Source organism: Cavia porcellus, unplaced genomic scaffold (genome assembly GCF_034190915.1).
Source record: "Cavia porcellus strain 051 isolate PalLab524CR breed Dunkin Hartley unplaced genomic scaffold, mCavPor4.1 scaffold_2, whole genome shotgun sequence".
Classification (NCBI taxonomy): domain Eukaryota; kingdom Metazoa; phylum Chordata; class Mammalia; order Rodentia; family Caviidae; genus Cavia; species Cavia porcellus.
Window position 1 is genome coordinate 60737205 of NW_026947485.1, and position 144179 is coordinate 60881383.

Genomic DNA, 144179 nt, shown 5'->3' on the forward strand with positions numbered 1-144179 from the left:
AATGAACTTTTTGCGCAACTGTGGACACTATCAAAGGTGCCTTGAACTCTATGACCTCAACTTTTCGAAAGACTTTTTTTCAATGTTATTTTAGGCATGTAAATAAATGTAGATAGAGGAATTAAACTGTATATTCTGGATAAATAAAATTATTTCGACCACGAAAGCAGAATGTTTCTGAATACTTTTTGCCCCGAGGCAACTGGCTAGTGAAGTTTTACGCAGGTGGTTAAAGAAAGAAAAGCTCTGTAGAGATCGACTAAAAAAAATGTTGGGGGCTATATGGCTCTGTATGTTGGATGCTCAAGGTTTTGTCTACATTGTGTATGTGGCCTGTTTATAGTACTGTTGTGTAATATATATTTAGGTGCTTTTCTGGTCTAACCACAGAACTCATGTAGATGTTAAGTTCAACCCCAAATTGTTTTAGGTAGAAAGTAATACTGGAATCTAAATACATCTCTCCCAAACTACATGTGAGTAAGAAGGTAACAGAAATCCTTCAATAAACTCTGAATTCTAAGCTCAAAGCAATTATCCTGGTGGACTGCCCCCCCCCATCGGCTTCTGTGTATTGCCAGAGCAATTAGACAAATTACACTCCCTTCAAAGGGAGCTTCCAGAGGTTTGAAATGAAAAAGAAAAAAGAAACAGAAATCTCTTATTCCCACCCTATCACATTTTTTAAAACTCTGAAATGTTTGGGGTGTAGCAAATGGTAAAGCCTCAAACTCCTTTTGCGTGTGATTGTAAATGTGTTGGAGCACTTTCAGAAAAAGGAAGACACTACAGGGATTGAAAACAAAGATCTTCATCAGTGGGGGGAGGCACATCTTGATCTTCTGAGAAAGGCACTTCTGGATAAGGGAGAGGTATGGACCTACTGTAGCCTTGTATTGATTTCACTTCGTGTTAGGTAATGCTCTTAGTATCTTTGGCCTTCGTTCTCTTTATCATATTGTAGTCCTCCTCCTCAAAAGGAGCTCCCTGTGCTTTTGACTTTATGTAATAAACAGTGGTAAGGCAGGTTGTAAGACTGGGGGAATTGAATCTTTTTGTTGGTATTTCTTGTTTGGGGCAGACATGAAGAATTTGATGATACCATGGCCTATATCTTATCTTTCCCCTCACACCCTGCTTGTAGATAGCCACCATGTGGCCAGAGCTACAGCCTGTGTCGAGAGCTTTGCCCTCGGGCCTGAATTGTAGGCGTCTTTCTGGCTGCCCTTTAGTCACCTGACTGTATTTCCTTAGGATATCAAGGGAACTGTGTGTTGGAAATTACAATATGCATGTGAAATATTTTACAGCTAGGAAATCGGCAGCAGTAAATGTGACAAGAAACTTCTTAAGGGTGGGGGGGGGGTCAGAACATAAAAATTACATCCTGTGATCTGAGGATTTCTGAGAAAGCTTTTCCAGGGTTAAGACACTAGACCTGAAAATAGGTGGGAGCTGTGTGCCCATAGGGAGATTTACCTGTGTTCTCTCTCATTCTCTCTTTGGTTCTTCTCTCCCCACAGCCTTCCATCTCCTCTATTTCTCCCTTCTCTTCCTTTTTCCTTTCTCTGCAGAAAGGACAAGAAGACTACCAGTTTGGAATGACTTGGGCCTTGAAGAGCATGCTCTGACAGGCCCCAGGGCAGCACACCACTGCAGGCCCAATGTGGACCACTCCTTTTTCACCACTCCCAAGGTCCTGTCAGTTGCATCTTCCAGTTTCCCACTCTCCAAATTCAGCTGCAGTGGTCATTTCTTGGAAGATGCATCCAAAGGCTAGGCACCTGGGCTGGGGTGACAAGGTGAGGGTGGCACCTCATTGTGTTTTCTGCACTGACTGAGACTAGGGTGGAGGGTGTGAGAGTATCAGCTTCCTGCTTTTCTTTCTTTGCTTGCTATGATTTCAGTAGTCTCCATTACACCCAAAGCCAGGGCTTTATTTCTAGTGATTTGGGCTGGGGGAAATCCAGAGTCTGAGGTTTGGAAGTGCCTGGCTTTCTGCATGCACTGAGGGGCATTTCTCCCTACCCTAGGATGCCTGTGTGTTTGGGAAAATTGGTGGGGACAAACTCACTGTGCACCTCCAATATTTCCCACCCACACCCATGGGCTGCCTGAGAGTTTCAAGACTGGGCCTGGAAGACACTCTTTCCCTTTCTGCACATAAAGAGAGCATTTATTTTCCCAGCTGTCCCCATTATCTTCCTAGGCCCATTGCTGGTGGGAAAGTGGGATCCTTCACCCCCTCCAGTTAAGCAGACTGTGCTGAAGGAGGAAGGAGAAGGATTCACGCTTCTCTCCAGAAATAAGAAGGAAGCTTTTTCATGACCACCCTCCACACCTAACTTAGACACCCCTTGTTGTTAAGCACTCCAAAGCCTGGCTGCAGGACAACCAAGCCCAATACCTTGTGAACGCAGACTGTTTCAGGATTGCTTCCCTTGTGATAACCTCACTCTTTCCTCTTGCAGTGTCCTCTTCTCTCACAGGGTTTTTTAAAAAAAAAAAAATTTATCTGATCCTGGAGGTCTGAACAAAAATATTCTGGCAAACCAATCTGTAGTGGGCTTTCCTGGCACCACAGGGATTCTCCACAGGGAATTTAACTCCCTGCAGCCCTGGCCCAAGGATGTAAAAATAACAGACCCTCAGCAAATTCTAAAAATATCAGTCTCTCTCTCTCTCTCTCTCTCTCTCTCTCTCTCTCTCTCTCTCTGTCCCTTCCTTTTTCCCTCCTCCCACCCTGCCTCCTTCTTGTCCTCCATTATTTCTTCCTATGTCTAACAGTTACCTGTACTGCTACTCAGAATATTTCCAGATTGGCTGACCCAACACTTCTGGCTTTCGAACTGGGAATCCCCTCTGCCTATCCCTTCCTATCCCCACTTGTCTAGCTCTCTCATTCTTGTGCTTGGAAGCACTGTCATGCTTTGAAGATGCATTAAGCCCATTCCAAGATTAGTTTTTTGGGGTTTTTTTTTTTCCAGTGGGCTCTTCTCTCACACCCCAAATACTTCCAACCCCCACCTCCCATCTTCCGACCTCCTGACAAAGCCCAGGGGGACTCAGGGCACGCAGAGAAGGCTTTGAGATCCCTCGGTGCCCTGCCAGCCTCATAGGCCCTCCTGTAAGAGATCAGATAAATTGGCCTTTGTTTGAGGCTCGGGTTGGGCTAGGCGGACTTCTGCCCTTTTCTCCCTCTTTTTCCTGGCGGCCACCTCCTTGTGGGACAAGAGGCAGCCTGGGGATCCGAGAGAAGCCGCATTCCTGTGGGTGCCAGGCGGCTCCAGTGCTGAGCCACAGGGCCTGAGACACACACACAGAGGAACCCGCAGACCTCGCTGCCCTTGATCTAGCTCTCTTGCCCGCTTTCCCTCCCTCCCGTAGGGGCACCCACCAGGGAGCCTGTCCACCCACACTCTGATCCACCCAGGGCTCGGCCTCGGGCAGGAGCGTATTGACCCATACAAAGATGCACACGTACACCCTCCCAAGTGACAAGGGACGGGCCAACATCTCCCCGCCCCTGCCAGTCTCTCTCCCGCCTCTTATCCCACAATCCCAGACGCGCCGGCTGGCCTCCTTTGGCTCCTTTGATCCCCAGGACGCCTCACTGCTCGCGGTGTCCGGACTGCGTCGTCCTGGGAGTCACCCCTGCGCGCCGTGGCCAGGCAGTCAGCTCCTGCCTCCAGCCAGCGCGCGCTCTACAGCGCTCAGTCTCCGGAGGTCCCCAGCTCGACGCGCACTGCAAGCCCGCTGCATCCCTGACCTGGCACTCCCACTGTCCCCAGCGCTCCCTTGTATTGGGAAAGACCTTTAGGACCACCCAGCCGCCCCTTCCCGCCCCATCCTCTCAACCCCTGGGATCTTGCGCCTCCCACTGGCCACTGGGATCTGGCCACCCTGGAGCTCTCCAACCCTTAAGGGGGGAGCACCCCAAGGCAGAAGCCCTTAGCACCTCAAGAAAGGGCCCCACACCAGGGGACCCACTCTGACGCACCCCTTCCAAAGGACACTGGATGGGGAGCTCCCTCCTTTCCGAGGCGTAGAAACAGGGGCGCTACCACTTGCTCTCGCCCTGGTCTGGAGGTCTCAGTTTGCTCGAGGACCTTACACAGGGAACTTGGTTCTTTCAAACCCGGCCCAGTCACACCAAATTTTGGACCTCAAAAACAGTCCAAATAGCGGTGGCACATATGGGATTGGTTAAAATTTTTTTTCGCAGCCTTGTCTCTTTCCCCAATCCTGAAGCTTTCTTTTCCTTTTGACAGGCTTTAGATTTCGAAGTGGAGCGGGGCAGAAAATACACATTGTATCTACCGCGGGGGCGGGAGGGGGTGAGGAGATGGGGAAACGTCCCTTTCAATCATCCGGGCTGCTGGCTGTAATGTAATAAGCTGTTTTATGGGTCGGGCTCTAACCGTGAAGCTAGGAACCGAGGGCATTTACATAAGTCTCTCTTGAAAGGAGATGAGAGTCCTGTTTTGCAGCAATTAAATGTTTCTGCTCTTTTGTTCCCTTGAACTTCTTATTTACTTCTGATTTATGGGGACCTGACAGAGTCTGTTTGCCAAAAGCACATGTATTATTGAGTCTGTTCCACATCCTAAACCAAGATTTATATAAAACCGTGAAATACCACACATTACGACCTTTCACCACAGGAAGAAAAAAAATGACTTCATAACATCATTCTACCCACAGGCTGGCACACACACACACACACACACACTCACACAGCCTCCTGGTTTCAGTAACAATTCTCTGTGGAATCTCCACCATACATAATCTTTTTTTTTTTTTTAAAGAAGTGGGTGGGGGTGAAGGGCAGTAAACATTTCCTAGGCTATGATTTATTTTAAAGCTTTTTTTTTTCCCCTTGAAATGTGTGAAGACAGAAACTGCCACTGAGAGCTTATTGTCACCCAAGGACTATTTCTGCCACTTGCCATTTGCAAGGTGGGGAAGAGAGGGGGGGGGAAGAGACTAGATATGGACTCAACTTTCATCTATAAACAGGGGTCACTAAACAGGGGACATTTCATGATTGGCCTTAAATTCACAGAAGCTAGGGAGCCTGCTTGCCACCCTGCAGGGTGGCCCTGGCTGGGCAACTCCGGGACAGGGAGGAGATGAGAAGAGGGAAAATCAACACATACTAGCAAGAGGCTGGAAAAGATGCTCAGAACATTCTCTGTGTTCACGGTGGGAAAATCTGAACTCCTGGGGATACAAGGGCATTAGGTATCTTTGACTAGGAGGTCCCCACCAGGAAACAGATTAGTCTGAGGAAGTCTGCACCAGAACAGGGCTTATTCTCCCAGAAGTAATAGCTGGAATCCCCAGAGAGCTTGGACCCAATCATACTACCTTTCAACCCCTTACTAGCCCCCCCCCACTCTTTCTCTTTGGTCCTCTTATATTTTAAGTACATCAGCCTCCCTCTTTGAGGTGTATGGTAACATGTAGCAAAAGAAGCAGCCGGGCTGACTTACATGGGGGTTTATATGTTGTATGATTTATGACTTTCAATAAATAAAAGTTAATAATGGGATTAAAACCAATAGCCAGCCAAGTCTACTGGAGAAGACAGCTTCCCATCCAGCTATATTTAATTAGCAGCAATCAATACATTGTCCACTAATATCCCCCAAGACTCTCCCTGACTTTTTAACTGTGAAAGAGGGTGGAGAAGATGGAGATGGAGCAGGAACACTTGGGAGCACCCAGGGTGTTCTGCTCTGATGACAAGAGATTACAAATTCACTTAAGAAAATGTTCATAAACAAGTGACAGGCACACCGTAAGGCAGCTGTTATGGAAACAATAATAAAGCTGACAAATATTCTTTGCTTTGGGGAGGAGCACTTTTTAAAGTAGGAAAATGCTTTGCGAGAGAAGAGAAAAACCAGAGATTTTTAAAAAGAAAGAAAGAAAAAAGAAAAATTATTTCAGACTCCAGGCAGCAGCAGCAGACACAGCAGCCCTTGAAAACACATCAGCCCTGCACTATTGAGGATTTGGACACGTAATGCTTCAGACTACTGATTTGCTATTTTCTTAATTCCCGCTCTTCTTTTTCCATATGAATCAAACAATCTTTTGTCCTTCAGGGTTTGATTTGATCGCTACTGTTCACATTTCACTTTTGTATTTTCCTCTTCCTATACCATTACTCATTGAGTGCCCCGTGAAATTACAATCGTACATTTTCAACTCAGCAACCCATTTGCAGTGCAAAAATAGGGTCTAAATAATGGCTGAATTAGCCCTACTGGACAGTTTCAGATGTAACACTCTGTAATAATTATATTGCAGGCTGGATTAGGATGCTATTATCATAATCTGGACGTTTACAATTATCTGTAATTTGCAAAGATGCGCCAGGTCTTGATTACAGCAGTTTTTTTTTTTTTTTTGTATCACGCTAACCATCACTAAACAGTGACAGTAATAACAGCTAATTTTGCTGGCAATATAAGAGGTGCTGGGGTGTGCAAACAATTTCACACCTGGATGTGCTCACTCAACCAAGAATATAGAGAAAGAGCTTCTGTCCTGAGACTCAGAAAAATATTCTCCTCTGCTTCGGTGCAGAATAGATTTCTAGACTCTGATCATTACTCAAGAAGTATTCACTGGGGGTAAGTTTTTGTTTCTTGCTACTTCAAGGCATAGTTCATATTTCTCCCTCATGCTTTCCAACCTCTTTGTGCTATTGTTATAATTTATTGCGGACTACAACTTTGCTTTATAGATTTTTCAATTCTGCCCTTTTATCCCTCTTTAACAGTAAAAGAGTTGCTATTCTGGTGAGTAACAAGGCTCCTGTGAGACTGGGATCCTTAAGAACCTTAAGATTTATCTTTCTTGCTTTCTGTGCTGTTGATGTGGTTGATGCAGTTGGTGACTGGAGACTGTAAAAGGCTGGGTTTTTCTGAAAGGTGTGAAGGAACCTCCAATCTGAAATCTATTTGAGAATGATATTCACAGCTAATCCTAGGTGAATCCACTGAGATCTTTACATGTGGCCATGATTCTAGATTTTTAGGAGTCAAGAGAAGAAACCGGGAGCCCCAGCAGAGCTCCTCCAGAATCACAGCTATGCAGACTTTTGCAAAGGCAGGTGCAGCCCGAATCTGACTTTATAGTCTCTGATCACCCTTCCTCCAGGTAGAAGAGTTTTGGGGTGGATGGCCTCTGAAATCCTTCCAAGCTGTTTTCAGGGCCTCCATCTCAAGGTGTGTGTGTGTGTGTGTGTGTGTGTGTGTGTGTCTGTCTGTCTGTGTATGTGTGCAGGGGAGTGTGAAGGGGGGGGAATGAAGGTCTTGGAGTTTATCACCAGCCCGCAGAGTGCTAAAATTGAGGCCTTGAGGTTGAAGGGGCACGATTGGCTAAAACGCAAAATCTAGCTATAGAGCCAAGGAAGCTGTCTGGTTTAGGAATGCACCAAGGAAGACCCCTGTTGTTCTATCTATAGATGACGCTGTTTCCTGACCACGTAGACATTAGAAGCAGCTAAAAATGTGGAGTCTAGGAACCTGAGAAATCTTTGGTTACCACCCCAGTACAAAAAGAACCTTTCTCCTACGCCAGGCAGAAACCTTTTGACTAAATTGTGTCACAGATAATGAGATGCTTATTGGCACCGAGGAGAATTGTCTCCTTTACCTTTACCCACCCCCCCCCACCTGCAGCTATTTTTCTCTTTTTCAAAATGGGAAATATGGTCAGAATTCGGCTTTGGAAGTCGAACTCTATAACCTCCAGGGAAGTTGGAACATAGGGAGGCGTTGTAGGCAGCATAACTGGGCGACGCCTTTAGCCCACGCCCCTCCTACCAATCCCTCCTTCGGGGAGTCAGTTTACTAGGGGGTCAATACATTCTACAGAGAGAAAATATTAACCCTTGAAGCTCAGAGGAACCAGAGGAAGCCCACTTCCAAGGACAGTTTTAGGGGGACTCCTTGGCAGAATTTAATTAATCTCCTGCTTAGAGATAAAGATCTCGATACAGATACATCATAGTAACACCTCCACTATGTTAACATACCTTTGCTGGTTTTCAGAGTTCCATGCACTCACAGTGGTTTGGCATGTATCTGGTGACTTTTTTTTTTAGCGAAAAATTAGTGTTGGTCTCGATGTATGGTAGCTTTCCCTCTAACGTAATTTGAATAATTCAGCAAAGCACCACTACCAGCTGTACTTCTACAGCCTCTTCCATTCTTTTCAGCATTATAATTTTGGTTAATTTTCAATTTTAGGTCCTACGTCTCTGCAATTTGTGTATGAATAACAGAATAATTTCCCTCTTTTGTTTCGCCTTTCCTGTTCCTGAATCTAAATAAAGATGGCTTTTTAGTATTAAAAGTGGAAGAAAATTACAGGTAATTATCTTTGACGGTAAAAACGCTGTAATCAGCGGGCTACATGAAAAATTACTCTAATTATGGCTGCATTTAAGAGAATGGAAAAAAACCTTCTTGTGGATAAAAACCTTAAATTGTCCCCAATGTCTGCTTCAAATTGGATGGCACTGCAGCTGGAGGCTTTGTTCAGAATTGATCCTGGGGAGCTACGAACCCAAAGTTTCACAGTAGGAAGGGGGAAAAAAGAAAAGAAAACATTTTTCCTAATGTAACAATGCGAATGCTAGAAAATGACAAGACTGATCGGTTTTAAACCATTCTGAAGACTGACTGAGCGTGGAAGTTGCTCAACAAAAAAAGGAACGGGTATATTGGTAAGTAGTCTTTGCTTTGTGTCTAATTATAGTGACTGTCCTTTTGCACGACTGTATGTCGCTGTCATTATATGGAGCACTCTGAGTATCTCTATTGACTTCTGATAAATGGCTCAGTGGTTTCAAGGTTCATAATTTGAAGGATGCCCAGGTCTGTAGCCATTAATTCTCACAGTATGGGGCTTCCTGCTTGTATGACGAAAGGACTTTTCATTTTCATTATTTCTTTGCTTTCTATAAGATCGGAAGGATGTATTTCATCCAGGATCATACATTTTTCCTACCTAGTTAGCTTGCAATGGGTTTTAAACATTAAATAGGCATAATTGCACTTTACTTTTTGCTTGTTCTTTATTCTTTTCTCTCTTTTTTTTTTTTTCATTAGAAATTGCCTCCAAACAAAGAATCATATAGCTGTATCATTCTGGCTAGGAAAAGAGAAAGGGGAGCACTTAGTTTCAGTACTAGGAACTACTGGCTATCTAGAGGCAAACCTGGAGATAGCTTTACTCTAGTGTTTAAAAAAATAGATAAATGTGTAGAAATTATAGTAAAAATTAACATGTAAAAGAAAACTGAGAAAATACCCATGGTTAATGGTGAAATACTTAAGACAAAGGCTACAAGTGCAAAGTGACATCTTTTCAGGCATTTGATGTTTATATATAGGACTTCCCATTTTAGAAAATAGAAATTCTTTTAAGAGTGATAGAAAATATGATGGGAGAGGGGAAAAACGGAGGAGGAGACAGACAGAAACACACAGAGAAATATACAAGACACTCCCAGCATTTTGTGGCTTTTACTCCATATATGAAAGAAGACAAAAACATACAAAGTATATATACAACTAAAATTCAACAATATATACAGAAATGTTTCTTGATACAAACGTCCCTATTAGCTTAGTGAATGCCACCAATTCACCTAGTAAAGGTGTCAGAGCAACAGAATGGTGATTTTGATTGTTTCCTCTGTCTTTCCTGATTGCAGTTCAAGGTTTGGGGGTGGGGTAGGGAAAGAGCCTTTTTCTTGTTGTTGTTTGTATTTTAAATGAATCATCATTTCTGGTCATTGCATTTTGATAAAACATGCAGCATTCCTCTTGTGGAAATTCTAATTTTACAGCCAATTTTTCCTTTTTCTTTAGAGAAGGGTTGTTATGTGAGGGATTTTTCTTTTTCTTTTTTATCAGTCTGAGATTAGTAAATAAAAATGCAGGAATCCAAAATGCTTCTTTTTCATCATGAAATGTCTTAAGCTCATTAAACAAGTAAAAATGCTGCCATGTTTGTGCAGATTCTTCTGGTGGGGAGAAATGTCTGTAAAAAAGTCATTTTGATGGATACTCCCAAATAGAAGAGGAGGCTCAGAGCCTGAATCTCAAGGGGTAAGGGAAAATATCCTTGCAATGAGGGGTTTTCAGAGCGCTGACATAAAAACTAGTCTCTCCTCTCTCTTCTTCTCTCTCTCTCTCTCTCTCTCTCTCTCTCTCTCTCTCTCTCTCTCTTTCTGAAATGCAAGATAAATTACTAAGGTTGCTCAAGGAAGGCAGTTGAGGAAAGGACAGGAAAGTAAAGGGGAAAAGAGAAAGAATGAACGAAACATACGGAAAATTGTGAAGAGGAGGAGAGGGGGGTAAAACAGGAAAGGGGGTGGGGGGAGAGACCGAGACAGAGAGAGATGGAGAGAGACAGGGAGAGAGCTGAGAGATCCCAGCCAGCTTCTGGCCACACATACAAGTTCTCTTGAGCCTGCTCCTTTGGCTCGGTTTGGCAAACACAAGCAGGTCTAGGGTCCTCCTTGTCTTGTTTAGGCGCTCCCCTAGTGTTCCCTCTGATAACTCACATCATCTGGGGTCTCTGCATTGTGTCTTGGTGTGGAGAGGAGTACCAGTGCGAATAGCCAGGCATGTAGCTGTTTGGGGGCATACTGACGCCCTTGGCAGAGGCAGAAACGTCCCACACTGGAGGCAGCGCTGGCGAGCGTGGTGACAGGGCTGCAGAGCCTGGGAGGGGGTCACTCTCATGTGGGTTACTGCCCTGCTTCAGCAGCTTCTTAAACTTAGATCGCTTGTTCTGAAACCATATCTTCACCTGGAAGAAATGCAGCATTCATTAGGCCTGTTAATGCTCTAGTGTCCCTACAGGTTTAAGAAGCAATATGGGGGCAGGGACCTACATACCACAGCACCAAGAAACCAAGTCATACCTTTCTCTTCCTCTTTCTAGGCACCTCCATCCTCCACTCCCAGCCTACTAGATATTATGTCTAGATATCTAAAGTCCTCATGATTCTTAAATTAGATACTATCCTGTTTAAAACATAAACATAGGTGAGGAATAACATAAGCAAGTGAAGGAGAGAAACAAGTTCAAATGTGGCAAAGGACTTTTGAAATGAGCACTTTTCATATTGAAGCCATACAATTGAGTATACTTCTTTTGACAGTATGTTTTTATATTTACCAGTCACAAAAGCTGGCATCTGTATGCATGTACAGTGAGCAAATGACTATGAATAGATTAAAGTCTTTCTATTTATAATCAGATGTGCCTCGAACAGACTTAGGTATTTGGTGCCCATTGTCATAGATGCTGCGTGGAGCATCTTTCTCCATGAATACAACTCCACAGTCCTGCAGGCATTGAGGATTGTACCTCCCCCATTCTCTGCTTTGTACATTGCTTAGTCAAACTGGAGTCAACAATCATCACATGATTGTGAGTGTAGTCACTAAAAGTAAAAAAGGCTCCTGAAAACTAAACATGAATCAGGAATCCTGGATAGAAGCATATGTAGGCCAACATCCCAAATCTACTTTATTTGAAGAAGACAATTCTATGGTACACTTTTCTTTACTTTTTAAATCCCTGGAATCTGCTTTTGCAAGAATAATACCATCACTAAGAAGCTGGTATTACCTCATGTCAAAGTGCCAATATTTTCAGTGGCAATAAGGCAAGAAAACACAAGCTAAACTGAAAAGAAGAGCTTACAAGCATGTACTTTAAGGTACCACTATATCAGTCCTTTAGCAATCATCTCATAAAACCTAAAGGTCCTTTGCTGAAGGAAGATCAGCTACCTCAGATGAGGCCTATTACCCCATGCAACTAAATCAACAAGGACAAAAATTACAGTTGACTCTAGCCTGATTTTATGAGCAGGGTCCTAATATACTCCCTTGAGCCCCTCCCTGTGAACCATCTTTCATATTAGTAGGTTTGAAGAATTTAAGCAAATGTATGTCATTGTGGCTTCACCCGCTAGAATTTGAAGAGTGATTTTTTTTTTTTAAATCTTCAGCTCTGCCTTGCTCTAAGCCCTGTGCTTCAGAGAAGCACCTTATTCTGCATCATTTTATCCCCAGATGATTTAACCACTGAGGTTAGAGCAATCTTTAGGAAATCCTCGGACAAACTATTCACACATTGGTGCTTTACTGTCCTCTTTGGAGCCTATGCCTACTCTAGTACAACCCCTCCATTTTACTTTATAGTTTTTCTTTCTCTGTCAATAAGTTGAAATTTTATTAGTTCCTAAGGCCACAAAAATATCCTTAAGAAAGGTGGGCCTTTTCTGCCTACTAGCCTATATTATTATTTTTCAACATCTTCTTTGTCTTCTACATAATTGTTCTCTTTCCTGTTGTTATGCTCTGGAGTAGGATTTGAATGAATTATGAGTTATGTCGCCAATAGAAACTAGGCTGGGGCAGGGTCACCGAGGGTTGAGCAGATGTATAAATCCAATCCAGTATTCAGTACCAGGTTATTTAGTCCACACTGTGATCCCAAGAAAATGTGCAAGTGGAGCAAAGGCATTTGTCATTAAGCTCCTTCATCCTTGGTTGACTAGGCCAAGAATTCCTGCCGGAACTGCAAGGTGGGCCAGCATTTCAGGAATTTTCGGCTTCTCGGGAATTACCTGTGTTTGTGTCAGTCCTAAGGAAGCTGCCAGTTCAGCTCTCTCGGGAAGGGCCAGATACTGAGTCTGCTGAAAACGATGGTTTAAAGCCTGGAGCTGCAGGCTGGAATAAATGGTCCGAGGCTTCCGAATTTTTTTCCCTTTTCCATTGAACCTGATTTCCCCATTTTCAATCACTGTAGTTTTTTGTTGATCTGTAAACAAAAACAAAACAAAAGACCCACACACACACAGAGGAATGGTCACCCGTGAGGCTGCTGCCATCTGGGCCTCGATCGGATCTATGAAGGGTTTCCTGGAAGTTTCCCTTCACCGTCCAGACCTCTCCGGGTACACCGTGCCCATGTGTTTGCAACGCCTGACTAAGCCTCTCCCTATCTCTGAGCCTAACAATGCCCTCTGTCTAGACTGAGGGCGCACCGGGACACTCGGTCCACTTGGCCGCTATGGTCGCGGCGCCTGTGGCTTTCTGGGGTGCGCGGCGCGGTGCGGCGCAGCGCGGCGCGGCGCGGCGTCAGTCTCTGGCTGAGTGGAGTTGGCTGCGTGGCCTTAGGGTCCCTGAAGCTGTGCTTGAGCCACCTGGGTGTTTACGCTGCCAGTTGACTTGATGTCATCAACTCCAAGCCCAGTGCATCAAGCCTCTTCGGCGTGTTCAAAATGTTTCTGCAGAGACGGACCAAACCCCCAAACCACACACCACAAGGCGCTTAGGCCAGCACCGGAGCAGGCTGCTGCTCTCACGACAACTTAGCCCCCCGGGTGCTGAAGGCCATCAGCCCGAGGCCCTCTGCTCTGTCTCCCCGAACAAAGGAGCAGCCAACACTGTATCACAAACCCCGAAGGAAGGGGCTGGGGCAGAGGGCCGGGGCCCAGGTTGGGGTGAGTAAGCCTCAGAGTCCACAGGAAATGGCAAAAGTGTCACTAGCATAACAGAGCCACAGGCCACGCAGCTTTCCTCCAAGTCACCAAGGCGCACCGCCCGTCCTACGCAAAGTAGGCCAGTACCTGCCCAGCGTAGACTGGGAAGTCAAACACACTCCCCAGTTTTGGCCCTGTAATGTCCCCTACACACTCCTGGCTAACGTGGCTCACATTCCGGAGGGAAGGAGCCAGGCGAGGGGCGCACAGACTCCGCGGTCCACCGGGCGCAGTGAGAACGGGCCGTAGGACGCTGTCTGCGCGGAGTCTGGGGCGCAGCCTGAAAGGCGCGCGACCGGGGAGCGGGGGAGCCGGACGGGCCGCGGGCGCAGAAGCCGGGGGTCCGCGGCGGCGGCAGTGGCGGCGGGAAGGGGCCCGGCCGGGAGAGGCCGGCAGGCAGGCGCCAGGCGAGCGGGCGCGCACGGGGCCCGGCTGGGGGCGCGCCGGGCCGCCTGGGGGAGGGGGCCGGGGCGCGGAGGAAGTGAGCGGGGCGCGCGGGCGGGGTGGGGGGCAGCGGGGAGGCGGGAGAAGCGAGCTGCCCTAGCGGCCTCTCACCTGTGTCGTCCCCGCGCGTCTGGGCGGCCGCGCTGCTGTTGTGGTAGGACTGGAGGTAAGGGCTGTGCTGCGAGTGGCTCATGTAGGGGTAGGCGGCGAGCGAGCGGTGGTTGTAGGAGTTGCCCGCGCCCGCCGCGTAGGGCGAGCCGTGGTGCTGGTGGTGGTGATGGTGGTGGTGGTGGGAGCCGGCGGCTGCCGAGTGCAGGCAGTGCAGCGGGTAGTGCGCGCCCGCCATGGCCGGGGAGCTCTGCTGCGCGGGCGGCGGCGCGGGCTGCTGCGAGTGCGGCGGCGGCGGCGCGGGCTGCTGCTGCGGCGGCTGCTGCTGCTGCCCGAACTCCATGAAAGCGGATTTGGACGAGTCCTGGCCTTCCAAGCCGTCAGCCATCGTAGTCATGGTCATCATCAAAACTTTGGGGGCTGGAGAGAGCCTTCTCCCGGGTTTCCTCCACCCTCCCCCACTTGGCTCGCGCGGCTCTCCCCTCTGCAGCCACCTTAGCTCTTGGGATCCTTGCAAAAAAATAAAAAATAAAAATAAAAAGAGGGGGGTGGAAGTGGTTCTCCCTCTCCCTCGCTCTTCTCTAATATATATTATATATATATTTAATATAAAGAGATATAGTGAGCGGGGCCTTGTTAACCCAAAGGGAGGAAGAAGGGGGAGGGCGAGGAGAGGGGGAGGGGGAATCTGCTCTCCCCCCCTTGCTTTCCCCCCTTGGATTTTTTGGGGGCTGGTGCAGTTTAAGGCAGAGATTTTAAGGTGGATTCTGCGAAAGTTGAGCGTCTGCTTTCAGACTTGATGTAGACGCCACGAGTCGAATGGTTTGTCTCCAAAGGGCAGCGCCTCCCCATTGGCCAGTTGCCCCCTGACGTCACAGGCGCACAGCTTCTACTGGCGTGCGCGCGGCTCGCAGAGTTCTTCGTCTACCTTCCGCAACTCCAATCCCAGCGCGGAGCTGCGAGGCGCGGTTGCGCTGCGCGGCGCCCGGGGCAGCTGGGGAGGGAGGCGCCTCCGCCCCGGCCCGCCGCCGACGCTCTTCTTCGAAGCTCTTGCCCCAAATCCTGGGCCCCCACTTTGCAGTATGGCAGCCTTGGCACCACCTGGCTGGAGGCCGCTCTACCTCACACCCCGCTCACCCTCGCGTACTGCCTGTGCTCGGAAGCAGTGCCCCTTGCATTTAAAGCCAGGCTCCCCTCCCTTGAACTCCCCCCACCACAACTCCACTACCCTCCCGCGGGAGCGCCCTGTCACCGTAGATTTTTCTAGATGTACTTTATTGAAACCACAGAGGAAAGAAGAGCCCCCACACCTGGGCTCCACCCCACGAGAGGGGTGGTAAAGAAAAAGGAAAAAATCAGACCCTGTTCTGGCGAGGTCCCTGCCCGTCCCAGGCCGTAATTCCTATATATTGGAAGGGGTGGAGGGGGATCCCCCCCCCCCAACGTAGCAGCCTGTTTTGAAAGCGAATCGTTGGAGGACTGACAGTAATGCATTTTTTCCTATTGAAAACAGAAGCTACTGTAATGCTTTCAAATATATGCAAATGATACATGCGGTTAGTGGTTTGGCAAATCTTGATTACAATATAAACTACCCAAGTAAAAGTGCCTTCGTCCTAAATTTGTCTCTCGATTACAATTCCAATTGATTTTATTTTATTGTCAACATTGTTAATGATAAAAATAGAGTCGTTTTACAGTTATTTTTACTTTCTGGAAGGAGGCAATTAGAGTTCTAATCAGGAATACACAAAAATCTCCCATGATTAACTGCAGTACTTTGTTCAAATTGCTGCTATAAAATTCAGAACAATTTGCCTGTAATGATTATGGACTGGGTTTATTTTGGGAGGTGGAATAAAAGTGGATATAGCATAAATTATCCTCTAATTATACACCAGTGTCGCCTCAATTATCCTCTTATCAAAATGGTTGTCTAACTGCCGCATTTAGTTTCAATTCTCTCCTTTTTTTCTATAAAAAGAACTTCATACCTTGTTATTATTAATCCATTTATTATTTGCAAGGGGATTTATATCCGCACATCCAGGTGGTAGAACCACTTCTCTTTCAAAGATGGACTGGGGAAAGACATTAAGTTTGGAGCAGCCCAGGGCTGCGGATCTAGCCTTTCTCTCTCTGTTCGCCAGACCCACTCAGGTCCAGGCAGTCGAGCAGAGACAGCGGAGCCCCAGCGCAAGGTTCAGGCCCAGCCACCAGGTAGGAAAGCCGGAGCTGGCGCCGAGCCATTCGAGGGTCCAGGTGTCGGGACTTCGGGGAGCACCGGCAGTCAGCGCTGCCCGAGTGAGCGTCCAGACTGGGTGGGTGAGACCTGCAGGCCTCCGCGGGCGCGGCGGCGGTTCTGGGTGGTGCAGAGACCGAAGCAGCCAGCCTTTATCCAGACGAAGAAAGGTGCAGTCGAACAAGCCCGTGTCGTCGCGTCTGAAAGGTTCGGGAATGTGTCTGTCTCCTTGTTAGGAGAACTGCAGGATACTTCTTTGCATCCTACCTCGCCTGTACCCACTAAGTTACGGGACCCGAGGAGCCTGAGAAATGATAGGTAGGGTGCTGCTTGCCCTGGTTAGCCGCAGCGACGGGCGGCTGCAGACGGAGCTACTCGGACCCCAGTCAAAGGGTGCTCAAAGGTCGCCGGAAGCGGCTTATGGTAATTGATTTTCCCAGCTCTTAGCCCGAGGTCTCCGGGCATCGCCAGGCGAGTTTGCCTTTTTCTTTTCCTTCTTACTCTCCATTTTATATTAAAATGGTTATCCAGAGACCTGAAGCACGCTGACCACGGGTTCTCTACAAAGTTCCCAGGACAGTGACGTTTGTTCTCCCTTCCTTTCCCCAGCTGCCGGGTTTAACTTGAGTCTCAGGAGCCGGTTCAGTAACCCTGAATTCATGTTTAAGTGATGTCCCTTGTTCCCTTCCTTTTAACAAGAGATGCTCTTTAACACGCGAGCAGTAACCCAATCCATGCATTTACAAATCGGCAGTGAATTAAGACAACAACAAAATCTTCAAGGAAAATACAAGGTGGTAAGGAGAATATATGTGTGAGAAAGGAGAGGACACAAGGAAGGTCAAAGAAAGAGGAGGCGCTCCTCCCCACCCCGGTATGCCCTTGGTGTAGGCGAGCTGCGCCCCGAGCCTGTTTGTAATGTCCTTAAAGCCAGCAGGTAGACGTGGCAATTTTATTGCTTTATACCCTAAAGCTTGCTAAAACTGTAAGGGCGTTTTTATCCATGTGCTAGTGTCTCTCTCCCTTTATGCTCGCAGGTGCACAGCTTTTCTCGCTGGCTTCCTGCAACTCTGAAGGCACACGGAGCAGGGTGGACCATGGCGAGACCTGGGAAGGTGCTAGGCACTTGCGAGCACTGGTCCTGGGGTGCAGCAACATTTATTTATAAATGGGGCTTCCAGCTCGGCTTGTTTAATGCCCGAAGCAGTCGGGCAGGCTGGGATTTTCGGTCCAGTTGTAGTTTCTGAGCTCTTATCTCTCCCCTGTTAGATCGAGGATAAAATCCCTTTACTCTGTTCGGAGGGTACAGGTGTGCCGGTGCAAGGAGCTGTGTGTGAACGGTCCTGCTGAGACCTGCTGAGCTACCCAGGTGGGCTCTGAGGAACGGGGAAGAAGTAGTGTAGCGTTTGATTGCATTCTCTGCACTTGCGGGCTAGCATCAAATTGCAATCCTGACCGCCCGACTTTCCCTCCAGACCTCGGAATCGAGAGTCAGAGGATCTGTGTGGCCCACAGGGCGCGTCAAGGTGACGCACTGCGAGGGTCTGCCACGTGTGGCCTGTGCCACCAGACTGGGAGCAAAAGACAGCGCGCCAAGACTGCGGCGGAAGCGGTTCCCACCTGTCCTTTAGCTCCAATTAAAGTCCTCACCTCAGTTCATCTTCCCTCGAGGTGGTTGGAGTCGCCCCTAGTTGGCCCAAGAGCAAGCAGCACCTTCAGCCCTACTGGGAGAGGCAAAATATCGGGTTTTTCAGAGCTTTGCAAAAAAGGCACACACCTCAGGGGCTCCCGGTCCCGGCGCCTGGTTCGCCGCCAGCGGAGTCCTGGCTCCTACTTCTTTGTTTCGCCCGCAGGGGAACCCGGCCAACCCTGGGGGTGGAAGGAGGAGGGCCTCCGCCAAGGGAGCGAAGCCTTTATCATTCAAATAGAAGTAAACCTGGCACCCGAGGAGTCCCAGGCTTATGGGCTCTTTTTTAAGGTCTGTTGTAGATAAGGGTCATGCTCTGCAAAGTTTTAGGAGGCGTAGTTTGAAGCTTAGGTTGAATTTTGCCTTTTAAGGTGTTGAGGTGTTGGAGCTTATATTGGCCGTTATGTTATTTAAAAACATTTGCATGAAGCAGACAAAAGAACTTATGGCTCAGCCTGCCGGAGGCTGCCAGTGGAGGAATGGCCACATTGGATCTGAGAATTTCTGCTGTTCTGGTTCTGAAAGGGTGTTTGTGGGCATTTGTAGGCTGGGAATGCTTAGATGGCTGGAGTGGGTTTGCAGTTTTGGAGGGGACTTTGGAAATACGTTCAGACTGGCTAAGGCCTGGCTAGGTTTGGTTGCTAAGTTGGGCTCAGTTATCACATTAATTCTAAAGAAATTAGACCTGGATAAATAGCCTTTGAATTCAAAGAAATAACTCAGTATTGATTTACATAGCCACGCTAAGAACCCCCTTCTCATTGGAGACACTGGTAGAAAAAATTTCCTGCTAGCCTTTTCTTCATTCAATGCAAAATTTGGGGTGGGTGTGTATCTAGGGTGCCTAATTCTTGCAAATCCAGACACCCACCTTTCCTCCCCCAGCACACACCTGTGAAGGCTCCAGGGCACAAGGAGCTGCCCTATTCCCTTTTGTAGCCTGGGCTCATGATAGTATCTTCAGGGTAGCCAAAAGAATCAACCTAAACAAGAAAACTTTTGAGATTTTGGTGATATTTTATATTTTCTCTAATGACAAAATTGCGATGTCTATGTTAACATTGTACTCTCCTAGTTTCCCCAAATCCAGGTACCATGTGGCCTTTGTTTACACCACACCCAGAAAAGAGTCTCACTGAAGTTTGGGCATGTTTCTCTCATCTCTGCAGTCCTGTGTCCCAAGAATACACAATTAGGAAACTGACACAGCACCAGCTCCCCACAGGGCTTCATTCAGAGTGTCCTGTTTAGAGATGATCCATTAAGCAAACCCCAAGCTAGAGGCGCCTGCTCCACGTGTTTAAAACCTGGAGTCTGATAGAGTTAATGAAAATGAAGTCAAGTAGGTTCTCCAAATGAATACTCTTTGCCTCCTCTTGACTCTTATTTCCAAGTTATGTGAACACCCAAAGCTTTCTTAGGAGACAGGATAAAAGATGATAGAGGTAACAGAACAGCACAGGTTTCTTCTTCCCCGAATTTTGGAATTGTGTATATAGAAACCTCTGTGTGTGTCTGTCTTTCCTTCCTTTCTCCTTCTCCTCTCTCTTTTATTCTGTTCCTCATTGTTTCTCTCAACTCTCTCAGCAATTGTAAGATCCTACTCCCTAATACATAAAGATTCTTTCAGCCCAGAAAAAAAAAAAAAAAAAAAAAGAACTTCACAGTGTTTAAGTACTTAGTTTAAAATAGGATAAGTGGAAATGTAGTCTTTTTGGTTTATAGGCTAAATCAAGACTGAGCACCACCTACCCCCCCACCCCCCAGTATTTGCCATTTGTCTGACTGGAAAATATAGCAGGACAAAGGGAGACAGGAAGGGGTTTAAGAAGTCAGCTTTCATCAGGCCAGTCTTTAGGAAGCAGAAGCCCCTGACCACTGCAGGATGCAGGCAGCCCTGGAGTGGCAGGGAACAAGCATCAGCAGGAAATAGCACACACCATTTTTAGGAATAATAAGAAGTTAATATAGCTATCCAACCATCTTTCTAAATGCTTTGAAGCATCTTCTGTTTAATTCTCTCATGCCTTCATCAGCACTAACAATAATAAAGTCGTAACAAATGCCTCAGCATTGTGGGAGAGCCAAGATTGGACAGTTCTTCAGGAAAACCTGGATTGAAAATCATCCTTTTGCTCTTAGGTGAACTCTTAGATGGTTCTCGTGTTACAACAGAAAAATTAATGAATACACACTTTTTCATGGGAAGGGGATGTATATTCTGTGTCTGTCTACCCTTGAGATGTGAATCTTCTGGTTCTTGTTTTATCTGTACCTGTCTATAGGCACTTCTTAGTGCCTTTATTTGGGAATATCCTAAATAAATGATGTAATCTATTAGTTTTTAAATGAAACTTTTTAAAAAGGGTCAACAGTTTTGAGAACTCTTAAAAGAAGCTAATTTTTTTTAAACCCAACTACTCACTGTTTCTTTTTTTCCAGAAAAAGATCTTTGTTTTTCTTCCCATGAATGTAGCAGCCAGGAATCCTGGGATTGCAATCCTTTTCATTTTTTCCTGTAGATTTCACTTATTTTGTGTAGAAAAATATTCTTTTTTCCTTCTACTTTATCAAGCCAGGTCTATTTCCTCATACAGCACCAAACCTTTCATACCACAAACATCCATTAAGAAGTAAGACTGGGCGAGCTTATATTTAAGCTGATCTTTGGGGGAGCAGAGAGAATAGGGAGCAGCAGAAAGAATATTAGAGAGTGGGCAAAAGAGAATGGATGTGATTGCTTATTTTGGGTGTTTTTAAGTCTCCTTCTGGTCTTGCTTGCCAGACACTGCTGCCCAACAAAGTTAGTTGCACCAGTAAAGCTGGTAAGGCAGCCCTACTGGTGTGTGAATCTATAGTGTGCAGCAAGGGATAGAGAGGTGGGAAGAGAGGCGGGGTACCAGGCCTGCCTAACAGTGCTCCGCACTAATCTCCCTTCCCCATTGCTCAGCCTGCTTCTCCTTCAAACTCTTCTCGTGCATCCATCCCCTCTAACTGCAAGATCAGTCGCAGGGGCCCTCAGGAAACTGTAAACGAGGTCCCTGCTGCTGGACCAACAGGGCCATTTTAAGAATAAGGTTAGGGAAGCTCAAATGTTTGGGCCCAAGAGTTTAGAAAGCAAGAGTAGCGTTTCAGGACTGCAGTCCAGCAGTCCCAAACGGACCAGTAGGCATCCTGGCCTCTCCCTGTGCCTGAGCTGAAGGGCAGGCCAGAGGCAGGAGTCGGGCAGGCTGCGGGCGGCGGCAGCTGCCCAGGGCATCGGGAGTTCCCGCGCCAGCAGCTGGCTCCCACGCCGGCCGCCGACGTCTGCGGGAACCAGGGCCGGATAATGGAATTCAGGAGGCAGAGCTCCTCCGAGAGCCAGCCACTGTCTTGTACGGATTTGTAGAGAAACCCTCATGTAATTAAAACCGTACAGTCAGATTAATTCAATGTGTTGCTCAGCAGCGTTTTTAATAGTAAAAATCCGCTTTAAAATTGAATTAGGGTCGAAGAAAATTTCTGCGAGACTCGCCGGATTTGCCAGCTTTCATTGAAGCCAGCTCGGGTGGATTTAAGCGGTGGCTGCCCCTCCCGCCCCCCAGCGCTGGGCAGAGGTGGAGGTGGGGATGGGGAGGCGCTGTCAATGCGGGGTGCCAGTTTGGGCGCCGGGCCGGGCGTCTGGGCCAGGGTCTCTGAGCGCAGCACCTCCTCGCATTAACTCTTCTGATCCTGGGGGCTGTGCACAGATTTTTGACACCCAGAAACACCGATACCACCACCCTCTCCGCGGAGTTCTTGGCTCGGGAAAGCTGGGGGGGGGGCAGGGAGAGAAGAGAGCCCTGCTGTATCTTGAAGCAATTTCTCGCTGTGTGTCTCTGCGTGTGCTGGAGGTTGGATCCCTTCACGGCCCCTTGAGTGACAGACAGGAGAAAGTTGTGGTTCTCTCACAGCCCCCCACCCGCTTTTCTTCTTGAAAGTCTTCCAAAAATTAAGGGTAATATTTCAAGCTTGCTGTCAAAATGTCTCCCAAGTTCTGATTTGGCTGGCCGCCCCCCTTCCCTCCCCACTCCACCCCACCTGGACTCCTTTGCATTTGTGAGGTTGCAAAATAGAATTTAGCCTTATGGTTTCCCCCTTTAAGGTTAGACACTTTGGAGCTGAAAACGTGCCTGCGGGAGGGTTCCCAAAAGAGGGACTAATGGGAAGGTTCTTCATGGAGAGGAGTCTGGGGTACCTTAAGGGTGGAGGGCAGGACATGGCCCCTACTGGAAACCACTGGCTCGGTTTTCAGGTACCCAGCAGCAGTGCTGGGCTGCTCCTTCCTCAGGATCGAGACATGGCAGGGCTTCCTGGCTGCTGAGTAAACATATACACACACAGGGAACCTGGGACGCAAATTCCCTAACAAGTTAGTCACATCATCAGGCCTGGGAAAACAAAAACCACTGTGGGTCCCTGTTCCTGCAGCAACAGCATGCAGACGCTTTAATTGCCACAAATTGTCACTCTGTCCCCTTTTCATTTTCTCGATCCTTCGTTTATTTTTAGTACACTTCAAATGCCTACACACTTCCCTAGTAAGGAGAGAGAAGACCAATTATTGCCTTTGCCTTCAGGGCCTGCTTTGCCAATCATTGAATGAGGATGGAGTAAACAAGGCGAAAAGCCAGACTGGGTATTGGTCTTGCTTATTTCAGGTGGAGGTTAGGAAAACTCTTTATCACACTGTCCCAGTCTTCATTTCTTGGATACCAGTTACCTGGAAGGAAGAAGATGCACACCCCTCTTCTGTCCCCCGTCACACCCCACACCCTGTGCACTAAGGTTTACTCAAATCCAGTAAATCTAATCAGAATTGGCAGGTTCCTTAGAGAATAGTTAAGAATAGACAATCAACAGAGATCCAGCTCTTAATTCTATACAGAATCTTAAGTGCACAATGTGAGGTGCCTTCTGTGCCCCTAGGCTGGGAAATGGGGTCCTTTTTTCTATGAGGCATAGGTGGGGGAATCCGCCCCCCAGAAGGAGATAGTGAACCTCCAGGGACCCTTTCTAAGTCAGGGCAAGCTTTAGATTGGTTTGGAGCACTTGGGACAGTCTGTTAGGATGGCACATTGCTGTTACTCTAGTAGGAGCTAGGAATCCTTTAAAGAGATTTTGTGATGTGTTGTCTTGAATGCCATGGGGGTTTAGTCTGCATCCCATCATCTCTTCTCTGTCTTCCTTAGCATAAACACCCTCCCCACCATGAGGTGGCTGGCAGGTGTCTGCAGCAGCTGAGGGGGCACATGGCTTCCTGCAGATGGATCCAAAACAAATCAGTATGGGATTAACTTGTCTGTTGAGTTGTATCCAACTTCTAAAGCAATGTAGGCCGAGCCAGCCAAGGTGGGTTTGGTCTGCTTGTTTATCCTAAACCAGTGGTCTTGTCTGTGCTGATGCTGGCACTGGTAGGCTGGCTTAGGATATGTAGGACTGTCAAGCTGGCTAGTGGACAGTTGGAAATGTAGCATGTATGTACTCCTTTATTCTCTCACACAAGCATCTCTCTTTCACTCTTGTATCTCCCTCTCCCTCTTTCTTTTAATAAAAACATTTACAAGGAGCCTAATTTTAGATTGTGGAAATACATTTCATGCTAAGATATGTTTTACAAAACATGTAATCTTTTGAGACCGGAAGATGTTTAATTAAAACCATACTTTGACAAGTTGAGTTTCAAAAGGAAGCCACACCAGCGGAGAAGACTAATTTATATTCAAGATGTAGCCTATAATTCCAGTCTTTTGAAAATGCCGGCCAGCCTGCTGACCTGGGTAACACACTGCTTGCCTGCTGGCTACCTGTCCAAGGGCTAAGGGATTCTCAGAGTTGGACTACAGTCATTATCCTCTCCTCCATGGTCAGACACCTTCTTGTACCTCAGCAGGGTACCTCTCCCAGGAGAGTAGACCCTGTCCAAGGGCAGACCAGGCCCCCCCAAAAAAACTCAGTGGATCTAATAAACAATCCCAAGCCTCTATCTTTCTTCTTGCCTCCTGGCTGACACATGCAAGAACAATATAAAGAAAGAAAGAAAGAATCACCCAAACTGTCCTGACTCCTGATGACCCAGAACATGAGTTGGGAGTGGTTTTCAATCAGAGCAGCTGTCATGGTCCTCAAGAAGGAGACAGTGTTGGTTCCCAGAAATCTCCCCACTACCTACTGCACTGTAGTAGTCATTGTCCTCACCAACCCCCCTTTTAACCTCCTTACCTGTTTCCTTTAACTCAGCCACTTTTTACTTAAGTTAGACAAAGTTAGCCCTATAGCAGAAGGTGTGCTCCAAGCTCAACTTTTTTTTAAACCAACAAGCCCTGCTGATGCTGGATGCTAACTTTCAGCCATGCCCACCTGTATGGGGAGGAACAAGTAGGCACCATGAAGTCAGCACAAGCAGGAAACAGATTTTGCAGAGCTATCTAGGTTGACACTGGGGTTCTGGTCCTGGTAATGAGCCAACACTTCAGTGTCCATCTTCTCTCCTGGTCTACTCACAGAGCTGACAATGAGTCAGTCATCAAAATCAGCCTCACTGGTGACCAGCAACTTGCCTCAGAAGATGAGGATGTAAAATTGCAACTTACACTGATTAAGTTTTCCCCATGACAAACAACAATAATAAAAACTTCTTTATTACTTGCCAGGTGCAGTGGTGCACATCTGTAATCACACCACTCAAGAGACAGGCAAGAGGATCACCATGAGTTTGTGGCCAGCAAGGGCTATATAGTGAGTTCAAGTCAAGCCTACACATCAAAGCAAGACCTTGTCTCAAACAAAAACAGAACTTTCTCTTATCCCAGGCATACAGAAGTCAAGAAATGTGGGTTTTGTTTCAATGGGTGGCAGTAAAACTAATTGATCACTTGATGATTTTTTTTCTTTTTTGGTCTGTTTCCTTTTAAAAACACTATTATTTCCCTATTTTTCTTTAAAACAAAGATATGTCTATTACAAGGAAATGCCTAAAATTCAAAGAGTTAAAAAAAATATTTCAGAATAGAGATGTTCAGTGGTAGAGTACATGTCCTAGGCTTTGGGTCCTTGGGTTTAATCCCCAGTGCCTACATATAGATCGACATAGCTATTGGAAGCTGTATGTTTCAACAATATGCCAGCTTGATACTTACTGATCAAGTGGTACAGATTTTAGATAAACAGGTGAGACTTTGAGGCCCCTCTTTAGTTTCTTACCTTTTGGAGATCTAGGGCAGGGCTTTAGGACACACACTTACATAAGGCCATGATGTTACTGTAGGTCCAAAGACAAACAGGCACTGCTGGAAGGGTTAACGCATCACATTGTGTGAGCTAAGCACTAAAAAATATGTACTTGACCAAGTGCATTTGAAGCCCAATCCTATGTTGGAAATTTGTGAGTTACACCAAGGAGGGAGAGGAACTACAAATAATCACTTGTTTTATTTCTGTAATAAAAACAAGTACTTTTCTTGTCATGAGATATGAGTCCTCTTAGGGGTGTTGGAGGCCTATTTTTGGGTACCAATTCTGGCAAGGCTACATAGTGGGAATGGTGCAAGGTGGTTGGTATTGGTCAGAGTGGTGCTACAGCTGGGCCAAGCCTTGGTGTAGATAGGTAATACTTCTCAGCTGTTCTACCCCTTCTGTAACCCTTGAAAATCAACTTCATTATTTCTAGACTCTGAGCTTGGGGTGAGAGCTAACAGAGGTCCAGACAGAGAGGTGATCATGCTGTTTGTCTACTTTTTGGTTTCTTCTGCCTTTCTGTAATTAGCCCCATTTCACAGATGTGGGAACTAACACATGGACACCTCCCCCCACCTTCTCTTTGGAATCTGGGACAAAGAGACGGATGGAGCACAGGTTTTCCAGCTTCCCATCTCCCTGGCAACCATATGTGACTTGGGATGGAGTAGAGTAGGCAAACTTTGAGGTTTCTTTCCCCAGCTGTGTCTGTAGAGGCACAATTTATGTTTTTGAGACTCATTTGGTCAACAAAGGTGTGATTTTCTTGTAGCAGACAAAGCTTATTCAGCATTGGGCCAACAGACAACAGCACCCTCGGGATTCCTTGACTTCCTGCCAGGGCTCTTTAAACAGCTTTCTATCCCTTGCCTTTTAACTTTTTCTTAAATTCTGAATACTTTAACCCTTGCTTGCAGTAAATGTATTTGTGCTTCTAAAATGTGTCCATTTGCTACAGAAAGCTCATTGTCTACCTGAGTCAGAATCAACACTAAAACACTTTATTTTTGGGTAGAGTTTAGAGGCCTATTGTGGGAGAACCAAGATGTCACTGTGACCCAGAGGTGCGGGGAGAGTGCAATTCTATTGGCAGCAGCGGCCCGGAGCTATACAGGAGTTGGCTCAGACACCAGTCTTTTCCTGGAAATCCAAGGCTCAGACATGCGCATTGCCTCCCTCAGGTACCCGCCTTCATGCCTTCATTTCCTAGTTGGGACCAAGACTTCCAGATGAGCAATGATTAGGTTTCCTCATTAAACAAAGGTTTCCCCATCCTCCTCCTCCACCTCCTCCTCCTCCTTCCATGAATCAGCCTCCTGAGCTCCTCACTAGACCAAACTGCTAACCCATCTTCCCTGCCACTCCCCTTCCTACCTTCCATTGCTATTTACACTTGGGCCACCTCCCCTACTTCTTAGGGTCCCTGAATTTTAGGGCCCTATTGTATACTTCTCCATCATTTTTTCTTTTGACAGCTTTAAAGGCTGTTAAAATTTAGTTTTCCTGTAGTGCCTTCCTTCATCTCTCATCCAACAGGATTCAAAAGAAAAAATCCCTACGGATCCCTGCATAAGAAGCAGGGATTTAACAACCTAGCTTCTTTTTGCTGTCTGCTTCATCCTGGCCTTGTCGATTTCAGTCCAAAGTGTTGGATACCATGGCTCAAGAATTCCAGGGGCATGAGCAAGTCTCCTGCCAAGCCCAGGTCCCCACACTCCTGGGCATGAGTCCAGGCCCCAGCGGCCCCATAAGCTGCTGTGTAGGCCCCTTTGGACGTGTGGGTGCTGTTCTCCCGCTGTGATCCCACTCCCACCCCCAGGGGTAGGTGCGTGACTCAGGAGCGCCTCCGGAGTGTTCTCTAAACGCTCCCTGTGTAGGCGCAGGGACCTCAGGGATCTCAGGGATCTGTCTCCTGCAGCGGGAGGATGGTCTCCGTAGGTGAAAAATGGGACCACTGCGCTCAGAGCTGCCCGCGGGAGGCCCGGGCCGTGCTCAGTCCCGCTACCTGCTTGCTGCACGGAGGCCAGGATCGCGCGATGGCTCACTCTCCCGGCGCACACAGGCGTCTTCCTCTGGCTTTCAATTACTCTCAGCCTACCTGCAGGGCGAACGGATTTGTATTTTTCCACTAGAAACCTCCTGCGCCGGATTCCCCCTTCCCCCTTCCCCAAACCTGAACCAGGAGAAGGGCGAGATAGGGATTTGCTGCTCTTATATGACACGAATAATTGTTGCATCGTGTAACTTCCTACATCTTGGTTTTAATTTTCAGTGAACCAAACAAAGATATTTGCAATTTTAAAATAAGCACTCAGTTTAATAAATGGGAACATTGTGCAGGGCAGGCTGCGCCCCGCCACCCCCCTTCGGAAGACGTTATTAGCTCTGACAGCGTGCCGCTCAGGTTTGCGGAGAGGATTTTGTAAAGGGATGACAGACAGGAAGGCCAGCAATCATGGACTCCTTGGCTGAAGCTCCCCCCCTTTTTTCTTTCTTTTTTTTTCTTTCTTTTTTTTTTTTTTATCAGAATGTTCTGTTCGATGCCATTTATCCTTGATGATAGAAAATTGCGCTGTTGCCAGGACGCTGCCGCCGCCGCTGAAATAGAGGGCAGGAGCCACATTTCCATTTTCCGGCTTGAAAGCTATTCAAATGAATTTGCAGAGAGGGGGAAAATCTAGCGATAAACAAATGAGAATAAAGCGAGTTCCCCCTTTCCATTCTTTCCTTTAAGTAGGTAGCTCTTCATTTTCCGTGTAAAAATTTTTGTTCATCAGTGTTTGGGAATACCTGGGCGATCGTGTGAGCCAACGCACGATTTATTTTGATACTCTTAAAGTGACTAACCACATAAACATTTAAAAAGAAGTGTATGTCTAGACATATAGAGTGTAAGAATTGTATATACATAGATCACATACAAAGCTGCCTTCACGCAGTTTCAAACTACAAAGGAAGCTAAACTCGGCGGCTTTTCAATTGAGGATAATTTGCAAGTAATGCACTTCATAGTAGTTGTGTGGATGAGTATTGTTAGATGCCATAATTTTTAAGGCCCTCATGGCCATGTTATGTATTTCAGAACAATATACAATTTAATTGCTCAATATCTATTTTATACATCCTCTTTTCAAATGAAATAAAAATCACCCTGTTATATGTTTTTATTTCAAATTAGAGCTCCACTTTTATCTTTAAAGTTTTTTTGCAAGTTAGAAAATGCAAATTAACAGAACTGATAGGCTGTATCCCTAAAAGATATGAAACAGAGAGACTGAAGCCTGCATTTCCCTTCTTTACAATGTAGATCTTTGCTGGCTTACAAAGATTCCGTATTGGAACTCAAGGAATCAGAACCAAAGTATAATTTTAAAAATGAAAACTTCAATACAATCTAGAAAACTCACTCTTATTAGAACTTCCATTGTGTTTTCATAATTTTAAAAAAAACCACTTTTACTGAATTCTAACTCTGTTTTCTTACAGTCACACAGGTGGTTAGAAAATTTCCAACAATATAAAGGTAACCACAGCAACTAGTTATACTCGAGATTTCAGTTGATATTTTAAAGATTTTTAAAAAAGACAAACTTCACATTTAAAAACGAACCAAGGACATCTCTAACTAGTGTGCTTTTAGCTACCTGGGTCCCAACGGTGGGCAAAACCCCAGCTGCGCATGAAATCAGAAAGACAGAAAGGCAGAGAGATGCTGATACTGATGCTCCCAACTTTTCCGGCGGGGTTTTCTCTTTTCCGACTGCAGTGATTTCTAGGGACTGATTCCCAAACAATCTTTCAGCTAACACTTTCCCTGTTAAAAGATTAGTGTAATAACGAGAAAACAGCAGTCAGGTAAAGCCAAATAAAGGTTTTGATAGAAACAAGCTAGTTTATAGCGGCCAGACATCTAAGATTCCTTTTATTCTTGGCCCTGCGTGTTGCATTCTGGACAAAAAGCTTCACTTTAACGGGCTGCTTGCTCAGTTCCAGCAGCTCAAGATTCTTGGGCGAATTTCCCCTGCAGGTACGCGCTAGGGGCGGGCAGCAGGAGTCCGGCGCCGCTGGGACTCCGAGGCAGAGGCGTGGGCGATCGGGCGGGGCGGCTCAGGCGCCAGCACCTGCGGCCCCTTGGACTCCTGCGCGCCATGCCTGGAAAAACTGGGCTCCAACCCCAAGCTCCCAGCTGGCTGCTCCCCACTCAGGACTGCATGGGGGTGGTAGGCAAGACGAGGTGCAAACTGCTGGGGTAGTGAGACGTGTGCGCCTGCTGGAAAGACCCCCTTTCCTTGTTCTCTAGTGGCCTGGAGATCTCTCTGGTGTATCCTGCTGTCTCTTCCTTTCGGTCATTTCCTTGGCGTTGGCCAAAGCCTGCACTCTTTTGGAATGTGGCCTCCAGGCAGAGGAGAGAGGAAAAGGAGAGGGAGGAGAGGTTATGGCTTCTCTTGCTAACCTAAAGGAGCACGGAAGAGCAAATGAGGTGAACTTGGCGGGCAGAACTTCTGACCTAGTGAAGAAACAAAGCTTAGACGGTTTAGTGGGCTGTAGGTGTTGGGACTTCTTGTTTTATGGATGTCTTTGCCGGTCAGGAGACTTGAAGAAAAGTTGACTTTGGTTGGAACTCTACAGGGCAAATTGTGGAGTCACATCCCAGGCAGAGAGAACCTCCACTCCCATCCCCAAGATCCTTTCTTCTAGGGAGTTCTGAGTTCATTAAAAAAAAAAAAAGGACAAACAACTCTGAGCTACAAGCACTGTGGCACGCCCTCTTCCAGGTAATGCAGTTAAAATCACAGTTCACTTTAGAGGAGGGACACTTTCTCCCAACTCCAAGAGGTGTGTACACCAAGCATTACAAATGAAAGTGATTTTTCTGCACCTTCTGAGATCCCAGGAATATGGATTTGCCTTTTTCCTCAACAAAAGAACAAGCAATTCTGAAAGGCTGCGGAAACACTCACGCTTTAGGGGTTCCAGTATCCAGGAATGTCACATGCGGTGGAAACACAAAGCTCAACATTTTGATATTTTTAGAGATTTTCTCCCTTTTAAAATCCTTCTTGTAAATGGCTGGTTGTAGCAGCATGAAGGTGCTTTCGTGTGAAAACATGCAGCAGGGTTCCCCTTACCTTTTTGTATGTGCTTGCAGCTGCAAAACATTCCAAATGAGCCAGAAGGTCATTATGGAGACTGTTAATAAGATGACATTCAGTACTGGTCTTGTCAGCTAGCCAAAAGCCTTGCCCCAGAAAATGAGAAAAGAGAAAGTGCTTGCTCACAAATGTAAAGTACTATACTTGAAATTCTGAATTGCCTCCCAAATCCCAAGTAACTTCCTAGTTAGCCAGCCCTTTTGATACCAACCCATTTCCACTTGAGCTCCATTTCTCCTGTGTTCTAAGGCTGCATTTATACTTATTTCTTAAGCCTTTAGAGCTTTATGATGTGCAAAGCAAACAGTAAAGAATCATGTTAATCCTGCTTTGATCTTGAATGGGAGATCATAGGAGAAGCAGATCACCATACACATAGGTGCCGCTGTGCAAATGAGTTCCATTCTTTGTCCTTTGTATCTTCTCCTTTTCCCCTTTCTTCTGCAATATCTCACTTGGCTTCAGGACATACAGTCAGCGGACAAAATAGTAAGTGTCAATATGTACTATGAATAACATGTGATTTAACAATAGGATAATTAAGCTTCTTAGAGCCACGTTTTTTTGTCTTAAATAGATGCTACAGTTAAGACACCATGTCTACATGGTTACTTACATAAATAGGTTGGGCCATGTTCTAAATACAGAGCCAAACACAACCACGAAGGAAACTTAATTACCTGAAAATAAAGATTTATATTTCCTTTGCATTTTTTACCTCAGTCCTTTAAGCATAGGATAATGGTACTTAATCTGTTTAGATAATTTAAGACTTAAAGATTAGAAGGCCTATATTGACAATTGCAAAATTCAAGCCAGTGCTTTAGCTAAGCAAAGCTTAGGAGATGACAGGTGTGATAAAATAACTGCCAAAAAACTAGACTTTATTAAAACTAAAAAGTGTTATATTTTTGTGGCTTTGAAAGAAATGATTGCTATAAATCTCATTCAAGCCAAACATATCCCTAAACAAACAACTACAGGGTTATTTTATTTTATACTACCTGATATTTAGACACACAATGCAGTATTTCACTCTGCTTGCATATATATATATACAGCTAAATGGTACAGTGCTTTTCAATTTAACTTCTATATATATTTATATAGTTAATCAATTGGTATAGTTCATATAGCTGAGCTACACACTCAAGTGATATGTGCATAATCATAAGCAATCATATTATATACTATTATTTCCCTTATTTCCCAATTTTCTGTCATAATGCAACATTATCTTGCAAGAGGCTGCTTATGAAACTGTAGCTGCCATGCAGCTTTCTTCAGAAATTTCAGTTTAAGAACATGTACAGATACGTGAATTTGTTTAAAATGCTATTCTGCTTCAAATCATCCCTATTGGAGTTGGTTTTCATTTAACCTCAGCAGTCTTAGTGACAGCCCAAATCACACTGACATTAGTGTTACCCAAATGCTTTTATAAGTAGGAAAAGTACATTAAACTGCTTTGCATATCACATACATCCTTTCACAGTGATTTTAACCCACTGGTTTGAGATCACAGTTTGAAAGAACTAAAATGGAAAGGGAGGAATAGGGCAAAGAAAGTAGGTAAAAGAAAGAGAACCACATGAATGATGGTTTACAAAAACGTTCTGTGGCCAATGACAATGTCCTGTGAATTACTGAAGATATTGTCAGATTCAGACTTGTGCTCACCTTAGTGGTGTCCCTTTTCCTGATCCATTCCTCTAAACATGGATCTAAAGAGTTGTAGCTTCCAAGCCACCAAAATATTTCTTCATAGCATGTTTGGCATATTTTATTGGCTATGGATACACTAAGCATTGCATTATATATTGCAAGAATGCTCATTTTGGTGATATTTTGCTGGAAAACTACAGTGTTCATATGGACTGTTTCTACATTGTCTTACTTGGAATAACTGAGCTGCAGTTCACTTTATTGTTTTTTATAGTTCATATAATAAGCTGACTTTATACATATTGTGGAATAACAACTACTTTCTCTGGAAAGTAACAAATGTAGGGTACTTGTTGCTCCTTAAAGATGGCAAAACACATTCCACTTTAATTATATTCAGAGTTTCGTTAAAAATTATAACCTTTTAAGTCTGCTGGTTTTTTTCTTTTTACCAGTATCCCAAGAGCTTAACATGTTGCATGTGTGTAAGGAGAAAGAATAGACTCCTTGTCTGTTTAATTAAAGTTTATACAGCTTGCAGAAAGTAGTAATTTTCTAGAAAATTAAATCACTTTAGATCACTATAGTTTCACTCTTTTGCCTTTAACATGGTTCTAAGAAAATCTTGCCCTTTAAAAAACCATCAATTATAAAGCAAAGATTGCTGGAGAGGTATTGTGAATTTAAAGTGGTAAGGTTTAGAAAATTGATTCTGTATCTATGAGAATAGGTATAAATGATGGATTCCTCTGTGTATGCATGGTGTGATCACCCATGTTGGCGTCTGCATGGCATCTAAGAATAACACACAGCAGTTCCCATTCCTCTTTGTTGGAAACAGCATCACTGTTAGCCCCTTCCTTGCTCGGTTGTGATTCACAGGCACAAAGAAGCTTTAGTAAGTCAAACTTCCTTTTCTAAACAAAATGAAGATCAATTTTAATTAGGAAACAGTCAAGGTACTGAATTAACACAGTGAAAAAAAATTGATGAAGAATGGAGATCTTTCTCATAAAAATGTTATGCTTCCTTTTAGGAGATTTATATAAAATTCTTAGTGGTTCCCATTGCCTGCAGAGGAAAGACAAGGAATGAGAGCACAGTGGGAAACCAGATAGTATGATGGTGACCATGGACTCTGGAGTCTGACTGCTGTATAATCTTAAACAAGTTATTGTAATTTTCTGAGCCACAGTTTCCTTTTAATAAATTGGAATAATAGAACCAACTTAATGGTAGAATGAAATGAGAGAAATGCTGGTGAGATGTTTAGTAAGGCACTTTGTGAAAAGTAAATGAATACCAATTAATGCATAACGTTAATATAAATATAAGATTTTAACAAGACCTAGAAGTGTCTGCTTCAGTATATGGTATCTCCTCATTCTAGGAAGCCCTACCTGGTTCATTCCCACTTGTCTAAATTCTCACCTATCCCACTTATCTCAGGTAACACTACCCCTGGGAAATCTCTGATTCTTAAAATTAGGTGCTTGTCTTTATGCCTCCATACTACCCACTTGTTTCTTTTAAAGCACTTTGTAGGTTTTATTATAATTATTGCTCTCCTTAATTGTAAGTTGTTGCAGCACAATCTAATATTTATGTTTCTTAGAGCTCACAATTGAATCTGATAAGTTGTAAATATGTGAACTGAATGAATACCCAGTCTTTCCTTTCGGTTTTGCTTGCATTTATAAATAAGTTGTAGCTGTGTAGATTCTTCTATATTTAGTTTTTTCTTCTTAGTATTCCTTAAGGAGAGTGCTAAAAGGAACCTGAATGTTATTCCCACAAGTGATTTTATGAAGTGTTTTGATTGTAACTCTAGTGAATTGTTGGCATTTTCAGGACAAACTATGTTTAGTGGATTTTCTGTTTTAACTGAAGAACTCATGGACAACTTGAATTACCTGCTGAGTCCTTAGACATTTGTTAGCATTAGTACATTTATATGGCTTATTCTTTGGGTAGTGATTTGAATTATCAGTGAATGGCAATAAGTAGATTTTAACTATATGAAGTCCTGCCCAAGTGGACTACCAAGCCCAATTATGTTATTGGCTCAAAGGTCATAGTTATATGTAAAAGTAGTTAATAAGGATAAGAAAGATCATAAATATTTCAAAAGACCATTTAAGTTCACTTCAGTGACACCTTGGGTTCATACAACTCTTGAAAAGAAATACAGGGAAATTCTCAGTATAGTAGGCTAATTTGAGATAAGACCAGTATTAAACTATGATATGACAGAATTTATAGAACATTATAATCTACTATATAGAAAATATTTACACAAGCCAGAGACCAATACTCTGTGGTTGAGATTAATAACTGGGTCTCCTTAATAGGCAGGCAAGAATTCTTTGTAATTATTTCATTAATCATCAGAAACAGTTGTTACTGGAGTGTTTGAAAGCAGTTTGTTTTCTTAAGAAGATTAATCACCCCCTGCAAAGCTAATTTAATTAGATTGTAAACTCTCTTTCTTCCACCAAAGGAAAAGTTAAGCCATTTCTCTATCTTGGAATTATCAAATGCTTCAAAGCCACAAGGTCCAAATTAACTAGACTTTTAAAATAACAATAAATATATGTTAAGTGATAATACTGATGATTCGTATTCTATTCATATTAACTACAATAATGTCTATAACCTAGGGCTAGGTTTAGTTTTGAAGGACTAGGGAAAATCTTAGGCCCTTCAAAACTAAAATAAAGTGATACAAAATCAAAAGCAAAAGAAAGAAATTCTACTTCATTGTGAGAATAGAATTTCCATTGATTAGAAAGAGATATTAGGGTCCTCAAACTAAAGAATGAAGTAAATTATTTGATTTGACCTATAGAATAGTCCTCACAAATAGCTGAAAAGGGGCTTTGGGATTCTGCCATGTATTTTCTTGCACTCAGCTTAGATTCTCCTAAACCATCATGGAGCCATTCTACCTGGTACTCCAGACAGGCTAACCCCACAGTCACATTTTCCTATGAGGCATTTCAGTTACCTACTCAGACAAAAAAATAAATAAATAAATAAAAAATCAAAGACAAGGATGGATGGAGAAACAGCAATTGTATTTCTTCTTCTTTTTTTTTTTTTTGATAACAGGGATCAAATCTGTGACCTCATGCTTGCCAGGCAAGTGCTTATGCCACTGACCTAAATCCCCAGCCAACAATTGCATTTTTCTTTTTTATTTTATTTTATTTTTTTTTTTTTGTCTTTTCCCTTTTCATCGGTACCAGGGATCGAACTCACGACTACCTGCTTGCAAGGCAGGCGCTTATGCCACTGAGCTAAATCCCCAGCCCCTAACAATTGTATTTTTCATGGAGCATAAAACAATATGGGCTATGCATGAGCTCCTAAGATTAGGAAATAGTAAATAACTAGTAAAAAAAAAGTGAGAAGTGTTGCTACACTAATGAATCTTCCCATTTCTGCCATTTTCTATCTATTTATGCCTTACCTGTTTGCAGGAAGGATTTTAATGATTTTAATAACTAACTTGTAAGACAAAACAAATTATGCTTATTCTCACTTTAAATTCAAGCTACCAAGTTCTTCACAGTAAGCTGGCTAAGAAATTGTCCCAGTGGAAGCATTCATTAGCTGGTTTAATTATTAACATAACATGCATAAAAAACCCTTACTTTCTTTTTTCTATGTAGATAAATTCGTTCAGCGAAAGACAACCCCTTTCCTCTCTCTAAATATCAAAATCAATTTTTGTAACATAAAATGTGGCCTAATAGGTCCACCCATCAAACTTACTGAAAAAGTTTTCAGACAAGGGATTACACCTTCTCTTGGCACCCTATGCCATATGGTTGCTGAAATATACTGTGAAAACTTTTTGTTGTTTCAGAGTGGACTTCTCAAAACTGAATGTGAATTTCTATGTCTGAGTATCTAAAAAGACTGAAAAACTAAAATGAAAAACTCAAACCAGCACATTTTGCTTTCTCTATTTTCAAACTCTATAAAACCACCACATTGTGAATGATCCCAAACTATATGTTGACATGAGATTCTATGCTCAGATCAAATTGAAATATGTAACATTTTTGGTGACTTGTCATTAATTATACAGGTGACACAAACTGAGTACTCAGCTATAGTTTCTTCTATTTGATCCTGTTAACCCAATCTCACCCCCCATCTAGTACACAAAGCCATCTTATCTTGGTCAATCACTGCTATACACTGTAACATTTCACTGATGCCTGCCTTGACTTGGATTTTTTCTTTCTCTAAAATCTTACTTCTTCTGTGTATCATTACTTCAGAGTGAACACTTTGAGGCTACTTTGGGAGATAAGTTTTTGTTTGTTTCTTTTTTTTTCTTTTTGTTACTGGGCATCAGACTCATGACCTAGAGCCTGCCAGACAAGCACTTATGTCACTGAGCTACATCACCAGCCCAGGAAGATAAGTTTTTGATAAGGTAATAATGGGCTAAAAATTCTTGGAGAATACATACAGTATACCAAATTGTAAGTTTCTTGTCACTGACATGTTCACTTGCTGACAATTTATGTCTTTGTTACTTTTCTCTCTTTGCTAAGACTAAAGCCTGATACCCAAAGCTAACGGAGAAAAAGTACTTGGCTTACAGTTCATGGAAGTTTCAGTCCACTTTGGCTGCCTCCAAGGTAGGGTGGCATATGCTAGAGGAGCATCACATGAGAAATAGTTCATCACAGGCAGGCTACTTAGGGTGGGTAGAACTCACATCCTTAATCCTAGTGCCCTTGATTTTAGCATTACACCCTGAATCAATCCCAGTGTCACATACTCTGGATTCAGCCACCTCTGAAAAAGCCACCTGACTTCATGAGGGGTTGGGAAAACATCTAGACACAACCGTAACATCTAAAATACAAGATTTTTATATGGTAAATGTGGTAATTCTATGACCATTGTTTCTTCATCGCCTGCTACCCCCACCAAAACAAGTGCTCAATAAATACTTTCTGAAAATTAATTAAATAAATAAATGTAAGTAACAGGGGAGGGAGATTTTTTGCAGTGCTGGATATGGAATCTAGGGCCTCATAAATGCTAGGTAAGCACTTTACAACTGAGATGTATACCTCCAGTTCTCCTCTGATTCTTTTGATCTCTCCAAATTGAATCATATGAGGAGCTGGCTCACTCTATAGGTCTGAAACTATTTCATAAGATTTCAGACTTCTGAGTCTTGTTTTCAGTGGATATTAAGGTAGTTATAGTCTTTGATTTTTCTTCCTGTTTGCTCATATAGCTGTTGTTCTAGAAGAACATCCTTCTTCCTTGGAGGAGCCTGTAGGATAAAAAGGGATAAAGTAGGGATACCTGCTATCATCTTACAGTTCACTAACGGAAGAGCAATTCTGAAATTGGGTTGGAGTGGGCTTTGAGAAAATAAGACATTAACAGGTCACATCCTGTTATCATCTTTGATGCAGTAGAAGTGGGAGCTCCCTTGATAACTACAAACAGGAGGCTTCTGGGGATCCACCAGTACTGGAAGTGGAAGTAATAACAGTTTGGGCCAACCTCAATCTTTTATAAATAGTCCTCATGCCCCCAAAGTCATCATCATGAGAATTCTTATGGCCTCTGTGGAGGGGGGAAACTGTCTTAACATTTTATTTTATAATTATGTTAAGTTATTAATTATTATTTTAACTGTCTTATAATTAGAAGAATGTTTTTTTTAAGAGGTAGAGGCCATTGGATGTAAAGGTAGTTTTAACTTTGTCTTCCTACACTGCATCTATTGTTTTCTTCAGGAAGTTCCTAATGCTTCATCATGTTTCTCCATAGCATGAGGCATCTCTAGTATCTCTTAGAAAAATAAGATTTGGGAACTTGCAAACTTGGTGGGTAAAACTAACACACCATATGTTAGGGTGCCATCTATTTAGAGCTGTGAGCTAAGTCATGGTAAACATACTTTCCAATACATTCCATCTTTTGCCTTCTCCTGAAAGACAAGGGCCAAGTTTCTTTTTCTTTTTCTTTTCTTTTTTTTTCTTTCTTTCTTTCTTTCTTTCTTTCTTTCTTTCTTTTTTTTTTTTTTTAATCTTTTTTGTTTTTATCGGTACCAGAGATCAAACTCACAACTGCCTGCTTGCAAGGCAGGTACTTATGCCGCTGAGCTAAATTCCCAGCCCCTCAAAGTTTCAATCTTGAGACAAATTTGCTGTAAGCCAGACTAAGCCTACAGTGCATACTCACTCACTCCCACAAATTCTGTTTTCCTAGTGTGTTATTTTTAACACTTATCTGATTTTTTTTTTTTTTTGTGGTGCTAAGGATCCAACTCAGCCAACTCAGGGCCTCAGCATGCTAGACAAGTACCACTGAGCCACATCCCAAACCCAGTTTATTTGGTTTCTTCAGTCTTCTTTTGGCTTTAGGCACGTTGACAGAGACAAAGTATGTGCCTTTTTGCTACTGAATTCTATTCCTCTATCAAATATGGTTAAAACACTTCATTGGACTGTCTCAGAAAAATGCTTTCAAAGGGAAGACTTTCAGTTTTCTATACAATATGGTTAAAAATGTGAATTTGGAGTCAGCTCTACCTGAAACAGAATTCCAGATCTATGTCTCCAGTGTCTGGACTCAGTTACTTTATCTTTCCAAATTTTAATTTTCTAGTATGTAAAGGAGACATTAATTATAGTACCTACTGTTTAGGCTGATTGTTAGGAATGAATGATTTATTATATTGAAAGCATAGCCTATACATGATAAATGCTTAACAAATGACAGTCATTGTTGACTGTCTATATCAAAGTCTATAACAGAAGATCTGCTTTTAAACAGAATCTCAGAATATTTTCCAACAAATACAACTATATAGTTTGGATACTGCTTGTGGGCTATGATAGGAATTGTAGTAGTAAAATCCCTGCACCTAGCTCATCACATTCCTGGCCCCTCCCCTGAATACCCAACTTCCGGTTTAACTGGAAATTGGGAATTAGGTTAGGACACTGTGACATCCTTTAACATGGCCAGGGTTGGAATCGGTGGAAAGAGGTTGAGGCCTCTCCAATTTGGTTGGTGTCAACCAAATTGTCTCTGACCTGCCCAGTGACTCCTCCTGTCCAGAGGTTATTTTGGGGACTGTGTATTCGCAGCACTGCAGAGGTGGTGTCTTGGCCTAGTGCCTGAGACTCTGCTGGTTTCCTAGCCCCACCTGCAAGCTTCCAGTGCTGTTCTGGCTCAACCAGAAGTTCAAGTGTGAAGTGGCCTGCTCCTGTGTGTTGGCCTGGGAGCAAGCATGGGTGGGGTTCAGTGCGAAACAGTTGTACATTACCTGAAGAGGCCCTGGAAAGGGGTGTGTGTGTGTGTGTGTGTGTGTGTGTGTGTGTGTGTGATTATACTTCATACCATTTGTCTTTTTACCTAGTCTGAGCTTTCAATGAGTTCAATTCCATTAAAAGAGTAAGGGCAGTACAGATAAATTATAGAATGAAGAGATCAGGGAAAGAGGCAGAACTTGAGATTCATCAGCTTTCCATATTCTTTTTCCTGCCAGTATCTTTATTCTTTTACTCTGTCTGGAGTGTTCCCCCATGTCTGGCCATTACAGGAAGAAAAGCTGAGATGAAAAGGCTTAGGAACTGTAGACTTTTACTGTCTTTGTTCTTCACCCTTTCTACTTATTCTTTCTCTTCTTCCTTACTCCTTTTTCCCTCTTCGTCTTCTTTATGTTTTTATTTGTTTGTTTTGTACCGGTACTTGAACTTAGGACCTCGCACTTGGCAGGCAGGCACCTTGCAGATAAGCTGTATCTGGCCACCTTCCGCCTGCTTCCTGACCCCCCTATCCATCCCCTGCCTGCCTCTTACGCTAGTTTTTCTTTTTCTTTTTTTTGCTGTTTTTTTAAGAGCATAGAAAATGTGGATTTTAAATTAGTACTCAAAACAGAAAAAAGAACTTTTGAATGAAATAAAATATGCAGGGCTGGTAAAGTACAGATCATGGAGAAGAGAAGGATGAGGAAGGATCAGTCCCTCAATTCCAAGTTTATAGGAAATTGTCTTAAGTTAACACAGAATAGGCAAAGCCTCTCCTCCTTTGGAGAGAAGAACTTGCTGAGAATTTTTCTTTTCTTTCTTTTTTTTTTTTTTTTTTTTTTTGAGACAGGGTCTTGCCATGTAGTCCAAACTGGCCTTGAACTCATGGTGATCCTCCTCCTTCAGCCTCTGGAATGCTGGGAGTACAGCCATGGCCATCATGTCCAGCTGGACTTGCTGAAATTTGATAAAAATGGCAAAGAAAATCTTAGGGAAGTAAAGCCCCAAAACAATTAGTGATGATATTTAAAAAATGCAGTGTTGAGAGTCAGTCCAGTCGTATGTCTGCAGGTGACCCATCCAGATAGATCAAAATGGTTAAAATTGCCTCTTGAGGTTCATGATAATTACTGACATTTTCATGATATTGATTATTTTAAATTTGAAATGTTTTTGTAAATAACTGTGAAGTACTATATATAAGAAATTTATAAGGCTGGTATATATTTATAGGCCTTATTTTTACTTAGCATTAATTTAGTTCACATTTATTTATTTAATTTTTAGCACATTTGGAACATCCACTATCTGTGGGAAAGTCTTAACAAAATAAATAGATTATTATTAGTGTGGTGTGATGATGTAGGCCTATAATTCTGGCACAGTGTGAGGCTGAGGCAGGAAGATTACAAGTTGAAGTCTAACCCAGCAAATTAGTGAAACTCTACCCTGTCTCAAAATAAAAAAAAGGGGGGGGGGAGTGCTGAGGAATATAGCTCGGTAAAAAAAAAAAAAAAAAAACCCTAGATTCAGTCACTAGTATGGACAAAATGTTTCTTATGCATATGGAAGCTGTAAATTAGGAAGACGGCTCCACAAATATGAAAAAGCCAACTAATTTAAATCTGTATTTAAGAAAAGTTTATGTTTTCCTTTAACAGAATATTGTTTAACGATTCATGTAATAAGATTTCTGAACACTACCACAATGGTGAAAAACTGCTTTCCAAAGCTTTCCAGGTGTTTGTATCTCCAGCAGAGGGTCAGTGCCTTATGGCCATGAAGTGGACAGTTGCTGTGTGGCCCCACAGTGTCATGCACATAGATGTGCCAACGTTTCCATGACAAACTAAAGAAGAGTAAACAGTGGTGATAGGGAAATTCATTTTCTTCTTATTTAGTATCCTTATTGCCTTGGTAGTAATCTACCTAAGAAATCTATTTGGATTTTTCTCCTGAGACTAAGCACCAAGAACAATGTAATTAATAAACATTTTTTTGCCTCCATTGGATGAATGGTTTTTATTGTTAGGCTCTTACATTTCCTGGGTGCTTGGGACTCTTCACCAGTGATATTATTTCAGCTGTCACAGCAATACTGGGGGATCCTGACTGTTTTGTACAATGTGTCTTGTACATTCCCTGGGCTCAATACATCATAAACAATAGCTGCAACAGCTGCAAGAGGAATCCAAGGATCAATTTGTTGGAATAAAGCAAAACAGGGATTTGCCATATGGGAGATCTTATTTAAAATGAGTTTATTAGATGTAGGATTCTTTTTCCTGTTGCCTAAGGGCTTTCTAGAGGGAATCTAAAATCTTTTCACAATGCTTTCATATTGCCAGATGTGGAAACAGTGAAATAGAACTTATCCTCTGCATGCATGTGTGTGCATGTACGCATGTGTAAAAGTGGATTATTCTGGCTTATATACCAAAATTCAGTGTATCTCACACTTATTTTCTTATGTAAGAATTTTCTCACACACATCCAAATTTGCAGCAAGACTGTTCCACACCCATATTTAAATACATTTGTGTTTGCCAATACACAAAAACAATAGTAGGAACATAATACTAAAACGTGGCTGTTTAACAAAGGACTTTGTTAGTCTTGTACTTTGGTAGTAGCGTTCAATGGAGTGCCCCATGGAAACTTAAAAATTCGTAATGATTATTGACACCATTAATCAGAATTTACCTTGTGAGCAGCTCAGGGATCTGTTGTATTAAGCTGTCATGTAGTTGCAATCATACCTTTTAACTGCTATCAGAGGTAACTGTCAGCAACACCATATCTTCTCTCCAGTCTATTACAGCTTCAGTTCCCCAGGGTTCCATCCGAGTCCAGGGCGATTTTTATGGTACACTAATGACCTGCTGATTGTCTGCACAAAAGCAAAATCATACATTGTTCAGGCAACACAGTGATTCCACACAAAAGCAAAGGACTGTCTGGTGTCAAAATAATACCATACTCTAACTTTGATAAAGGTTTTTTAACTGACTACAAGGTACTGTTTGGTGCTAAAGTGTGTGACAGATATCATGTTTATTTAAATACATAATAAGTTAGCAGGTAAATTTCAAAAGATTGTGTGTGTGTGTGTGAGAAAAGATGCTGTTTAGATAGCTGTTTCTACTAAGATTTTGGTTCTAATTTTGAAAAGTATCAGAATCAGCCAAATGTTTTTTTTTTTTTTTTTCAGGATATGGATTCATGTTGGTAACTGTTATTATACATTTTGAATAATGTCACCAAGTGTTTTCCTAACAGATGGAACATGTGTGGTGAGCACCATACTGACCTACCTATATGTTGTAGTAAGAGTTTACAAAGGAAAAGATTTAATACAGGACACATAATTTATTGTACTTTTTGTAATATTCACCCAAAGTGTCAAATGCAGAATAATGCAGGAAATCTGGCCACACACTAGAGACTCAAGGAGTCTAGATGAGTGCCTAGTTCCCATGGTAATGTCCTGTAGGAGTCTAGTTAAAGACCTAGAGTCCACGACAATGTCTCTTGCAAGTCTGTATTAAGGATCTGCACTGGGAAATCCCAAAGCTCAGTGGTGCAAGCTACAAAGTCTGCATCAGCAGGATGAAAAATCTGTGCCAGCAGGCTGATGGATCTGCACTGGAGCCAGGAAGTGACACTCAAAGTAAGAACCGGAGCTCCCTTGAAGAGAATCACAGCCATCCTCAGCAACAACGAGGGTCTGAGCGTTTCTGACCATGAGAACAGCTGAGTTCCAATCAGGGAAGCTAGAACAGCAAAGTTCTCTAAGAGAATCACCAGCACACCATCTTTCCCTTCAGTCCTCCTTTTATGCTGTTGGCAGCAATCCTCAGCTAGGCCTTCCACACCCAGAACCACACTGATTCAGTTCAGCTGGGTGTAACAAGTTGACCATTAGTAATCCACCACGCTGTTCATCTACTGATATATTGCTATGGTCCGCCTTAGTCACTAGGTGTGGAGCTGCGGGGGTTAAGTGAAGCTATGTCTGCCATGCATCTCTTCCTTCTGAATCTGAGACACAGGACACAACCTGCACTAGTGGTCAGAAGCTCTATAAAATCCTACCCTGCCCCTTTCACTGCCCCTACACTCTATTGGCTGTGTGATGATCTGGGATGTGTGTGTGTGTATGTGTGTGTGTGTGTGTTTGTGGTGGGGGTTGATTTTCCAATGGAGTCTTGTCACTGGGTCATCTATAAAAGAAGAATTGCTGGGTGAGACCTGCACCCAGATTCCAAGACTTGTCTTATTTTTAAACTTTGCTCACTCATTCATTTAATTTAAGCTTGTTGTTATATAATGATAATGAACTCTCAGTTTTTGAGCCCCTTATAGGAGCCAGTGATTAGTTATCTGGTATTTACCCAACGGTCAACAGATCATCAAGGATTCCTTATCAGTTATAACCTGAAAGAATCTCAAGGAAATGGGTATGATAGCATGTTGGCAAAATGAAGCCCTCCACCATTAGACTGTGAGCTTGTTTAGGAGAAGAACTGAGTCTTATCCCTGGAATTACCCATAGTTCTGATTGTAGGAATCACCTAGAATATGATTTCTATAAAATTTAAAATTTCTATAAAATATAAATTCTATAAAATTTAATGAATTTGTTGAAATATCTTAGAAAAGAATCTTTCATTATAAAAAAATTACAGGTTTTAGGAGTAAGGGCTTTAGTGTCAGTTATGGCTCTAGTCTATATTGGAAGTTTGACTTAGGAACCATGCTAGTCCCACATCATCAAATTTATCCATATATTTCCAAAAAAATGTTTATTACCTATAATATGTAAAGGCGTGTGTTAGAAGCCATGGATTCAAAGGTGAACAAGATTAATAAAACAGAATTTTTTTCCTCAATTAGCTCACAGTAGAATAACCCTGGGGGACCTCAGTTCTGTTAGAGAGGATTCCAATAAAATATTTGAAGTCTTGTGACAGAGGAGGACTACTGTTACCTAGATTGCCTAAGGGAAGGACTAGGAGGTATGGGGGAAGAATGCTTTCACACAGAAGGGACTGCTATTCAGTGGTCTGAAGTGAGAAAAGCATGGTGCATTCCAGGGACTTAAATATATTCGGAGTCACTGAATTGTCACCTGCAATGAGAGAAGCTTAGGATGAGGTTGGGAGGGAGCAGGGCCAGAATCTGATGGGCCTTGTGGGAAGCCTAAGGAGTTTAGACTCCATCTAAGATGAAAGGGGATTTAAGCAGAGCAGCACCTGATGAAGTCTGCATTTCAGAGATGCCTTGAGTCACACATTGGATGAAGGACTGATTACAGAGGGTCTGTTAGGAAGACTTTAACAGAGATCCAGGTGGAAGACACCCGTAGTCTGACAGTGAGGCGTCAAGGAAAATATACAAGTTAAAGTCTAGCATGATGTAGTCCCAGCACTCTGGAGGCTGAAGCAGAAAGATTACTTGAGCCTAGAACGACAAGCCTGGGCAGCATAGTGAGGCTCTTTTTGTATATGTATAAATTTTTCCTTGCATATGATTAAGAACTAAATATGATTTGGCTCACTATCTTGAGATGTGTGTGACTGCTAGCATGTAACCAGTTACAAGCAGGCTATGCATTTATTTCAGTAACATGGAATAGCTTTGTATAGTTGATGTGGAACTTAAATGGAATACAGTTCATGTGGTGCTGGGCTACACACAGCATACTTGGATGTACCAGTACCTTCCTGTTGCCATTAGTGGTACTTCCCCATCCCTTCTTGTCCTTGATGTGTGACTTAATTCTTTTAAATGCTATTTTGTTGCTAGTGGTCCTTTTTTATCCCTGACCACAGGAATGGGAAACCTTTTGTTTTACTTCTCTCCTCTTGCCTCTGCAGTTCTCCCAGAATGCTCTGCGTCATCACACGATTACCTCTGCAAAAGCCAACTCTGTCGAGCACTTTATTCTGGTTTGGGTGATGTTATAACCAATGAAAACCAAGCTTGTGAAAAGTCTTTGCTTCCTTCCCTTTTGGGGCTTTCTGGTAACTGCATTCTCTTCCTCATGCCCTCGGAATGCAGCTTTGGTGTTATCTTTGGCTCTTCTCAGGGCTACTTCTTAAGCACTGCGTAGAAAGAACTTTGTATTTTTTTTAATAAAATAGGACTTATTTTTATCCTGAGAATATTCCAAAATCCTGTCATATTTTCCTCTCTGACATCTCTAAGACTCATCTTTTCCCATTGGTCTCTACTAGCTATAATCCTTTCCCATATTCTGGCCCACTTTATTTCCTATTTTTTGTAAATACCTCCACTGTGGTCTCTGCTCTTGAATTCTGCTTCTGTTAAAGCAATCTCCTTTGGCCTTCGTTACAACGTCTTTTTAAAATGTTGTCCCTGTGTTCTCTCCTCTTCATTAAAACTGGACTGTAGGGGCCTTCACTGTTCATTGCCTGGTTATTTTTTTTCCCTGCAGATTTCCCATGTTTCTTCTTAATTTCTTATTACCCAATCTCCTTCTATACATTCTTTTTATTTCTTTCATTCACTTTTGTTTTTTAGCCAGTTTTAAAGCTATCTTCTCTCTAGCCAAGAACATTTTCTTTCCTTTATAGGTGCCAAACCAGCCTTGAACAAGCTGTACCCTGAAACCTCTTCTCTCGTAGCTCTCGCGTTTACTAGTATCTCCCTCTCTTGTGATGACAATCTTTTTTTTAACCAATGTATGCTCCTTGATCTCAGTAGATCTGTTATTTATTGGGGAAGATCTTTGTCACTAGTTTACTTCAGTAGTTCAGTCTCTTACCCCGTTGTGATGGTCTTGGTTTGGGACCCATGAGGGCACTCATCTCCCATCTGGTCTCACTGCCTGGCTAGCTTTCCTGCCTGTTTTAGCCTCACATCATCTTCAGGGATGTCTTTCTGATCCAATCCCTTTTTCTTCTTAATAAGATAAAGCAACAAAGCATCTGGCTTTTGCTGTCTGTAGAAGAAAGTTTACCTTCCTGGAGTGGACTTCGAGACTCTCCATACCCTCACCGCCTTGTGTTTCAGACTTCGCTTTAACTTGGTCCAAATCCTAGGTCCTCACATCACAGAGCTGAGTGGGGAGCCATTTTACTGTGTATCAATGTCAAGAGTGGACTATTTCAAGCCAAATCTAGTCTGAAGAATTTTTTGTCATCTCTTAAAAGTCAAAAACTTTCATAGAAAACTCTGTTTTGTCTGGTTTCATCTCATCTCAGAAAATATGATGAAATTGCAGCCCTACCCACTTTACAACAGAAGGGGGGAGCTGAAGGGTGGTGGCCCCTTTAGGTGAAGCGGGCTTTCTCCCCACTTTGCCACCATTTTTGCATTATCCTGATATATCTCAACATTCAGGGAAAATGTCATTTGCCTTTTACCATTGTTTTTTTTTTTTTTTTGCTTTGTTTTATTATGTTAAGAGAAAGTATCCCATATCTCTATGTGTAAATAAAAGATGAACAGAATTTTAAAAAAATTTTTATATTTCAAAATCTAAGTGAGGTCCACTTCATACTTCCATTGTCTTGTTGTCTTAGGCATCTGACTGTAGGTCACTGATGGAGTAGCGGTGAACCAAGCATCTGTTAAATTCCAGCTTCATCATTTGCTATCTGTTGCTATCTTTGTCAATTAGGTATAACAGGAGAATGCACCTCTTTTTTTGAAGACTGTATGAGATAAACTCTCTAGAGAATTTAGTGGATCATAACATGGAAAGTATTTGATAAATCTTAGGTTATATTGTTAAATTACTATTATTTTATTTCTCCAAATCTAATAGTGTCAGCTATATAAGAGACATAGTTTAGGGCAAAGGATCTTTTAGCATCTATAAAACCAGAACCTTTTAGCTATTGGCCTAGTGAAGTTATTTAATCTTATGTGCATTCATTTTGTCATTTGTAAGATCTTAGTAATTAGCAACATATTAAATATGTTATCTGTAGCTTTGGTTTTCTTCTGAGGTAGCAATGTACTAAGACAAACATGTATTGTGTGTAAGTAATGTGTGCCAATAAGAGTATCTAATAAATGGTTGCCATTATTGTCATCAGCTGCCTACCTCTTACCCTGAGGATGTCACCTGACAGTTGTATGGAGCCACGTGGTTCACCTGCATGTGATATATGGGGCCCATATTTCTCTATGGGCTTTTCAAAAGTAATTTATAAATCATAAAACTTAAAATCCACCTTCTTAATGTGTACAGTCTGGTGGTTTTTAATATATTTATGAAGTTATGTAATCATTACCACCATCTAATTCTAGAATGTATCATGTCTTCATCATCTCCAAAAGGAACCCCCTATCTTTCAGCAGTCATCCCCCATCCCACCTTCTTCTTAGCTCTTGGCTTTCTATCTGCTTTCTATCTGTATGGATTTGCTTATGACTGATATTTCAAATAAGTGTATAGTATATGCTGGACATGAACTTCTTTTGTAAGTTTTCTTAGAGAATAAAGCTATATTCTTTCTCAGAAAACATATGGGAGTATCAAGTAGCAAGATAACATGTCGAGACTGTTGATAGGAAGAAAACCAAACCTGAGTTCAAGGAGCCAATTTAAGTAGGCTAAGAACAGAGAGTTCAAAGAGGAGGAGCTGGGGGTATCAGTGGTAGAGCACATAACCTAGCCCTGGGTTCAATCCTACCACCCCACATTGGTTGCTTAGGATTCACCTGAAAGTTAGATAAAAATACAGATTCCAGACTTTTTCAGGCTCAGGACAGTTGTAATACTCTCAGTGGGGGTTCTGCCAGAGATGATTCTGCCAAGCAGCAGGTTTTGAAATTATCAGGTTAACCGAGAGCTGCTTATGTAACATTGCTTTGTGCTATTCTGGTCTTAGTGACCCTGCTCTGTGGTCACTGCTATGTGCTGTTTTGCTGTCAGTGACACTGTGCCCTGCAGTGATGACACTATTCTTACATGTAGCAGTCTGCTCATAATAGGTCTTTTACAACTAATGCTTACTTTTTTTTTTTTTTTTAACTTTTGGGCCACTGCAGCTGGAACCCAGGAGCTCATACCTATACTATATCTACTGTGTCCCCCCTTTTTAAAAAGGGGCCTAGGGAGACCCTTTTTAAAATTTTGAGAGAGCATCTCACTAAATTGCCCAGGCTGACCTTGAACTTATGATTCTCCAGCCTCAGTCTCCTGAGTAGCTGGGGCTACAAGCGTGCACCACCACACTTGGCTGGGGCTTGCTTTTGTTTGTTCATGTCAGCTATCCCCGCATTCCATCTTACACAAAATAGGGGCTCAGCATATGTTGGAAGACCAGTTATATAGGGATCTCGAGTAGAGATAGGATATTGTCAGCCATGAAGTCATTAATGATAACAGACATAAAAGGTCTTTCTTGTCATTCTAAACATACTTTGAGATTTCAAAGCTGGCATTGGTCTCCTGGTCTCCATTTTGTGATCTATAGTCAGCAGATCTTTGATATTTGAGCTCAAATTTTCTAGCCCTCTGTACAGCACTGACAGGCAGAGGAACCAGGACAGTTCCTACAGCTACAAGGTCAGAGTTCCTGAGGAAGCCCACCAACATGCAGATCCCTGTGCCTCATGCCAGTACCAATGAGCCAATCTGTTGTCCAGGAAGGGGAAATTAGTACTCAAACACCACCAAGCACTGTGTTAGAGGTTGAAGAAGGGGATCTTTCTAGCTATAGCTTCTTGTGTGATACTTTTGACAAGAGATGCGTGAAACTACTGATACTCTATCTAGATTAATTACCTTGGAATGTGGTTGTATGTACCATTCTGTCTTACTTTGTTAAAGACTCTGGGAACCAATCATTAACTGCTCAAGAATTGGATAAGGCTTGGGCTACCGTGTTTCTTTTTATGGGCTCCTAAACCAAATTTGTCAGCAAATATTACTTACTCATTCAAGTCATATAATCTCTTCTTTGTTAGGTAAGCTCTGTGCAACACTGTGAGGAAAAAATGACTGTTTTTGTATTTTTTAGGTCTTTCCTCTTCCCCTAATATGTCCCACTTAGCCCACACATTCTACATGCTTCATGCACACAGACAGTACTTAATTGCAATTACTGTATAGCTCTTCCTTCTCCTTTGGCATCTACAAATTAATAAAGGGACAGAGAATCCTTCTGTGTCTTTGTGGGTTCCTGTAGTCTATGACACATTAACTGGAAAACCACAGGCTTCATTTAAAAGTCAATGAATCCATCATCAGACTTTGTTTAAACCATGTATTTACTAAGATCCCCACTTGTGTGGTGGCTTAATTTTATAATCTGTGATTTATCATTTTACAGTTGCTGAGATGGAAGGAAAACGCGCTCCTTCGGAAGAGCATGGGCTTTTCCCATATTGCTTCCCTACTGCTGCTGAGCTGCTTGAACACTAGTCCCTGGATGCCATCAGTGAGAAGACTTTGCAGCTGGGCTTTTTCTGGAGAAGAAGCTGCAGTTTCTCTCTCTATTGGCTCTTCATTCAAGTAATGGCTGTCATCAGGATCAGACAAAAAAGAAACCAGCTGGACACCAGCATGGAGGACTAACCAACAGGGGCACTGAAATGTCAACGGGGTTCTAACCTATCCATAGAAATTCAAGGGGTGGAAAAATGTATTTCACAGCCCTTCTCGGGGAGTATTCCATGTGACACTGGAAGGAATGGGTTGATACATTCCTAAGGTTTAGGAAGTAGGGAGTAATCAGAACGTAGAGGAATAGGAGGCTGTTTTACTTCAGCATTCCTGTTCTTCTGACTGAAATACATAAATTAGGCACTCCAGCTACCTCATCTGTGACTAGAAGACAGGTTAGTACTCCAGTGGGCTTCCTGCTCATTTCTTTTTCTCTAGTAAAGAGCAGACAAGGAGAAAACACCAATTCATTAGCCTCCATGTCCTTCCTGTGCACTCTAGAGCTTGATGGTGCACACAACACCATAGCCTGTCTTGCCCTTCTAGGATGTGAGCTCTGAGGGTGTCTTTGTTTACTAGAGGGTGTGGGTCATTGCTAACATTGCACTTCAAGTGAAATGGAATTTGAACTCTTTGTCTATAGATCAGGTGGTCAGATCCTATATTGAATTAATTAGGTCGATGGAAACACTGAGTAGAACTGGAAACTTCAAAACATAGTTGGCCAAGAGGCAATATTGAAGTTATTTGCAGAGAAAGCTATCATGAGACAAGCTTCAAATAATGAAATGTGGAACTTGTGGTCACTTTTTAATAACTCTACGAACATGGGCTTCTCATGCAATCTCTGCAAAGTCCTGGGGTGCCATGTGAAGTGCTTGGAGTTGGGAGGGCCTCTGGGAAGAAAATGTGAAGTGATTTGGGTCCAGAAATAAGCAGAGATGGGACCTAGAACCCATATTGCTTCTGTTCTGCATAGGAAACTGCCCTGTGAAAAGTTCTGGGTTGGAACACTTGATAACCTGGATTTGAGTCATTCTCCTGACACTAACAAGCTTTGTGACTGGGCAAGACACTTCACCTGCCACTTTGATGTCTCTCAAGATACTCTACATCCCTTTTGGCCTTTAAAATGTCAACATCAGGCTCCAAACAGTAGCAGGCCAGTTTCACACTTGCTTATTCTAAGCTGTGAAGTCAGATGAATCTTCTCTGACTTGAATTTTAGTATTTGTTTTTGTTTGTCTTGTAGGATATAATGAGTCTGCTTTTCACCTTTGGAGTGAAGAAAGTGCTAGCTCTGAGACTCACAGAGGCTTTATTTCCTCTCTCATCATTTCATTTCCTTCTTTTCTCCCTGTCCTTTGCTTCCTCCTATTTTTACCAAGCAAACACTATCTGCCATGAATCAGGTATGTGCTAAGTTTGAGGACACAAAGTAAGCCTAACACTTTCTAGCTTTTTCCTTGTAGGGAATCAGCTATGCCCCAGGGAGGTGTGCTGGTGGGACTCCCAGGGGACTTTCTATAGTCAGGTGCCAGTTCTTCTCAGGCAATTTCATACTGCCCTAAGACACACATCAAATCATCATTCAGGCCCAGGGTCACCATGAAAAGAGCTCATTCCAAATATAAAGAAGAAAGAATTTTTCACTTTTTTGGGATATGTCTAAAGAGGAAAAATTCTCAGTACAGTGAGGGCTACTGATTACCCACCCTTTGCATCTCATCCTTGCTCAAGCAGGAAGATCCTAAGTTTAAAAACAAAACCAGAAAAGTAGTGTTTAACAGACATCTTTTATATACACTGTTCTTCCCATCTTCTCTGTGCCTGGTGACATTTATTTATTTATTTATTTATTTACAAAATCTCACTAAGTAGTCCAGACTGTCCTTAAAGTTACTATGTAGGCAAAACTGGCCTCAAACTCACAGCAATCCTCCTGCCTCAGCCACCTGAGTACTAGGATTATAAGTATGTGTCATCATGCTCAGCTGTGGTGACCTTTTTATTTTTATTTATTTTTAATTAAAAAAAATTTTTTTTTTGGTGCTGGAGAACAAACTCATGACCTCGAGTTTGCCAAGCAGACACAGCTGAATCCCAAGCTGTGGTGACCTTTTTAAAAAAGGAAAGAAAAATCACTTTTTAAAAAAGGAAAGGAAAAACATTTTTCCTTTTCAGATGAAAAGTTATTGCCATGGCCTCCAACTTCATTAAGCAACTTCTTATTTTTGCTTCTTCCATTATTGGCAAGTCTAACAAATACATATACCTGACTGCAGAAAATATATCTTAGAATATAATTCAATGTAATTTCAAATTTAGCATGGCAGACATAATCTAGTTTGAGAATTTGATGCTGAGAAATAATTTCAGGTTTTTTTCAATTTATGGCTTAAATTGTAGAATTAGTTACTTTTGACTCTCAGTGTTACTTTACAGTAGAGTTCAAGGAATAGAGACACCTCCAGGTAATGTCTGTGACTCTCCGTGACTGAAAACTTTACTTTTCTCTGTTACCTTTATTTATGCAAATTAACCTTACTCCTACATGAACTGATTAGTGTCTCACCTCCCTTTCTTCTCATTTTCCCTCTAGTGAATGTATTAAAAATGGTAGAAAGTGTGGAGAGTCTTTAAAGAGAAACAAAGGCACTAGGTAACTCACATACATGGAAAGTGATTCTAAAATAGTTGACAAAATATTTAAATATTTTAATACAGTACCCCTACCATTAAGCAGAAACAATCAGTAAATCTGTACAACTCTAAACATTCTTAACCAAAAGGGCAACATTTTATGAAACATCTTACATTTCCAAATATCTGGATATTGGCCATCGTGCATGCAAAATATACACATGGTAAACTTGTCTTTCCACTTATTCTTTGTATGACCTTGATATTTGTAGCTCTGGTCATTGATTCTAAAGCAATTTATATTTTTTTTCTCCGTTCTACTTAAGATAAAACAAAAAACCTTATTTTTCTAAGCAATTAAAACTTATGCTTCAGCTAAGATGAAAGAATTAGGAGTTCTATCTCCTTGTATATAATTGTATGTTTCATTCATCTTGTTTTAATGATTGACAGAAAACTGATAAACTGAGACATCTCTGAATTAGGGTTGGGTGTACTGTCTTGGTGGCCCTACTGCTAATCTGTTTCACTATTTTGCAGAATTTCTTACTCTGTAATGGAAAGGTTTATTAAATATGAGGGGTGCAAAGCTTTCTTAATACTAATGAACTTATTAGCCAAAGTTTAAATGTTCTTGTTGGTGAATGCCTGTCTCACTTAACAGGATCCAAATTGAATAATGAAGAAAATTAGACTCTGTCGTACCCTCAAGAGAAATTGTGTGTGATTTGTGAATGCTGAGAGAGAAAGGGTCATATTTTAGAAAAAAAAGAGTAGATAATTTGGGTTACTTAAAAAAAGGATAAACTCAGGGAAACTCAATTCCTTTCCAAGAAACATAGTCATTCAAGCAGCAAGACTTCTTACTACTGCCCCAGTAATCTATATATTTGAGCATCTTAGAAAGTCCTAGTTATATGGAAATAGGTACTAGGTTTCTGTGGTTAAAGTTTACTAACCTTATTCCTATATATATGTCTGTGATGGACAGGGAAAAATCAGTAACCTTGAAAAGTGAGCGCTGTTCTCCGGAGAAATTCAATAGGGAGATGGTTAGAGTTTGGGAAATTGCTACAGTTCTTCCCTTCAGCATAGTACACTGTGACTTTTCCCAGGTCAATGTGCATCTTTCTTTCTGGTGCCTGAGTGTTGCACTAATAGTAGATTATCACGATGCCTTTCTCTTGCCAGCACCTGGGAGCCCTGCAGGGACAAGACATCTCTCCTCTGGGCTGAACAGGCTGGGAGAACACAGCAGCCGGACCAACTGCCAGACCTGCTCAGAGTCAGAAACAGTGTCTGTGGAGGAGCAAAATAAGGTGGCAGAAGGATATGAGGGAGAAAGGAATGGGAATTTTTTCCTGTGGTAAACTGGAAGCAGGAAAACGTGCACTGTGAAAGGATGAGGGGAGGCAGGATTCTAAAGCGAAGAAAACAGTGGAAAGAATGATTACCTCCAATGTTTGTTAAAACTAATTCTGACATTGCGGGGGAGAAAAGATGTTAAGGAAAAAGGGACTCAAAGTCTGTGAAGTTTGCAAAACAAAACAAAACAGAAACTTAAAAGCTAAGGTTATACTCTTCTGTGAAGAGTCTGAGCAAGAACAGTAAGTTTGTGACACCACGGTTTATACTTTAAGGTTAACTTTCAGTTCCTATGTGAAAGTGTTTATACATATAGAATCATAAGACATACGTGTCGCTTGGGCCAAGCTTCATACCTAAAGGAGACAAAGAAGGGTCACCACATCTCAGGTTAACAACAATCAGTTGTTGATATTTCATCTGATTAAATAAAAAAGATACCTAGTGTATTTGATTGCTTCCATGGGAAGACTTGAGAATTGTAAGCCTAAATTTGATAATTGATTTTGAAAATTAAGAAAATAAATGGAAGCAGATTTAGCTATATGTCAACCATTTAAAATCGTAACTCAAACCTTTGGAAACAAGGCTTCAGTAGCTTGCTGAGGGTCATCTCATGTGATTTTTTTCATGTCCCGTGTGATGATATCTTTGACCTCTGCAATACAAAAGATGTAAGAACTCATGAGGTGGGAAGGCAAGGGAATAAGATGGCAGAAGAGGGGGAAACGCTACAAATTGAGAAGACTGCACAATTTTTGAGAAAATGAAATGAATTACAGGGCTTGGAGGGTAACAGTATAATAAGGAGTGTGAGATAATAAGATATTTAAAAAGAGGAAATTACTTTGAGAAAGTGAGGATGAATGATGAATTACATGGGAGATGATTAAAGAATTTGGGAAGGCAGAAAGGGGAGGAAGTATTTGGGGTGGGAAACAAAATGTGACTAGTGGCTGTAAAAGGGCAAACTTGAACTCTGGCTGGCATATCCCCCAACCTTAGGAGAGTGCACACAACTTAGGAATCAAGGAAAAAAATGAAAAGAATTCATGGTTAACATGAAATCATAAGGACAACAGAAGCAGCAGTAAGTGTCATTAGTCTTCAGAAATGAAAGCATTTCTAGAGAAATAGTCTATGTTCTCCATTCACTTATGAGTAGGAAAGTCTTCATCTACCTTTACAAAAGGTTGATTTATAAAATGAATGCTATTAAAGGAAGAAAAGCTAAGCATTATCGAGGAGGTTGAAGAAAAGACTGCGTCTAGAACAACTGAGATGGGGGTATCTGAGCAAAATTGTTCAGAGCTTTTTATATAAAATTTTGAAGTTTAGCATTTTAGGAAAGCACTGGAGATAATTTATCCAAACAGAATGTGGATAGTGATGATTGAAGAGGTTTTTGCCACTGTAAATATTTTAGAATATATTATTCCACAACATTTTTCTCCCACAAAAATATGAGTGAGATTAAGTAGAAAGCTTCTGGATTTCACATTAAGCACTTGGAGGAGAGGATTTATAGAAATGTAAACTTACTCCTAGTAACAGAAATAACATTAAATTTTCAAAAAATGTTAACATTTGGAGCAGATCTAAATGCATGTAAATATTCTTTTTCCCCTGCTTGTGTTGGTAGGGGATTCTTTCCACCAGGCAGTTCCAGACCCCCTTTGGCGGGAAGCTGATAAAGTAATTTAGCTGGAAAGGCTTAATGAGATAATGATGCTAAGGCTAGTTAACACCTAATAAGAACATAACCACGAGGGATGATATTGTTGCTTATTAATTATAATGATGATGTGGAGGAAAGAGACAAGGTGGTACTCATTTAGCAGTGTACTCAGGAGTATGGCTTTTTCCCAAAGGAGAAGTTGCAGTCAGTTAAGTTAGAAGTAAGCTAACACTTAGCAGAGCCAGGAATTTATGGCCACTGAGTTATTCTAGAGACCAGAGAACTGGAGGCAATGGTGGAGTTGACATAAAACCTTCCTGATGGCAGCCAAGGTTGGAGTAGCGATTGTGGTGCTGGACTCTGTGCATTCCAGGTCAGGTTTTGGGGGCAGTCTGCTTGATGAAGATTCCACAGTGGTCACGTAGGTGCAGATAGGCAGGTCCCCAGAATGGGCTGGGTAGACTTCCAGTTCTTTGACTTTCCCTGAGATGGGTGAGTCAGACTCACAACTCTTCCTTCAGCATCAGCTCCCCACCCTGGTGAGAAAGCCCCCAAAAATCCTCTGGCTCTGCTTGCAGAGGCATAGCTCTAGCCATTATGTGATGTGTAGGGTGAAGGGGTTTTGGTGTTAGTCACAGGTCCCACTTCACTACCGTTCACCTAGGAGGGTGCATTGTTGTAGCTGCTCATTACAGATACACTCATATCCCTTCGTCAGGTGGGCTAGTGTAGAGTGAGTGGGAAAGACATGAAGGTTTTGCAAATCTTATGATTCCTCAAGGAAGCCTGGAATCTTGAAACACCGAAACCAGCCTGGGGCCCAATAAGGGGCACCTTATTCCCTGGTTTTTGCAGCCTAGCTGCTGATTCCTTCTTTCTAGGTTTTTTTTTTTTCCTATGTTACTTGTGCAATGATAGGTTTTCTTTTCCTTTGCTATTTGGTGGGAGGATATTTTGGGATAGGTTTTAGCTATGTCACACAGGCTGGCCAGGACCTCCAGTCCCCCTGCCTCAGTCTCCTACACTGAAAGTGCAGGCATGTGCCACCATGCCAGCTTTTACCACACCTTCCAGCGCTACTAATTTCATTAACTGGCTGAGAGTCATCTCATGTGATATTTTTCGTGTCCTGTGTGATGGTATCTTTGACCTCTGTAATACAAAAGATATAATATTCACATCATGAACTTTTTAAAGCATGTATGTTTTATTTTTACTAAATATATGGGTTAAAAGAGGCAAAAACTAGAAAGGGCCAGACTTGAGGACAAAAGATAAAGCTGCAGTTTGGACCTTTAGACCTGTTATTTTTGGGCAATTCTTTTGCTCTTCTGAGCCTCTTTTTCTCCATTTATAAAATGAGGGGTGATTGAGGACAGTTCTGTATGGTTTTAAAGCTATATTCAGCTTTAAAATTATATATCTCCATATGTTTTTAAGGTATCTATGTCTATCTTTTATATAAAAAGTTGATAATCTTGTGGTAACAAATATTGGTTAAATTCATGATTTGGAATGGACGTTAAAGTCAGTGTTACCAAAGAATCAATGGCAGAACTATTTTTTAATAACTACATGGCAGCCATACACCAGCCTTAAAGGTAAATGTTTTACAGAGGAGGAAATGAGGCTTTCTAAAGATTAAAAAAATTGCTCAAGTCTGCCATGGAAGTGTGCATCTGTAATCCTGGCTACTGCGGAGGCTGAGATAGGATGATAAGAAGTTCAAGGCCAGCCTGGGAAAATTATTGAGATTCTTCCTCAAAATATAATTGTAAAAAGGGTTGCAGCTCTAGCTTAATGGTAGAATATTTGCCTATCATACACAAGGCTCTGGGTTCCATCCCTAGTACTACAAAAATAAAATTAATCATTCAAGACCATATAGTTGATAAAAAGTGAACTCAGCATTCAAACCATAGTCTCCCTGAAACTGAGGTTTTTGACTTTAATCACTACTGTGCATATCTCTCATGTTTAGAACTCAGTGCATATTTCCTATAACTTATGGCATGAGTCATATTGATTTTCTAGGGTAGGAGGAAGGAGCAAGGGAAAAAGTAATTTGAAGAATCTCCAACTTGATTCTGGCACACACATCTCTCTGCTTCTATATTTTTCTACCCACCCATGCTCTTTGACCCATCTCTTGGCCACAGTCATGCCTTGAGGTGGTGGTGGTGGCACTGGGGACTGAACCCAGGACCTTTATACTGAGCTACATAACCTCAGCCCTTTTAAATTTTGAGATAGGATATTGCTAAATCACTTAAGTTTTCCAAGCTTGGCTTAATGTTGTTAGAATACGGGGATTATAGGACTAGACGACCATCACATTCAGCTTAGACTCATATTTGACTCTTCTGATTATTTGACTCATGATTACAAAGGAAGCACCTTGCTTGTGATTGAGCTTGGTGACACATACTTTTAATACTAGCACTCTGAGATGCCAAGGCAAAAGGATTACAAGTTGGAGCCCTGCCCAGGCAACTTAGTGATTTAGGGAGACCCTGTCCCCAAATGAAAAATATAAAAAGGACAGGGATGCAACTCAGTGAAAAAGGCTCAATCCTTAGTACTGCCAGAAAAACAATAGAGTACTGTGCGGGTTCACACTTCTGTTTCTTCTTGCATGCTAAAGGAGAGGCACTGAACATGGTTATTCCCTTTGTTTTCTAAACAAGAACCAAAGCAAAGAGAACTGACTAATACAACTTCGCTCACATGCCCAGTGGTCACAGAATTGACATTCCCCACACTTTAAGACTCCAGCTACCACAAAATATTATCTTGTAGCTAACTCAATTAATAAAATATTTTCTATAATGAGAAAAATATACTTTTTTCTGGGAATGTGTCATTTCAGTGATACCAATTTATGTGTATTACCTTTTAAAACCAGCTTCTTTGAAAAATACTAATATAATAGCCACTGGCAAATGTCAAGGAGAGGAATGGGGTTCTTTTTCCCCTCCCTCTATCACCCCCTTGCTCCCCACTCTCTCTTTTTTTTAATGAGAAGTTCTCATTATATAGTTCAGGTTGCCTTCAAACTTGGAATCCCTGCCTCAGCTTCCTGATTACTGGAATCACAGAAGTGTGCCACCATACACTATGGAGTATGGTTTCTTAACCAGGCATTTCTATTAACAAAAAATGACTGCATAGACATTATTTACTGATTCCATAAAAATGCTTCATTGAGCTCCTTAAGAAGATCTGAGGATCTAAAACAGAGGGGCTCCAATTTTAATTGCCTTTGGAAGTAATAAAATTGGTGAGTGAGTTCTTTTTTGAAGGTAAGAACATTAGAATTTTAAATTGTCTTTCAAAGATTTCTTTTAATCTGTCAATAGGCAAGAACCTAGATTTAGTATTAATGCACAGTTCTTCAAAATCTCATACCTTTCGGTTGATTTTCTTTCTATTTTGGTATATTCTCTTTCCTTTTGCTATATAAATTCTAAATTGTCGTTCATTGTGGTTGCATTCAGCTAATTGTGAAAAATTAGAAACATCTAGGCATGAGATTAAGAAAAAATAAAGTACTATGTTTTCTTTTGGAAAAATGAAGTAGCTTTATATATGGAATGGTCTCCAAGAAATAAGTTGAAGCTTAGAAAGCAAATATAAAACCTGTGTATGGTACGCTACTATATATATATATATATATATATATATATATATATATATATGGTGTTTATATGCATTGCCTAACTGTGGAAAGATATTTAAGGAACTGGTAATAGTGATTGTCTCTGGGGAGAAATTGACTGCTGAAAGATTGAAGGAAGACTATATATTCTGCTTTTGCTTTTACATAGAGGATCATGTTCATGTATTATTTATTCATATTTTTTTATAATGAAGTAGAGCTATTTCTCCTGAGATGAAAAAAGTATAAAAGATGTATTATTATGTATAAAGAGAAAGCTATCAAATAGTGTAAATAGTTTATGATCCAATTCTGGTAACGTAGTCATACATACATATACATGCACAGGCCCATCTGTATGCACGCGCACCAAATTGTTAACAGTAGTTGCTTCTAGGCAGAAATAAAGTCTGTGTGTATGTACTTTCATTTTATCCTCTCCACTCTAAAGTGTCTGAATTTTTTAACACAAAATAAGCACTAATTTCCAAATAAATAATTAATAAAACACAAACTTTTGACAAAACTTCCAGATCCACTTTCTGGAGGGGCAGTTTTGTTGTCTGTTATATTTCACAGATTTGCTTCCCTGACCTCTCCTCTGGAGCATCCTGGACTTCTTGTTCCTTTACTTTCTGCATTTCCTATTATGAATAGGGCCCAGCTAAGGTTGTGTCCAACAATTCATAATAATACTACTGCTAGTTCCCTTTTCAACAACCTTTTCTTTTTATTTAGTCCAGAATGGTGCAGCTAAACTCTTCCTCATTCCAACTTTGGAGATTTCAATGAGGAGTAAGTTAAACTCTGCTTACTTTAAGAACACATGTTAGTTTCCTGGAATATTCTATCACCAGGCAAACAGGCTCTCTCATCTTGGGAGCTTGTTTGGAGGTCTAGCATGGGAGCACAGTTACTGGTATACCCTTGCCTGAAGAACAGTCCTCCTCTATCAGGGTGGACATCCTCTTCAGTGGAGCACTGCAGCTTCAGGGGAGGCACACATGGTCACTTTTCAGTTCTGTCTGCTGTTCAACTCATTGATCACAATGGATGGATTTCTCTTTCTGGAAATGTGTCTTGACTTCTTGGTCTTCTGGATCTCTGTTGAGTTCTAGTTCCCTCCTGCCTCCTGAATTGCTTTTCCTTAGATTCTTTTTTATCCTCTTCACCTTCAAATGTTGGAATGCTTGTGGCTCCTTTTGGGAGCCACGTGGCTTCTTTATTTAAACTCACTCAGTTGGTGACCTTATCTTGCTCTTAGCTTTGAACACATCTCCACATTGAGATCTCTCCACACTCCAACCTGAACCTAAACTATAGACTTTGTCTTCTTGACACCACAGTTTAGCTTTTTAATGTCATCTCAAGCTTAACAAGTCCAAAGCAGACAAAACCATGGCCCCATCTACCTTATCTATTGGTAAATGACAGCTTCACTGGAGTTGGACGCAGAAATGTGTCCTGAACCCAATTACTTTCACTGCCTCCATCACTGAAGCTTTAGCCCAAACATCAGCATCACTCACGTGGATTAGTGCAGGTGACCAGCTTTGCCACTTCTACCTGTTCCCATTAAAGTCTGTTTACCAAGAGCAGCAAAAGTGATTTTTAAAAACCTGCAAATCATATTTTGTCACTGTTTTGCATAAAACCTTCCATCAGCTTCTGTCATGTTTGGAGCAAGCACCAAGGTTTTTGCCACGGATTTTAGGACCCATAGTGCTGCCTGCATTCACCCTACCTCTCTGAACTCATCCTGTCATTATCCCTTTCACTGTTCTCATGCCATGGTGATCTCCTTGCTACTTTTTGAATGTTCTAGGCGTGCTCCCACCTGAGAGCCTTGCACTCACTCTAGTGTATGTCTGGAATACTCTTTTCTCAGGCACTTAGTGGCTCAGGTCTCTCCTCCACCCTGCTGAGAGAGCACCTGTCAGAGACACTTCTTCCTTGCACATGCTGTCTGTGACAATGCTCATCTGTCTTACTCTGCCCCTTTGCCCTTGTTTACTTTTACCATCATTTGCTATATTGTATATGTACTTGACTAATTGTTTACTATGTATCTGTATCAGAATGGAAAACTCATGAAAATAGGAACTGTATCTTATTCAACATTTAGAAGAATGATTATTATAGAGAAAGGGCTTAAAAATATTCCTAGAATGTTAAATAAAGAATTTTAAGAAATTCAGAATTATTTATTTAGCATAATACAAGTATATGACATCACTCCTAAGACAGTTGGCTTCTCCATTTCAATCTTTTCTTGTCTTTAAAATTTTGTAAATCTTTTTTCAACTCCTTCCTTCAAGATTATTTAGACTCAAATATTTGCAAAAATTATATACAGAGGATCCATCTGCTCTTCACTAGCTTCCCCCAAACGTAACATCTTCCCAAACTATACTGTTAAAAATTATTTTCTTTGCTTCTTTCACTCCAGATTGTTCTTTGTCCCATAAGAATTTCTATACAGGCTTATTTTGTCACTAAGCCATTGATGGACCTTTTCAATACTGACATCAAATTCCTTCTCTGAGATGTCTTACTCAAGGGAATGATTGAAAACTTCAATTAAAAGAAAAATATGTTTAATCCTATTTTATATTAACAATTCAAAAGCAAAGAAAGATTTTCATCTTTTGAGTTTATAGTTCTACAGAAACATAATGTTTCTTTGGTAAGTTCTGTATAGCAGCTTGTGCACTGTGATTTCTAAAGACAGGCATTTGTTGACTCCCCTGTGTATTTTATTTCTTATATGTAAGTGGAAAGAATTGAATAAAAACAAAATCTGTGATTATTTATATATGTTCATATTTCATTTTGAGAAATTTTTCTGCTGAGTCTATGTCATTCATTTATTCTTAAATATTCCTGGTGCACCAACTTTGTGCCAATTTTCATGGTAGCGATGCTTGTTTATGCACCAATCTGTCATAGGTTGAACATCACTTTTAAGACATTCTAAGTACTGAAAGACAGACTGGAAACTCTGGATTTCCAGGGAAGTAGTTACCTTCCATTGAACAGGCATTCATGTTCAAGTGACAAGGACATTATTTTGTTTTAATAATTAGTTTTCAGTGTTAAAGAAAAAACTAATGTCCCTTTCAATATGCCTCACATATATAAGATAACTGACTGAAAGGATAAGGCTTACTGGTATAATAATTAGTAAAAAGAGGACCTGGCTGGGATCCTCTATCATTAAATCCTGATAATTAAAATGAATATGTGTTAAACTACTGATAAAAGTTGCCTTCATATTAAGCATTAATTGGAAAAGCCCCATGTCAGTGTTCTTCAACGTTCTCATTTCCAGTATTAGAAGATGACTATATGCACTGTTGGCCTGAACTGTTGTGGTTCATACCTGTTGTTCTAACATAATTGTTAATTGCAGCACCTTTCACTGTCTAAAGGATCCTGGTTTAGACGATAAGTTACGTGGTCAACCCACATATTAGGGTCTCTCGGATAAACTATCAAGGCGCCATTCCTATTTATTGGTATTACCTTGTCACAAGCTGTGAAAACAGTTTTCCTTTTGATTGTTTCTTCCTGAGTTGTCACAAAGACCTTCACATAAAATCATTCTCTCCCATTAAAGTAATTATTGAAACCCCCTTCAGTAATGACCACTTGTTTTAGTTTTCCTCCTCAGATTCCAAAGACCAAATGTAGAGATTGCTTTTGCTGGGTCAGGATCAAAATTGTTCAGAGGCACCAGCCTTGTACAGGGAAAAATTTGTCTGACAAATCCACAAAAATCTTAAAGAGACATTTCTCCTTAGAAACACTGTGTTTCAAAAATAGTCTGTAACTACAATCTATATCCTCCAATATGGAAAGCCAATTCCAATGAGACACGGATATTTCTGAACTCAGATGCTTCATGTCTTCAGAGTCACTGCTATGGAATGAGTAATTGGAAGGTGACTCTGGGTGGCCTCCTCAAGGGTAATCTTTGTTAAAACTATTTAATCTCTTTGATTCACAAGGAAATATTTTCTTAAGTTGCTGAGTAGAATGACATTTCTTGGATTACATGTTTCTATTAGATTCTTGGCTGATGGTAGGAGTGACACCATATTGATTCATTATTTAATTTTGGGAAACCAATCACTTTTTTTTTTTCATGTAAGGCTGTGTTCTTATAGAACTCAGTGTAAAAAAAAATCAATTTTTAAAAAGTATTTTTCATAATGGCAAATCATGGAAACTAATAAACAAACTAGCATAGAGACAAAAAACTAAACTGATTTATCTAATTGTTTTGGTGTTTTGTAAACCATTTATAAACCGGAAAAGTTTTCAGGGGTTTTGCCTTCCAAAGGAAGTTCCTCTGAGATTACACGATATACTTAGTAAAATATTGTATTTGAGGAAATAGATGTGAAGTTACTTTATCATTTTTGTTTGTAATTTGCTTGAAAAATTAAATGAGACAAATTGTATAAAGTGTGTTTTCATTCTATTTTTTTTCCTGTTTTCTATTTAAAATAAAAATATATTTAAAAATATTACTTGTAGACAGCTTCATCATAAGACACAGATGGACCGTGAGATATCACTGATACTCCTCTGGTATTGATTTAAACAAATTCCATGCTTTTGTCAAAAATCAAGAAAGTACCAGGAAAACTAGACTCCTAAATCCCTTCTTAAGCCAAGCAAACGGGATGAGCTGCGAAGGAAACTTGATGTAATTATCCCTTTTCCTATCTCAAGCATCAACTCTACCTACTCTCTTCATCCACCTCACTTGCCCCTCATAGAAAACCCATAACAAACCTGGAGCACTTCCTTCCAGATGCAACAAGACAGCTACTTTTCAAAGAATTCCAGGCCTGTTTAACATGGCTTGGGCAATTGCCCCAAGAGCTCTGCTGTCTCTGAGTGGATAGGGAGGTTTCATGATTTGATAGTAGTGGCCCCAGGTGGTTGGAGGGAATGGGTGATAGATTAGGTTCTCATCTTTGGGGAAACCAATTCCATTGGGATCGTCTTAGTAGGTCATATTATCTATTAAAAACATCTACATTTTTCTTAAAGGGTAAAGACCTGCACAAAGGAGTTAAAGATTTGGTGAGATTTTGGTGAGCGAGAGGGAGAGATTTTTTCTTTGATTTAAAAATAAATGACCTACTTTTAACTATGGGTGGGAACACTTCAGAATATCTTCTTTTTGTGAGTAGCCTAAGCAGATCTCTGTAGAGCTCAAAAGAGGTTTACTCATTGTCTGTCAGTCAACAATGTGGCAAGGTTTTATCCGTATGCCAAAGATAGGACTGGGTGTCAGTACTGAGAAATGTGGGCCTTGATTATTCAGTTAAAGATTACTGAATATTTTTATTCCATGAATGGTTTACAGAAAAGCTTAGAGGCTAGCATGGCAACTGTAAATCTCTCAAATGGGAAATGGACAGAAGGACAGATGTGAGGAGGGGTGACACTCTTATGTTAGATCTTGCTGAACAGTCTACCATTTAGCAGGGCTCATGTCAGGAAAGGTCATGAATGGTTCTTTTGTGACATTTCCGTGCTTTGGAAGAGCTTTTCTTCTCTCCTACTTTCCCAGTGCCCAGAAGTGTAATTTCATGATTTCACACAAAACCTCTTCACTGTGGCCCTTATGTAAACCAATGTATTCAGAACCTTGTTTATGTTTCATGTTAATCAGATTCCCTATCTCCTGCTTTACCTGCACCATGCCCTATTCCAGTTGGGTAATTACTTCTGCTTTCCAAGGGAACAGGAAGTTACCTGGTAATCTGATTAGGATGAGAGCAGAAAGGGAAAAGACAATTAAACGCACTCTCCCTCAAAGGGGCTGGAAAGTGATTTCATGACACTTGAGACACAGTACTTTAACTCAAATAAATTTTCAGTGGTAAAATCTGTTTCAAAATGATGGAAGTAACATTTTGGTGGCAAGGGCACATTTTTTTTAGTTCCCTGCAATTCACTCACATGGACAACTACCGGAGTAAGGAGCACCCAGTGATGGAGGTCAGGAGAGTCAGTTTCTGTTTTGTACAGCTAGGCGGCCTCTTGGTGGAAGGCAGAGGAGGAACTGGCATGGAGGAGCAGCAGAGCATACCTGACTGCTCCATCAGCGGGGCAGTAGGGGACTGCACCTAACTTTCTCCTCCTGGGAGGTTGGCATGGAAGCAGCCACTCGGCCTTCCTCCCATGCTCACAGGCACCCTCATCCGGGCACTCACAGCCTCGCCCCATGGTGTGACTATGGGCTGATTCCTAAACGATCAGAAAGACATAAATGATTCAGAAGTGCCTGAAGCTGATTCCTCCTTAGAATGGGTAACCTCACAATCCATGTCTGTTTCCTTTTCAGTCTTACACTGTATGCCACAGATCAAACCTTTACCTCCTTTTCCAGTCTCTTTGAAAATGGCATCAATGCTTTGTTTCTGATGACATAACGATTTGAGCTAAAGTAATTTTTTAAAAAAATGCCCATGACAGTTTTGATTTGACATTGTTTATATTTTAGCTCTGCTAATCCAAGATTTTCTGAACATCTTTGTCAACCCAGCAAACTGTATCCACTGAGTTACTAACTAGACAGGGCTCCGATTTAACTTGAAACTCTTAGAAAAGTTTCCCATGTGACTTACAGTGGTTTCCAGTGAGACTCAAGAGCACCGAAGTTGGTTCTTAATAATTACATGTTTTCTGTATGTAAATTAATGTCTTTCGAACATGCAAGGCTTAGGAATTCCACTGCTGGTTTAGACGCACACATGCATGCACATGCTTATATGCCCTCTGGTCTTCCTTTACTAATGGTTCCCCACCAGAAGTCACTTATCCACTGCTCGTCTATTAAATAATAAATTCAGAAATATGTCTGTCTAACCAGAACAACCTAATCATACCTATTCAATTTTAAGGAAGAATGGCACTAAAACTAGACGTAAAGCCACAAAGGGATTCTTGAGGAGAAGTGGTGAAGTGAACAGAAGAAAACAGATCTGCTTTACCAGGAAAGAGTAAATACAAAATTTTATCATTCCTCTAAAGGGTGATATGACTAAAATGCAAATAAATGCTTTTCAGGGAGAAATGTTTTCTTCTCAGTTTAATGCAAATCTGTATGTAAGAGCCCACATCACTTTTGCTGTTTCTGTCCCTGAAAACCAACACTGTCTAGAGATTCTTGGGGTGATGTGCAAGGCTGCAGAGATGCTGAATTCATAGAATTCTCAATAAACCTGAGCAGGGGAAAACACACATGGAAAAGGACAATGAAACAACTCTAAGATACAGACTATTCTTTCTGGAGAGCAAGCTACTGGCTATCATTTTTGTACCACATTGAAAAATTTTTTCTTTCCTTCCTTCCTTCCTTCCTTCCTTCCTTTTTGACTTTGAGTACTGGGAATTGAACTCAAGACCTTGCACTTGCCAGACAGGCCCTTATGCTGCTGAGCTAAATCTTCAGCGCCCCCATGTTGAAAATTTTCCATATCTAATAGGCTCCTAGATATTAGCAGCTATTATTTTTGAGTCTGTAACAAGATCTATGCTTCCTACATTATTTGATTTAAGCTTCATGATTTCTTCTTAAGTAGAAGCTATTATGCCCATCTTACAGATGTGTACATATTTTAGAAACAGGTATGTGTCGAAGTCAATGCCTAGAACCCTGGGGCTTGAAGTTCCCTTCACATAGATCCAAGTGACTTACTTGGGAGCTGTGTTAGAGCATAGCAACAGTCATTGCTTTTGCTCGTAAACTACTAGTGTGCTCCAGAGCATCCTGAGATCTCTATGTAGCGCACATTTGCAGCACACATCTGAAGTTTTGTCACCAGCTTCACCCCTTTTCATTTTTTGTGATGGGAGTCAAATCCACCCACTTTAAAGTCTTTCTATGGTCTGTCTTTTCCACTAAAATTTTATGGAAGTTCATATTTCCTAGGAAGTCATCTCAAGAAATTTTAATGGATATTAACTTTAAAAAACGCAAACACAAAGTCTTAAATTCACTGTGAGATAAATGCTAAGTCTAAGTTCCACCTTCCCAGACGCCTGGAAAGCTAATGCCATTTTAGCCTTGGCCCCACCCTGCTCATTGTCTATCTTTCTTGTGGCTTGGGGACTTTACAGCTTTCAGGCCTTTACAGTGTTTGCATCTTTTTGCCCAGTTGGATCTGAGATCAGGCTCCCTGACACTGTACCTCTGTGTTGCTCAGAGAGGCAACTTAAAATACACAATCTCCAGATGGAAATGATTTAGTAAAATTAAAAGCAGACAGGGGGCAGAGAAGACAGGAGGTGTCAAATGTTTCCTTTATACCACTATCAGTTTGATGTGGTGGCCTTGTCCCTACCTGGTACTCCTTTCATGCTTTTTGCTACCCAAAGTTAAAATGTCTTAGATGTTAACAGAATACACATGAAGGGAGATACAGATGGCCTTCCTTCTCCTTAATCCAACATGAGAAGTTTTAATTGTGTCTTATTTCAAGTTAATTTCGTTGTATCCTTAGGATAAAGGCAACTTGTTTCAGTAAGTCTCAAGAAGTACTGTGAAACACACAAGTAATAGCAAGCTCAGCCACGTCAAAAGATTTTGATACACTATTTGCTTTTAAGTGAATTTCCTCTTTCAAAACACAAACATGGTCAGGTCGGTGAGTTGACATTAAGGTCGGATTGGTGAATTGGCATTAATGTTCCAATTTTACAATATATACACATTCATTATACATGTTCAGAAATTAATGTCTTTTTAGAAATAAATCGAAAGGAATCATGCAAAAGAGTTATATGAAGGGAAGTAAGATCATTTAATATATCCTTTTCTTTGTCTCTGCTTGGAGCAAAATATAACAGCTCAATAGAACTGGGAAGCATAATTATAAATGGAGCTGTTAAGTCAGCTTGGTTCCACATGACCCATCAAGCCATAGGTAGGCCCAAGATAATAACTCAGATTGGGATGTCATGACCAGCACTAAATGTACAAGTGGTTAATGAACCCAGGAGGGCTACCATTTTTTTCTCTTTTTTTATTTTATGGAAAAAAGGGTAAAACAAAACTTCATGACAAAATGATAAAAAAAACCCAATATTTGATAATTAGATATTGTTATCTTTAAAGTACTTGCTCAGGATACAAGATATGAGCATAAAAATTTCTCCAGTCTACATTAGCACAAATCTCCCTTTTCAATGAACTAAGAGACACTAATACTATAACTGACTTGCATTTTTCCCCTTTTCGCTACTGTCCTTTCCCCTTTGATCCGTCTCCACTTTCTTCTTATTATCCATCCACTGTTTTCAGATCTTGTGCTCATTTTGAAAATCCATATTGGACAAAAGACTGCTGTTGGTTAGGTTGCACCTAATCTGTTGCATGCCTTTTGAACATAACCATGGTATGAACTAACAGCTGGGTTAGGCTGCCATCAACTTTCTAGGTGGTTTCAAGCACAATTTCTGAGCTCTAGTGAAGATGAAAGTCCTTCAGCTCCCCTCCCCCTCTTGTTCTTTATAGTGCCTTAGCATGGCATTCTAAAAGACGTGACCCATGGATTTCTGCAGCACAAAAAAGATAAGATGTTTGGTATCTTTCATTTTCTTCAAATAGTCTGTATTTACAATACTACTCCAGTGGTTTCTGACTACCGCTTAGGGCAATTTTGCTTAGCCTAGCGGAATGTCCTGGAAACTACTGGCAATGATTTAGCCTCCAAAATTGGAACACATTTAGTAGAGACAGAAAGCCTATGAACAAATAGTGGGTACGTGCCAGAGTAAATAAGTGTGGTTCATGAGCTGCGGTCAGAAATGTCTCTGTTTCAGTAGGCAGGGCAGAGCTTTTGCCAGCATTGCCATAAAGTCGTCACACGAAGCAGTTTTTCCTTTCAGTGAGACAGACTCAATGAAAGAAGGCTCTGGTCTACTATGGGGCCAGAGTCACAGGTCATGCCAAAGGAGACCTGAGCTGAGGGACCTTTGTCTCCAGTTACCCTTTCTTATCTAGTTTGCCAAGCTTGCATGAAAGCAGAATGATCGCCATGAGGTTGTAGGAGGAGGCTGGAAGAGTTGGAGGGGGAAAGACTCTTTGTAGCACTCCAAGCTCCTCCCAGGATCTCATAACAAACCTCAGAGTCAATTTGCTTCTCCTTTTCCTGAATCCAAACTCTAGCACTGCTGCATAACTCCTTCGAAGGATTGGTGAGGCTCTTGTGACTGGGTGACACTTTGAGACAATGAGTGCTTTGCTTTCCTTTTCTTTATAGAGACTAATGAAGCCAGACAACTGCAACTTTCCACTTCAGATTGTGTGCGTTTTCCTTTCAAACTTTACTCCTTGACCACACATTACAGGAGGACTTAGTGCTTGTGGATTGGCCTACCAGGATTTCTGGTGCAGTGTACATGTTTGCCCTGTGAGACTGGAGTTTGGTTCCGTGTAGTTTTCTAGTGCTGTGTAAAGTGTGCAGTCTTAGCAACCACTGAAATTCAAGAAGGAACTTGAATTTTATACTGAAAAAACCACCAATCAATACCTGGTAACACTCATTGATTTTGAGGATACTATCATAAGGGTGTTTGTAATTCACCTTTAAGAAACACATAGTTGTTGTTTCTTAAAAGTCTTCTTATGATCATCACAAGATAGTAAAATGTGGATGGGTGTTTTAAAAATACTTCAGACATGACAACTTCAGGAACAAAGAAATACAACATACTATTTCTATACTATGTAACAAATTCTCCAGTTAATCCCCTAGGTAAGTATCTTACATTTAAATTAAAACAATATTAACTGGACAGCCACTCTGTGCCAAACATTATGGTAGGTACAAAGAATACAAAATGAAAGATAGAAAAGAATGTATCCCAGGATTGACAGTTGTCAGTTCTGAGTAGTTCAACCTACAAATTTTCACTCACACTGGGTGTCATGGCACATGTTTATAATCTTAGCACTTGAGAGGCCGAGGCAAGAGGATTGCTGTGAGTTCAAGGCCAGCCTAAACTACTTAGTGGACGTTGTCCCCAAACAAACAAATAGGAAGAATAAAAAAAGGTTTGTACTCTGATTTGGAAACTTAAAACAAGATTTTTTTATGTTGAAATGAAAAAATAAAGAGAAAGCAATTGCTCCTAATTTCAAGGTGTTTGTGGTTGATGCATCTGGAGCTGAATGACCCAATCACTGGCATGTCCTATGATGAGAGCATAGAAGAGGGATGCTCAGAGCAGCAGTTTTCTTACAGGCTGATACTAAGCAGAATGTGACTGTCACATTCCACGATGGGTGACTAAGAACTGGCTTAAGAGGTACAAAAGTGAAGCTCACTTTAGACTCCTATTTCTTGTTCATTCATATAATCATGGACAAACAGCTTAACTTTTCTAACTCACAGTTTCTTCCCCTGTTGAATGGGGATAATATTTTCTGTCCCACTTACAGCATTGTTTGGAGGACTGAATGTGAAAATAGATGTGAAAGGGCACACAAATTGTGCAATAAAGTACTGTTTTTATTATTGGTCTCAGACTTATTGATGGAAACAGAGAACAGTGCCTCTCTCTCTCTCTCTCTCCCTCTCTCTCTCTCTCTCTCTCCCCTCCCTCTCCCTCTCCCTCTCCCTCTCCCTCTCCCTCTCCTTCTCATCCTCTTCCTCTATCTCTTGCTCTCTCCAACTGCACTGGTATTCCTTTTATGGAGTATTCAAACTTTTTCTTCAAAGTCTCAGCATCAAGGATGGAGGTTCTAAAATGAGGAATAACTAGGCTCATGTCATTGAGTAATTCCTGTCCTTAGGAGCCAGGAGCATCAAAAAAAAATTGTGGTACTCAAGTGAAGTTGGAAACAGAAAGGCCTAGTAGGGTAGACATAGATTTTGAAATAAATGGACTTATAGGCTCTTAAAATTCTTGTATTTTAATTTCCCCCTTCTCATAGCATATAGCATATCTATCTCAAGTGTTTGTTATTGTTAGATCAGGAAATGAAGTAAGTGGACATGATAGCCATGTGGTAAAGTCAGCCCTTTTCCTAGCATTGATCTATTATGATCTCAAGTTTTCTTTTATAGTGACCATCTCCTATGAATCAATGCTAAGTAATAAAATAATCTGTCAATATTTCAATATGGAAAATAAAGTAACAATGAATAGAAAAAGAAAAATTGAAAGAAATTACTCTTACCTATGGAACTAACTGATCAGGAAGTTCTGGGTCAGTCTGAGTCTTAATGAGTGATGAAAGTGTGAATATCAGAATAGACAAACTGGGAGAGACAAACTGAAAGCTGTGTGTTTGAATGTCACTTTGCTCATTTTTCTGACTCTGAAAACATTTCCCCCAAATTTCACTTCAACAGAAGGCAAAAGTACTTCCATTGCAGGAACCTGATCCCTTTCATTTTCCTTGGACTTGTGTCTTTTTGTGCCAAGTCCAGCCACTGCAATAATTTTGGCAGCCGTGCTTCCTCAGGGAGCCCTGAAATCACAGAGCATCTTCACCTGGTTTCCCCTGCCATTCAGAAAAGAACAGGGTGACATGTCTTCAAAATGCACAGGCAATAATAATAATGATGATAATAACAACAACAACAACCAATTACTGGAAAGACACAGATTTCATGGTATACGTGTCATTTCTATCCAAGGTTCTGAAAACACTGCTATATTATCATTGCTGCAGTGCTTGATCGGCTAGCTCAGTCCACCAGAGCTCAGGAGGAAACCTAGTTTAAGGGCAGACAGATGCAGGCTACACAGAAAACACTTTGTTCCCTTCAAAATGGTTACTTTTTTTTCTTTCTTTCTCCATTTGGTGATTTTTAGTGATAGATGCACGTTTTCCTTGTTCCACTATAGTTTTGTAAAAACCTAAGTGTGCAAAGAGCTGTAAGGTCTTTTAAAGTGTGGCAGAATCAAAACCTAGGCACTGTCAATTTGATCATTTCAGCCATATCAATCATGTGTTTTTAAATATTGGCTCTTGAATTTTTATTTCCTTTAAGAATCTTTCAAAAGATATCATGCATGAGGTGGGAAATAATTTGGCATAAAACTTGGTGTAAGAAAATCATCATATGAAGTTAGGACAGGCTAAATATGAGGTTAGTCTGTCAAACTAAAGAAAGCAAGTAAGATCATTTTGCTCACACATACGCACGCGCGCACACACACATATTCCTGCACCTGCCTAGAGACTAAGTATCTTTACCTGTATTTGTTCCCCCAACTCCCTTGTCCTAGCTTGATCCTGCATATGTCCATAATTTAGAACACTTTATTTATTTTGGTTTTTAAAAAGACTAGTCGGCTATCCAAGGCAAGAGAAAAACACAGTTGAGAAATGGTGTAAATGAAAATGATCCACTTTTCTGACTTACAATTTGGTCAGGGTATCTGGACACTGTCAGGGCACTGCAGTCCATATCCCAAAGTGACTTTGTTATATGAAAAGAGTTTAATTTTTTCCTCTTTGTAACCTTGTGAAATTTCCACATTAAAAAGCAATCACATCTTTCAAACTAGAAATGATTGTGTTTGGCACCATAGTCTCCAGTGTAATAGGTTGAGCTTGTTTTCACTAGAACGAAATCAGCTTTCAAAATAAATCATCTGTAACAACATTCTACTCCCCAAATCATATAATCCTATTAACAGAGTTTCTTTCTTTCTTTCTTTTTTTTTTTTTTTCTTATTGTCACTGGGCTGACAAGATTGGCCAACTTTCAACATGAGAAACAGAAAGCTGTATTGGTCCTGGCCAAGGCAAGGGGCCTTAACAGAGCTTAATGAAACCTTAAATATGTTTACTACCTGTGCTCCATCTCCACTTAACATGTCTGGGGGTAACATGGCTATCTAGTCCCCTAGCAATTTAAGTCACCCAATAAAGAGTCTAGTTAGGAAATCGCAGCATAGTTGGTTATCATGGTCTTCCCAGTGAATATGACCTCTATCAAAATCACATAAACACCAAGCACTGAACACTCAGATCCCTAGTGGCAAATCTTTGCCAGAAGTGTAAAATATCTAAAAGAGCACCTTGTAATTTCAGATTTCTCACAAAAACATATTTTTTATTTGGTGGTTAAAAAAATAACAAGCAGCATAATAACTAAGTAAATTTGTTTTCTTCTGCCAGCAGGAAGAAAAAACTCCTAGAAAATATTTAGGGAGTTCCCAGCCAAAATGTACTATTCATCTTGGTCTTTGCCCCTTATAGCCAATCTGAGACACCACTTGCTTTTGGATCTATCAGTCAGGCAACTGAAAGTCTGTGAGCATAATGTTCTTATTAAAGTAATTCAGCTGAAGCAGTTGGAAGCTGTGACCAATTTATAATTTTTCATAAGTGACAGGTCACAAGTGTTTTTAGCCAGAACCAGGTTCGTCTTGGATGAGATGCTCCTTGGAGGTTTCCCTTCATATGAGTCCTTGGGGACCTCTTTGTCTATGAGCCAATAACTTCTGGCACTGCATTGACATGTAGGCTGAAGTGGTAATCAGCTCTGAGTCAGTGCAAACTTGGCATTGGCCCGATTGGTCCTCTGGAATGCTTTTCCCAAGTAGATTCTCATGTCAGACTCCTTGATTTTCAGCTTTTCTTACTCTACATGAGTAACTGTGTTTCTAGATCAGACTTCGATTTAGATTCTTCTCGGCTACTTATTAACCTAATAAACTTGGCTAAGATATTTAACCTTATTGAGACCCAGTTCCTCAGTCTATTGAAAGGTCATAATTATATTACCTGGCTTAAAGGATTATTGAGAAGATCATATAATAATTGCAAATTAGTAGCTATCCTCGCCTTTTAATTATGTGACTGTTATGCATAAAATTAGTTATATGTAAATGAGCAATTGCAAATAAATAATTCTGTAAATTCAAGCCTCTGAAAACATTTCTCTCAAATTTTTATTACATAATAAAAGGATAATTAGATGTAAATGGAGAATTCTAGATACCCACCATTTGCCTCTTTGAATTTCCTAGAAATAGAGTGGTTTCCTTATATTACAGACTACACAGTATTTAACAGCTGATTTGATTTTTCAGACTAAAAGAAAAGCAGCAGTTTTCTGAATGAAGTACCTTTGGGTCTGAATTAGTTTTAGATAAGCTGGCTAAAATCATGGAGTTTGAATGAATAGCTGGCCTTTGTAAGACATCTTACTCTTTAAACTGGTGAAACTAGAGGTTATGTTAAATATGGATATTTCTCTTTGAATGAGAAGTAGTTATGCTAAATGGGAATAGCTACATAGGAAGTGGATATTTTAAGTTCTTAAAAAATTTAATGCTACCTTCTGAGAAAATATTTATGCATTAATTTGATCAGAGTATCAGAAAATTATGCTTAAAAGGATGACCACATTTTTTCTGTTTCATTTATAAAGTTATTTTTTGCGGTACTAGGGATTATGCATGTTAGATTATTGCTGTGCTACTGAGCTACATCCCCAACCCTAATATTCATTCTTTCCTAATGGTGGATTGAGAAATATTCAACTTTGTTTACATATAGTCAGATCTAAAGCATTTTAAAATTATTAAAAGTATCCTGTGTTTAGTTGGGGATGTGAACAAACAAATGTCTGTCTTAATTTAAAAATAATCAGTTGTAACACGAGCAAAATAGATTTTGGAAAATCAATTCTTATAAAAAATTGGGGCACTTAAGGTCTCATTAATGGCATATTTCTTCATGACAGACATGGCTGGGCATGTTAATCCAAACTAGTTGTCAAGCATCTGAAAATATTACATCAACTATTTCTTTATGTTTTGTTTGATATTTATTGTTTATTATAAACATTATTATTAACATTTATTGGAACATATTTTATATACCATAAAATTTCTCATTGTAAGTCCACAATCCACCTTTTTAAAACCAGCTTCATAGAGTCATATAACCATCACCACGATCCAGGCTCACAATAGATTGAACAATTATGAATCCTGAGTTTTAAATGGTTTGGAAAGAGCCTCAAGATTGTGCAGTAAAAATGGGAAATTCTTCAAAGAAGTTTGTCATCCCAGGTTGCAATACTAATTTTTATCATATGGTAATAAAATAATTTTTGTACATGGCTGTCCCTAAGTATCCCCCAGAAAAAAAATCTGGAAAAGGAACCTCTATGAATGATAGATCCATTACTAATTCTGGTCTTAGCAATTAGTTTTTCAGGCTCTCTAACTTTTGATTCACATTTCCTTAGTGCTAACATGATGTAAGTACTCTTGTTAAGTGTAAAATAAAGGCGTTCTGTAATTTGGGGGTGTTGAGAGCATTTTTACATGGTACGTGCTTGTAATCAAGAAGACAGTGATCTGAGAAGACAGGCATAGAATGTTTCTGAGCCACGGGATAGTGGCAATCTGTTGGTGCATATGCTTCTCTGGAGCTCCTTCTGCCCAAAGACTTTCATTGGAACTCCACTGTTGACTCAGTCTCCTCACAAAGAAAAGGATATTAAACAAAAGTAATAGTTGAACATCAGTCCTCCCAGACAAGTCATAGCATTTCTAAGCAACCAGGTTGAATATGGTGCAGAATTTGGTGAAACTGTCATGTCTGATGACAATAGCATTCACTTGATACTGTCTGACCCTGTACTCCATGCTGCTAAAACAATTGCATACACAGTGGATTCCACCAATTTTCTCCACCGGGAGTATACTCATTGGAATGGGTTCTTTTTGAGAAGTGTGTGGACCACTGCATGGTCTTGTGAAGGCTGAGGATTTAAACCTCACATTGTAGTCCTAGGTAAGACAGAGATACAGTCAGGCCAGGGAGTTGCCTAGCACAAATTCTCGAAACAAGGGTGAAAAGGCTATCAGCAAAAAACCTAGCATCTCTGGTCTTGCTTTCCTAAGAGATCTCTTAGAGAGGGGAATGTTTTCAGTCTTGTGAAAGGAGGGACAACTGTCAATGAAATATCAAGTCCTTTTGTCCCCTTTAAGACATTAAGTCTCGACAGCTAAAAATGAAAGGCTGACCCAAACTCACAGCTTATGAAGCTAACCCTAAGCTGCAGTAAGCAAGGTTATTACCTCATTAACCTTGGGCAAAGGCCTGGGATTGTATCATGGTCTGTCATCTTTCCCTTAAAATCTACAATTGCTGCATATAATGTGATCAGCTGACTGTTAGCAGTTATGTTCCTGTGATAGGATGACATCCTTTTCCTGTTTATAAAAATGTGACAATTTCTGTGGGGCAAGGGTGTCATCCAAAGAGGGTATTATCATCTACATGACATTTTTTTTTAAAATTCAGAAGTTTGGTCAAATGGCTGCCACTCAGTTCATTACCTCTATATATCCACTATTGTTTTATGCTCCAAGCAGAATGTTAAAAAAAAAAAGCGGAAGGGGACATTGGGTTTTTAACACTCTAGTAGGATGGTCAAATCAAAATCAGATGGATTTGGTGACACATATCTGTAATCCCAGCTACTGGGGAGGCTAAGGTAGGGGGATCTCAAATTTAAGGCCAGCCTGGGCAAGTTAGTGAGATTATATCTCAAAACAAAAAATGAAAGGATTGAGGATGCAGCTCTGTGCTAGAGTGCCCCTGGGTTTGATTCCCAGTGACACACTATGTCACACACACACACACACACACACACACACACACACAGGTGTTTTCATGTATAGGAATAACATGAGTTTTGGCCAATTCAAGATACTCTCTCTCATGTAACACTGGATAACCATGTACTCTATCACCACTGTACAATTCCCCCAACCCAGCAGCCTCTTAATTTGATCATCTAAAATTCCCAAACTATAAAAAGACTGACTAATTTGACTGAAATGGAATAATGGATGGTTGAGGTGAGTTGATAAACCCTAGAACATTAGTTTACATTTACAGCACATATGGTGAAAAAGAACACTTCACTTTAATTCCTATGTCAAATTACTCTATGACACAAAGATGGAGCTTCACACGTACTTACATGTATTCTTCGTATTGCTGTGTTGTTATGGTCACATATTTTTGTGCTTGTGACTATATACTTTATTAAGTTGTGGTTCTATAAGAACAAAGACTAACTCTTAGGCACTTTTAAATTTCCAACTTCTGTTCCAGGAATTCAGTATTTATTTTATTTTAAAGAGAATTTCAAAAATAAGATAATAGATTAATATATTGTTATCTTCAAAGCAGTTGCTCAGATTACAAGAGATAGGCATGAAAATTGATCAACTAAGCACAAACCTTTCCAATGAACTAATGGAAATTAGTAGTATTATTTTAGCTATTATATATATATATATATATATAATATCCCCTTCCCTATATATATATATATATATATATATATATATTCCCTTCCTTCTTTTCTCTTTTCCCCTATCCCAGTTGTTCTTTCCTTTTGAGAAGTTTCTTCCTCTTTCCCAATACCTAGCATACATTTGGATCTCATTTACTCAGTTTCTTACACTAAGGACACAATAAGATGTTTACACATATAAGTCTGATATGTTTCCCTTATGATTATTGTCTCAGGTTGCATCCATTTACCTATAAAGCCTTCTTTATAGCTGAGTAATACTCCATTGTATATAAATACCACATTTTTAAATTCATTCTTTGGTTGATGGGCATTTGGGTTGTTTCTAGGATTTAGCTATTACAAATTGTGCTACTATAAACATGAGTGCACATATATCAGTATGGCACAATGTTTTTAATTCTTCTGGGAAAATACCCAGAAGGGAAACATAGGGGTTGAATGGGACCTTTAATCCTAGTTTTTTGAGGAATGGCCGCACTGATTTTACAGTGGTCACATCACTCTATACTCTCACTAACAATGGAGAAGAGTTCTTTTTTTCTCACAACCCTGTCAGCATTTGTAATTGGCTGATTTCTTGATAATAGCTATTCTTTCTGGGATTAGAAGGAATCTCAATGTTGTTTTAATTTGCATCTCTTGAATAATCAACGTTGCTGAACATTTTTTCATGTATTTACTTGCCATTTGTATTTCTTCATCTGAGAAGTAAGTGCTCATCTCAGATGCCCATTTTGAATTGAGCCTTTAAAATTAGAGGGCCTGAATTTTTGATTCTTTACATGTCCTAGATATAAGTTCTGTGTTTGAGGGACTGTTAGCTAAAATATTTTGCACTTTGTGGGTTGTCTTTTCACTTCGTTGGTGATTTCGTTTGAAGTGGAAAATCTTTTTAATAAGATGAGATCCCAATTGTTGATTTTTTGAGGTATTTCCCATGCAGTTTGTTTTTTGTCCATCAACTCTCTGCCTACCGCTATGTCTTCAAGATTTCTATGGGGCTGGGGATTTAGCTCAGTGGCATAAGCACCTACCCTGCAAGCAGGCAGTCATGAGTTCGTTCCCTGGTACTGATTAAAAAAAAATTTCTACCTACTTTGTCTTCCAATAGATTTAGTGATTCTATTTTAATATTTAGATCTCTGATCCATTTTAACTTTAGTTTAGTGCATTGTAATAGACATATATCTACTGAAGATATTACAGACCTGAAGGTATGTACATTGAATGACATGATGCTAAAATTAACCAAAATTATCAGTTTGAGGATTTTCTTAATTCTAGATCTTTCGTTGAAAAATAATTCACCTTCCAGTTTGGACTAACTTAAGAATTCAGATAGATAGTTGTGATGTATTATCTTCTTTTATGGAAAGTAGATAAAATAGAATGCAAGGCTACACTTAACAGATATTAATATAAAAACAAAAGAAAATGCTAAAGAATCTACTGCTGCATTCCAAAACTAATATAAAAACTAAATATTCTATCAATCATAACACCTTTTTGTGAGTCTTTCAAATGTATAAAGTCATTTCAGACTCACCCACTTAGTTTATGCTTACTGAGTTCAATAAAAATCTGATCTTACTTATTCTATATTTAACTTATTCTACCTTTTATCCAAAGCAGGTCAGGGTCCAATGTCAGGTGGCTTGTTATTAATCCACTTGTATCTCATGGCAAACATTGTGATACTCATTGTGGATTTTAGAAATTAAAGACAAGTTACTTCTTATAGATCAGTCAAGTCAGGCATTTATTTATTATTTCATAAGCATTTTTTGTATTTGCCTAACACATAGCAGAATAGAAAAGAGTACAAGAAAACAAAATGGAAAGGGATTAAAGTTTATGTTCTCTCTTTCTTTGGTAATAGTCATTCTGCTAGTTTTATTAGTGAGGGAAACGCTGGCTTTTATAAAAAGCAAATGAGAACATGTTTAAGGGCTCACACACAACAGAAGTTTATTTACTGCCAGTAAAGTGTCCTGAGTCATTTCAGGTAAATGGGAAGTGAGAGGAGAGGGTGTTCCCAGTCATCCAGGGACTCAGGTTATAGAAGCTCTGCAGTCTGCAGTATTTAGCTTCCAAAGTCACTACAATTGTCTCTGTTTAGTGGCTAGAAGAGGATAGTACAGTGAAGAAAGTCTGGAAGGTTTTACGAGTGGGTGTGAAAGTGGAACCCATTACTTCTGTTCCTATCCTATTAGCTAGTCCTCAGGCCTCTGACGCTGAGGAGCAGGGGCTTGGGCATAGCTAAGTGGCCTATTTGTCCACAATTCTGTACCATGGAAAAGGAAGCATACATCTTTGGAAATAGGCAACTGTCGTGCCACACAACCTACATAGGCTTTTCGGACTTTCTTGCAGACTTTGGCCAGTTTTGTCCTCTCCTGCTGGGGTTACCAGGTGATGCTTTGATATCAGAGAACCTGGACTCCAGTGAACAATGACAGTACATTGAGTGTCAAGGTTTGAGTGTATTTGCTGTTTGGACCTATTTTGGTTAAGTTGGGATTTTCTAAGTTTTAGCTGGTCCTAATTTGATGCCTAAATTTATGCAAACTGGAATCAAGCTCACTCTGGTAAAAGACTGCCTCAGGAATCACTACCAGCGCCATACTGGCTTACATTTCTGTCTGTATTGTGCTGGCAGATCCAATGGTGTTTGTTTTTGTGTCTTGTGCACTGTTATAAACAGTTGTCTCTTATGTAAAGTATAACATCTTTCTTTTTTTCCTGTTTATTGTTGAAAATTCTCTTAGGAGGTAGAAAATAACAATTCTTTATTTTGAAAATGATTTTTCCTCCTACTTGTGGCTCTGTTTTATCCCTCTCTCCTGTTATATCTTCTTAGTATCACGATGGTATTTTGAGTATGCCTGTAGGGTCTGCTTTGATTTTACCTAAGAACCAAAAACAAGTTTTGATAAGATGCTGAATGGCTATATAAATACAACACAAGGAAAAAAATTCATCTCTTTCAGATGTCAAAGACATTGGTTAACATACACTGAACACCTAGTCATTAGCAATTGTGATGGTTGATTTTACATATTGATTTGACTGGGCCATGAAGTGCTCAGATTAAACTTTTTTGTGGGTGTGTCTGTGAGGGCGTTTCTGGGTGATACTAGCATTTGGATCTGTGGACTCAGCAAAGAAGATGGACTTCCCCATATAGGTGGGTATCATCCAATGTGCCCTGGATCTACATAGAATGAAACAAGAGAATGGAGGAACTCCTTCTGCCTTCAGCTTGAACTGGAACACCTCATGCATGGGAATTTACACCATTGTCTCCTTTGATGTTCAGGCTGCAGACTATGACTGGATTATTCCACCTGGTTCTTTCCTGAGCCTCCAGCTTGCAGATAGAAGATCACGGGGTGTCTTAGCCTCCATAATCACATGAGCCAATTCCTTATAACAAATGTTTCTTTTCCTCTTCTTTTTACATATGTGTGCTTATCCTATTATATCTGCTTCTTTAGTGATTCCCGAGTCATGCATTAGAAAAATGCTGAACTTTTTATAGACATCATTTCATTTAGCTCTTATTATCACTGTTGGAAGTCATTATCTTATTTCCATTTTATACATGGTAAAACTGAGGCAAGGAGGTAAGTAATTGTCTAGACTGTAAAAATAATAAGCATCAATACTACAAATAGAGTGAATATTCGACGACTCCAGGTCTGTGATTGCTCTACATGTCTCCTAAAAGTCTCTATTTTCTATAAGTCTTTCATAAGTAAAATCTATGCATTCCATTAAATGTCTTTGCATATAGGTGGTACATTAAACAAAAATAGACATTTCAAGGTAGCTTTTCCTTAATCACTTTGTTCCTCCCATAAATTTTATGTGGTACTGTGGATATAGCTCAGCAGCTCAATGCCTCGCTGGCAAGAGCAGGGTCCTGAGTTTGATTCCCCGGACAATTTTTTTTTTTTCTTATGTGCTAAGGAAGGAATAGGTTTTTTAGAATCCAGAGACATTTCCCACCAAATGAGCCAATATCTGCAGTTTCTATTGTAGTACTGACAACATTGCTTGATAAAAAGATTTAAATCCACCTACAACTTTATACTGAAAAACAGATTAACCCATCCTTTAAAAGCACAATAGTATGATAAAAATGATAATATGACTGTTCTCTGGTACATACTGATTAAATATGAGCATTTTGCTCTCACTACATTGGTTAATTATGTTTGGGGCAGTTAAGTCAAGTCAAGTCAATTTAGGACTATTAACAGAAAGTTGGGAATCTGAATGGGAAGAATGAGAATACTAGCCAAACTAAAAATATTCAGCCTGGACACATTATATAGATAGTTTTAGTTATTTTCATTTACTTATTCTGATATCCATCTGAAGTCAGTTAGATCTGATTTGTGCATGAAAAGTACATGAAGCACTTGATGGTCACCAAGCAACAATAAGTCTATTTAGGCTGCAATATAGACTACCAGAGACCCTGTAGCTAAAGTAACATGAATTGATTTTCTCACAGTTCTAAAGATCAAAAGTCCAAGATCACAGTGCTATCAGGCTCAGTTTCTAGCGAGAGCTCTCCTCCTAGCTTGTAGAAGGCTGTGCTTTCATACAATTTTCCTCTAGGGTATGGGTGTTTGGGAAGGTGGTTGGGTAGGTGGGTGGAGAGAGCTCTCTGGTGTCTCTTCATTTCCTTATAAGGAAGGACTCTATTCTATCTTGGTTTAAGGCCCTAACCTTACGACCTTATTTTAATTTTATTACCTTCTCACTGATCCCATCTCTAAAAACAACTACATTGAGTTATGAGGTCTCAACACATGAATTTTGTGATGACACACTTCAGTTCACAATGGTGCTGAAACACTACTATTTTTCATTGTTATGTTTTTCTCATATATGTACTCAGTCAGTACACAGATTTATCTTATGTGGATAGAGAGTTCACAAATGCTTGCAAAGTTAAACTCAACTTAGATTTTTTGAGGGAATATCCAGGACAAATGAAACTTAGGTATGAAATGTAGTTTCTGGTAAAGTGAGATATTAATATTTTCTCCGACGGGTGGTAGTGATGGTGGCAGCACATGTTTGAGAAGCTGGGGGGGGGGTGCTTTCTAGATAGTACTCTACAAATAGAAGTAGCTTAAGTCTTGAAAATATTGACCTACTAGAATGGAAATTTCAAATCATCTCGTATGATTAAAGCTTTTATGAAAAGCTAATGTTTCACTATTCTCCCTCTAATTAACATCAGTCCAGGACTATGAGTGCCCATTTTGGTTGAATCAGAAATCTGGAGTCAATGCTTAGCTAAATGGTATTTTTTTTTTCATTTTGTACACTACCATCTATTCTCTGTCTCATCCCTTTCCAAGCATCTGACAGGTGGTAGGAGTCCCTATCTTGAAGAATCAAACATCTGTTTTAAAGTTCAATGCCTGAATTATTCATTTTATTCTGGCATTTGGGGGTCATTTTGCTGACCACCAAAGATTGACAACACAGAGCAAATGTTAGCAAGATGAGATGGTCTGGCTTCTTAGTCAGAGTAATTTTGAAAGTAAGTCTCAATCTTAAAAGAGCTCTTTCCAAGCCTCAGAAATGACAGGCTGCCTAGGGATTGGGAGTGGGGAGGGATCTGCACTGCTGGACAGAGCCACCTGCATTTCCCTGTGGAATAATTTTGGAAGTGGTTTTTTAAAAAAATCTTTCTTCTCTTGGCAGGACATTAGTCATCATAATAAAAAGCTGGTAATTAACAGATTCTTTTAAACAAATAATCTGGAAGCAACAGGAGGAAATCTGCAATAACTTACAATCAGCTCTTAATTTAGAGCTGTTTAGATTTTTCACAGTATGCCTGAAATGAGTGATGTTTATGCAAAGTTCAAGACTTCCACAAGCAAGCCTGCACACCTCAGGGCAACAGCTTATTTATAGCTTTCAAAAATGAAGGCCTGGTGTTTCATACCCTGTTTGGTGTGCAGCATCTGCACAATAGGTCTACAGTTCTAAGGAGGGCTTATGAGGAAAGAACTGCTCTCCCCGGAGTTAACATTTCTATTGCTGCAGCTTTAAAAGGAGTGAGTCCAGATCTACACTGGGAGTTGGGGGAAAATGATGAGTAAAATTTCTGGTTCCTAGTCAGAAATTATCAGCTAGGTAAGGTGCCATGACCTGATTCACATAAATGTAGAACTTACTCCGAGTGATTTATTAAACCCGAAAAGGCAACAATCACTGTGGACTGAAAGGGGAAAGTGGAGCTGCACCTAAGACTTTATATTCATTCACAATTAGATGGTGAATACTTCCGAGACACTTGTTATGGGGCCAGAGGAGTGATAGAGAAGATACCGTCCTTAATGTAAAGGAACTTTAATTCAAATGGGGAAAAAAGACATTGACCAACTAAAAAGAGCCATAGTTTAGAAAAAGGGCAATGAGGGAAATAAAAATTTATGGAATAAAAAAGAATAAGTGATAACTTTAGGCCAGCAAGGTCCCTGTTAGCAGGTGGCACTTTTACATCTTATGGATGACAGGAAAGATTGATCCATAAGGATGTCTACCGAATGAAGGACCACTCATAAGGAGAGTGATGGCAACAAGGCTACAGATGACTGATAGTTGTGGGAGATCTCGCAGATTTTTGAATGCTGGGAATGGGAAAGGCGGTGTGTGTGTGGGGGGGATGAAAGTGGGCTAGAGGCAGTTAGTTTAATATACTCATTTACCTTTCCTGTGAAAGAAGGCTATGTAATATGGTGGGAATGTCCTGAAGCGCATAGACAGAAAGCCTAGTGGGCCTCACCTGCTCATGAACCTAGTGTTTGAGATCTGGGAAGACAGATTTCTAATCTGTCCCTTTCAAAGAGCTTTCACATATCCCATCTCCAGAGACGAAGCAATTCTGTTCCAATGTTTGCTTAGCATTTCCATGTAAAATGTGCCTTCTTAAAGACAGTATCTGAATATGCACAGGCTTGCTTGCTCCAGCCCAGAGTCCTTCTCTTGCCTCCTGTCCTTCAGCTGAGATCTGCAGCATTCCTCTCTGATAGCTCCCAGGGCAGTGCCCTGGACAAGTCAGGCCAGACCTTTCCCAGGAAGTGCATCACCAGAAGTCTTTTTTTTTTTTTTTTTTTTGTCTGCTCTGTGAAAGTAATGTGATTTTCTTTTGGGGTTTTTCATTCTTCGAGACAACAGAGAAACGGTTTCATCATACCCCTCAGGATTGGCTCATCCAACTCAATATTGCAGCAGCAGAAATTTTCGCTTCCAAAGGGAGCATGGGTATTATTTCAAATAGATGGATAACCAGAAGACTGTGAAATTTCCCTCATTGTCATGTCTTGGGCAGAATGTCACTTTGGACTGTATTTATATATAAACAGCCTCAGACTCTGAATCAAAATCTCATACCATTAGACTGCAAGGTCAGACCCATGTATCCGCAGTGGTTTACCCTAGAAAAAAACTCAGGTGCATTCTCCTACACAGATCACAGTTTCTGGTTTAGAATAAATTGCATTTGGATGCTTCACTACAAGGCATTGTATGTTCCAGGAAAAAACTCTCGGCTGTTTTGCCTTTTCCTAAAGGAAAAAAGACCAAAAATAAAATGAAATGCATGAAAAATATTCATAAAAAGTGACTCCTTCTTTAGAAAGTAATCTTAAAGACAAGAGGTGAATCACATGATCTCTCTAATTCTTATGAGAGAGGTCATGCTAATGTCATTAAGATACTAGACACAAATATAAACAGCCTCATTAATATTCAAAAGAATAAATATAAGCACAAAATTTCACCTGTGAACAATCTTAAAATATAGCTAAATTGCATATAATCATTATTTTCATGAAGATGATCTTCCTTTGTCTCTATATTTCAAAATATAAAATGCTTTTTGATGAAAATTAAATTTATCATATTATGATTCTGTTATTAGGCTTTCTGCAAATATATACTTTCAGTGTCAATTTAAATTTTGAAATTCTGAGTTTGAAACTCACAGTATTACTTTGAACTATGCTCTTTCTTTGAGAAATTTGCATGTTTGGAAGTAAAGACTAGAAAGAGCATTCTCTGACTTTTCAGTGAGATTCAATAAAGTTTTCATGACTTACGTCTTCAGTCACCTGGGTTAGGAACAGAATGGAATGAGAACTAGAATGTCCAGCCCAGGGCATCAGACATTGGTCAAAGAGGAGCTAAGAAGTAAGTCAGCGCAGTCAGCTCCATGAAGTGGATGGGGAAGGTGACCGGGGCTGTGACCACACTGCCCTGCTCAGCTCAGTATTGTCAATTATGGCTTCTTGCTGGGCACCTCAAATGCACCCAGTATTTAATAGAGTGTCCATGTTTTGTTCATCACTGGGAGATTACCGGATTACCTGGGATTAAAAAAAAGAAGGTCATCAGAGCAGCTGACATTGGGTTCAATTTAGGCTTTAAAACTATAACAACTTCTTGCCTTTTAAACAAGCCTATCAGCAAGTTTTTCAAGGCTAAAGCCATTTTTTCAAGGGCTTCGCAGAATTGGGAGGCAAGAACTTGCAAGATCCTGAGATTCCACAATGGGTAGGTACAAAAATTTCAGTTTCTTTTCTGTAAAATCAGTGTAATAATATCTACTTTTTAGTCTTTCAGAAGGATCAAGCCAGAAAAACTAAGTAAATCTCATAATAGTGTCTATTATATGTCATAATACTCTCTCAATAAAATCAGTGATTAATATGCACCAGGATTATCTGATATTCTTTTTAAAAATTATACATGCTTCCTAATCAGTTGAACTTGGCCCCATTGAATCTATTTAACTCTGCTATAAACATAAATATTTTTATCCACCTACCAATGCAACAAATACTTGAGTCCCTATTATGTTTATTTCATACCAGGATCAGATTCAGGACTGGAGGCATGGCAGCAAAGAAATCAAACAAAATCCTTGCTCCCACCCATGTATGTACTCGTGAAAGAGAAAAACTAAACAATAAGAACACATGTGAAATATCAGGCAATAGTAAATTATCAGAGGGAAAAATTAAGAGGATAGAAGCAGCCTGGCAGACGTAAGTACTGTTTCTGATTGGATGGCTAGAGAAAAGCTCTACAGAAGTGATATTCAAGTGTGGGTTGTTATTAGTGAGGGAATGAAGAAATTGCTCATCTGAAAAATCAGTGTTCAAGATCAAGGATAGAGTAATAGCAAAGGTTTCAAAGTAGGAAGGAGTTTCAAGTTTTCAGAGGAAAATAATCCCAATGTCTTTGTTCACTTCTGCTGCTACCAAAGCTTCCCTATTTGGGAATTGTCTTGGTTACTTTTTTCTCATTGCTGGGACAAAATATTCAACTCTCAAAATTAAGAAAAGAAAGGCTTAGTTAGCTTACAGTTAGTGGAGGTCTCAGTTCATACCCAGCTGGCTCCGAGGCAGGGTATCGTGGCCAAGGAGCAGCAGTTCATTACCTGCCACAAATGACAAGAGCAAAAAGAGCAAAAGGGGAAAAGTACACCTCCTTCCTTCCCTTATATTGTATTGTATTATACTGTATGTTGGCCCCTCATCCCTGGTTGGGTGCAGCCCTCACACCTCCAATCCCAGCACTAGACAACAAACCAATCACAAATGCTGGACACAGCAGCCTTGAAAGGCCTACTCCAATCTGCTTGAGGCTTTGTGGGGACATTCAAGCCCAAACCATAACAGGTATGAAGAGTCAGGAGGGTCTAAGAGTCTCCCTGCTTTGACTCTTATAATTCTCCAAGTAGCCAGAATGCTTTTTAAAAAACTTAAATCAGATCATGTTCTTTGCCAGATCACAATCCTATAGTAGTTTCCCACCTCATTTAAGAACAAATCCAGAATCTTCATGTGGCTTTCAAGGGTCAACTGGCCCCTACCTACCCTTTCCACCATCCACTCAGATAGCTTATCCCTCTCTAGAATCCAGTAAATGAACCCAGTAAGATAGCAACTGGAAGCTGCTGCTGCTCATGGGAGAATTGAAGGCTTTGATGCTAGTGTTGAGGTGGGGTGGAGTGGATAGATTCAGGATATATTTAAGGGAAATGCTGATAGGTTGTGCCGACAGACTGCGTGTAACCTCTGACTCTATAACCATCTCCCTGACCTCTCTACTTTGACAAATGTTATAATTGGCTGCTCTCAGTTTGACCCTCTTGTTTTCTTGGAGGCATCATTCTTCTGCATCAAACTATAGGCAACAGATATAAATATTTTTTAAATGATCTAACTTTTCCCATGAAATGTCATCTCATCATGGCCACAAAGTTGAAACTAGTTCCCTAGAATTATAGTGAAACTTAGCTCTATGAGGTAGGCAGTCTACCAGTGAATTATTCAACATTTTAAACAATGGGAAGGAAAAAGAGAATAGAGCCAAATTACCAGAAATTTTTGTACAATCAGATGCAACTTTCATTGAAGCAGATATTTGGATTTCTGGCTAAAAAGAGTTTTGGATTATCTCTGAGTCTATTATCACTGCTACAGAACTCATTCTAGAAGGTTCACACTATTAAATGATAAGCAGGTATTTTGCAAACAACAGATATCCTAGACCAACTAGGCCCCATGGGCTCTGGCTCACATTCTCCCTTTCTTTGATTTTTCTCTTTCTCACTCCCTCACTCTCCTCTACCCACACTGGTTTCACTGCCATTTCTAGAATATGCCTCTTGCAATATTTTTCACTGACTTAAGTGTTTTGCTTTTTCTTTGATATGAGAGAAGTTTACCTCATTCGTTATGCTTGAATCTTCCTCAAATTTTTCCGTCAGTCCTACACTGATCACTCTACTTCAGTTTACATAAAGCTATCCAAATCAACCCTCACCCCACTTCCTTTCTGCTCCCATGCCCCATTACCCGTAGCACTGTATAATGTGCTTGTATGTTTTGTTTGCTTTATTGTTTGTCTCATTAGGATGAAGTTCCACAAGGGCAAAGATTTTTAATTTGTTTTGTTCTCAGACATATACTGTCTGGCACATATGTGACCTCAATAAATATTTGGCGAATGAATAAATGGTTTTTGTTATAACATGGTGAGATGAAGAATGGAATGAAAGAAACCTCAAGATGAGTAGTTAACATGTATGTTTACCACAAATTCAGATATATAATCCCATGAGTAGCATTCCTCTGAGGGTGAAAACCTCATGGGAAGGGAAAATGGCTGGAGAGAGCTACCCAGCTAATAATCCCTTGGGCTTAAATTGCTGGATGCTAAGGATAACCCTGAAGCCTAGTTATGGTATTCTAAACAAATAAGTAACTCATCCTGGGCAGAAGTTTCTAAATCAATGCATCAAAGGAAACTGGCACGCTCGCTGCCTCTGTCCTCCCTTTCTGTACCAGAGCCAGACTCCTAGGATATGGAGCTGGAAAAATAGAGGGACTAATAAAAAGCTAAGTCACAAGGCAGCTCTGTTTTGTGGCCTAATAGTAGGGTGTGATGCTGTTAGGGGAGAATATTTCCCAACACACCCACAACACTTGGGAAGTACTGGCATGTGAAGGAAAAAGTGGCCTCATAGGAAAATAGCAGAGCAGTTGCTCCAAGAAAATTTTCTAGTAGCTAGATTTTAAGGACTGCAGGTGATTCATGCAGTTACATAAGCATTTTTCCTCAGGGTCACACTGCTAGGTCAAGAGGTCACTGCCAAAAGCAGAAGATTTAGAAAGAACCATTCACCAGCCTGTTACTAGGATGAGGAAGGCCTAAGAACAGATATATTATTTCTATTGCCACAGCTTTGCTGTACCCAGACTGATGTACTATGAGCAAATTCCCATAAGTCACATTTATTGCTGGAGGCCAATGTCAGCTCAGGGAGGAAAATAAGGATCCACATAGCCCCTGCTTCTCTATTAATATGCAGCACTGGAGAAAAGGAGTCCATTCCCTAAGGTTATGGCTAGGATTCTGATCACTTTGCAAATTCAACTCAAAAGAGGATTTCTGATCACTTTGCCAATTCAACTCAAAAGTCTTATGCATTTAGGAACTCAGGTGTCTTAGTTACTTTTAACTCAAGACAAAATGCCTGATGCCCAAAGTTGGGAAAGGTTTATTTCTTACAGTTCTTGGAGGTTTCAGTCCATACTCAGTTGGCCTCCAAGGCAGGGTGGCTTGGCGGGGCCATGGTTCAGGATGGCTGCAAACAGCAAGGCAGGAAAACCAGCAAGAGAAAGAGACACACCTTCTTCCTGTCATTACATCACATCCTGGCTCCACCCCTAGGCTGGTGTAGCACTCATCCCCCAACCCAAGCACTAGACAATGAACCAATCACATCACATGATGCAAAGGCATGAAGCTTGGGGACCAGTGACGTAAACCATGACATCAGGGAAGAAATAAGAGGTGGAATCTATGATTATGCTGGTCTTACTGGATATTCCTGGCCAGTTTCATCTGCTCTGGGTTCAAGGTGCAACGGTAGAAATCTTCTCACCCAATTGTGGAAATCACATTTGCAAAGGAGCCTAGTGGTACCAAAAGGAAGAGGAAAGAATGAAAATCTATTGTCTGATATTGCTCACCTTTTATTTTGCTAGATTGCCTGAAAATAACAGAGAAAACAATTTTCCTTACTGGATTTTGGCACTTTTGTTTTTGGGAAAATAAAAAAGAAACTAGTAAGGCAACACCCACTTTTTTTAATTTCTCAAAGTAATATGACTGAAGTAAAATTTCACTTTTCCTTTGTATCCTTAAAGAAGGACCCCAAATAAACTGAGAAACAAAAATGTTGGAAATTTAACTTTTTATTGAGTGTTCATGCAACAATTTCACAATTTTCTTTTGGACTACAGACAAGGTTAGCCCCAACCTTGCAAAATGCTACTTTATTTCACGCTGCAACAATTTAAAAAGTAGAACCATGGACCAAATCTAACATATTTAAACATCTCCTGCTGGTTCCTATTAGCTCTTGTACCTTCACACCTCATAAGCATCATCTTAGTGTGAACAACATCTCAGAAATCAAGCTGACAATAGAAACTACTGAGTTTCCTTGGGAGTATCATTGGCCCCAAAGCCATACAATTTGTTGAAAACTGTCGAGAAAAGGAGATATTTGAATCATAATAAGCTTTCCAAGCAACTCTTAGCGAACCCAAGGCTCAAGAGTTTTGGTTCCATGGAAGGTCAAGGTTCCAGGGACTTTACTGAGATCCTGGAGACTCTTCTGTGAGATGTGGTATGTGTGTGCATATAGAGCTGAGGAGAAAGAGGGATGAAAAGTAAGTCGTCATGTCTTATGAATAGAAGGAAAATAAAAGTTCATTGTAGTTCCTGAAGAAAAATTGCCATTTTAGAATCCCTTGAATCTGGCTTTGAACTAAGAAAGAAGGAATGGAAATGAAACTGCCTCAACAAATGACTACTGTACAATGTGCTAGGTATATGAGTTCATTCATCCACAGTCATGTTATGGTTTGTACCTAGATGTCCCCCTAAAGCCTTATGCACTCATAGGTGAGGCGATTAAATTTTTTTTAGGTGACTAGATCTTGAGAAAATGGTATGTACTGTTAGATTAGTTCACTCATGAACTTATAGAAAAATGTATCTTGGAAGTTGAAGTCTGGTTAGAGGATGTGGGTCACCATGAAGGCACAGCCTGGAAGCATCTATCTCCCTCACTGTTCCTTTGATCTGTTTCCTGAATATTATGTTATAAGCTCTTTCTCTTCTTCTATACCTCTCTACTATGCTACCCTGCCTCAGAACCAGCAAACTATACACTGAAATCTATGCATGATGTGAGCCACATTAAACTTTTCCTTCTTCAACATTTGGGTGTTGAGTATTTTGTTCCAGCAATGAGAAAGTAACTAAGATGAATCATGAAGCAAAACTTGTATGTCAAGCATTGTGTTGGGGATGGGGTTACAAATATGAAACACTCTTTATATTTAGGGAGCCCACAAGTAATTACCACGCATGGAAACACAGGCTAGGTGAAAAATGCTTTGGGGAACTGCCAGACTGGGCATGGTCAGGGGGTGAGTATAGGAAGGTTTCTAAAATAAGTTGCCATTTAAAATAAATTTTAAGTAATTCTGGTTTTAATATTTACTAAAGCATGTAGTCCAGTGTGGTTCAGGCAGATAGAATTATGGAAGAGAAAGAAATGGAGCCAGAGATGAGACTGGAAAGGTAGACACACTGAAGCTAGGAAATGAGTTGCTTGTCCCCCCCCCCCCATGAGATATAGCAGGTAAAACTGAAGGAGGGAGACCAGGAAAGACAAGATCACATTTGTGGCTAGGAAAGCACAGCACAGTGGCTGTATGCTAGCTAGGCAGAAAGAGAAATGGAGACAGTAGCTTGAGATGGAACAGTCAGCATGAGAGTAAAGAGGAAGGGATTGGAGGAACATAAACATTCATTGTTTAGAGAAAGAAAAGGCAGGGATGGCACCCAAGTTTCTTTTTCAACTGGATGAATCATGGTGCCATTAACCATTCACTATTTCCTTTAACACTGCTTTTTTTTTTTGCCTCCATAATAACCTTCAGTCATTTTTAAAAGATAAAATAGGAAATCTCAGAGATGAAATAGAAAGGTAAGAATATCTGAGCTCTCCAGCTTGTATTTTGGGAGCTGGAATCCAAATTCAGGCCAGACTAAGTTCTGAGACTGTTTGCAGCTAAGTCCCCAGGTAAATGCAGCACTTAGTAAGGCTAACAAAGGAAGAATTTGCCTCTGAGTAGCCTCCATGTTCAACAGAAACAACGTATGCTATGGTCTGAAAAGTAGAATCTCAGCACTTGAAATTGATTCTTGACTTCAATCAGCCTAGTGAGATATGACCTCCTTTTAGCCAAGAAAGTCAGTTGTTTCTTTCCGGTGCTGTGCAGCCTTTTTAATTCACTGAAAAAAGTTCGATTGAACAAACATTTTTAAGGGGAACTGTGACTGTTAAAATATTCTTATTTTTTAAAGTTCTTTTTTAAAAAATCCAAAAAGTTTAAAATTTTTGTTTCGGGAATTTGTTTATGCTGCCTCAGAGAGTAATTTGTTTAAAAATAGTCATCTTTCTGGGGAAATTTATTGCCAGTTTAACATTTTAATGACTTTTACCTAGAGTCCTAAATAGTGGTAGCGTTCCTCACATGAAACTCAAAAGAAGCATATTATATTGAGCATCCAGACTTTCTAAGACAAATAGCTGTGCAGACGGACCTCATGAGGCACCCAACATGGTGGCAGGTCACTGGCAGCTCCCCCCATTCGTAGCCATGTGGGCTGTGTAGGACACCACTGCAGACACCAAGCACACGTGTGACTGTTTCACTGTGTGGTCTGACCTTGAACTTCTGTTGCCTCTGTGGCTGAAATTGAATCTGGTCTATGTGTCTAACATCTGTGAATTAGTTTGCCTTTCAGGTGTGGTAGAAGCAGCTTCCTTGTTAGCAGAATGGATTATTGCCTGTGTGCGATATTCCTAGAAACCACGTATGATGGTTTGAAATGAATGAATATGAAACAGCTTTGGTTTAGATTTAGCTCCTGTATTTATTACCCGGAAGTTTATCTCTATCTATTTACTTCCCTAACTATATTTATTTACTCATAGGCACACAATCTCCATTACGAGGTTAAGTTTGTTGGTGTGAACAGTGCACTGTTGTGCCACTCCATTTCCTGGACTTCAGCTTGCTGGGACCTGTTCCAGGGCTCTGCACACTTTTGTTTCCCCATCTGTTGGATTGGCTTCACTCATCTTGAGAGATTACTGAGGCACAGCTCATAAATGTCATCATAAACTGCTCTGCAAAAAATATGTCTCAAAGTCTATGGTGCCAGATTCAAAAGAGCTCCGTTGTATGTATCATCAAAAGAAAACCTAGGGGCCTTGTAATGCTGGACGAGATGGTGAGGATCTGCCAGTCTTTGAGACTCCAGTAGTGGTGGACACTGCTTTCTTTGTCTCTCCTACTGGCCAAAAAGTGAACTAGTGTTCCTTTCCACTAGTAGCATGCAGCTTGCAGGTCTTTTCTTTCTCTCTTCCTCTATGCACTGGTAGGGCCCTATACCCACAGTTGTCAAGGGCAGGGATTTTGAGACAGTAACTCCACCCTCTCATAGCAGATCATGTAAAATGCCTAGAAGCCATCCTGCTCCCATTGATAGCAGGTCCATTTATGTAAGAGAACAATAAGGAGATGGTTCCTTTGTTTCTGCTTCTTTGGCAATGTAGGCAAAAGAGGTGACGGAAGCCAGACATCTTGGCTCCAGCACATGCCCATGCCTTTTTCAAAGTCTCACCCTATTGAGCAATAAGAAGACAACTGTCTCCATATTAACATTACCAATGACAATGATATAACTGGATTGGCTAGTTTTTTCATTGAAACCTTGGCTTACAGGGTGTGTCTCCAAAAACATAAATGGAGAGAACCAAGAGGGAAGCAAGGCAAAAGTGCAACCACTCATTTCTTGGCATGAAGTGAAAAATGGAGAAAAAAAACCCCTCCATTTTAGCATAAAGACAATTACCACTGTAGCTGAACAAAGAGCTAGTTTGAGATACTAGTGAATTACTTTTACACATAGGGATCTTTAGGTCCATAAAACTTAGTTGTCTAGGTAGCTATTAATTTATCATTCAAGCCAAATAGACTTTCTCCCATCATTTCCAAATTCTTCTAAGCTAGAACTTTGCCACACCTACTATTAAAAATACTGGTCTGCCTGTTTGCCTTTGAACCAACTGTTCACGCCACTTGAAATGCCCTTCGGGTCTCAGAGTTTTTCAATGTGGAGAGTAAGTATTCACTTTCTAAATTTCATTACAGTGTCTTTCCTACTTTGCCGGTGTATCCAGGCAGAACTGGTTGTTGACAAGGGGCTCTGCTTCAATTCAGATTAATACTGGTGTGTCTCTTGCCCCCAAAGATTTGTGGCTTTCTTGAATTTGGAGACTGTTTCTTGTTTATTCCTGGGTCCTCAGAACTTTTTTATAGTTCTTCCCACTAGTAGATAGAGTGTTATTTTGTTTGTCCTAACCATAGGGTGCAAAATGTTTAAACTGTCCATATTTCAGTTACTATGACATTCCTAAAGATGAGATCTGATTTTTAACAGATGTCTGGATTTTGGGAGTATTATTTTCCTATTTTCATACTGTATAAGAATGAAGACGAGGCTTTAATATTGCTTTCAAGGTTACTCAAGGTTAACAATATTTTTCTTTCACATAAAATATAAGACTTCAGGCATTTGTCTTATAGATAAAGGGGAGTGGCTAAGAAAGAGACTGTATTTTGGAAAAGTAAGGATGGATCAAAAAGGCAAGGTAGGATTTTTAGTACGACCGGTTTATTAAAATCAGGTGTGTGGTCTCAGGTTGCCTTCAGGCAGGTTTTAGTTCATATAGTTGTAGTCAGAATCCAGAATTGTGACTGACCTTGGCTTCAGAGGTAGGTATTTTACAGGAATAAACTCTTCCATCCATTTATCAAATCGATTATCTGGTTTGCTTAAGACTCCAGGTACATTTACTTAGCTGCATTCTTTTAAGTATGATGGAGGAAGTTAAGACTCTGGATTTATGTAGCTTCTATTAGTTCTTTGCATTTAAACACACTTTCTTAAAATTAAAAAAACATGAAGCCATGTAATTTATAAGAAGATACAAAATAAAAACCAGCAACACACACACACACACACACACACACACACTACCTAGACATCAGTATCTGAAGATAACCACTGTTACCACATTTACTGACTTTTATTCAGCACATATTTGTTGGTGTAAACTTGATTTTTAGAGTTTTTTTTATTGCATCTGTATATCGACATCCATGCATTTTTTATTTATAGCAGTGAGAGTATAATGTCCTTTTCTCTAGGCTATTCATTTGTATAGATTTCACAATTTATTGAACAAATTCACCATTGTTAGACAGATGCTTTGGCTGTTTGTGATGTTTTGCATTAAAACAAGACTGTTCGGAACATCATCTTAACATTTCTTCTCTACTTGTTTAGTTATTTCCTTAGGAAAATTTTTAAATGAAAGAATTGCAGTAAAAGAAGGAAGTGTACTCTTAAAGATTTTAGAATGCTCGACCATTTTTTCCCCAAGAAGCATGGCAGCACTATCAAGAATGTGTGTTTTTCTATACCTTGACCAATGTGGTATACTATCATTCTTTGAAACTTTTTGCTAGTGTATCACATAACACATAGTTTTAATGATTTTTGACTTATTAGTTATTTTAAGCATATATTTGTATTTATACATTTGTGTTTCTTCATGAATTGCCTGTAGATTTTTTTCCCCTATCTTTAAAACTGGAGTACTTTTTACTCACTGATTTGTGGACACTCATGCCTTAATGATATTAACATAACCATACAGTAAAGATAGGAAATATAAACTTTTCTTTTTTTAAACTTTTTTCTCATTTTTATGATTTTTAAAATAAAAATAAAGGACATTAATAGTCTTTTTCTTTCTTTCTTTCTTTCTTTTTTTGGTGCTGAGGATTGACCTCAAGAGACAACATCTTTCTAAGTTGCTCAGGCTGCCTTGAACATCATACAAGTCTTTAAAATGCTAGTAAACATTACTGGGTAGGACTCACATAAGGCAATATTCAGATCTTTTATTACTGTGCAAAATCATATCTCTAAATTAAAAGAGTACATCGCTATGTCTCTCATAGGATTCACTCGATGTATTCTACATGTATTAATGTACTCTCATTTTATTTACAAACATGACTCAATGTTAGCATGTGCCACAGTCATAAAAGCTCAGCTGTAGCATAGCAACAGTTATAAGTAATACCAACCCATTAGACAGTGACTACTTTCTCCCACTGTGCCCCTTTCTTGATTTCCAGAGATGGTGGTCAACTTTGACCTTGACTTCATGTGCTTCCATTTTCTGCTCTTGCTTTTGACATGATGTCCAGGGAATCTTATTATTATTATTATTATTATTATTATTATTATTATTATTATTTTGTCTTTTTCCTTTTTATCGGTACCAGGGATCGAACTCACGACTGCCTGCTTGCAAGGCAGGCGCTTATGCCGCTGAGCTAAATCCCCAGCCCCGGGAATCTTATTTTTATATTGATTAGTACGTTTTAAATCTTGCAAAATAATTACAACTTTTTCCAGTTTTCTTAATTTGTTGAAGGGTTTTTTTCTTTTTTAATTTTATTTTTAAAGAAGGTTAAATTAAACATAACAAAACAGATCATAAGATAATAATGTAAGAGACACAGATTTCAAAGCAAAACAACCAGAGATCTTCACTGTCTATCATATTGTCTCTTGTTTTCTTCCAAATAGTTGTTCATATCTTCACATACAATGAATTCACACAAAACAAAATAGTATAGAACTGATCAGAACAGGATAATGAAGGCATTTTAGGTCTTCAAGACCAGACAATGGTGAAGTCAACAATGGCTGCCATAATGTCTCTCATTCTCTTCAAAATAGCTGTCCATACCTTTATGTATGTTGAAATTAAACAAAGTAAAACAGACTAAAATCATTCTGAATAAAGAATAATAGTATTGCTGGATTTCACATCATGATGCTACAGAATCAGCACTGTGTACCTTAGTGTCTCTTTTTCTTCAAAATAGCTGTTCATTTATACTATTGATTCTCACAAACTGTTTAGAAGTTTTACACATGCATGAGTCTGTACATGTATACCTACCCTTTCTGTATTAGAGGGAAAAACAAAGCAAAACAAGCCAAAACAAAGCAAATTCCTAGTAAAGCATGAAATGAAAAACACATATAAACAACAATAGCAAAGAGCCCAGAACACTGACAATATAGACCGTCAAGACAAGGTGGTATGAGCATAACCAGGGTTGTTATTTTACATAATGATCTTCAAGAGTTCCTCAGATCACTATACAATAATATGCACAATTGTTCCAATTCTATGAATGCTATTTTGTTCGAAGAACTTACAGAGTTTGTAGCACAACCATCTTAGCTATCCTAAGTGTGTTTATATAATTTTAGACATTTTTTCTTTTCCCTTGAAGGGCTTTTTCAAGATTTAAAAAAACATGGCAAATTATCAAGAAATACTAGGAGGGTGTTCCTGTATCAAGAGTAAAAAGTTGCAGCTGTGCAAGATGGATAAACCTAGAGATCCACTGTGCAGCAGAGGGCCATAGTTAACAATTTTGCAGTGTATCTTAAAATTTTATTAAAAGGTTAGGTCTTATGTTAAGGATTCTTACCATAAAAATTAATGAGTGAAGAGAATGAGAGGGAACCTTTGGAGGCTATGGATATATTTTGGAATATATTTTTCACAGGTGTATGCAGTACTTGTCTTCAAGTTTATTCAGTCATCTGTATTCATACTATATATGCACACACAAAATTTTGTATGTCAGTTATGCTCCCTAAAGCTTTTTTTGTTAGCATGCATTTGCATTACATAAGAATTATATTCTTTGTAAGGAGTTGGTACATGTACAGAACATATTAATGCATTTTTCATCCTAATTTCCTTTATTCCTTCCCTCTTTTCATTTCTTGGTCACTTTCTCTTTTGCAAAAGACCTATCTCCCTATTTCTTATCATATATCTTTTGTTTGGTCATTAATGTATTTATATTTTGGGTTCCCCATGTAAGAGAAACCACACAATATTTAGGGTTGTGTGTTTAACTTATTTCATGTAACATTTGGGTTTTAAAGTTCATTCATTTTCTTGCGAATGACTTAATTTTATCCTTTAGGGCAGAATAATACTCCATTGAACATAATACCATATTTTTCATATCCAGAAGACAAAGGGATAAAGAATTATGTGATATTTTATGTTGATGGACACACAGGTTAATTTCAAGATTTATGAGTTGTACTACAAACATGAGTATGCATGTATTACTCTAATATAACGTCTATAAGTCTTTCAAGGAGATAGCTAGAAGGGGACTAGCTGGATCAAATAGAGTTTCTACTTTTGTTTTTTGAGAAGCTCCATAATGATTATAGTAGTGTTTGCATTAGTTTCCATTCCTATCAACAGTGTAAAAGGATTCCTTTATCCTTGCAACCTAATTAATATTTGTTATTGTTTTGATGTCTTGATGATAACCGTTCTTTCAGGATTAAGATGAAAGCCCAGTACTGTTTAATTTTACATTTCTCTGATGATGAGATATTTAAAAGTAAACTAATAATAAGTATACTCTTTTGCATCTGTGATCAACAACTATTCTTTAACGTAACAAGGTACTGTCTGCTAATACTCAGCCTTTCAAGTTAACTTTTTGTGTAGAAAGATCCCATGGCAGTGGCAGAGGAACTAGATTAGAAAAATAGTTTGGGAAAAAGCTATGTGTTTATCAATGTTTGAATGATTCATTTTCCAAAGAATATTTACCATTCACAGGAAAATTAAAGTGGCCTCAATTTCACAAACAGAACCAGAGCAGAGTACACAAATCACCACTGCACACTCATGTGAGTACTACATACCTGGTCCCTCATCTAAACTACTTTTTCTCATCTTTCCAGTCCCTGGAGCCTGCTCAGAGGTGCCAGGATCACAAGAGATCCATGTGTATTCTTGCAACATTTTGTCCCTTGCTCACCAGAGCACACTAGAAACAATGTGGCTATTACACAGATGTGTGCTCAGCACCAAGCCAGGATGCTGACATAGAAAATGCAGATGGCAAGCCAGATATTTCACATATGAAATGTTATTGTTCTGTTCTTTCAATAACTTTACAGAGCAGTGATTATCATCTTAATTTTACTGGTGAAGAAACTGATGCATTAAGACACTAAATAACTTATGCTAGGAAGTCCTGATATTTTTTTTTTTAATTTTTATTTAAGGAGAAAAGAAAAGAAAGGAAAAAAAAACAGTGAAGGGGTACAAGTTATACAGATTTACAGAATAAAAAAATGCGCAGTAGGAAATCACTAGTTAATGGATTACATATTGCCATCTTAGAAATAATTGTTTAAGTCACAAAATTAAAGCTTGTAGAGTGGACATTCCAACAATGATACTGCAAACAGTTCTGTTCAATGATCCAATAAAACTCTGTGATATCATTTTCTATACATTTCTTATACATTTAAATATACATGCAGTTATATAGTTTAGAGCACTTTCTTTTCCTCTCTTTTGTACAGTGACTATTACACATTTTGGGTTTCATTGCTCCCACGGTTCTTGTTGCTTTTTTGGAAGAGAGTAAAACCAAATGTGACATAACAGAACAGAATCGGTCAAGTCAAAAGGGTGGACATAATAGATAATATAAGAACATAATACAAGGTGATCAACAATGGTTACCATAATGCCTCCCGCTATTTCTAATAGAATTGCCTATATCATTAGTTGTAATACAATTGAACAAAACCGTAAAGAATAAAACCGACAAAACCAAAACATTGGAGATATTGTAGGTCTTCAAAAGTAGATAAAAGTCAACGAGAATGGGCGTTATAATGAATCTCATTATCTTCTCAGCTGATGTCTAAACTTTCGATCCTGATACTATCCAGCAAAACAGAATATAGGAACCTCAGTCAAAAACAAGATGGTGAGAGTAATACAGGGCTTCAAATCGAGATAATAGAAAGTCAAAGTGGGTTACTATATTATATCCTGCTATATTTTTCCCTTTAATTAAATGGATAAAAATAAAAAAGTAAATGATGGAGTGGAGATTGAGAAAAAGGAGGGCATAACAGCGAAACAGGGCAGATCAAAACATAACCATTTAAGCAGAATAGTGTTTCACCACCAGCTAATCCTGACCCAAAAATAGTTACCATATTGACTCCCTCCCTGAAGTCCTTGAGTACAACTTCATATACTGTAGCATTAAGTATATCAAAACAATGTAAATCCATTTAAGAGAATGACAGCATTATAGAGTATTTAGAATCGACTAACAGAAAATGAACAATGGTCTCTGTATAATCTCCTTGTCTTTAAAAGGTTTTTTCTTATACTATCGTACATAACAAAATCCAATAAGATACAACCTGTTTAGACCATTGGAGACAGAAGAACAAAAGCTAGATGAGACTTCAAAACAAGATGGTACTAAATCAGTATTACCTATTAAGATGTCATTTTCTCCAAAAAAAAGCTGTTCCTATCATCCAATCTTCTGTCTCATTTCTGTTGAGCTCTTTTTCTGTCAGTAGCTGTCAGTTTGTCTTCTTCATTTTGTTCTCTGCTCCATTCGTTGTGGCCTCCCCGCCCCTATTTCTGGGTTCTTTGTATTTTTCTTTTTTTAGAATATCCTGCAATACTTTCTGTAGGGTTGAATTGGTGGTTGCAAATTCCCCCAGTTCCTCTTTATCCTGGAAGCACCTCGTGTTTCCATCAATTTCCAGGGACAGTTGTGCAGGATATCTCAATCTTGGCTGTAGATTATTATCTTTCAAAGCTTGAATTATTTCTCCCCATGCTCTTCGTGATTTGATGGTTTGTGAAGAGAAATCTGCTGTAATTCTGATGGGTCTTCCCTTGTAAGTGATCTGTTTCTTGTCTCTTACAGCTTTTAATATTCTGTTCTTGTATTGAATTTCTGGAATTTTTATTATTATATGCCTGGGTGTTTCTCTGTTAGGGTTGTAGGTAGCTGGGGTCCTGTATGCCTCATACATTTGAGTATCTTTACCTTTTGCTAAATTAGGAAAATTCTCCTGGATTATTTCTGTGAGTAGCTTTTGTAGTTCACTTGTTTGTGTCCCTACTTCTTCTTTTATGTTCTTAATCCTTAAGTTATGGCTCCTCTTATCATCTTCTTGTCTTTGTATTATTGCTGTGTGTTTCTTTGTTATTTTTAAGAAGTTTTTCATTTCATTCTCCCATGTTTCAAGTCTGCCCTCCAATTCAGATAGTCTGTCCTTAGTTTCTTTCAAGCTGTTATGCCAGTCTTGGGTAGACTTCTTAATTTCTTGATAGTCCCTTTGCACCTGCTTCACATACTCAATGCTTTCTCTGTTTTCTCCATCAAGCAATTCTCCCCTCTTTTTCTGTTCTTCCATTCCACCATCCGCTTTTTCCTGGGTGGTGCTTAGCATTTCTCTAACTATTCTGCATACTTCTAGCTTCAGGTCATTGATAACTTCATTCCTGAATTGGTCTATGAGGCTCTCTAAATGGCGCTTAATGTATAATGGTGCAGTGTCCACAATTGCCTGATTCTCAGGATTGGTGGTCGAGAAGCCTTTTTTGTTGCTTCCCTTCCCCATATTTTCTGTTCCTTATAAAATGTAATCTTACACAGGAGGCCCGGCTTCCCTGCCTGCCAGCCACAGCTTGATCAAATTGCGCTGGCTAGTTGTTCCCGCTCACCGCTGCGCCCCAGGGAGTTGCGGAGGAGGCAGCCTATGCGGAAGTCGGTCGCTCCTCCGTGCCACCGTCAGGCTCTGGGATCTGGGTTAGGCCAGCCTAGGGAGTCCGCGAGCAGCGTCCCTCCGGCCAGGCACCTTTCACCAATCCCGTCCGAGAGGGAAATGTGTGGCTGCAGTTGCCACCGCGCCCTGCTCTTACAGGACTGCCCGCGCCCAGAAAAACCTCCGCTGGAGTCAAACTGCGGTAGGGAGTCAGTTCCTCGCTCACCTCGCCACCAGTCAGCCTTCCTCCCTGGCCGTCGCGTTTCCGACTCCGTTCGCAGATTCCCGTTCCCAAGCCTCTGCGTGTCTCTCCTTGCCGAGCCCCTCTGGAGGTAGCCGGGCGCCTGATGGCGGGAAGTCTAAACCGCGGTTTCCGATGGCGTGGGGACTCCGTTTGGAGACTCCCGTTCCCAGAGCTCGGCGGTCGCGTCTCTCCTTGCTGAGCCGCTGTGGAGGTAGCCGGCCGCCGGGCGGCGGCGGGAAATCCAAACCGCGGTTTCTAATGGCGCGGAGTCGAGCCTCCACACCGAGATTTTTCTGTTCCTATTTTAGCGCCAGGACTGTATTCCAAGTTGGATTCTCTCAGCCCAGTTTGTTCCTGAGTCAGCAGAGCATATCTCTATTGGTTCGTATCTCCTTAGTCCGCATCATTCCTGGCCTCTGAGCCGAGCCTTTAGAGAGCGTTCAGAAGTTGCTGTTGTCTGTCCGCCATGTTCTCGGAAGTCCTGATATTAATCCTTACACACACCTTTTTGAGACAGGGTTATATTATGCAGTTTTTACATCTTGAACTCACTATATAGCCCAGACCACTCTCAAACTTCCAGTGATCCTCTTACATGCTGACTTCTGGGATGTATAATATGATTTTTTCTTTCTGTCTTTTTCTTTCTTTCTCTTTTTCTTTCTTTCTTTCTTTCTTTCTTTCTTTCTTTCTTTCTTTCTCTTTCTGTGTGTGGTACCGGGAATTGAACCCAGGGCTTTAAGTCTGCTGAATAAATATTCTACCACTGAGCTACATCCTCAGATTGTAACTGTGAATATGGCCTACTGCCTATTGAGTGCATTTACTCTATTGATTCAAAGACATAAAGGCCACATTCACTGATCTAAAAAGCTTACTCTTGAGTGAAAGAAGTTACCCTTAGCATTCTGTTTTAGTAAATAATTTTTGGGAATAAAATACAATACCTATTTTGCTTCTGAGAGATATCCCAAGAGACATTTATTAGAAACATTTTGCATACTAACTTTTTAAATAGATTTCCTAGCTTGGCTAACTGTCATCTTTGTACTTTGTAAAATAAATTTTTTAAATTTTATTTAAGGAAAGATAAACAGAATAGAAAACGGGAAGAAATAGTACATACTTTCAAAGAAAAGAAATAAACAGTAATAAATACTAGTTGATGTATATATATTGTCCCCCCACAAATAATTGTTCAAGATATAAAAGTGGAACATATAAATGGGAATTCAACTGGGAAGACTGCAAACCATTCTGTTCAACTATCCAACAAAAACTAAGTAATATGAGTATCGATCCTATACAATTAGACATGTATGCATTTATCCATATCTTTGTTTATGATGAGACCTAACAAAATTTTTAGATTAAAATCCTTCTGAACAAAGATTATAATATTGCTGAATTTCACATCATAAACACTCCGGAATCAGCACTGGGTACTGCAGTGCCCCTTTCTTTCCTTCAAAGTATTTGTTCATTTCATCATGTGTCATAAGATCAGTTCTCATAAACTGTTTATAGGTTTTACACAAGTATGAGTCCTAACATGTATTTCTAACCTTTCTGTATTAGAGGGAGAAACAGAACAAAGCAGGACAGAACTAAACATATTCCTATAGACACATAAAACTAAACAGACATATAAAACTGCTGTATAAGGCATTCTACCATGGTTACTGTGTTGTTTCTGGTTATTATCAACCGAATTGGCTGTATCATCAGATAAAGTATAATTGAACATATCAGTACATAGCAGAATTAACAGAAATATAACTTTGTAGATAGTGTAGAGCTACAAAAACAGGTAGTAATCAAATCAGAACGGATACCGTGGTGAATCATTGTCATTTTCAGTTAGTTGTCTATACTCCTCCACTTGATACCAGCAACCTAACAGTTTTGAATGAAATCTGTTAAAAATAAGCAGTATTCAAACAAGTCAGATTTAACTAAGATCAGTCATAATACAACAATGTAAGTCATACAGAGATCCTGATAGGGTTAATAGGAAATTAAAGATGATCACTGTGCTATGTCCTGATATGTTCAGGACAGCTGTCAGTGCCCTCAGATCTGGTGCTTGTATACGACCTAGGATGGAACCAGTTTCAACCAAGCAGAATGGTGTGAGTAATAAGGGTTTTAATTCCTGGTACACTATTAGCTATATCTTCTGCTTTTTTTTAAAGACTATTCCTCCCCTTTACTCTCCCAGAATGAAGTGTGTATTTTCGGGTCTCCCCATCCCTCACGGTTTTATTTTGGGAGGGCAACCTGCTATTTACCTAAGTATTTCTGAACTTTCTCACTCCTGGGCTGGATTTCTAGTTATATTTCTTCATTTATTAAAGCCTGTCTGTTCAACCTATCCACAAATACTGGCCCAGTTACCCCTATTACTCTCTGGTTCCCTAACACATTGAGTTCCATTTTCTCATATTAGATTTTGGTCTATATAACCTTCTTCAGGCTAATTATATTTCCTATAAAGAGTCTCTTGGTGGACACTCCCTCTTGATACACTCTGCCTGCGATTCTCTCTTTTTTCCTTTAAGTTAGTATATTTAGGCCATCTATATTAGAAATTATATCCAGCCTTCTTTGCCTTGTTTCTGTTGTGCTCTTTTTCTGTCATTAGTTGTCTGTTTGTCTTTTTCATTTCGCTTTCTGCTCCATTTGTTGTGGCCTCTCTGCCATTGTTTCTGGAATCCTGGTACTTTTCTCTCTCTCTAGAATGTCTTGCAGTATTCTCTGTAGAGTTGGATTGGTGGTTGCGAATTCCCCCTCTTTATCTTGGAAGCACCTTGTTTCTCCATTAATTTCTAAGGACAATTGTGCAGGATATATCAATCTTGGCTGGAGGTTATTGTCTTTCAAGGCTTGGATTATTTTGCCCCACACTTTTCGAGATTTGATGGTTTGTGTCAAGAAGTCTGCTGTAATTCTGATGGGTGTTGCCCTGTAAGTGATCTATTTGTTGTCTCTGACAGCTTTTAATATTCTGTTCTTATATTGGATTTCTGCAATCTTGATCACTATATGCCTGGGTGTAGTTATGTTTTGATTGTAGGTGGCTGGAGTTCTGTATGCCTCATATGTCTGAGCATCTTTCCCTTTTCCTATGTTTGGGAAGATTTCCCTCATTATTTCTGTGACTAGCCTTTGCAGTTCTTTTGTTTGTACCCCTGCTTCTTCTCTCACATTCTTTATTCTTAAGTTATATATTCTCCTCTCATCTTCTAGCCTTTGCATTGTTACTGCTTGTTTCCTTGTTATTTTAAAGAAGTTTTTCCTCTCATGTTCCCACATTACAAATCTGTCCTCCAGTTCAGATAATCTATCTTTAGTTTCTTTCAAATTGTTATGCCAGCTTTCAATAGAGTTTTTTGTTTCCTGGTAATCTCTTTGAAGCTGCTTCATGTATTCTACATTTTCTCTATTTTCTCCATCAAACAATTCTCCCCTCTTTTCTGTTCTTCCATTCCACCATCTGTATTTTTCTTGGGAGGTGCTTAGCATTTCTTTAACTATTCTACTTATATCTTGCTTTACTTGGTTAAATACTTCACTTTTGAACTCATCTATGAGGTCCCGAAGATATCGCTTTATGTCTATTGGTGCCATGCCTGATTTTCCATGTTTTGTGTTCTCATTCTCCTTTGCATTTACCTTTCCTGGATCAGTGTTCTCAGGATTCGGGACTGAGGACACTTTCTTGTTGCCTCTTATTCTCATATTTTTTGTTCCTTCCATACAGGCATATATAGGAAGCCCAGTTTCTTTCTTTGTTGGTTTCAGTTTGTCTGAAATGCACTGACTAGGTGGTGCCACAAACTGCAGTGTACTAGGAGGTACAGACCCGTGCAGCCTAATGTGGGCCCACCCCTCCAGGCCAAACTACTGAAGGCTTCACTGCCTTAGGGTACACTGCCAGGTGCAGGGACCTAGTTTAGACTAGCCTATTAGGCCTCAGTCCATGGCATCACCCAGGTCAAGTGCTCCCCACAAATCCTGCTTGAGAGGGGAATACATGACTGAAGTCACAGCAGCACCCTGTTCTGGCCAGACTGCCTGGTCCCAGAATGTCCTCTGTTGGAGCCTCCTTACCTATGGAAGGGTCTGTGTTCCTTTCACTCACCACAGGTTGATGCAGAGTTCCCTGCCAGCTCTGCTCTCAATTCAGTTCGCCGATTCCCACTCTCAGAGCGTTTGTGTCTCTATCCCGGCTGTGCTGATTCAGACACAGCATCAGCAGGGTATTCAAGCTGTGGGTTCCAGTGGTGGCACCAAGACTTTAGCTGTTCCAATCATAGCACTGGGATTGCATTTCTGATTGTTTTCTCTCAGCTTAGTTCATTCTTGGGTCGGCAGGGTATATCTTCCTCTGCTTAGGACTCCCCACACCACACCATTCCTGGAATCTAAGCTGCCTATCTCAGAGAGCCTCCATAGCTGCTATCTACCCACCATCTTCTCTCCACCCTATAAAATAAATTTTTAGGAGTATAGCCTCATAGCCATGTTAACTAGCTGATTCTGCATTGACATTAATAGATCTTTCTTAAAATCTGTATCTTTAGATTTTGATTTTAGTAAAAGTTGTTCAAATCACAAAACTTAGAATAAACAAATTGTATAGTTACACCAAAGAATGCACATTGATACCCACATTAACGGTTGGATGATTGTTTAATGATTACATTCATAACAGCTCAGGAGGTTAACAGTAAATCTAATGTGATAAATTCCACAAAGATAGGATCAGTAGGATAAACTCTTTTGGAAAAGAATCAGAGTTTGAGTAGAAAATGGGAAAATTTATGGACTCAAGAATCAAGAGCGAAGGGAAGAGGTTTTAGAGATAAGTCTGTTTGTTGGGAAGGGAGAATTAACCTCTTTCAGGGAGCCAACTGGAGTTAGTAATTTAAGATAATGCATTTAGTGTCCCTGAATAAGTATTTTGGAGAGGTTAATGCAAGCAGAGCTAAGTCGGAGAAAGAGTTAAGAGGCTATTCTGAGATGGTGATTGAAGATTTTTTAAATATTTCAAGTTGTGCCTGTTTGATGGGTCTTTTGAGTGTGGTGCAGAACTTCTGACATTTTCAAGTCTTCCTTCATACAACAGCTGTATGAACTCTTCATCTCTTTGGTCCTGGTCACTGTGCCTTGGTTCCTGTAATGGCATGTGGTTTTGATGGGACTTGTCATTCATGAGTTTTTTCCTGAGTGGAGGGGCTTTTATATTTTATCTAGGTTGTTAGGAGCTAAAGTGTCCTAATAATTTAATATGGTATGGTCTATTCATGTCGACCTAGATTGGATAGTTTTGGCTATCATATGTTTGATCTCAATTAGTCAACAAAGTTCCCCACTTGGGCAAGAATTTGCCTCTCCTGTCTCACAGAACACAAGCTCTTAGTTAATTCGTTATAACTTGTTGCCCATGATGAAGCAATGCAGGTTTCAGGAGGGGCATAGGCATCTAGAGCAAGAAGAAAAACCACAGAGCATTTCAAATAAAAACTTAATCAGATACTTCAATGTATTAGATGTGAGCAATGAGGAGAAGACTGCAAAAAGATTTTGAAGTTAAGAAATCAAGAGAAAGTTTCCACCTATAATAAGATGAGAGAGTAAGCAGAAAGATTTAGTTTGAGATGAAAGGTATTGTCTCTGGGTATTAGTGGTACATGTTTGCAAGTGTGACAGGTGTGGTGAAAGAGTGGTAATTGCTAAAGTTCTATGAGTGGAGGAGGCTTCAACTAAAAGATAGGAGATGATCCAGGGGGGAATTTTGAGACATGTTCACATAATGGAATGGGAAGGAGGCAGGAATTCTTGAAAAGACAATTAATTTGTGAGTAATGCAAGAAAAGAACCTAGAAAGAGATTTTTAAATTTTATTTTAAAGAGATTAAGATAGAATAGAACATAACAAAGCAGGTCAGAACAGAACAAAATTAAGCAACACAGTATTTCACCACAAGACAACCTGATACAACAGTGCTACCATAATGTCTCTTTCCTTGAAGTAGTTGAGGATACCTTCATATACAATAGTATCAAACAAAACAAAATAATATAAAACCATTCAAGAGAATGAAAGTATTACAGGGCAGTTAGAACCAAATAACAGAAAATGAACAATGATTACTATATTATCATATTGTCCATAAAAATTGTTTATACTACCACAAATAATAAAATCCAATAAGACACTACATTATAGAACCAATGCAACCAGAAATACAAAAGCATGGTAGGACTTCAAAACAAGATGATATTAAATCGGCACTAGCTATTAGAATGTCTTGTTTTCTTCAAAAAAGCTGTTCATACTATCACAGATAATAAAGTTAAACAGCCCAGGATAAAACCATTCCAACTAATGAATGGAAACATTATAAGGCTTCAAAGCAATGTAATGGGGGATCATGATTACCATAAGTGTTTATGTACTCTTACCATTTCTTACACTAGGGAGAATGTATGGTATTTATACATGTGAGTTTGATTTATTTGCTTATGAGTATGGTCTCAAGTTGTGTTCATTAATTTATAAATATCTTAATGTTATCATTCTTTACAGCTGAGTAGTACTCCATTGTATAAAAATACCACAACTTTTTTATCCATTCCTCAGTTGATGGACACTGAAGTTATTCCTAAGATCTGGCTATTACAAATTATGCTGCTATAAACATGGGTGCACATATATCACTGTGGTATGATGTTTTCAGATCCTCTGGGAATATGCCTAGAAGTGGAATAGCTGGATCAAATGGGATTTCCAATCCCATCCTTTTGAGAAATTTCTATACTGACCTCCACCATGGTTGTACCAGTCTACACTCATGCAATAGTGCATGAGAGTTCCATTTTACCACAGCCTCTCCAGCATTTGTTGTTGTTGGTTTTCTTGATCCTGGTGATTCTTTCTGGAGTGAGATGGAATCTCAATGTGGTTTTGATTTGCATTTCTCTAATGAGTAATGATGACAAACATTTTTCATGTATTTATTTGCCATTTGTATTTCTTCATGTGGAAGTGTGTATTCATCTTTGATGCCCATTTTTGGACTGGATCTTTGTATTTGGGGAGTTTGATTTTTTTTTTAATTCTTTGTATGTTTTAGACAGAAGTCCTTTGTCTGAGGGACAGTTCACTAAGATTTTTTCCCAGTTTGTGGGTTTTATTTTCACTATGCTGGAGATTTCTTTTGACATGCAGAAACTTTTAACAAGATGTGATCCAACTTACTGATTCTGGGAAGTATTTCCCATGTGATTTGATTCCTGTTCACGAATTCTCTACTTAACCTTATGTCTTCAAGATTTTTACCCAATTTGTCTTCCGATAGATTTAGTGTTTCTGTTTTAATATTCAGATCTTTGATCCATCTAGATTTTAGTTTAGTACATGGTGATAGGCATGGGTCTAGTTTTACTTTTAGGCATATGGAGACACAGTTTTTCCAGCACTATTTATTAAAGAGATTATCTTTCTTCCAGTGTACATGTCTGGCCATTTTATCAAAGATAACATGGTTGAGTGTATTTATAGTTGCGGTTGTATCTTCTAATCTATTCCATTGATCTTCAGATCTGTTTTTATTCCAGTGCCATGTTGATTTTACTACAGTTGCTTTGTAGTATAACTTCAAGTCAAGGATTGTGATGTCTGCTGCCTTGCCTTTGCTGCTTAGAATTGTCTTTGCTATTCTGGGTCTCTTCTGGTCCAGATGAATTTTAGGAGTGATTTTTCTAGGTCTATGAGATATGTTATTGATATTTTCATTGGAATTGCCTTGAATCTGTATAACAGTTTTGGGAGAATGCCCATTTTCACAGTATTTATTCTTCCTATCCATGAACAAGGGATGTTTTTCCATCTTCTGAGATCTTCTTTCAATTTCTTTTTCAGGGTATTATAATTTTCCATGTAGTATCTTTTACTATTTTTGTGAGATAAATTCCTAATTATTTCATTTTCTTGGATGCTAGTGAGAAGAATGTGGCTTCTCTTACTTCTCTTTCAGTGATTTTGTTGTTAGTGTATAGGAATACTATTGATTTTTGAGTATTAAATCTGTATCTGGCTACAATGCTGAATTTATTTATTATATCTAGCAGATTTTCAATGGAGTTTTGGGGGTCTTCTATGTAGAGTATCATGTCATCTGCAAGCAATGATAATTTAACTTTTTCTTTTGCTATCTTTACTCCTTTTATTTCTCTCTCTTGTCTAATTGCTCTGGCTAGTATTTCCAGTACTATGTTGAATAGGAGTGGTAATAAGGGACATCCTTTTTTTGTGACTGATTTTAAGGTAAAGGCCTTCAATTTTTGGCCATTTAAAATGATGCTGGGTGATGGTTGTTATAAATGGCCTTATCATATTGAGGTAAAGACCATCTATTCCTATTTTCTGTAAGGTTCTTATCATGAATGTGTGTTGGACCTTATCAAAAGCTTTTACTGCATCTGCAGAAATGATCATGTGATTCTTATTTTTGGCCTTATTGATATGGTGGATTACATTTATTGACTTACATATGTTGAACCATCCCTGTGTGCATGGGGTGAATCCCACTTGTTTTAGGTGTATAATCTTCTTGATGATTTTTTGCATCCTGTTTGCCAATATTTTATTGAGGATTTTTGCATCTGTGTTCATTAGGGAGACTGGCCTGTAGTTCTCTTTTTTAGTCGGGTCTTTCTCAGGTTTTGGTACTAGAGTAATATTTGCTTTCAGGAAAGATTTAGGAAGAATTGGTTCCCTTTTGATTTCATTGAAGAATTTGAGGAGTGTTGGCATTAAGTCTTCTATGTATTTGTTGTAGAATTCTGCAGTGAATCCCTTTGGGCCTGGGCTCCTCTTTGTAGGTAAAGACTTAATTACATTTTCAATTTCATTAATAAAAATTGGGTTATTCATCAGTTTTACATCTTCTTGGTACTTCATATGCTTCTAGGAATCTGCATTTCTTCTGGGTTATTGAACCTATGACAGTAGAGGTTTTTGAAATAGATGTTGATGATCTGTATTTCCACAGTCTGTAGTGATTTCACCTTTTTTGTTCCTTAATGCATGCATCTGAGCTATTTCTTTCCTTTTTAAAATAAGGTTGGCTAGGGGTTTATCGATTTTATTTATTCATTCAAAGAACCAACTTTTTGATTCACTGATTCTTTGTATTGTTTTCTTAGTCTCTATTGCATTAATTTCTGCTCCAATTTTTATGATTTCTTCCCTTCTTTTGGCTTTAGGTTTGACTTGCTCTTCTTTTTCTAGATGCTTGAGGTGTAGCATCAAGTTGTTCATTTGTATTTGTTGTTTCCTGATGTGGGAACTCAGTGCGATAAATTTTCCTCTGAGGACAGCTTTCATTGCATTCTACAGACTCCAGTAGGTTGTATTTGTATTTTCTTTTGCTTGTAGGTATTTTTTAATTTCTTCTTTAATTTCCCCTGTGACCCACCGATTGCTCAAGAGTGTTTCCATGTGTTAGTGGGGTTTTTGTAGTTTCTTTTGTCATTAATTTCTAGTTTCATGGTGCTGTGATCTGATAACATGCATGGGACAATTTCAACTCTTTTGAATATATTTAAATATGTTCTGTGGGCTAATATATGGTGTATTTTAGAGAATGTCCCATGTATTGCTGAGGAGAATGTATATTCTGATGTTGTTGGATGGAACACTCTGTATATGTCTATCAAGTCCATTTGTTCACAGGCGTGATTCAATTCTGTTATTTCTTTGCTGATTTTCTGCCTATTAGATCTGTCCCTTAGTGTCAGTGGTGTGTTGACGTCTCCTGTTATAGTTATGTTATTGTTAACATGATTTTTCATTTCTATTAATACTTGCTTTGTATAACTGGGTGCTCTGGAATTTGGTGCATATATATTTAAAATTGTTATCTCTTCCTCTTAAAGTTTTCCCCTAACCAGTGTGTAGTGACCTTCTTTATCTCTTAGCATTATTCTTGGTTTGAAGTTCACATTGTCTGCAAACAGAATAGCTAACCCCACCTTTTTTTTTTTTTTTTCGGTTCCGGTTGTATGAAGTATTGTTTTCCATCCTTTGACTTTCAGTCTCTGAGTTTCCTTTTGGGTTAGATGGGTTTCTTGTAGACACCATATAGTTGGATTTTGTTTCTTGATCCATTCTGCCAATGGATCTTTTAATTGGTAAATTGAAACATTTACATTAATGGTTATAAGTGTTATATATTGGTTTATTGTCAACATGTTATCTTTCTGCTGTTGTGTCTTTATCTTTCCATTCTGTTGAATTGTCTACTTTGCTTAGTGGTTTTTTTCTGTGTGTATCTAGATTGTCTTTCAGTATTCTTTGAAGGGTTGGATTGGTGTTCATGAAGTTCTTCAGCTGTTCTTTGTCATGGAAGTATCTTATTTCTCCATCGATTTTGAAGGACAGTTTTTCAGAGTACATCAGTCTAGGTTGAAAATCATTTTCATTTAGGATCTGAAATACTTCACTCCATGCTCTTCTTGACTTCATTTTTTGTGTTGAGACATCTACTGTGATTCTGATAGGCTTTCTTTATAGGTGATCTGTCTTTTTTTTTCTGTCAGCTTTTAATATTCTATTCTTATGTTGGATTTCTGGGATGGTGAGTACTATATGTCTGTGTGTTGTTTTATTTTAGTTATGGCTATTTGGAGTTCTATATGCTTCACTGATCTTAATGTGTTTGCATTCTCATGTTTGGGAAATTTTCAGCTATTACTTCTCTAAATATCCTCTTGATATCTTCTTTATTGTCCCCTTCTTTTTCATTTATCTGTATCAATCTTATATTGTTTTTCTTTGCATTGTCTTGCAGCTGTTGAATTATTTCCTGATTCCTTGTTATTTTTAAAAGATCTTTCCTTTCCTGTTCACTAGCTGCAATCTTATCTTCGAGGTCTGAAATTCTATCTTCACTTTCATTGAGGCAGTTTTGACAACTTTTGATGGAATTTTTGATTTCCTGTAAAATGCTTTTAATATGATGCATGTATTTGCTTGTTTCTTAAATTGTTCATCTAGGGATTCTATCTTTTTGTTTTGTTCCTCTAATTTTTTTAACTGTGTCTTCTTTAGATGTGTTTAGCATCTCTTTCATTACTTTTATCATTTCTTCTTTTGCCTGGAAGATTATTTCTAGTTTGAATTCCTTTAAAGCTTCCTGGAGTGGCTTCTTTATTCCACTTGGTATTATTACAGGTATTTCAGGTGTATGGCGTATATTTTCTTCTATGTATATGGCTCCTAGGCTTTCTTGGGATGGGCTGGAGATTTGAGATTGCATTTTGGTCTTTCATTTTGCCATTTTCCCATATTTCTGTGTTCCAAGTGTTGTTCCAAGGCTTCCCCTGGGCATGTTGAAAATTGTCTCCTATGATCTTGACTCCTGTGACTGAATGGAGATTGCTGAGTGTGGTGCAGTCAGTCCTCAGGCCCTCCTGTGCCATCTCCAGTGTTCCAGGAAGCTGGGCAGGCACCTACCCACTGTGGGTGATGGTCCAAACCTCTCCCTAGGCAAGGACCAATGCACTGGAGCTAACTTCACATGCCCTCAACTCCCCTGATTGAAGAAGGTCTCTGGGCATAATCTAGAGTGGTTGCAAAACCTCCCAAGCCTAGTCTAGTTCGGCTGGAAGCAGGGCAGGTCCTTGACCACTGGGAGCAATGATCTTAAACTCTCCCAGGGCTCGGGATGGTGCTGAGATTGATTTTTTTTTAAGTCAAATAAAAAGCAACACCAAAAAGTAGATAGTCAATAGTCAAGAACTGTTGAAGTTTCAAGTGGAAGGAGGACCATCCCATCTAATGATGGGGAAGATGCTGATCAGCCCAGGTGTATACTTTCCAGAGATACCCTATGTAGTTTACTTGGGTGTCCTGGAAAAGGAATTGCTCTTATAAGGTATACTTGGAAGATTAGAGCTTGGTATGATATTCCAGCTAGACTGTCATGGATGGCTGTGGAAATGGGGTATTATAAAGGTGAAGGGTGATGGAAAAACATATCCGTTCTTGACATGGAAGCCCCAGTTTTTATGAATTTGGTGTTCTTAAATGCAAAGCAAGATAAAGAGTACAAAGTTTAGAAGTCAAAAGAGAAACTATTATGCCTTTGTATTGCAAAGTTAACTACATATACTTATTGTTATATTTTAATCCACCAAATCAACACATATCTGAGGATTAGTGAAAATAGATGTGCAAATTTGCATAAAGTCAAGATCCAAGTCCATTTAGAATTGACTCATAGCCAGGGATATAGTTCAGTGACACAGCACTGCCTGACAAGTGCAAGGCTATGAGTTCAAGTCCTGTACCAAAAATACCTAAAGAACAGGTCTATAAAGTTCAATTTGAAATGACAATGAATATAAATGTTTTTGACAAGTGAAAATTATCAAATTTTAGCCTGGGATGAATTCTTCAGTCTTTCTTGTACTAACAGTATAATAGTGATTAGCAATTGCCATAGACCAAAGCAGTCACACCCAGTAGCATTTGGTAAGAAATCTCTGTCACTGCCTGTAACACACATGCTGATTTCAGGCACCAATATCAGCAGCATTCATATTCTGTCTCCTCTGAGGGTAGGCAGAGACTGAAGAACTATAAGAAAGGCACATTGTCTTCTTCTTCCATGAGCAAAGACAGGTCATGTTACTATTTAACATTTTCATATTTGAGTTTTTTTCCTCATTTCAAGAAAAATGAGAGGGATATACAATATTACCTTGAGTTTCCTTTGAGAAGTGACATTCTGTGAGATTCTTTGATTCCAAGATTTATGTTCTATTATGGCTTGTGTTTAGCTATCCTGGAAAACCCTTGTGTGGCCATAGGCAGGACTTTTACAGAGGTGGCTAGATCTGCAGTGTGATACTAGGATTAAGGGTGTGTGATTACTAAATTAGCCCACTGCTTGGTTTAGCATGGTTCTGGGCAGGGTTAAGGTGCCTCATCCTGCATGTAAGTGCTACTTAACCTAAAGGTGGGTAGCCTGGATATACTATAAGGGACAAAAGGAGGGCTAGTGTTTGTTGCTTGCTGCCTTCTTACCACCCTGCCTTGGAGCCAGATGACTGCAGACTAAACCCTCTACAAACTGTGAGATAAATAACTTTAACTTCAGCTGTCAGGTGTTTTGTCTCACCAATGAGAAAAGTAACCATGACATCTTCCAATATCTGGTAAAATATTAAAAACTCAAGGTAATTTCTATAGCAATCATCTGACATTCTTCTCCAGTTCTTCCAGTGATTGTGTAACCTGAATTTTTTATATTAAATTCCTTTCTAGTGAAAATGCCTAATGTAGTTTCTCCCAACTTAATTAAATCCAGACAAAGACAAAGGTACTTTGACCCCATGCATAGATACCCCTAAAGGCCACTCTGTGGGTTGGCTTGAATCTCTTGTCAAAAACACAAGCTCAGTAGTTTACAGGACAAAAGGTCAATTTTGCCACTTCAGATCCTCAGTTAAAGCTATAACACCTCGTCCTCCTTCTGCACTACTTAAAGAGAAATATTATTTAATTGGGGTTATTGAAAGTTGTATAAGGATAATTCAAATGATCCTTATTTAAGAATATAAGTGGCAAATTTATATTAGTATTTATTGACAGAACATATTTGTTTGTCTTATTTTGATAACAAAAACAATAGAATGTACTTTTTTCCTTCTTTTTAATCTGGTTCTCAGAATTTCAGCATCAAAGCAGAAATTAATTATAGCATCTCTGTGGAAAAATTATTTTTATTCTCTTTAAGCTTCAAATCTTTTATTTCTAACTATTATATAAATTAAGATATTTAAATATGTGCATTTACATAATTTACTTCAAAATAAGCGATATGTATAACACAGAAGTAAAAGTGGAGCTATTTCCTCCCCACTTGGGATCAGCAACTGCTACTAGCCTAAGTACTGCTCTTTATATTTCAACATCTCACATTTTATAGTTCATAGACATTGATGTGATATTTCTTGAATGATATGTCTGATACATGAAATAAAAGCTCTAAAGAAAGTCTTCTTCCAAATAACTATTTTCTTAATATTCTAAAATGGTCCTAAAGCTGATATCCAAAAACAATGAGTCAAAACAGAAAAACAAGAATATTATTAACAGCAAAGAGTTAACTTTCCAAGTATGAGTAAAAACAAAACACAAAAATCCCTTACTGCTTTTTTCTTTCTAATATTCTCCTCAAACAATTTCCTGTTAGTCTCTCTGACTTTTCTAAGAGATATTATTTTCCTTTCCAGTGCCAATTTCAGCAGTGATGGCCTAAAAGGTTCTGGTGCCCCAAGTGAGACTAGATTATAGGACTCCATATGGGGTCAAAGATAGGAGGGTTCTTACAGATTTTTACCAACAAAATAAAAGCGGTGGGGTTTCACTTCACTTCAAAGTAAAGATACCAATACAAGCAAATTCTCTTCTTGTCATATTGATAAAGAAGCAGAAAGATCCCTCTGTCATGCCAGTAGGAGCGCTGACAGCCAGAGCTGGGGAATTGAACTATAAAATGGAGTGTTTTGTGGAATTTATAGGATTCATATATATATATATATTTTATATATCTCAGAGAATATGTGTGCTCACACATGATTATCCGTATACAAAGACACACATATGGAGACACATTTGGTTGTTGAAGTTGAGATAGATTTTCATGTATTCAACAATACATGTCTTGCCTTTTAGTGAACTTTTCTTTATTGATCTTTTCTAAAGATCTGTAGATCTGTAGGAGATACAAAGTGAACATCAGTGACTTCTTGAAGCATTTAACATCAAACTTATATTTCCCACTTGCTAAGACCTAAGTATTAGATGATCTTAAATGGAGATTAGATGCAGTTAGAAACGCACTATTTCTTGCCCCTTTTTTCCTTCTTGGAAGACTCATGCTTTGTGTAGTCTCATTCATGCTTAGGGAAGGGAAGAGTAAGCAAAGGTGAAGCTCACTGATTTCTTGTAACTTTAAGATCTATTGTCTAAATAAATACAAGTAATGTCTATTGATTTGAGTATTAGAAATGATACTCACTGGACAATGGTAGTCTTAAAAGAGGGAGCAGGTAATCAGTGCTTTTCACGATGTTGGAGAAATAACATACTCCCTGACCTATAGAGACAGCACTAATTCACAGGAGGCTTGCCTTATTTAGTAAACACCATATTTTACTTATTGGGACCAAAAGGAAATGCTTTTCTGTTCTGTGATGTTCAGAGGCAACTTCTGTGTGCTCTTAGCTGGCATAGCCCACACTTTGCACTGCAACCAGACAGATCTTGGGTGAAGGGCTGGTCACTTGACATTTCTAAAACTCAAAATCCTCATATTAAAATTAGGGATAATAACAGAAATAATTTCATTTGGCTTTGAGAAGTAGATAAATGATGCATGCAAAGTATTTAAAACAAGGCCTAGAATATACAAAGAACTTGTACTGAGGCAGCTTCGGAAACTAACTTTCCTGCTTCCTTCCAATCACTCTCTCAGGTGTATAAGTTGCTGTGTGTACATCTGTGCTATGCTCTCATCACTACTCATCAAAGTCTTCTGTTAGTCTGTTCATGATGCTGTAACAAAAGAGAGTAATTTATGAGACAAAAATTTCTTCTTTAGAATTACAGAGGTAGGGAAGCCCTGGATAAAGGCGCCAGCAGGTGTGATGTCTAGTGAGGGTCTTGTCTTGGTCTGCTTTTAAGATGGTACCTTGTTTTTGCATCCTTGGAGAGAATGAACACTGTATTCTCATATGGCAGAAGGGATGGGCAAATACAGAGGGTTTAAGATCTTCCTTTCAGTCCCTTCATTGGCACTAATATGTTCCTGAATCCAGAGCCTTCGTGATTTAATCTACCACTCCGCCAAATCCTTTCTGATATATTACCACAGGGCTTTAAATTTCAACAAATGAACTTTGGAGGAAATTCTGATCTTAGCATCTCCCTATGTAGCTTATATAAAAGTTAGGAAGGAGCTCATATAAATCAATTACTAAACTAATTAGTATCTTTCTTCTAAGAAGAGTCTTTTCCAATCATCTGTCATGAAAGGGTAGAAAAATAATATGAAAACCCTTTTAGTACAATACACTTTATTCCAGGGCCTTTATGGAGTGTTAGTTATTATTAATACTTCAATAATCTCCTATATCAGAATAGTCTTACATATTCAGGGCTCAGATTAGAATTATAATCTGAATTCTTGCAATATTTTAAGGACAAGCTGAGAATATCTTGTTTTTATAGGGTTATGTCAAATCCTGGTGATGACCTGAAGGCTCTTTTATGAACCCCAGACAATCCAACACAACCTGGGGAGATCTGCTCCTTTATAGTCTACCTCACAATCTCTCTTCAGAACTAGCTCCAGCCTAACACTTGACGGGGAACAATGCCAGACTCAACTTCCTAATCTTATGCATTTCTAATTACCTGTAGAATTATTTCCACTCCAAAAGGCCCCAAGCACCCAATAAACAACAGCAGTCCAAATTAGCTTTTAATTTTTTGAAAGTAGTGTTAGTAAAGTTCTTGTTATGTCATGTGAAATGCTATCCAGCTGTTTGCCAGATATGGTTAAAGACCACGTACTACTTTTTAGGAGGTTAATACCTCAGGCAAAATTTAGGAAAGAAACTTGAAAGGTCTTGTACTACTCAAGGTTAATTACTTGTGTGGTGAAGCTTAAATATTCAGCTCATATACAGTACTGATCTGTTCCTCTCTCCTCATCTAAATGAGTGTAATTTAGAACTGAAACTATGGTATTGCCAGTGGAGCTTTGGGCGTAGATTTCTATGAGTGTATATGGATTAGTGTAATTTTAGTTTATTTTGAAAAATATACTTTTGTGCAAAATAACAGCCAAGAAATAGACCAGGAATCAGAGAAATTTTGCATAGGGAAGAAAATCTAAGACATCTTCATATTAGTTTCAGGATAATTTTCATTTCTCCAAAAGTAAGCAATCTAAATCTCTATTTTTAAATGTGCCTGATGTCGTTATGTTATAGGAAACTATAGGAACTATCTAAAAAGCTATAGGAAAAGGTGGTAATCACTCTAATTGACATTAGTCTTACTTTTTATGGGAGATATGCATTGATTTTGGAGTTCCATTTAATATTTTAAAGTTGATATAGATGCATTTCAGTTTTAGTACTAGATCAGAAATTAAGACACAGCTGGGCATTTATACAATCAATCTAAAGATAATTTATCATGCTGTAGAATAATTATAAAACTAATAGATATTGCTATAAAACAGATACAAATTTTATCCACCTACAGAAAATGACATGATTCATCTATGGAGAAAGTGTTAACCACATTAGCCCAGAAATGTCCAGGTTTTTTTTTTTTTTCTTACAATACTACTGAGACCTGAACCAAGTGTAGAGGCCATGTGGGTACAGATGGTCCCCTCTGTTTTCTCCTGCCTTATGGATGAAAATCTACTAACAATATAATATACAAGTGAAAACTAACGTGAGTTATAGTGATTCTTTAGGTCTCATACTTTTGCTGAAACTCAGTTAATTTAGAGTAAAATTGTTTTCATATTGACTTTGTGAAGAAATAAATACTAGTTACAGAACTGGTGAAAATTTGGAAAATACTAAGCACTGTGAGCTTTCAAGAAATATGTTGCTTTCCCAGCAAAGCATGTTTGGACATTTGAGTTAGCTATTAATTGTACCATTTGAGCAATCAAAATCTTTAGTCAGAATCCGTATCAAGGGCTACCTCTGATTGTAAAAAGGGTGGGTACTTGCCAAGATTAAAAGGTTTTTTGTAGAGTGATATTATTTTTTCATGCTTACTGTAGGTGCCTAAAATAACTGCCTATGTAAGCAAGAGGAGAGATGGACAAAATTTCCACGAAAGCCCAGTGCTCTTGTCTGTGGACACTGATATTCCCAGAACATTAGAGCTCAGAATTGAGAAAACAAAACACCGGGTACTCTATAGGGAGAAGTGCCTGGCCAGAAGAGACAGGAGAGCATAATTGAATTTATGCCTGTGGCCTTCAGCAATCTCAGACACCTGAGGTCTTCACTGCTGGCATTTCCATTTTCTTTTCCAGAAAGCAAATGTGAGAAAAAACTAAAGTAAAGATATTCTCCTTAGTACTGACTCCTTTGGAGAAATGTGTAAGTTTTTCCAATATAAAAAAGGCTGCCCAGCACAGAATAGGGGAGGGCAGGGAAATTATCCTGTATGTCCTTGATCCTTCCTGAATGTTATGAAATAGCCACCTGAATAGAAAAGGTGATAGGTGAGCCTGGCAGAAAAACCCATATGAACCCAAAATAATGTATATAAACACATTGACCCAGGGTTCATTATCTTTCTAGTATATGTGAAAATGATACAAAACAAGAAGTAATATATCTTGATTGCATTAGAGTGACAATAAGCACCCCCCCCCCATAAACCTATGTTAAAGAACAAACTAAAAATAAAATACACAGAAAACTCACAGGATTCAGCACAGAGTTTCTTACATTTTTATGTCTCTCTCATCTGCAGGAAAATGTGGGGGGCTTTTTCTAAGAATCCTGCAGCTGAACATAAATGATGGTCTACATCCTAAAAGGAAATTTCCTCATGTCTGCGTACAAGCATTTCAATTCCTTAGTAAACAAGGAGCATAGGAGAGTCAAGTCCTTGACACAACCATCATCCCTTGACAATGTTGTTTGAATATCCTTTGTGTGTGACACTTTGCTGGGGTGTTGGAAAAGGTCAGCTTCCTGGAGATTTTTAGCAAATATACGTTTTCCATAATGGAATGTCATCCTGATTCCTCTTTCCTAAATTGTGCTTTGCTTTCACCAGCATCTTTCCAGCAGTGAGTGGCTGTCCCCCCAATACTGCAGTTTGCCGACCAGTCCTTGATGCATGGTAGAGATCATCTCAGCAGTTACAGTGGGGAATAGAGGCTTTGTAATAATGAATAGCACTATGATCTTGTGGCTCAGACATAAGCCTTAGTGGTTATCAACTCAGCTCCTGGTATCCCTGACCCCCAAACACACCCTGCTTGTGGTCAGTAAGATGCAACTCTAGGCTTGGGGCCTCATATAAATTACATCTCACTTAGAAGAGATGCCTGTTTAACTGCCTGATTCCTGACCACAGAATGGGGGTTGCCTCTATATTGTCTGAATAACCAGCATACTTGGTCTTTTACTTTCTTATGGAATTTTACCATTTCTATCTTTTAAAAAAATTTTTGAAGATAGTAAAATACAACAAAACAAAGCTAATAGAGACAATGCAGTGAAATTGGTACAGAACTTCAGAGCAGGATACTGGAATAACAGTATTAGGTACCATAGTATATCTTGTTATCTTCATAATAGTTTTCTATTCAATCGGGTACAGCAAAATCAAACCAAAAGCAGAACATTATAAAACTTATCAAAACAGAATATTGAATAGAGCAAAACAATTAATCAGAACAAAGCAAAACAGTGAAAACAATATTTTCCTTCAAAGAGAAGATAGAAGGAAATCCCCTGAATTTGCTATATTGCATATAGTCACCCTCCCAAGTGATGCTAGGACCTCCGGTCCCGAGTCAGCATAATCAGCCCAACAATACAAGCATTTAGTTGCTTTATGTGCCTTAGTTGCTATCAACTCCAGCTGTCCTCAACACCATCCAGTTGCTAACTGGGATGGGGGCGGGGAGACATGAGGAATGGAACATTTGATTTGCAACCCAGGAGGGTAGGCTCTAGAAAGACTTTGGCTGGTTATTTCCTTGGTGGGACCACTGTTCGTGCTCCTGCTGCCGCTGCTGCTTACCAGGAAGGAGGGCTCCTTGCTTTCTTGCTGGGCCCCCCAAGTTCCCACAAGGCTGGATTTCAGGAGACACTGACTTGTTCTCTCCCTGGTGCACTGGCTGCTCACTCACGCCATTTCTATAAGTGCTCAAATTTCAGTCCATTAATATTAATGCTTTTTTTTTTTTTTTTACATCTGTAATGTACATAGTGTGCTACCAAAAAAAAAAAAAAAAAAAAGCTAAAATTCTTCAACCTTTCTCTGGCTTAATCTATGCCTCACATGTGTAGAAATTTTAAAAAGTAATTGCTAAATAAATGATTCTTGTGTCCCAGAGTTCCTTTAGCTTCTGATCCTTGGCCTTGCTAGTAGCTATGAGAAGACTGCCTCATGCAGAATTTTAAGGAATAATTATGAGTTTGGATGCATGCTGTGGAAATGGAATTTTGCATTTTCAAGCTTTTCAAGCAGAGACCATCTTAGAGGATTCAAAAGTAAACAAATGACTGACTGCAGGAAAATGAAGTAATCTTGATGCCTTGTTGAAATTTTTGCAACAAGGCATAAGACAGTAAAAAATTCCTTGTGGTACATATGTGGTCATCTATTCACTCGTGCATTCACAGATTACTCATGAAAATGATAGTGTTCTGGTTTATGTTTAGATGTCTCCCTCCAAAGGCTCATGCACTCATAGGTGGGGCTTTCACAGAAATAACTGGATCTAGAATATGTGATGCTAGGACTGATTCATGGTGCAATGCTAGGATCAGGGCACTAGGATTAAGCGTGTGAGTGCTACCCACCCTAATAACCTGGATAAAATATAAGGGACAGAAGCAGCTGCAGTCACCTCTTGTTTGGTTGCTTGCGTTGCTACCTTCTACCCACCATAAACTGCTATTTCTCCTCTTCTGTGATGCCTGTCGGCCGTGCCACCTGCCTTGGTGCTAGCCCATGATGGACTGAAACCTCTAAAAACTGAGTTAAATGAACTTATTCTCTCAACTTGTGGGTGTCAGATATTTTGCCCAAGCAACAAGAAAAGTAACTAAGACAGATGGCATTATACAATATTAGTTTAGCACAGTAAGAAATATGGATTTTTAAATGATTCAAGCTGTGCTCCATTTAACAGTTGTTTTTCCTAGAATGATACACTCAACATTTAACATGTATGTACATGCTCTAGGGATTCTTTTTCAGATTCAGGTTCTGGTTCATTTACTTGTGATAAGGCCCAGCATGTCTGCTAAACTCCCAGCGATGCTCATCCTACTCATTCAGGGATTACACAAGTAAGAGAGAAGGCCCTAGAAGACCTTGTTCTTGCTTTCAGTGCTGTTGTTTAGGAAGTCAGATCTAATAGAAAAAAGACCTGTGTGATCAGAAAATATGGCAAATGTTTACTTTTCAAAAATTTATTATAGTAGAAGACACATTGTCGGGGCTGGGGATTTAGCTCTGTGGCGTAAGTACCTGCCTTGAAAGTAGGTGGTCGTGAGTTTGATCCCTGGTACTGATTTAAAAAAAAGAAGACACATTGTCATTAGTCCTCAAAATACTTTTCACACCCTTATTCCATCATTCTTTCCCCTTTCAAGCAGTTTTGCAAGTCTACTTTTCATGAGCATCTTTAGATATGCTGCTGTGGCTTCTTTGATATCCTGGATCAGTGAAAAATACTTGCCTTTCATGGTAATTTTGGAAATGGGAAAGAGCCAAAAGTTACACCATGCCAGATCCATTGAATAAAGTGGATTTTTATAGGCATCTGAGTGAGAAGTATTAGAGGCAGGCAGATAAGGCTGGCTTCTCAAAGGAGCAGGTACAGAAGACCAGATATCTTGCCACCTTACAGGAGACAGACACCTCCCTCTGTAGGCCAGATCTCAAAACAAAAACTAAACAAACGCAATCACACCCTATGTATAAACTTCAGGATTTGATAGTCTAAATAAGTATGCATCACTTTAAGGAAACCAGAAGAAGCTATTTATCCAACCCTCCAGAGGCAAAGGCCCTGTTCCCCCTTGCTACATGATTCACTTCTATATTGGATCCTGATTTAATCAATTTTACTTGAGTAATTAATTTTATTGGTTGATCGTAGTTCTGTCCCATCTCATGCCCACCTTGCGATTTCCCATTTTTCCCCACCTTGGACCCACCTCATCTGGTGGTTTTACTCTATGAAAATCCCTAGAAAAGACAGTCTTTGCAACACACTCAGAAGCTTTCTTTGTCTCAATAAATATATTCTGCTGTTAAATTCCATTGTTCCTAAAATTTGTTCTTCAATTTTAGAGAACATGAACTTTTACTGGACATCTAGAAGGTAGGGAATTTCTTTCTTCTACGTCAGGGTGACACATTGTAATGCTTTATGAGCCTGCCTTTCTGCTGGAACTCAGAAGTATTCACATTTCTTATTTTATTATACCACAAAAAGACATGAGACAGAACCTCCATAACTGCTTCGGAAAGTAGCAAGAATTTTAAACAAATGTGTTTAAAATGAGGGAGAGTGCTTTGAGGGGGGTGTTTTCACTGTAATACTTTTTTAAACATTCACCACTGTATTTTTTTTTAATCAGGTTTTTAGGTTCTTGTTTCTCAAGATAATGCTTTGGGCAAAGGAGCACTAACATTTTGAGCATCTATACAATGAGATTATAATATGAACTTCAATTCACTTAAATGAGTCATTAGGGTCACATAAAATGCCCATGAGACATATCTAGAAATGAAAACATTATGATTAATATTGATAATAATTACTAATTTCACAATTTAGGAGAAATGTAATAGAGATATTAAATGGAAAAAAGACAAAAGTTTTTGTAATGCAGATATCTGACAGTTCTGTTTCTTGACCACCCAGAGAGTTCATTGAGTCTGGTGAGAAGTTAAAGACAGTTTTCCGAAATCTTTGCTATGTGTTCAGTAGGGACAAGTCTTCCTTGCTGTCATGTAAATGGGACTTATTAAAAAATTCCATGAAAAAGCTTTGCTGTTGAAGCTTGAATTTACATCTTGATTGCATTTGACTAGTACACCTACCCTAGGTAGTGGCATTACTTATTTCCATTTTAAAGATAAAGATCTATAAGATAAAGGAAGGCCAGGTTGGTGTTGGTTTGTTCATAGTACATTCTTAGCAGTAGCACAAGGAGAGTAGACATCCTTAACTGTTTATGAATGAATCCGAATCTGATAAGGCTTAAGGTCGCAAATTACGTGGTAGACTTGATGTTTCCCAGATCTATTTAACTTCTAAACCAAATATATGGCTTGATCCTAGGATTCATCTGCATCTTTGTTGGAAATGTAGGCTCCTGTGAGAGCTGGGCTTCTTGGCTCCTCCAAACCCCTGCAGTTTCTCATTCAGCAGGTCCATGCTAAGCCTATTTACTCATATTTTTCTTAAATTTCTCATTGGATCCCTTTGATTTACTCATTTGTTGAATGTATACAAATTTATTAAGCATGTAATATTTGTCAGTCATAATGGACAGTGCTAGGATGCTGCTAGCAGAAAACAAAAGAGATAAGAATCCTTGCAAGTAAGGTAGCAGACCAGTTCAAGAAGCCCTGCAAAATGCCATGATGGTTCTGGGTTCTGTTTTTTGAGTTGAAATTATGATACAAGGGTGATCTTTTCATTCAAATTTCTTGGGTGAGGTAAGGACATCTCGGGAAGATAAAAGTAATTTCTTTTTTTTTTTTTCCCCCATGGGCCTTTTCTTTTCTTTTTTTTTTTCTGTTTTTTTTTTTTAATTTTATTTAAGGAGAAAAGAAAAAAAAAGCAGAGAAAGGGTACAAGTTATACAGATTTGCAGAAAAAAAATGAACAGTAGGAAATCACTAGTTAATGGATTACATATTGTCATCTTAGAAATAATTGTTCAAGTCACAATATTAAAGCTTGTAAAGTGGACATTCCATCAATGATACTGCAAACAGTTCTGTTCAATGATCCAATAAAACTCTGTGATATCATTTTCTATCTTATACACTTAAATATACATGCAGTTATATAGTTTAGAGCACCTTGCTTTTCCTCTCTTTTGTACAATGACTATTACACATTTTGGGTTTCATTGCTCCCACGGTTCTTATTACTTTTTTGGAAGAGAGTAAAACCAAATGTGACATAACAGACCAGAATCGGTCAAGTCAAAAGGGTAGACATAATAGATAATGTGAAAACATAATACAAGGTGATCAAAATGGTTACCATAATGCCTCCCGCTATCTCTAATAGAATTGCCTATATCGTTAGTTATAATACAATTGAACAAAACAGTAAAGAATAAAACCGACAAAACCAAAACATTGGAGACATTGTAGGTCTTCAAAAGTAGATAAAAGTCAACGAGAATGGGCGTTATAATGAATTTCATTATCTTCACAGCTGATGCCTAAATTTTCGAACCTGATACTATCCAGCAAAACAGAATAGGGGAACATCAGTTAAAAACCAGATGGTGAGAGTAATACAGGGCTTTAAATCGAGGTAATGGAAAGTCAAAGTGGGTTACTATAATATATCCTTGTTTTGAAGTCTCATCTAGCTTTTGTCCTTCTGTCTCCAATGGTCTAAATAGATTGTATCTTACTGGATTTTATTATGTACGATAGTATAAGCAAAAACCTTTTAAAGACAAGGAGATTATACAGAAACCATTGTTCATTTTCTGTTAGTCGATTCTAAATACTCTGTAATGCTGTCATTCTCTTAAATGGTTTTACATTGTTTTAAAAGTAATTTCAAGAGATCCCCTTGGGGAAGGTGCCAATGCTTTTGGTTGTTTGGCCTTCCTGGTTCCTGACAACGAATATCATAAATCCTCTCTCCCTTGGAGACAGATAACTATGCCCCAGCTTCCCTACTTTCCTGTGGGATGGGAAATAAGGATGTTTTGATTGGAATATGCTTAGGGAAGTTTTCTTGAGTTCCCTTTTGAGGATCAGGTTCTGTTTAACTGGGTGGAGATATTTTATCAAGACAATGTTGTATTTTAATTATCTGTAATGCTCCCACAAATCATTCATTTCAGATTTTTGAAGGATCGCGTGACAGGTCTTGATTAACATCATTTAGCATGCATTGCCCCTTTTTATTTTAAAGACATGAATAGAAATTTCAGGCAGGTGAATGAAAGGGGCAAATAACTGTTTTTAAGTGTCTGCTACTTTAAAAATTTGTGGCTGCTTATTCGCTTAAATGAGTAACCTGCATAATTGTCATATTTTTAGTCCTTAAAAATCTGTTTTTGCAATGGAAATCTTCTTGCAATCAGTATAATCAATTGCAAAATTAATAAACTGGGGTGATCTTCAGCACAGCTTTTTCTGCTTTGAGAAATGAGGAAAAATACCTCCATCTGTGGGTTAGTCCTAAAGGACTTTTAGTAACAAATTCTGAATTGTGTGGCCTTACTTTGAAGTCTCTGATGACTCTCATTTTTCTGTCATTTTCTTAAATGTTTTCTGTGCCAAACTCAGCATTTAAAATGAGCGGAAGGCTGCAACTTAGGGAAACTCATACTGAGAAAAAACAATGTCTGAAAGAATTTTGCATAAAATTTCAGTATAAGCTATTCCATACTTTAGAAGGTAGCAAAGCTAGTTGCATGTTCAAGCATGCATGTGAAGACTCAAGATTTTTATCTTGTTAATAAAAGGTATATTTCATCTCTTATAATATCAGAAACAAAATTAATGCAGCTGCTATACAATAATATAGAAAGTTTGTGCTGTGACTTTCTCTGTGCAGTTTGAGAAAGCTTTAATGTTTAGCATTTCTGCTGGGTGGTGGCATTTCATATGCTCTAAGAAGTGTAGTTAACTGTTGAAAATGGCTCTGTCTTATTATTCACAGGGTAACAATTGCCTATGTATTCTTTTTGGGGAGTGGTAGTCAATTCATGTTATTTGTAATTTCATTTTTTAAAAAAAGGTAAGAGAGAGGGTTTTAGCCCTTTCTAGCAATTGTCTTTTTTGTAAATATTTCATTTTCTTATTACGTGATGCTCAGTGAACTTTCTCTTTTACCCTACACCCAACCCTTGGGAAGTGCCCTACCCTGAAAAAAAAAAGTGGTAGCAGTCAATGAATGTTCCATAATTTTAATCCACTGAACTTTCCTAGATTACATGCTCCAGTGTATTATTTTGAATAGCTACTTGCTTGAAACTACACTAAGCAAACAGTCAGTAATTTCTGATAGTTGATTTGTAGACTGAACTCAAGGTCTACAGAAATGTTTAAGCCTGTATATATTACTCACACAGCTAATTAAGTTACATAGTATGCTTTAAAGGTTTCTTTTGTCCAAGTCACCAAAGCATGGTGTCCAAATAGGCAGCATTTTAATGTCTTTTCTTAAAAAGGATTTGTTTACTTTTAGCCACTCGCTAAATAAAAGTAATAAAATGAAGAATTTCAGGGTGCATTTTCAGTTTTTAATGAACCTTATTTCATTTTCTATATCACAGAATTGCATTAGGTTTTTTTAAAGCTACAATTGTGTAAAAAGGCAAACTTAGAAGTAGTGTGCTATATAAGTCCAAACCAAAAGTGAGTACATCCAGAAAAGAGTTCATTTTTCTCTGTTAGGGAAAGAAAGAGAAAAAAATGATGCAAACCTTATGCTTAAGGCTGGGGATATAGCTCAGCAGCACAGCGCCTGCCTGGCAAGTGCGAGGTAGTGAGTTTGATTCCCAATTTACAAAAACAACAACCACCAAAAACAAAAAAGATCTTAAGCTTTTAATATTAATAACACAAAAGTATAAATTACTTAAGTAAACATTTGTAATAAACATGTATGTAGTTATCACATGTTTCATATAATTGAAAAGTAAGTTTGAATTATTTTGCTGTCAATACCAAGTATAAAATCCAGCAAATTAATGGAGAGTACCTTTTAAAAAAGGAATATTTTTCAATCTGCTTATTAAAAGCACCTCATTCATACCATTGAAAATATGAGAGTAAAAATAAGGATTTTACTTTAGTTTATTTTTTAACATCCTTGAAAGCAGATTGTTTTTTCATAAACAGCAAAAATATGACACAATGAAATATAAAGCACTATACAAAGACAATCAACCTTACTTAACAACTAGCTGCTATAAAAATAAATTATACCATATGACTCAGAGAAGTTGTTAATAATTCTACTTTGTTTACATTATGCTTAGAAAGCAACATAGCTTAACGAGATCAGATATTAAGCTAATAGTGTATCTTGGAATCATAACATTTTCAAACTCTGCCAAAACCAGAAGTAGATTGAATGTGGGTAGTGTTTACTGGTATGGTTTTCAAAAGAGGATGTGAATACGGCTCTGTAAGATATTAGAAGCTATGCATTCATCACCTAAGTAACAGTATTAAGTGCATATAAATTACTGAGGTGCTTTGAAAGGACAGAAACAACTCAAGGATATGGGGAAAAGCTTAGGACCCATGTGGGTGTGTTTAATAATTGGGAATAATAGCAACAATACTGATAAATAAATAAATTTATGGAAAGCCCATAGGGGCAAGTGACCCCACCCTCCAGTTGTCACATTCAAAAGCAGGTGAGAGTGTTTGGAATTCCAATTTCCCGCAACATGAAGTTTGTTCCCACTTATTCCCTGGGATCTTTGGATGAATTAGTTATAATGAATTAGACTGTATTCAGTTTTTCATTTGTATGACTGTGGCTTACTTGATTTTTAAAATAAATGTGACTTTCAGAAGCCTTGCCTGCATCAACCCTTTCTGAACCACGTAACTTGATGGTTGACATAGGAGAGCAATATCTCACCATATCAATGAAAATGACAAAAATAAGAACTATTGACTGTGGTGACTTTTGCTGTGAAAAGCCTGACCATTGCCAGCATACAATTCAGCACAGCAGAATGTCAGATAAATAACATTGTCTTTGTAGAAATATACATATTTGTTGCTTATTGTTTTTTTCTCAAAATTGAATTGACATTGCTTCCTCTTTCTTGTTATACGCAAGCCTTGAGAAGTGTCCAAAAAAAAAAAAAAATAACAATCACATACCCAGTCTGCCAGATTAGTGAGAAAGCAGGATCTGCACAGTGTAGAAATCATTCTCTTTGCTCCAGGGGGGCATGTCAGCTGCAGGCATACCGCTATCGTGTCAAGCGTTCGCATGTTTTCTAAGAGAACAGTACAGTGTGTGTCAGTACACTCAGCTTCACATGAAAATAAATACATTTCAAAAGAAGTAAGACTAGGGCAACAAGAAAAGCATATTTTGCAAAGTTTATTGCTAACTAGTGAAAAGATGAAATGATGCTGTTTTGTTCCTGCATCCAGAAAATGACAGCATTTCTGGGTTGGAAGGAAAACATGTAGTATAATTTAAGTGATCGCTAGATCCAGCATTGAAAGGAATTACATATCCTGAGGTGATGTCGTTAGGAAAGAATAAACTGGCAAAATGTGGTCCTGTAAAATGAATGTGTAGTCTATTAAGCCGTATCATTTCCCAATTCTTTTTATAAGACAAATTCAAGTTAAAGGACTAAAAGGGATAAGTATGTTGATGAATAATTTACCATGCCTTCAATTTTTATCTTCCGTGATTACAGAAACCTCAAAGAAACAAATTCATAGGGTTTACTGCTATGCTACAGGGAACAAGGTCTGTTTTAGTTATTGCAGCAAAACACTCCAAAAGTTAGTGATTTCAAATGATAATAACCATACAAGATAATAATCTTGTAATTTCAGCGGCTCATGAATTTGAGGTGGACTCCATTAAGTGGATCTGAGTTGAACTTTTATCTGATTGTGGATAAATAGAAGTAATTGCTAAAACCAGGTTGGGTAGGTGGGAGCTGGTCAGGCTTTCCTTCTTTCCTTTCCTCCTCTCCTTTCCTTCCTATTTTCTGTCTTCCTCCTTCTTGTTCTTATTTCTCTTACTCTCTTGCTCTTCCTCTTCACACTTCTCTGTTTTCTCTCTCACTTTCCATTTCCCACCCATCCATCCATCGTTGTATCTATCACCTTTATATTCTCTCAAGGTTTCTCCTTGCAAGAGTCCCTGGTAGACTAATCCAGGCTTCCTCATAGCATGGTGGCTTCAGAGCAGTGTTACTTTTTCCATGGTAGCTCAGGACTCCAGAAGGAATGCTTCACTAAGCAAGTTGGGATAGAAAACATTTTTTTTTCTCACCGACTAAGCTTAGTAGTCACACAGACTTCTACCACATTTTATTGGTTACAAGGAAAGAAGAGAATTAGATCCTGCTTGTTAAAACATGAGTGGCACCAGAGATATTGTGAGTGGTCATCATGAAATATATAGCCACAGTGTTGTTCTACTCTGGAAAAGTTATTTCTGTTAACTTGCTGATGTGATATTTTAAATAAAAATGTCTTTTATTGATAGATGACTGAGAATGAATAATCATGATAAAAATTTAAAATTACTAGATAAATCTCTTGACTCCTTGAAGTGAGATATCTTCTTTGTCAGTAATGTTTACATTTGTGGCAACTCCAGGAATTTCCCATATCAACTGTGAACTTTTGTTATCTTTTTAGCCTTGGGCTTGCCAGAGAATCTACAATAACACCTTTTGTCAAAACTCCCATTTTTATTGTGGAGATGTAGTAAAGGAGGAAAACTGAGACGTTCAATTGGGTTAGTTAGGCAAGAAAACAGGAGAAAACTGATTCAACATTAAATTGACAGAAGAGTAGGATATTTCAGGCCAACCTAACAATCTTTCTTAATGTCACTTTCCTGTTCTGTAAAATAGAAGGAAGAATTCTTACTTGGCTCATAAAGCAATGGTGAATCAAAGCTGTGAAAAATTTGGGGGGCAAACTTTAAATATGTGGTTCTACCCAGATGCCAACTGGGAGACGGCTCGTGGTAATTGAATTGGTTCAGCCATGTGACCACAGCCTGGCCTCTGTCTTTGGAGGTAAAACCACAGACCTCTGCCAGATACTTTCTTTGAATGTTTATCTGTAGTGCAGATGGATTTTTGCTGGGCCACCCACATTCCTACTGGTATCCCTCTCCAAGAGCAGAATGCCCTTGCTTGTGGCTGGCAGGGTTACCTAAACCTCCACAAAAAAGACTAAAATATACTAGCTTTTGTGGTACTTTGACCTATAAAAAGCACATTATAAATAAAGGAGTCTGATCTCAAACCTTCGCAAAGCCTCCTCCTACAAAATTACTTATGGAAATCTGGTATAAATTCTGAAAAACTGCAGTAGATATGCTCTCTCCACTTGAAAGCAGAAGTGAGACTGCAAAGGTGTAAATGCAGAAGTTTTCATTCTCAGGTATCAGAAGCTTGTTAACTCAAGAGGACAATGAAGGATGTCCAGGAAGTGTTGTCCTCTGCAGAAGAGTTTCCTGGTGCCTGGTGACAGGATCAGCTCTGTGATTTCGTAGTACTACAGAACATGTGAGTTGAAAGTCACCTTTTCAAGATTAGTGTCACAAACGGAATATGATCTTCTGAGATGAACACCACTAAAAATTTTAAATCTACAGAACATTCAAGGTGTGCTGATGACAAAATCTCGAGGGCAGGTTTGGTTGTGTACAGTCAAGGGTAGGAAAGGTATTTCGGTGTTTTGAGGAAGATGATCTCTCATGTTAACGCTCTCACCTTTCCATTCCCATTTGATAATTCCTGACTTTTAAGACAGTGGAAAGGAATTGAGCCCCATCTGATTTTTTTGAAGGCAGATTACAAACGTAGCAATTATAGACCAGATGAAGGGATAAGAAAAGTTTCTAACAATCCTTGAAGTGAAATTATTTACTTGCAAGAAGCTCACCTGTAAGGCAAGCACAGCATGATGCTTTTGTAAAGTCCTCTAACTCCCTTGTAAAAGAAGCCGTATTTAAGTAATCATCCATTTATACCATTTATACCAGCAGATAACTGCACACCAAGCAACACTTTGTACTTCTCTAAGGAAATTTGAAAGAAACAGATTTTCCTAAAATGGGATTTCAGTGGTATTTTAGGTTAAACATAGTGCTTCTATTGTTTCTGTAATTTAGAGTCTTTACTACCAGTGAGCAAAAAAAAAGCAATGATTTTGGAGACTTTTGTAAGGCAGATAATATAGATGATATTTCATACTCTTGCATTGTTGCTCCTGGTGAATAATTAACCACTGGGCTAATTAGCCTTTGAAAAAATTTCAGCGTAGTGTATTGAGCGTCAGAATTGTGTACTGTTTTGAAAACTAAGCACACAACAAGTAAGGTACTCCTTTAATAATACTATTTCACAGACTCTTGACACATCAAGAAGGTACAGCCCCAGGTGAAAGACTGAGGTGCTCTAGATGGGAAATTAATATAAAAGGTAGGACTTCAGAACCAAAATCCGCCTGACTTTTACTTAGAAATGACTGTGGTTTTGCAGTATGAATTTTATATAAACAGATTAATTTTGTTTTCTCAGTGTTTCCAAAGAGCTTGGAAATTAAGAATCAGGTATTGCTTCTGCCTGTCCCTTAACATCAGTCAGTTCTTCCCCAAGTTCAACACCTGTTGAAAATTTACCACACAGTGACCTTCATCTTCATCATCTACACCAACAGATGTGAAGATGCTGAGGGGTTCCTCAGATGTTTGTGCTTCTGGGTCTTGTAAGGGCACCAGGAAGGGGAGGGAAAATGATCCTGGAATTCCAAAGGTCACTGCTAGACTGAAATAATGAAAATTGCCCATATGTCAAAAAAAAAAAAAAAAAACCCTTAGATGTGATTACTGGAAAGTCTAGCAATCAGAACAAGAAGAGCTAACTGAGCTAGAATTTCATTTATACTTAAAAGAAAAGAAATAAACAGAAGACTGTGTATAAGAGCAAATGGGAAATAATTATTATGTTTCATAGCCTTCAGGCTACCACAATTAACAAGTTCAAACATAAAATGAAAAAAATATTTACCTGTAACAAGTGATCAACTGTTAAGCTCATCTGCACAAGCACTCATTTCTGAAAAAGAAGCTTAGAATTTATTGTAAAAGATTTAAAAAAGTGGAAAGTAGAGTAATGTCTTTTACAACCTAGGAAGAATGGGATATATTTGAAACTTTAAACACTAATATGTTTGACTGTTGTTTCTTTACTACTGTTTTGTTATAAGGATAACTTTTTCTTCACCTGAAATTATATGAAGACTGAAAGGCAATGTTAAATTATAAAATACGTTAAAAGTAATTTTTCAGATGTCAAAATATGTTGAACAGCTGTATTTCAGGCATAAAATATACTTGGTAATCGTGTCACAACTTCTGCTCTGTAATTTTTTGTTTGTTTTTGACTCTGGATTATCTAACAGGAGACTAAGGGATAACATGGGTAGTGGGAGAGGACAAAGGGCTCCGAGGTCAAAGTGAGGCTGTTTGGTCTTGGGTAATTTATTTCCTTTATTGATTCATTCACTTACTGAGGGACTGTGGACACCTGTGACAGGCTCTGCACTTGTGCTGTAGTTACACAAAGATTGACAGCCAGCAGTACAAAGCCTTTAGGGAATTTCTCTTCAGTGTGTTTCATGCTAGGACCCCAGAAATACAGCAGGAAGTGGAAGCTCCCAGGAAGGAAGTGCTCCTGACCCTGCACCATGGCAGGATGAGCTCAGGGAAGGCTCCCCTGGAGATGTTTAGACTGGGATGTGAGTAGACCATGGAGTGAAAGGGAGGGGTTGCAGAAAGAATGCTTTAGACAGAGATAACACTGTAGGTGAAGACCCAGGGGCAAGCTATCTACAAAGACTTTGTGTGACATTTGAGCCACATATGTTTTTGTTTTGAGACAAAAAAAGATGCAGAGTTTCACCAAGAATTAGAATTGTTGGAGACAAAGTACAGACCTGATAAAGTAATGAATATTCCAGGGGCTGGAGGGATTCCTTCTGCTTGCCTCATTTTAGCCCAAAGAGTTCATGGAAGACCACACAGGTGGAGACTTGAGGTTTTGCTTAGAGAAACAAGAGGAACTTCTTGGGTTTTACCAACTCCCTTAAAGCTAGTGAGATTCCACAGCTGGCCTTTCCCAGCCTCAGATGCATCTTCCAAAATAAGTACACATTTCAGAGTGATGCTTCTAGAAATTCATATGTGAATAAAAATTACCTGGGAATTTTGCTAAAATGCAGAATCTGAGTAATCCCAAGACTCTCTATTTAATGTTTCCAGATGAGGCTGACTTTTGTGGTGTGAGGATCTTACTTTAAATAGTAAGGTCTTGAAGCATGGAAAGAGGCCAAATTTAGGGTGATAAATTTCCTGAAAATCTTATTAAGGTGTTTGAGGTGGTTGCCTTTCTTCATTCATCAGCTCTGACTAGTTTAATATCATCAAATAAAGGACAGGGGTGATGTTTTGGGGAAAAATGTCACTGTATTCTCTGAATTTTCAGTGTTTGCTATCTTTTGGGCAAGACTTTTCTTATATACTCTTCAAGTAGGAGCAATCCAGTCCTACTTTGAGATACTATTTGCCATAACTCATACCTAGTCTCAGTTAACAACTTGGTCAAGGTCCCAGCATAGCATATTCACAAGATCTAGAGATGGCTTAAAACAGGGCCAATCCACATGTTTAAAGAGATGTCCATATTTTGTGCTAGCTGGAAAGTGCCCATTATTAACTGTGGTATTATCTTTCACAGATAAATTTCATAACCTATCTGTAATTCACCTTTGTATATCATACAGATATATTTTTTAAACCAATTTAATATCAATCTTGCAAAAAGAATCTATTACTTTTTCACAGAGTTGTTATATATCAAGTTCCTATAAATGCAAGTATCTGTATTTTATTCTATTGATCTATTTCCTTGTTTCTATGTTGTTTTTATTATCCTAACTATATAGGATATCTTAATATATGGTAGGCTACTGGTGTCTCTTATGTCAGTTCATATCGATCTCTTCAAATAGCCCAATATGCTTAATAACTAGTAGGTGATTTTAAAATATTGTGCAGAAAGGGTGTGACTATCTCCACAACTGTTTTTGCTGAACAAGATGTATCAGTCAAAAATGTGATTAATAAACTCATTTACCACCTGTGATTTTCCTTCTTAACCTTTTCTTATGTAATACTTCATCCCTTTCTCAGTAGATATTGACCAATGTTATTGCCTGGATTTTACCCCCACCTTCAATTCAATTATGTCTCACAAATAATTATATATGGAATCAGGCCTTTTAAAGAGGTTTAGTAAGTTAACATGAAGTCATTAAAATGAGCCTTAGAGAGACAAATATCCTTGTAAGAAGAGGAAATAAAATCATAGAATGTTCAGAAATAAGACCACGTGAAGACAGAGGGAGGAGACAGCTATTTGTAAGACAAGAAAAGTAACCACAGAAGATATCAACACCTTGATCTTTGACTTAGCTTCCAGAATTGTGAGAAAACACTTTTCCATTAAAACACCCAGTCTGTGATACTTTGTTATTTCAGGTTTATCAAACTAATGCAACCAAACACTGAAAGAATATTTAAAGAGTGTGCCAAATTGATCTTATACTTATGTGTCTTAACCTGGTCTCTTGAATCTATGGACTTGATTTGGGTCTTTTGTTTCTGAGCAACAGATCTTGTCTACTGTATTTTTGCCATTCCTGCACAGAGAGCTACCTGAAACCTAGAGCTCAAACGCTCCAAAGCTGAGTTATGACTTTTTTTTTCAATTTTTCTATTATCCAGTGATTTAGTCTACACTGTATTATAGCTGTGAACGGACCTGGAAGTTACTACTCTAGATCTTGGTTCCCAAACCCGGGCATTACTTTGAATACATATTTAGTGTTAGCGTATCATGATTATTTCAATCTCTGAAATATTTCTTTCCCTTGACTTTTTTCCATCCCAATAACTACCATGCTGGTTCAAGCTGTTGCTATTCTTGCCTGGTCTATTCCAACTGGCATCCCAGACTATCATCTCCATCGCTCAATCTATCCTGTCTTCTGTCCCAGTCAATATCTTCTAGAATATAGTGATCATGTGACTTTTTGATAGTTTCATTACTTTCATTTGATACATATTACTTCATTACTTAATAATGAAGTTATAACCATTTAGCAAGACTTTCAAGGCCTTCAATAATCCTAACTATGTAGTTATTATCTTAACTATGTAATATCTCCACTTCTTTACTACCACGTTTCTCTTGCCAATAACCTTTGTTGTGCTGTGCCAATCTAGTTTTGCTTCCTTTGTAATATATACTATATTTGTATCATCATGGCTTTGGTCATATCAATGCATCTAAAATTTTTTTACCATCTATTTTATGGTTAAAACTTCACGCATTTAACATTTTTATTGATATATTTTGTTGCACACAATAAATATATTCATATAGTCTTAATCCTTTTTATTTCTTCCTTTTCTGTCTTCTCTCCCTTCTCTGTCCATCTCCAGATTCCTTTCCCTTCTTCACAACATCTAGTTCATTGTTTCTTGTGATATTTTTCTTTAAAATTACTTATACTTTTGAGTTTATCATATAAGAGAAGCCAGGTAACATTTAACCTTCTGTGTTTAATTTACTTCATTTAGCATTACATTTTAAGGTTCAAATAAAATTATATTTTTCCAGTAACTGCTTTTGGTATCTCCAGTTGGGCTTGATAATTTGATACTCAGTGACCCCTCCCCAACAAGACATTTTTCTCAATTCCATTCCTTTGTATTTATCACATTTTGTTCTACTTTTCTTTTGTTGTTGTTGTTTTTCTTTCTTTCTCTCTCTCTCTTTCTGTTTTTTGAGGCAGGGATTCACTATGTAATTCAGGGTGGCCCTCAGCTCACTTTGTAGCCCAGGCTGGTTTTGAATTTGCAATGATCCTCCTGCCTCAGCCTCACAAGTGCTGGAGTTAGAGGCCTGCGCCACATACCCAGCTTTCTTAAGCAAGCGGTGGTGAGCTCAGGGGAGGAAATGATATTTTTTTTTCACTTTTTCACACTCACCCAGTGTACTAGATAGGACTTGGTATATTTCAGGTAGCTACAAATATCTGGATGAATAAAGAGAATTTTACAATTATCAATGCTGTAAACTGTTTTAAAATGTATAAAATGTTTTGAGTTTGGAAGCATGTAAACAATTTAATTAATTTTAGTCTACTCATTTTATGAAATATACTTCTTACTCATTCACAGACCCAAAGTAAATATCAAAAGGTTCATTTCACTTTTAGCTACAGTATTGAAAGTTTGTGTTCTCTCTTGGCTACAAAAAGAGGTATTAGAAAATGTTATGTAAAATGAAATATGAATTAATCAGAGAAGTGGAAATTGAATTTTCCTTGAAATGTTCTCAGAACAAGAATTCAGATAAATCACTCACAGAACAAAATTAAATTGCAGTTGCCAAATCCAAAATATTTTTTAGCACTATTTTATGCCAGTCTCAATTGTCTCAGGGCTTAGATAGACTATGGATATGGCAGAATCACTTTTCTGATTCTAAAAGAAGAGCTATTTCCATTGACCGTAGCCTTACAGTTTGAGAGACTATGTAGCAAAGCATAGAGGATGTGAGAAGTTCCCCTCACTGAATAGGCTAACTTTCACTATCTTTACCCTTTCCCCCAATCATTTTTCAAATCAAGGTTGGTTTAAGTATTACTGCTTGGACAGAATCTCATAGCGTGATGGTCTAGCCCATTAAAAGTCCCAAGTTGTAGAATCCTTTTCCCTCAGATCTTGATGTGGTGTTTTGTTTCTTCATTTTGGTTTGCAATTACACTTCCTGCTATGGAGTTCGATTAATATTAGAGGAAACTCAGACTATTGAGATTTAAATTTCCTGTATAAGTATTATGTCTGCTTTTTGAGAACTTTCCAAAGATGTTTTGTAGAACCCTTGATTATCAGAGCCCAAAGTTGAAAGCTTCTATTTTGATAGCACTAACTGGGGCGCTGGGGATTTAGCTCAGTGGCATAAATGCCTGCCTTGCAAGTACACAGTTGTGAGTTCAATCTCCAGTACCAAAACAAAACATTAATTTAGCTTTGTAAGGAAACATGAAATTTATTTTGTCTTTATGGTATGAGGTCTGAATGTCTCCATTTCAAAAGTACATTGATAATGTACTTTTTCAATAAATATCCTAAGTCTTTACATGGATAATCTTCCTTTGATTAAATGAAACCTGATGAGTAAATTTCATAGAAAAAGTAGTTTGGTATCTTGTTGATTATTAGAGGGTTCCTTTTCTCTATTCTGAGCTTCTATTACCTGTAAAATGAATCAGGAAAATCTTGTAAGTGAGAGAAAGTTTAAGGAATGCTAGTTTCTCTTATGATCCTTACAAATCTCCTTGGGTAAATTTTACTGTGGAATAGCCACTGAGGAAAAAAAAAGGTTGACATAGCAATGATTTAAACTTTATTATTTTTTATATTAAAGAGAAAAAACACAGAAAAGAAAAACAAAAAGCAAGAGATATATGAACAACAACAAGAGCAACAAAAATCCCAAAACAATAACAATATAGTCATTCAAAACAAGATGATAGTAATTTAACAATGGTTGTAGTATTGCATATTGTTATGCTCAAAAGTGTTGCTTGGATTACCAGATATAAACATGCAAAATTGATCTAAACATATGAGTAATAACTGTTCTTTTCCAAGAACTAATAGAATTAGTAGTATTATCATCTTAGCTATTTTATGTATATATAAACAAATTTGTAACTTTTTCCCTTACCCTCCTTTTCTCCTTTTCCTATACCAATTATTTATTTATTTATTTATTTATTTATTTATTTGTCTTTTTCGTTTTTATCGGTACCAGGGATCAAACTCACAACTGCCTGCTTGCAAGGCAGGTGCTTATGCTGCTGAGCTAAATCCCCAGCCCTATACCAATTATTTTTTCCTTTTGAGCAGTTTCTTACTCTTTCACAGTATATATTGTAGATTTTCAGTCTTATTTATGCTTTTAGTTTATTACACTAGGGAGACAGTATGATATTTACACATAAATGAGTCTGATTTATTTGATTTGTGAGTATGGTCTCAAGTCTTATCCATTTACCTATAAAAGCCTTGAGCCTATCATTTCTTTATAGCTGGGTAATACTTGTATAAAAATACCATATTTTTCTTTTTACCCATTTCTTGGCTGACGGGCATTTGGGTCGTTTCCAAGATTTGGCTATTACAAAATCTTTACAAATTTTGGCTATAAACATGGGTCCACATATATCACTGTGGTATGATGTTTTTAATTCTTCTGGGAAAATATCCAGGTGGGGAATAGCTGGGTCAAGTGGCACACCTAATCTTAGCTTTTTGGGGAATCTCCATACTGCTTTCCACAGTGCTTGTACCAATCTACACTCACACCAACAGTGGATAAGTGTGCCTTTCCCCCCATATTCTCTCCAGCATTGATTTATTGGTTGGTTTCTTGACACTCATTCTTGCTGAAGTGAGATGATATTGCAGTGTTGTTTTAATTGGCATTTCTCTAATTACCACTCATGCTGACATTTTTCATATATTTATTTGCCATTTCTATTTCTTCATTTGAAAAGTGTATATTCATCTCTATTGCCCATTTTGGTTTGAGTCTTTGAATTTGGGGGGGGGGTCCTGATCTTTTTTTAATTCTTCATATATTCTATATAGAAGTCCTTTGCCTGAGGGAGACTTGGCTAACATTTTTTCCCAATTCGTGGGTTTTCTTTTCACTCTGTTGGAGATTTCTTTTGATATGCAAAATCTTTTCAATAAGACTAGATCTCAGTTGTTGATTCTGGGAAGTGTTTTCCATGCAGTTTGATTTTTGTTCATAAACTCACTACCTACCCCTCTATCTTCAAGATTTTTAACCCAATTTGTCTTCCAGTAGATTTAGAGTTTCTGATTTAATATTTAGATTTTTGATCCATTTTGACTTTAGTGCATGGTGATAGTCATGGATCTAGTTTTAGTTTTCAGCATATGAGAAGCCAGTTTTTCCAGGACCAAAGAAACTTATTAAAGAGAATGTCTTTCTTCCAGTGAACTTGTTTGGATCCTTTGTCAAAGGTAAGGTAGCTGAGTGTGTTTGTAGTTGTGGCTCTGTCTTATAATTTATTCCATTGATCTTTAGGTCTGGTTTTTTTGTGCCCATATCATGCTGATTTTATCCCAGTAACTTTGTAGTATAACTTTTTTTTGTTTTTGTTTTTGTTTTTTTGTCTTTTTCGTTTTTATCGGGACCAGGGATCGAACTCACGACTGCCTGCTTGCAAGGCAGGCGCTTATGCCACTGAGCTAAATCCCCAGCCCCTGTAGTATAACTTCAAGTCAGGGATTGTGATGCCTCCTGCCTTCCTTTTCTTGCTCAGAATTGTCTTTGCTATTCTAGGTCTTTTCTGGTTCCGGATGAATTTTAGGAGTGATTTCTCTAGATGTGCGAAATATGTTAATGGTATTTTGATTGGAATTGCATTAAATCTGTATGACAATTTTTGGAGAATGGCCATTTTCACAATGTTTGTTCTTCCTATCCATGGACAAGGAATCTCATTCCATTATCTGAAATCCTCTTTGATTTCTTTTTTTAGAGTACTGTAAATTTCACTGAACAGATCTTTTACTTCCTTTGTTAGATTGATTCCTAAGTATTTCATTTTTGGGGGTGCTATTGTGAAGGGTGTGGTTCCTCTTATTTTTCTTTCAGTGAATTTGTTATTTGTGCACTGGAATGCTATTGATATTTGAGTCTTGACTTTATATTCAGCTGCATTACTGAATTTGGTTATTAGATCTAGAAGTCTTTCAGTGGAGTTTTGTAGGGCTTCTGCGTAGAATATCATGTCATCTGCAAATAACAATGGTTTAACTCTTTCATATCATTATTCCTTTTATTTCTCTCTCTTGTCTAATTGCTCTGGTTAATGTTTCCAGAACTATATTGAACAGGAGTGGTGACAGTGAACAGCCTTGTCTTGTTCCTGATTTTAGAGTGAAAGCTTTCAGTTTTTGACCATTTAATATGACACTGACTGTTGGTTTGTCCTAGAAGGCTTTTATCAGATTGAGATAAAGACCATCTATTCTGATTTTCTATAGCTTTTTTTTTTTATCATAAATGAGTGTTAGACTTTATTAAAAGCTTTTTCTGCATCTGCTGAGTTGATCATGTGATTCTATTGATATGTGTATTACATTTATTGTTCTATGTATGTTGATCCATCCCTGCATTCCTGGGATGAATCCCTTTGGTCATGGTATATTATTTTCTTGATGATTAGCTGCATTCTGTTTGCCAGAATATTTCTGAGGATTTTTGCATCTATGTATATTAGGGGGATTGGCCTTAGTTCTCCTTTTAGGTTGGGTCTTTCTCTGGTTTTGATATTAGGGTAATACTTGCTTCCAGGAATGAGTTAGGGAGAATTGCTTCCCTTTCAATTTCATTGACAGGTTTGAGGAGTGTTGACATTGAGTCTTTCTTAAATTTCTTTTAGAATTCAGCAGTGAATTCATCAAGAGCTGTGCTTCTCTTTGTTGGTAAGGTTCTAATTACATTGAGTTATTCAACAGTTTTACATCTTCTTGATCTAGCTTTGGTAATTCGTATGTTTCTAGGAATCTGCCCATATCTCCCGTTTTATTGAACCTGTGAGAGTAAAGTCTTTTGAAATAAGTATTGATGATCTTCTGTATTTCCACAGGGGCTATAGTAATTTCATTCATTATTACATGCATTTGAGTTTTTCTTTCAAGAAGATTGTCTAGAGGCTTCAGAGATGGTCCCCAAGTGTGAATCACTCTTTGAATGCAGACTCCCAGTCTGAGCAGACCTCATTGAGGGTCCCAGATGACTGTGAGTAACTAGATGTGGGCTCCCTGTCCCTGTAGGCCTCTGAGATGTTTCCTGAGTGTGGGTGGTTTTCTGGGTGCAACTTTCCAGTTCCCACAAGCCTTACCCAGGGTTCCTAAGTGTGAGTGAATCACTGAGTACAACTTTGCAGTCCTTGTAGGATTCATTGAGAATTTCTGGATGACTGCAGGTTCCTGGGCAGACTCTCAGTCCCTGAAGGCCTCAGACATGCTGTCTGAGTGTGGGCAGGCTGCTAGATCCAGCTTTCCAGTCCCCAACAGGGTTCTCAGATGACTGCAGGTCACTGGGCATAGACTTCCAGTCCCTGCAGGCCTCAGTGATGGTGTCCAGGTGTGAGTGGACCCCTCAGCATAGCTTCTCAGTTCCCAAAATCCTCACCATGGGTTTCTGGATGACTCTAAATTATTAATAGCTCCACTTATTTAAAGAATAAAATCCTGAAGTTTTAGAAGTCATTTTAAATAAAATCCTGAAGTTTTAGAAGTCAGAACTTACTGAGGATTACAGTGCAATGAGGTAGCAAAACCAGACCTTAAATCTAGAAACCTACAAGTGTCTGCTGTAGAGCTTTGCCCTTCCCTATTGCCAGGTGAAGAATGCAACTAAACAAAGAGGGAACAAATGACTTTCTTTTTCCTGTTCATGGATACAGCACAGGGACATGTAGCACGTCTTTATTGTAATCCTATTTATGACTCATACAGTCAGACTTAGATTTGCACAAGCATATACATTCTAGTGCCCTGCTTTATGAGCCTTAACTATGTTAAATAAACAATCATATTGCAGCTCTTGATCCATGGGTAAGACATGGATAGCAACAGTTTTAAAATACATAATGTATTAAGTGACCAAGACTGTGACTAACAGGAAAACTTTCACATTGACTTTGTGTTTTCACCTTAATTTTACCTTCTAGATTGTAAGGTGCTTAAGAACAGACAACTTATTCTCTTTGAGATCTACCTCCCAGGCCACATAAATAAGTGGTAACTAACCTTCAGTACAACCATATCAATCTTTAAGTGCCATGACCCAACTATAAGCAAAAGTGTCACAGCTCACGCAAAAACAGAGTAGGGCAGCTCCATCAAAACACATACCCTTGGAGTATGCATCATTTTTCGTTTTGCGTTCCCTTTCGGTGGGCTGCTTTTAATTTCTTTCTCTTTCAGTATGCAGCTTT

The 144179-nt window shown here is 39.2% G+C and overlaps 2 protein-coding genes and 2 long non-coding RNA genes across 4 annotated transcripts in view; 2 read left to right on the forward strand and 2 right to left on the reverse strand.

Moving 5' to 3' along the window:
* The window catches only part of Dlx5 (distal-less homeobox 5), a 4260-nt gene extending 4094 nt beyond the window's left edge, over nt 1–166 (forward strand). Inside the window, exon 3 of the mRNA XM_003475114.5 lies at nt 1–166. This exon is cut by the window's left edge and continues 512 nt beyond it. The gene's annotated coding sequence lies outside the window, so the exon portion shown is untranslated.
* The window catches only part of LOC134474416 (uncharacterized), a 5467-nt gene extending 1641 nt beyond the window's left edge, over nt 1–3826 (reverse strand). Inside the window, exons 1-2 of the long non-coding RNA XR_010045285.1 lie at nt 2408–3826; nt 1480–1568 (exon numbers count right to left, since the gene is read on the reverse strand). This is a non-coding gene — a long non-coding RNA (uncharacterized LOC134474416). The remainder of the gene's footprint in view (nt 1–1479; nt 1569–2407) is intronic.
* Nucleotides 3827–8213: 4387 nt separating this feature from the next.
* LOC134474418 (uncharacterized) lies at nt 8214–58023 on the forward strand. Its single transcript, XR_010045290.1, has 2 exons — nt 8214–8746; nt 49762–58023. It is a non-coding gene; the product is annotated as an uncharacterized LOC134474418 (long non-coding RNA).
* Nucleotides 9535–14953, reverse strand: Dlx6 (distal-less homeobox 6). Its single transcript, XM_063242393.1, has 3 exons — nt 14150–14953; nt 12677–12870; nt 9535–10842 (listed from the first exon to the last, which is right to left on the reverse strand). Exons 1-3 carry the CDS (start codon nt 14550–14552, stop codon nt 10591–10593), a joined length of 849 nt encoding a protein of 282 aa, XP_063098463.1. The 5' UTR covers nt 14553–14953; the 3' UTR covers nt 9535–10590.
* Nucleotides 58024–144179: the final 86156 nt, after the last annotated feature.

What these genes read in the sequence shown, in the direction of transcription:
- Dlx6 (XM_063242393.1), bottom strand. Translation starts at nt 14,552, where the DNA reads ATGATGACCATGACTACGATGGCTGACGGCTTGGAAGGCCAGGACTCG. An exon ending in GACGCGCGGGGACGACACAG is followed by an intron (nt 12,871 to 14,149) that starts GTGAGAGGCCGC and finishes TTTTGTTTACAG; the next exon opens with ATCAACAAAAAACTACAGTG. An exon ending in TAGGACTGACACAAACACAG is followed by an intron (nt 10,843 to 12,676) that starts GTAATTCCCGAG and finishes CATTTCTTCCAG; the next exon opens with GTGAAGATATGGTTTCAGAA.